The following is a 124,078-nucleotide window of genomic DNA, read 5'->3' on the forward strand; positions in this document are numbered from 1 at the left end:
CAGCAAATATCTTTTGAAAATACAAGGGCAGAGGTATTTCTGGCAGAAGTAATGATATGAGACATTTACTACAATGTCGTTTCTACTTATGCTCCTGTAGTTTACTAAAGGCAATTATTGTTCCATTGGAAAAGTAATTAATGAACATGACCCTCAGTACCATAGATTGGGAGCCATGAGGCTGGCCCTGGGCTGACTGTGGTTGGACTCACTCAGGAACCGGCTTGGCTGGTCTCTTTTAAATAACTGCTGCCAGCTACTGCCAGGAGTTGCAGGATGGGAGGAAGGGAAGCTGACTGGCCCAGCTGATCCATAAACAGCCCTTTAATAGCACTGCAGTTGCTTGTGAGGCGTGCCTGGGATTCTAGGTTTGTGTCTTTCTTTTGTGAGGGGTTTCCATCTCACCCTCAACTCTGTTCTTTGCATCGTTCGGGCTACACATCCCAGTGTGTTCCCATCTCCTGCCCTCTAGTCTGCTGAAGGTTTTGCATCCTGTTCTCAGCATGGACACATATCTTCTCTTTTGTCCATCACATGGTCATTTCAATAGGATGTTGGTAGAATAGGAAGAAGATGCACATGTGTTTAACTAATCATTTTTAGTTAGAAAGCCAGAGGTTGAATTGAAAAACAACTCATATTGAAACTGCATTTGCAATAATTATAACAGTGAGAAAATTATGGCAGTGGGGAAGATCTAATATAGCCAACTTTCCTCTTATATTTTACCTTCATGTTGCCTTAATTATTACCAGGCTTAGGATGGGCTAGCTTTGGGAGACATGTAGTTTACAGTTTAAATGATAATATTCCTTCTCCAAAACTCAGTCACCTTTATAAAGCTAATGAGAGAGCACCAGGCTAGGAGAAGAGCCTGAATTCTGCAAAGGTGTAGACATAAAAGACTGCCAGCCATTATTCCAGAGGTCACGATATATGCGACTTTTCCAATTACTCCTGCAGATAACATCACTACTGTAGAACCCAAGATTGGCCTTTTGAGATAGCCTTTCAGATATTTTGCGTGTTTGGCACCAATTATGGTGCCTTCTGAACCCACCAACTGCTCATGTGGCCCCATGCAGAAGCAGAAGCCATTCAGCACAGAGCAGGATCTTTTCCCACGTTAAGATTGCACCCCCCAAACAATCAGCAGAAAGCATCCATTGCCTAGCCACCCTCATCAGTTCCCCCAAATTACCTTTGAAAGAACCCTAACCTACAAGCTTTTGATGAGTTTGATTTAATAACTCCACCTCCTGTGTGGTGTGGCTGGCTTCGCATCAATTAAATTCTTCCTTTACTGCAATGCCCTGGTCTCTGTGAATTGATTTTTTTTGTGCAGCAGGCGGGAAGATCCCATCAGGAGGTTACAGTATGGTTGTTGAACTTTTCAATTTATGGAGTTTTAAAATATAATTACCAATATGTCTTCATAAAATACTTTTACACTATGACACTATACAATATTTTTATTAGATCTTATTTGTTATTTATGATTTTTCATCCTAATTTTTAAAACTATGATTTTTATTAGACTTTTATTTACGATTTTTATTATGAAAATTTTCAAACATACATGGAAGTAGAGACAAAAGTAATAAAACCCAATGTATTCCTTACACTCTACTTCAATAATTATAAATATATGGAGTAATCTTAAAATTTCATACATATATCTCCCACAAAAACACACTCAAGCATAATTTTAGCACAAACCCCAGACATCATATTATATCATTTTTAAATATATAGCTATGTATCTTTAAGGGAAAGGACTTTTAAAATACATAATAGTAGTACCATTAACACAACTAAATAAATTAACAGTAATTCCTTAATATCATCTAATGTTTGGTGTTCAGATTTTCATGATTGTCTCACAGATCTCTTTTTCAGTGAGAATACAAACAAGTCCATGAACACTGCATTTGGTTGACAGAGGTTTTTGACAGAGCAGGAGCATCGCCATTATGGACAAGTACCACCATTCTAAAGTTCCCCTTGATCCACCTAAAAACCACCTAAATCCAAAGGGCATCAGCCTAATGGCTAAGGTCAGCATGACCATAAACCACAAATGACATGTCCATCCAGAAACATTTCAACCATAGGATAAACCCCTCCCTGACCAGAGACATGCCAGCCCCCAGATAACCTCCCCTCCAGCTGGAGAGATGTCAGCCCCAAGAAAACCTCCCCTCTGACCATAGACATTCCAACGCCGCCATGAGCTTCTCCCCCATACAGAAACATTCCAAGCCCGTGATACGCTCTCTCACCAATAAATACTCTTACTCTGGAAGAGAGAGTGTTCCTGACCGAAATCAGCCAGAAGACCCTCTCAGGTTTATTCTCCAAAATAAACCTATCTTTGACTGTTAAGCCACTTTTCATGTTTCTTTCCTCTTTCTTTAACTTAAACAGTTTTAATTGATCACAATATCTTCTTCCCACCTGACTCCATGTATTTGCAGAAAAAACTAGGTCAATCGCCTGTAGAATTTCCCACATTTTGTGTTTGGCTTAGTGCAGCCTTATGGTATAATTTAACACATGTAAACTGATAGTTAGAACAAGAGGTTGATTTAAGTTCTTTTAGTTTTATATTCTTTTGGCAAGAATACTTCAAAGGTGGTGCAGTGTGCTTCCTACTGAATCATATTCAGAGGCATGTAATGTTGGATTTTCTTTCTCTTATCAGACTTCTTAATTTTAGTTGTTCCAGTACATAAAAATTAGTATGTTATCATGGTCTGTGATTACTAATCATTTAAGAGTTTATGGGGATGTAAGTTACTTGCTCCTGCTTTGCTGTCTGCCATGAGTAAAAGCCTCCTGAAGACTCCCCAGAAGTAGATGCTGCCATGCTTCCTGTACAGCCTGTGGAACGTCATTGAAATGATAAGACTATCATTCAAATGGAAGCATTATAGTTCTTTGGAAACATTATTATTTCAGAACGAAGGAGAATGATACAGATACACTGGCTGAGGTGTTTTGAGGTGCATTGAAATGTTCCAAGCTGTTACTTACCTTAACATGTTCTTGAGGTACCATGGCATGGATTAAAAGGAAATTTGGTAAGTGGTCTCCATTTAAACGACTTACTAGGGAAGCTATGTGAAATTATTTAAAAGGGTAAGGGGATCAAATAGTACTTACCCTTCATGCAAAAGTTGTACAGAAGTCATATGGAAATGAAAAAAGGTTTTTTTGCCCTCCCCCTTGTGTATATCTTATGGGCAGTGGATGGAAGAAAATAAAATAACAAATGAAATGCGATGGTTGTTCTGAACAAGGGTCTCAACCATGTGCATTTATTGGGATAGGAAATAGTGACCAAGAAATGCAGCAGCTAAACTTGGAAGGAAAGAACTATTGCACAGCCAAAACATTGTACATATCTGATTTAGACAAGCAAAAGCACTTCATGTTGTCTGTAAAGGTGTTCTATGGCAACGGTGATGACATTGGTGTGTTCCTCAGCAAGTCGTCCAAACCTTCCAAAAAGAAGCAGTCATTGAAAAATGCTGACTTATGCATTGCCTCAGGAACAAAGGTGGCTCTGTTTAATCGACTACTATCCCAGACAGTTAGTACCAGATACTTGCACGTAGAAAGAGGTAATTTTCATGCTAGTTCACAGCAATGGGGAGCATTTTACATTATTCTTGGATGATGATGGATCAGAAGGAGAAGAATTCACAGTCTGAGATGGCTACATTCATTATGGACAAACAGTCAAACTTGTGTGCTCAGTTACTGGCATGGCACTCCCAAGATTGATAATTAGGAAAGTTGATAAGCAGACCACATTATTGGATGCAGATGATCCTGTGTCACAACTCCATAAATGTGCATTTGACCTTGAGGATACAGAAAGAAAGTACTTATGCCTTTCTCAAGAAAGAATAATTCAATTTCAGGCCACTCCATGCCCAACAGAACCAAATAAAAAGATGATAAATGATGGTGCTTCCTGGGCAATCATTAGCACACATAAGGGGAAGTATACATTTTACGAGAGAATGGGCCCTGTCCTTGCCCTGGTCATGCCTACGCCTGTCGTAGAGAGCCTTAAGTCGAATGGCGGTGGGGACGAAGCAATGCTTGAACTTACAGGACAGAATTTCACTCCAAATTTGCAAGTGTGGTTTGGGGATGTAGAAGCTGAAGCTATGTACAGGTGTGGAGAGAGTATGCTCCGTGTTGTCCCAGACGTTTCTGCATTCTGAGAAGGTTGGAGATAGGTCCAGCAACCAGTCCAGGTTTCAGTAACTTTGGTCCGAAATGATGGAATCATATATTCCACCAGCCTTACCTTTACCTACACACCAGAAGCAGGGCCGCGGCCACATTGCAGTGTAGCAGGCGCAATCCTTCAAGCCAGTTCAAGCCACGTGCCCCCTAATGAATTAAACACAAACAGCGATGGAATTTACACAAACGCCAGCACAAGTTCAACCAGTGTCACATCATCTACACCAACAGTGGTATCCTAACTACCGTCTTTTTGCTAAGACTTAAACGGACTTGAGTGCAGCAAAAAGTTGACAAAAAAGGAGAAAAAAATGAACAGTCTTTTGTGGTTTATTGGGAAAACTTTTCATACCAGGTGATACTATTCTAAAACCCCACTATCTATCTGCAAGTGCTGATTTGAAATGCAGAAGACACAGTAAAACAAAAAAAAACATCAAAATGTACAAACTACTGGAAATTAATTTTTTCAGCTGTTTTGTTGGTTGGTTGGTTGGTTGGTTGGTTGGTTGGTTTTTGTTTGGTTTTGTTTAAGTGGGCAAGAAGTAAATAATGTGGCTGGAATACAAGTTGAACAAACTAGAAGACATAAATCTAACATAGTTTTTATGGACCAAGTAACTTGTATATTGTATAAGCTTTAGTAAAAGGTACATTTTCACATATTCACCATATCCTTCTTTACATCATGGTATTATAGTACATCTTGTCACCAAAGAGGTTGTTCTCTTCCCCACTCACCTTTGAGCTTTTGCTTTAAAATACATTCAGGTTCCAAGCCTGGCCATGCTTGTTTAATCTAATTATCATGTTCTTCCAAGTTTTTATTCGGTCTGAGGCTAGATCTTTTTTCTTTTTTTCCAGCTGAAGTCTTACGACTTTTCGTGAGTCAAAATTGTTTGGATTTCAGCAAGTCAAATCTTGTGATGGCCTACATTTTTTTTTAAGATTATGTGAAGTCTGTGCAAAAGCTTTAAAAAGCTGCCTCTGCCTTGCCTGCAACACATGCAATGTATGTTAACTTAGTCTCTCTTCTCAGACACTGTTGGTAGTTATTTCTGCATTTTCCTTTTTTTAAAAAAAAGTATTTATAGTGGTTATCCAAGAGGTTCTAACATTCACATGCAATTTGGTGTGGCCATTTTGCCATAAATGAGTTAATAGCGCAGAACATGTTGATATTTGAAGTGTTCTCTCTCCTTTTCCCATAACGTAAATACATTATGTGTGTTCCAGGATTTGTTCAGGTTTTTCCCCGCTCCTGATCTTGTACATAACTTGTATTATGTATAAGTTAAACATTTAATTTTGAACTTGGAATGTTCCCAGTGATTTCATCCAGCAGAGTATTTTCTGCCTTGTTGGCAAGTGACAAAAATATCATGAGAAGCAACTGCTACCAGTTGGGAGATGGTGCCCTTATGGTAGAATGAGGACGATCTCAGCAAAAGCATGTTTTATTAACTTTACTTTTTGAGGGTGTTGGAGGGGGCAGCCTAGGCCAGAACATCATTGTAATCTTAAAACATAAGATGCTTTTATTAAATGATCAACTAAAATAGCTGGAAGACAGTACTTTGGAAACAGATAGTTGTAAGATTATGAAATGCAAATGTAACTTGTGTTTTTATTTTTCTTTTCCCTGCCTTTTTTGTTTGTTTTCTCTTCTCCAGTACTGAGCATCTCCACATGTCTCCTAACTCAGAAAATGTTTCTTTTCCTTTCAGCTGAGATTTGGTTGCATTCAGGGTTGTACGTTGGCCTTGCATGCGAAACTCGGCAGTTGTACCTTGCTTTCATTCCTGAACTTCGGTTATGCTTTTGTTCGGATTCTTCGAAATTGCAGCAGACTCTTTGGGCTACATTTAGTACAAGAACCACATGCATAATATTATACGGCACAGTCTAGTAATACAATCATCCTTCTTAGAGTAAAAACTACCTCTAGATTGTGGTAAGCTTTTACTGTCCCATAAAACAGGAGCCACGGTACTTTATGAATGCAAAACTGTAACTTCCTACAGTGTTTCCATACAGAACATTGTCTTTCTGGTTTCCTGAGCTATTTTGAAAAAGTTTTCATTAATAGACTTTTCAGAAATTATTATTAGTAGCATTTTTTTCCAGCTTTGCTGTTTTCATCACTCATTCTTTGCTCAGACTCCAGCATTCAGTACCGTGTTGGTCCAGATGTAGGTTTATATGCTCATTTTTAGTTTACTTCTTGTACCTTGCAGCACACTCTATGCACTCAGCCCTTAAGGGGTTTACTTTACAAACTGTGTGCCTGTAAGATGTATTAGCAATAAGATAGAAAATTGAGCAAGTTTATACCATAATTTTGTAGAAAAAAAGAATCTGCTCAATTCCATATTTCATCCATGAAAAACTTGCAATACGAGCAGTTTCAAGGAATAAGAAGAAAAAAAAAAGAGTCTATAGGTCGGCCAGGTCTGATGGCTCACGCTTGTAATCCCAGCACTTTGGGAGGCTGAGGCCAGCGGATCACTTGAGGTCAGTTCGAGACCAGCCTGGCTGACATGGTGGAACCCCTGTCTCTACTAAAAACAAAAACAAAAACAAAAATTAGCCAGGTGTGGTGGTGTGTGCCTGTAGTCCTAGCTATTCGAGAGCCTGAGGCATGAGAATTGCTTGAACCTGGGAAGTGGAGGTTGCAGTAAGCCGAGCTTGTGCCACTGCACTCCAGCCTGGGTGACAGAGTGACACTCGGTCTCAAAAAAAAAAAAATTTATGGGTCATTTGTGGTTTATTTATTTCTGCAAAATGTCCATTCCCATCTTTAGCCCACTTTTAATTGGGTGATTTTTTTTAGTAAGAAAAACTTCATATATTAAACATTGATTTTTAAATTATTTACTATATCCAATCAACAGCTTTCTTTAAGAACTCTCTAATGCAAAATAGAAGAGTGGTAGAAACTGAGTACAAAAAGGAAAAAATTCTAATTAATTAAGTGTATCTTTGATTAACAGAAAAATAATATAAGCTACAATAATATTGTTATTTCAGAATTCCCCAGTTACAAAGTAACAGTAAGAAGATGGTGATCTACAAAACTTTACTTGTGACATAATTCTAGTGTAGTTTATTTAAGAAATATAAAAGAAAATGATTGGATTACAAATAAGATTAATATAATGATACATCAGTATTATGAGTATCTTTCTTACATAAATAATATTTTCTGAAGACATGGATAATAAAAAAGGTAGCACAATAAAATTATACAGGGACAACTTATTAAAATAAATAAACATGCTCAGTTCATTGTAATGAAATAAAATTTGTTTTCTGAAAACAAATGGAAAGAAAATAATTACCATGTTAGCCCAGAGAAAGGAATACACTTGAATTATAGATGAACAAGGGCATATACTGTATATGACTATCATGTAACCATGAAGAATAGGTCAAGATAAGGGAAAAGCAGCAGAAACATCAGTTCTCAGGCAGTGGTGCCTGAGATTATTACAGTGTGCCCAATTAGTTTATGTCACTTTTAAAAAGTCATTTAAATAAATGTATTTGTGGAAGAAAAAATATCTGAACATCAGGTATGGTCTGATCCACAATGATCCAATGATCTGTCATAACTCATTCTATGAGTATTCTTATACAGTTTGCAAGAGAAATTACATGTGGAGCTACAGAGGAACATTTATCAAAATTCATAAAGCTATTTAACCTCAATGTTACATAGTACATAGTGACCATCATACAATAGTAAAAATACAATATCTGATACTATTTTTACAAGCTATGACGTAAACAATTTAGGCTCTTTTTAAAAAAATAAAAGAAATTTGATTACAACTTTATTTCAAGCATTTTCAGTTAGACATAGGTTTATATATTTTCACTCAAAATGGCAAAGGACCTTCTGTAGGTAAAATGTATTCTGTGTTTAAATGCTTGCATTCTGAAGTATGATTTGCCATGTATGAGTTCGGGTAGGACAATGAAGCTGCTGTAGCAAAATCCTGGCTGATGAGGAAGACTCGGACACTTTTCATCTTTCATGCAGCCATTCAATATTTTGTGTATTTACATGAAGGAGAAAAGAGGGGAGGATACAAAGAGAGCCAGTATTCTTTTTGGATGAAGCAGCCTAATTCCAGAGAATGAGCTTTCCATTTTGAACTCAAAGACTGTGGTCCCCAAATTGAATTCTTACCAGTCCAAGGAGCTGCCTTTGGCCTGTGAGGCAACACTTGATGAAGTGAGCTAAAGGAAAGTGTTAACTGAACTACAGAGATGGCTGCGTGCAAAACAAGTTTCCAAACATGCTCAGGCCCACGCAGAGGTGAGGTGCAGCCAGAACTATTAGTTAAAAACAAATGCCCTCACGGATGCAGACATAGAGCTTGTAGGAAGAGTCACCGTTCTGGGGGCCTGGTTGTAGTTTCCAATACCTGCCTTCACCACCCTCTGTGACTCTTCTATTTTTCTGCTTTGTTTAATTTGAGTCCAAGGATTTCATTAGCAACTTTCTGAAAATACAGGAAGACAGTCTCCTGTCTTGGCTGAGATCAAGTGGCTACTAAAACCATTTTCCTGGCAAAACCCTAAGTGTTTTTCAGGTTGTACTGTTTCCATGTGCTCCAAATAAATTTTATTGCTCACCAAGGCAACCAGTAGCAAAGCTTCTGACTCTTCGCTCCCTTTCTTCAGTACAATGTACCCATCTTTTTTTTTTTTTTTTTAGATGGAGTCTCGCTGTCGCCCAGGCTGGAGTGCAGTGGCGCGATCTCGGCCCACTGCAAGCTCCGCCTCCCGGGGTTCACGCCATTCTCCTGCCTCAGCCTCCCGAGTAGCTGGGACTACAGGCCCCCGCCACCACGCCCGGCTAATTTTTTTTTTGTATTTTTAGTAGAGACGGGGTTTCACCGTGTTCGCCAGAATGGTCTCGATCTCCTGACCTCGTGATCCGCCCGCCTCGGCCTACCAAAGTGCTGGGATGACAGACATGAGCCACCGCGCCTGGCCGTACCAATCTTTTAAATTCTCCAAGCTTTGCTAATTTGTAACAAGAGGATTCTCTGTGATCCATAGATAAATGCATCCACCTTCTTGCTGCCTATTGTACACACCCCCTACAACCCATACTTGAAGAGTAACATTCAAGTTTCCTGGCAATGTTATCCCGCTCAAAAAATATGTATATATATTCATCACTATAGTTTAGTTTTATTGGTTCCCAAAAGTTTCTTGAGCAAAACTCATAGGTCTTCCAGGAGGTGCTGCTTCAAGCATGACAAATTTCAGCTGCCATTCTTGATTTCTTTCTTGGGGTCTGATGGAGTTCAGTGTGGTGCTCAGGCTAGCTCCCCAGGCAGAGGGAGAAGGAAAGGAGAGCGCCTCCGTAGGTGGGGAGAGAAGGAAGGGAGCAGGACCCTGCCCTGGGATCTGGGTGCCCTGGAGAGATCAGGGGAAACTAGTTGATGATACTTTTGTTAAATGAACCAGTACCTTCACATGCTTTTAAGTAAAAATGAAATTTAACTGGAAGGACCCAAATCAAACATGGTATCTCTTGAGTTATCTCTCACTATGGATGACAAAGGCTGTTGTCAATGTTGATTTCATTCAATTAACTTGATGGACATTAAACAACCTGTATAAGCCCAGAAAATGAGGGTTCTTGGAGATCTGTTATTACAGAAATGCAGAGGTGTCCTAACTCGTGTCATGTGAAGGTGGCCATGATGCAGATACAGACATGGCTATGAATGTGCAGGCTATAGTTTGCCCTGACCTGGTTCCATGACCGTGCCTTGAGGGTGGAAGAAACCAGAGTGCCCTCAGATAAGATGGCTGGAGGGCATGACAAAAACCATGAAAGTAAGACCAGACCGTGCATGCAAGATGAATGCTGGCATCTGGCTGAATAGAGGAATTTGAACAAACAAAATCCTTTTTCTGCAAGCTCTTCACATAATTCTACTCCACCTGGAGCTTCATGACTGAAATGAGTGGTTATCTATATTCAGGTCTAGTCAGACGTGCTGATTAATTATAGTTGATCAGCATACATATATCATGCTTTCTTACATATTTAATCTATCCCATGTATACATAAGACTTTGAAGGACAAATTATTTATTAGCATTAAAGTGTAAAATTTGCTTGATAACTATAAAATGTCTTAAATACACTGGTATGAGTTTTGAAATTATACCAAAATGACCAATGTGAAGGGTAGTGTTACTACGCTGCGTATGTCCTGCCACTGCATCCTTTAGGAGATTTCTATAGCATCACAATGAAGTCCACCTGTGTGTGAGAGAGAGGCTTGCGCTTGCCTTCCTTACCAGCAATGCAAAAGTGCTCAGGGGACCCAGCTTGGTCTGAGTACGAAAACAAACCTAAGAGGCTTCAAAGCCAGCTCTCCTGTAGTATGTGCTCACATCCCTGAAAGAAAAGCAAGAAAATCCCAAACTCCAGATTTTCTAATATAAGCTCTAGTGAAATACTTACCTTTCTTGAGTCAAAGCAGAAGAAACTGCTAACTAGAAATGTCAGCCTGCTGCCTCAGAGAATTTCTATGGCTGTTCTGGGGTGAAGAGGGTGGAGTCTTTGGCTTTCTTACCACAGGTGATCAGGTAAGAAGGAACCACAGCATCCTCTATGAAGAAATGCTGTCCGAGGTGATACCTGGAATCCAAAGCTTTTCTAAAGGAGACCTGGGAGGGGACTCCACACCCATCAACCAATAGCAGCCCAGCCCAAAGGCTGCAAATTTGCTTCTTTCTGACACCCAGTGGAGAAACAATCACCAGCTCTTTTCCAGTGAGTTCAGCACTGTCTGCAATTGGATTTGCTTTAGTTGCAAGGATTGTAAGCTAGTTGATGTGTGTGCGTGTGTGTGTGTGTGTGTGTGTGTGTGTGTGTGTGTGTGTGTGTAGGTGAAGCTTGAGGCACCTGGTGTTAGTTTTTCTATCCAGTTGTATTAAAATTGGCATGAAATTTCTTATCTAGAATTTCAAGCCTCCAGCTGTGAGCCTTATTCAGCTATCACTGATTTCATCACCAAAAAAGATAAAACCAGGAAATAGAATGTGTGTGAGAGAGTCCAAATGATTGTTTCTTTTACCCTTAACTAATTCCCTTTCCTTAGCCCCTCTCCTGCACCTACTGGTTTTCTGAGGTTTATTCCCGCAGTCTTTAGTAAACTAATTTTAAATGTGCGAATGGGGTGACCAGGTTAGAGACTCCCAGGGAAGAACCATGCTATGTATCCCACTAATAAATTCTCCTTACGGAGCTAAAGTCTTTCACTGGAGCTGTTTCCAGTGTAACTTGATGTAGCATTTGGGATAGTCTCATCGTGGAGCACCACCACTATCCCAACTGGCCGATACCTGTTTCTTCTAAGAGGAGAATCAGGTAAGTTTTCCCAAAGTGCCTTTGGGAAATCGTGCCGTTCAGAGAGCTGCGTTGTGCTCATGCATCTGGAAGGTCTTGCTGTTCATGCACTGACTCTTCTAACTCCATGTCCTCCATTACTGGGTGTTTGCCAGCAGGATGGAATGATGGCTCACTGAAAACTGAAGATGACATGGAAGATGAAAAGGGAGATGAGAAAGTCCTGCCCATTAATGATAGGAAGATGGGCACAATGAGGTGACCTCACAGGTCTCCATGCCTCAGCTCAGCTCTGATGAAGAGGCTCATGTCATACAGTCTTTTCAGATGATCACAGAGAAAAACGTGGTGACAGAGAGGCAGATGTTTTACTGTTTCCACTTCTGGAACTTGTTGCAGGGTATGAAGAGGGTCAGCACCAGAGAAGATATAGAATATCATGTCTGCAATGGATGAAGCCATCAAAGGATGGCTTCACTTCACCACCAGGCAGCACTGACCAACTTACGGCAATAAATCCCGCAGACCAGAATTACACTCATCAAATGCCTCACTCACCATATGTCAGCCCAGAAGACTCTTGCAGTGGTGAGCCAGTCTCTTTATCCACCAAGCCTGACCCAGCAGGCAGGAGAGGCCCAGTACCAAGATGATCATCCACAATAACCTGCACACTGCATCGAGGACGGAGGCCAGCCCTAACAGCCCGCGGCCCTCAGGAGGGAGAGGCAGTAAAGGGCTCCTTCTCTCTTTGTCCTGATGAATGGGCATTGCACTAGAAAGATGAATATTAGGAGCAGATTATCAGAGCCTCGGTCCAGCCACCATCTCCTCTATGATGACCCAGATGGGCAAACCTTCTGAAGGCAAAAGTCCAACCAACATCCTGGGTGGCTGGCATTTTCTGAATTTCTATAGCTCATCACAAAGTGCAGCAGGAATGGGTGTATTTGGTGCACTTTGATTTTGCAGTTGCCTCTGATGGCCAAGAGACTTAGGGCCAAAGATTTCTCCTGACCCAAGGTCCAGGTCATATTTCTGCAGCACAGCTGTGACCCTCATCCCAACTACAGCCACTGGCACAATCTCCAGTAACATTTGAAAATGATTATACTAAAATCAGGTTATAAAAGCTTGTTGTTTTTAATTTGAGTTACATTTTTAAAATACAAAATGTCTTGTTTTTTATATTTGTGTTCATGTGGTACATTTTCCAGGATAAGATGGGCTGTGCGGTAATGGCAAATAAACCCTCCAAGTCTCAGTGGCTGGCCTCCTCTAAGTTTATTTCTTGCTCACAGGGTCTGCCGTGAGACCAGAGAGTCTCCAGAGCAACTCCCCTTCCACCCCTGCCCAGGAAATAGAACATGTGCGTAACTGAGAGACAAATCATGTAGAAAAACAAGGTGATTTTCCTAGAGAAGGACTGAAGTGCTTTGCTAGTATTAGTCACTATGATAAAAAGTAGAGAAGAACTATTCTGTTTCTTTAATCATCTAAGAGACAGACCATTCACTTGGAGTGAAATATTTAAACTATTTCTTCATCTCTTGAATTAAAAGACCTTAATAATATGAATTCATAACTCGAATATAGATAATAAACCCAGCACAGTTTGGCACAACAATTTTTATTTCCTCTTGAAATACCAAGGCTATTTTCTCATGTAAATTATATACGTATCTATATACATATTTTCAAGGACTGAAATTAATTTTAACATTTTTAAAACACCAAATAGTATCATATTTCCTGTAAAGTGGCTGGTTACCTCAAAGGCAGCATTTTAACATCCTTAGCTGCTTTAAAAGATTATCAGCAGTCTGTAGTAAATATTACATGAGACATTTAAAGAATGGTGCTTCATTTCATCATTTAAAAATCTTAGTCAAGAAGAGACAAGAACAATTTCTTAGAATCAAAACTCCTTCATTGGGAAATCATTCATCTTGGAAAAAGCAGAAATATTTTGGCTAATAAAAAACATTTTATTACTAAATTAACATTGAAGAAGTTGTAAAAATCTCATTTTGCTTTAATTTGTTAAAGTCAAAACCTTATATGCACCTTTGATTTTTATAAAATTTTAACTATTTGAAAATAAAATATTAAGCATCAAAAGTAAATAGAAAAAATTAAAAATAAAATGAAAACCAATGAAATGGAACACAGACCAATAATAAAATCTGTGCTGCCAAAAGCTGATGCTTTGAAAAGATTATTAAAAACTGCAAAACATCTAGCAAAAGGAAAACATCACCAATATCAAGAATATAAAATGGGACATTATTATAGACCCTAGAGATACTACAAGGATTATAATAATAGGTATGCTGAACAACTTTAAGGCAAGAAATTTGACAATTTAAATGAAAAGCATGCATTTCAATTTCTTGTGGTATAGTTACTTGCAACTCTGGAGAGCCCACATAATTCATATAGTAGCCATCTTCTAGCTTTGTGGGTTCTCTGTAAAAAAGAAACTGGAAGAGTCACAGTAAACAAACGACATATACTTTCCACCCTTACATGAGTAGAGAATAATCTGCTAGAGCAAATGGGCTGGATGTGGTGGCTCACACCTGTATTCCCAGCACTTTGGGAGTCCGAGGCGGGTGGATCACCTGAAGTCAGGAGTTCGAGATCAGCCTGTTCAATATGGTGAACCCCCATCTCTACGAAAAATACAAAAATTAGCCAGGCGTGGTGGCAGGCACCTGTAATCCCAGCTACTCGGGAGGCTGAGGCAGGAGAATTGCTTGAACCCAGGAGGCAGAAATTGCAGTGAGCCGAGATGGACCCGTTGCAATCCAGCCTGGAAAACAAGAGGGAAACTCTGTTTCAAAAGAAAGAAAACAAGAAAAGAAAAAAGAAAACAAAAAGAATCTCCAAATGCTCAAATAAACTCTATATAATTTAAATGTGTTTTAATTTTTCTCTTACTGTTAGGAAATTGATATTTTAAGAGAAAACAACTAGTCAGTGATTGTTTCTAGGAGAACTCCATTTTGTGGAAGCTCCTCTGAGACTTACGTAAACCCTTTAGCGGAGCTCCTGGGAGAGTCTGAGCTTCTCCTGATTCAGGTCCCCTTTGTGTGTTCACTAAGAGTCTTCTCTTTGCTGAGTTTTATAACAAGGTTGTTGAAAATGGAAGAGTATTTTCAGCCGTGAGCTTACTTTGCAACATTCAGCTTTCTTTAGAGTTTCAGAAAGTTCGTAATTGTCTTATAATGAACAAGAACTTTCCTATAAGAAGAACTACAAAGCATGCCATTCAGAAAATAGGTAATAGACATTAATCCCAGGAATACCAAATATTTTAGGAAGTCTCTAGGTTCAGAAAAACCCAGGAGCCCCGTGGACGGAATGCCAACCTCCCCTCCCTCCCCCCTGCCGCCCCGACCCCCAACCCCTCTCACCTCCTCAGTGAGCTCCCTGCTTTCAGGCTCAACCTTCTAAAGTTCTCTTTCCTGGCTGGATGAGTCTCCCATGAAGCCCGTTCCATCTCTCCACTGCTCAGAGCTCTCCAGAACTCACACTGTGAGATCTCCAGAACTCACATTGTGATTTAAATCCAGGATTTACTTACTAGTCTTTACTTACTAGTCAAAGCCCCACATGCTTGCCCTGAAATCCCTCTAGTTATTTAGTGTTAGAAACTCACCACTAGGACCATTATTTTGCTGTTAGATCTATTTTTGGCGGAAATGCCTAATGTCAGGATTTTTTTTTTTTTTTTTGAAACAGAGTCTCGCTCAGTCACCAGGCTGGAGTGCAGTGGCGCGATCTCGGCTCACTGCAACCTTCACCTCCCGGGTTCAAGTGATTCTCCTGCCTCAGCCTCCCGAGTAGCTAGGACTACAGGCACGTGCCACTATGCCCAACTAATTATTGTATTTTTAGTAGAGACGGTGTTTCACCATGTTGGCCAGGATGGTCTCGATCGCTTGACCTCGTGATCCGCCCGCTTCAGCCTCCCAAAGTGCTGGGATTATAGGCGTGAGCCACTGTGCCAGACCAATGTCAGGATTTTTTGGCTTATCTTTACTGACCTGGTCTAATCCCCACAGATGAATATTTATTGATTTATTTCTCTTTTTGGAGGAAGGAAGCCCTGTTGTCAGCATCCTAAAAGCTGGAAATGAGAAAAGCTGGGAATCTCAATTTTCAGTGTGTGCTTTGTTTTCAATATTGTACCCTTTCCTCAATTGGTCTCAGTGGTCTCCAGTCCAGAGACTCTCTGTTTTATCCTCTATGGAAAATGAACATTTTGTCCTTTATACAGAAATGGACATGTGGGGTCGTGTTCAACCACTCCTAAAACACTAAAACAGACATTCAATAAATCCTCCTGTTTCCAGCCCCACTTAATCCTCCAAGTTACATAACTGCAGATTGTAGCACTCACATAGGAAACCCTGTGAGCAGCCTCCTTTGAAACTGGTCATCCCTCCAGCCTTATTCCCCCACACTCTCAACGGTATTGTAACTAAGGACCTCAGTTTTAAAAATATACTTCAGTCATCCACTCTATCTTCCTTCCTGCCACTCTCACACCTTGATTAAAACCATTTTTTCCTTCCACCCATCCATGTCTCTTGACTCCGGCTTTTAGGTGGCAAGCTGCTGGACTTAGGACCAGATACAGTATCATATGTCATGAGCCTTTGGGGAGCTCTTCAGTTTACAACTTGGTGGCTCAAAGATTTCCTTTCTACTGCTTTAGACAGCTTTTTGGGGGGATGTGTTTTCCGAAATCAGCTGCTCTTTCCATATAGAACCATACATTGAGATCACATGAGTCGCTGTGATATCTAATGTAACAGAACATTTGATTCTTTGTCTATATTGTTTATAGAAAAACATCTCTTCTCATTGATATGTTTCTTTCCCCTTCCATCTCTGTTACTGTACTAACCATTACCAGATCTTTAACAATAAATTTAGGATTTTTAAATATATTGGTGGCAGGAATTACTGTCTGCCTCTAGAGGTAACATTTGAGTGAACTGTCTTATTGTCATTGGCGACTTCCTTCAGATCATGCCACTGCATTACAGACTGGTCGACAAGAGTAAGACTGTCTCAAGAAAAAAATAAAAAAGATTAAATAAAAAAACCTTTCTAAGGTAATAATTGGAGACACTGGCAAAGACATGTGACAGTGTTTTCACTTTCTTTTATTATGTCAAAGTATAGAAATACCTAAATATTGAACCATGGAGAGATGATTGAATTGTACAATATTCCTATGTATGGCTGATTCAAGTTAGAACTTTACTCACATATTGAACTTCAAAATTTTCACTCCCCCGACCAATGCTTTTTAGCCTTCTATTTTACTTTGCTTCTTAACACTCATCACTGTCTAATATACTATATTTTTCTTGTTTATGGTCTGCCTTTCCCAGAACAGAATCTTCATGAAGGCAGAGATTTTTGTTTTTATTTTGTTCATTCATCTAGCTCCAGTAATTAGAAAACTATACTGCACATGGTAACAACTCGCTAAATATATGCTGAATGAGTCATCAATGCTTTTCTCTTAACTTAATGACATGGGAAAATGTCCATAAAGTATACAATAAAATATGCAGACTCAGAACATAAAAAATATACACACACTCACACACACACGACAAAATCTTGACTTCAGGGTGTTCTGCTGAACTTCAGTTGTTCTTGACTTCCACATGTGGAGGTGGAGCATCTTTCTTGCTTATAAGTAATGTGATTTTCTTTATGAAACGCCAGGTTATATGTTTCCTTTGTACAGTTTTGTATTCGTTTCTCTTCTGATTTGTATAAATTCTTCATATTCCATAAACACTACTCCTTTTTCATAGGTGTTGCAAATCATCTTCTTTCTGCTAATGGCTTCTATTCCCTTTTTATAGTCTTTTGATAAACTAAAATGTTAATATTATTGTTGTAAAATGAACCAATGTTTTACTTCATAGTTTTGTGTTTTGGGTATGAAATCCTTGTCCACTGGAAGGTATAAACTATTTCTTCATATTTTCTGAATTTTAAAGTTTTTTATTTTTTATTTTAACTCATTAGAACTTACATTTGTTTTTTCGTGTCCAGTGACAGGTAGGGGTCAAATTTTATATTTTTTCTCATCTGTAACTAATGTCCCAGTACCATTAATATTTAGAGTTGCCCATTCTTTCCCAATGGACCTGAAGCAGAAGATCTCATGCACTGGGTTCCCTTATAATTTGGCTATTTCTACATTTTGAGCTGTTTGTCTTTCTTATATAACTCTGTAGTCATGTAAGTAGTCTTATGTAAGGAGTCTCCCTTCTGATGGAGTTACCTACCCCACTGATTTTTTTTTTAGGCTTTCTCTTTACTAATAAATATATTTACAAATACAAACCACCTTCTAAAGAATGCTTTAGTTGCACCAAACATATACAAGCTTTGATATGTAGTGTTTTTATTGCCATTCTGTTCTAAACATAACTTCATTTTCTTATTTCAAATGTATTTTTAAATTTCGCAAAGTATAGTATATTGTGATCTTCTGGTTAACAAAATCTACGTTGTCAAATTGTGTTCTAAGAATATGATCATATTATTATTATTACTTTTTTTTTTTGAGACGGAGTCTCACTCTATTGCCAGGCTGGAGTGCAATGGCGCCATCTCAGCTCACTGCAACCTCTGCCTCCTGGGTTCAAGCAATTCTCCTGCCTCAGCCTCCCGAGTAGCTGGGATTACAGGCACGTGTCACCACACCCAGCTAATTTTTGTATTTTTAGTAGAGACAGGGTTTCACCATGTTGGCCAGGATGGTCTCGATTTCCTGACCTCGTGATCTGACCACCTAGGCCTCCCAAAGTTCTGGGATTACAGGCATGAGCCACTGCACCTGGCCCAATGATTATTATTTATTAATACTTGCTGTGGCCTAGTACACTGCAATTTTTATAAGTGTTTCATATCAACTTGAAAGGAAAGCATTTTTTGTCATTTTTGAGTATTATGGTCTGTTAATACCCTTTTCATAAAATTTTCATAAATAGTGTTTTCAAATATCCTTATTTTTAGATTTTGTTTTTGGTTTATTGCTCAACCAGTATCTGAGGGAAGTATTATTTAACTGTGGCAAAATACAACATAAAATGACAATTTTAACCATTTTTAAATACAGTTCAGTAGTGTTAAGTGTATTCACATCCAGAACCCAACCAGTCTCCACAACTTTTTCATCTTGTGACACAGAAACTACGTCCATTAAATAACTTGTCCTCTCCCCACAGTGAGAGAGGTATTTTAAACTGCCTCTCTGGAATATCTGTTCACTTATCATGATTTTGTCAACTTTTACATCATATGTATTGAGGCTTTTTATATGCATAAAGGTGAATTTTATTATTACTTCTTACTTTATAATAATGTATTATTTTAAGCATTTTAAGTACTTACAAAGCTGATTATGTATATTTAGTCTCTAAATACCTGCAAGAAATAAGTATAGTGCTTTATTTCTAAGGAGAAATTTGTTTTCACCTACAGAAGAGCAAAGTTCCCTATCCTTTCTCTCTTTAAAAAAATCAGTCTACTGTTTGAATGTGCCCTATTTTCTATGTGCTGGCTGGGTGCAGGCATCTCTATTCCCATTCATTATATCACAAACGTCAAAGGCTTTATCTCTGATATCTGCAATGCTATCAACACCCCAAACACTAAATACAGAGAATGGAAAGGAGAATTGTTATGTATTATCTAGTGTCTCTAGGTGTTTCTAATTACAAAAGTTGGGTGGTGTTATCTTAGCCAGCCACCTTGATGAATTGAGATGTCTCCATGACATAATATTAATCTGAAAAAATAGTTTGTCGATAGCATTTGCTCAGTGATTCCAGAAATGTGTACTGTGAGCCCACCATGCACATGCTTATGGAAGTCCATAAATCATTCTGTCCACTTGAAGAATCATGGTTCATTCATTTGGGAAGAGGGCTATATTTCTAAAGCAGGTTACCACAACCCGCAGGCAGGACGCAGAAACTCTGAACCTCTGAACTGAGCAGAAAATAAGTGTTTCCAGGGAGGGAGGAATAAGAAAGGCTAACATGTATGTAACATGTGTCCCATGTTCACTTTGGGGTGGAGACACAGCATTTAAATGTATTTCAGTTAGGCCTTGTACATCAAAAGGTGAAGTGGAGGATACGAAGGCGCTTAGTACACAGCCTTTGTAGACGGGCCAGAGCCATGCTGTGGTGGGTGGTCTCTTATTGGGAAGGAATGCTGGTCAGTTTCTGTGTTAAAGCTGCAAGAGGGAGGACAAGTGTCAGGCAGTTGGTTGAGATCACTGGGCAAGACTTTTGAAAGGGCTGGTTTCTGCCTTCACCCTTAAGGGAAGAAAGCCTAATGGTCGTTAGCCATTCTCTAGAGAAACCTTAAAAACCTCTGGTCCCTTTGACCAAGAGGAAGTCTGTTCAGTCAAGTGGGGGGCTTAGGATTCTCTTTATTTCTCAATATGTAAGTCCTGCACTCATGGCCTAGCATGATCTAGCAAGGATTCAGTGTGATTCCGCTAATGACTATTTAGTCCTAAGTCCATGTGTATGGACATGTAAATACATTGAACACTGCTCAGCAAAATATTGGTTCTGTTTATCTTTGATATCTTGGTGGTAGTTTCTTGGTGGTAGGTAGTTTCTTCTTCATGTCTTTCCAAATTATTTTTATTTGGGGGGTTGTATATAAAGAGAATATTATAAGCAAACCAAAAAATGCAAATAGTATATATATAAAATAAAAATAATTCAAAATATTTAATTGCTCATGATGTCATAAAATGGTAGACTTTCTCAGCGAGTGAATATATTTCCTTAACATGAAGTTATTAACATATGGTCAGCATTTTCATTTCAACTTAATGTAGTTTATAGTTCTCACTACCTAAATTGACATTTACTTTAAAATATAGAAAAAGACTTCTCAGATGATAATGATGGTAAGGTTAATTATACATAATGGCCCCATTCTTTTTTTCTGTGAACCAATATGTGAAATCAATGACTATCTTCTCTATGAAAGTTTTAGGTGGCTTAGACAATGTTCATGCTTTATTAGAGTCTCATCTCGAACGGGCAAGAGCCTGCATTGCTTAGGTTAGTACTGGACGTAGTGAAGTGATCCATGCCACATAGATGCATAAATCATTTTGAACAGCTGGGCAGTTTCAGGAGGCCAATTAATCAGGTGGAAACCAGGTGTAGAGGCCAATGAAAAGCTTCCCCTTTGCCCTCTGAAGTTTTGCTGAAAAATCAACTCAGAAAAGTTCAATTAACAGGAGAAATGGCATGCAAATTTATTAGTGTGCACAAAGAGAATCACATAGTGATTGTCAATACCTTAGTGGGGTTCAGAAGCCTATATACCATGTTGCAGAAGGGGAATCTCAGAGAAAGCCTGGCTGTTTATTTCACCTATATAGATTTTCTCCACAGATGCAAATCTACTCCACGAAAATCAGCTTTTCTGCACTATTCCTGTCTGCTGGCCCTCTGAATAGCCACCTCAAGATACATCAAAGAACTATGTTTCGGGGTGAAATATTTTTGGTTTCCTTTAACAAAGGAAAGGTTTGTATACCTTTACTCATTTTGTACATCAGGCACCCAGCCACTTGCTATTGCTTACCTGCACCCCATCCTCATTCCAGAGAGTTATTTCCTGCTTGTATATATTTCCTTGAACTGCCATAACAAGTACCATAGACTAGGTGGCCTAAACGACAGAAATTTATTTTCTCACAGTTCAGCAGGCTGGGAAGTCCAAAGTTATGTTGTTTTGGCCAGCTGGTTTCTGGTGAGGGATCTCTTCCTGGCTCGTAGATGGTCACCTTCTAGCTGTGTTCTCACATGGCCTTCTTTAACTGTATGTATAAGGAGAGAGAAAGAGAGAGAGAGGGAGAGAGAACTTCAACCATCTGACCCCTGCTTTGAGCCTCATACTTTGCATATGACTCCCAAATCCATATGCACATTAATAAATGTGTATGCCTTTAAAAAAATCTGCCTATAATCAGTTTGTTTTATATAGGCTTCATAAAAAGCCACCAATCCTATCAGATTAGGGACCCAACCTAATCTGATAGGATGTAACTTTAATTACCTAATGTCACTTTAATTACTTCCAAATGTAGTCTAAATGAATTCAGGTCATAGCAATTCAGTCCATAGCTTGGCTCAACCTGGTCCGCAGTCACAGGTGAAGCCGAGCTATGGACTGAATTGCAGCCCGTCCGAATTCATATGTTAAATCCCTAACCTACAATTTGACTGTATCTCCAATGTAGCCAAATTGGAGGTTAGGGATTTAACCTATGAATTGGGACGGGCTGCAATTCAGTCCATAGCTCGGCTTCACCTGTGACTGCAGGCCCGCTCTGCCCCAGGTAAACAGATAGACTTCTCTGTAATTCAGTAGGATAAAACACCTTCTCCAATAAAGTCTTAACTACAGCTTTGGGGAAGGGCTTCTCTTTCCAAGTTCGTTCTTCCTTGAGTATCTTCCCTCAGCTCTAGATTAACTTGTAGAGTTCACTTATATCCTATAGTTAATCTTTTATCATGGTATAATTCTTTATATTAAATTTCTGTTGAAATCACTCTATGGTTATCTTCTCATTTGACCTATACTGCTACAAGAACAGATAAGCTGAGAAGCATAAGCTTGAAATATAACTGCCCCTGGTGTTAATCATTACATTTTTGTGGAACGTATCTGTTATAGGACTAGGTATTCACTTTAATTATACTTGTACTTTAGTTTTATCTAATTATACTTGTATTATGATTCTGCCATGTAAAATGTATGCCTGTGAAGAAAATCAAAATATTTCACCCCCAAATATCCTTCTTTGACATCTTTTCAGATGGCTGTTCAGAAGGTCTGCAAATAAAAGTGGCCCTGAAAAGCTGTCTTTCCTCAGGAGGGAGGTTTGCATCCATAGAGAATCTGCCTTGATACAGCCAGGTTTCTCTGGAGCCCTTCCTCATCTGAGTCTAGTCTGACACCTTTAAACTTCTCGAAGAAACATTTACCATCTATTTTCTGTGATGGCTGCTACCTGTGAGGTTTCAGCTACATAACAAGACCAGCTTTGCTGCCAGGCTCCTCTTCTCTCCCTCCCATAACGTGTCCCACCACCATAACTTGATTCACCACCATAACCTGGTTTTGGCCGTGCTCTGAGCTGCCATTCTTTCTGTAGCCTCGAGATGGCATACAAATTTCAACCATCTGACCCTCGCTTTGAGTTTATTAATACTTTGTATGTGATACCCAAGCCCATATGCATGTTAATAAATTTGTATGCCTTTTCTTCTGTTAATCTCCCTATTTTCAGTTTGTTTTATAGGCTTACATTATCAAAACTTCAGGGGGAAAATGTAAACTTCCCTGCAATGCCAGTGCAGCACAAAGCTTAGAGCATATGGTAACCCTGACAGGAGGGCCGCTGCATCGGGGGGACCTCACAAGTCTGGAAGGTAGGCACAAGCAGGCAGAGGGAATCAGGGTGGCAGTGTGGGCAAGAGACCTGGACCACACAGCATCTCTCTCAAGAGGGCTGCATGAAGGTGGTCACTAGGACAGGCTAGGACTGAGGGGTGGTGTATTTTGAACATGTCACTGGGGCAGAATGACACCAGATGTTCTCATACCCACACTGCTGGCCCACCATGCAGCAGCTGGAAAGAGCAGAACAGCCTTCTTTCTGCTTACTGATATCCTTACTGGTAAGCAGAAATGCTTAAAGATGCCTGTCCATTAGTACAGAACATGTATTGAAGACTGCATTTGGAGATCAGAGGCAATAAATTGAAAACTAGCATGATTCTCTTAGTCACTTTTTACATAATAGATTCTAATAATTTAAGACTTTTTTTGTATGTGATTTATTGTAGCCCATGTGTTACAAAGGATCTGAGAATTAGACACTTTAATTGTAATATGTTACTAACTTTAATATGGAATGTTGTTACCCCATTTATGGGAGTGAAATATGCTTAAAGAAACATTACAATGTGTCTAAAGTAACTTCTTAAACTTGCAAAAATCAGAGTGGATATGCCACATAATTGCACTCTAGTGTGAAAATCCAGAGATACAAGAGCAGGTCAGACACCACCTGGGATAAGCTTTCACGTATCCTCCTTTTATGATCAGAAATTATTTTGCAAATTTTGCATTTCTACGAAATTATCTTAGGTTATTATCTAAATTCACCATTTAAGATTCACCATTAAAAAAAAAATTTCTGGGCTGGGCGCAATGGCTCACAGCTGTAATCCCAGCACTTTGGGAGGCTGAGATAGGCAGATCACGAGGTCAAGAGATCGAGACCATCCTGGCTAACACGGTGAAACCCCGTCTCTACTAAAAATACAAAAAAATTTAGCCGGGCGTGGTGGCGGGCGCCTGTAGTCCCAGCTACATGGGAGGCTGAGGCAGGAGAATGGCGTGAACCTGGGAGGCGGAGCTTGCAGTGAGCCCAGATGGCGCCACTGCACTCCAGCCTGGGTGACAGAACGAGACTCCGTTTTAAAATATAATATAATATAATATAATATAATATAATATAATATAATATAATATAATATAATATAAAAATTAAAAATTCTGATACCTGGTAAGAACAATGTCATACGAAGGAATTTCAAAATTTTGAATTCTTTTCTTGGCTCTACCTTCTAAGGGAGGAGGATGTACTATTTGTTCTTTAAATTCTCACAGTATTTCCACATTAGAATCCCCAAATACAAGAGCTCTAATGAGAAACTGACTGCTCAGAAATTTGGACAGACGTTATATCCTTATGCCTTCATTTCTTTCATTGCTTAATAAACTCTAATGGATAATAGTGAACACATTTCTATATAGTGTCCGATCAAACGATTCTGTGAAAATTTAGTCAAGGAATCAAGAGAAAGTAGTCATTTCTCCAAACGAGCATTTCAACAGACATTTCATCAAAAACAAAATTTAAAATGGCAATCTGTGTGAAACACTTTGGCAGAATAATAATAAATAATTTGGATGCAAGCTGAATACATGAATTATTTTACTGGGGTGGAGGATATGGGCATTGCATGCTTATTACATTTTTGGTTTGTATTGCCCTACATGTTCTTTAATGTCCTAGTGTTTTGACAAAGACAGGCATAAAACGAGCACTAATATTTTAGTTTCTTTTTTTTTTTTTGAGACGGAGTTTCGTTCTCTCACCCAGGCTGGAGTGCAGTGGCGCAATCTCGGCTCACTGCAAACTCTGCCTCCCACGTTCATGCCATTCTCCTGCCTCAGCCTCCCGAGTAGCTGGGACTACAGGCGCCTGCCACCACGCCCAGCTAATTTTTTGTATTTTTAGTAGAGACAGGGTTTCACCGTGTTAGCCAGGATGGTCTCGATCTGCTGACCTCATGATCCGCCCGCCTCGGCCTCCCAAAGTGCTGGGATTACAGGCGTGAGCCACCGCGCCCCGGCCTAGTTTCTGTTTTCTTAAGGAAATAGACCAGTCCTTTGCAAACACGTTTTGTTTCCTAGTAAACTCATCTATTGCTACAACTGTGCAATTTAAGGGACAAATCATTCTTCCTTAATCTCCGTTGATGGCAATTCCATCTGGCGCCCAAGCTAATGACTTTGGGATCACCACTCTTCTTCTCTCACACTCTACATCCAGTCTGGAAAGAAATCTTATTGGTTCTATCACACTTACAAAACCTATCAAAAACCCTACCACTGATTAAGAACTCCATCGTCACCACCCTGATTAAAGCCATATTTTTCTCTTTCCTGGACCAATTTAACGGCCTCTGGAGGAGGACTGGCCCCTAGATGGCCTCAGCGGACTCAGCTTTCTTCTCCCCTTCCCCATTTCCTGGCTTGCAGTTTTAGAATAACTGTAGAATGTGCTAAGAATGCAGTATCTTGATATATAGAGGAACTTTCCAGAAAAGCCTGGGCTTTGTCCTCATTCCTTGTAGAACGGGATGTCCTACAATGCTTTTGCTCAGGGACCCACCCACGGGATGCCCTGGAGCTAAAACCCAGAGCAGTGTGCTTTCAGAGTCCTTCAGCTGTAGTGCAAAGTGGGGCATGTGTAGATGAGTATATATTCTCTTTATACCAGAAGTAAGTATAGTTTCATTCAGTGAAAGTCACTGTCCCTAATCTATACAATACTCAAAGTTTAAAAAAAATACTCTATGTTAAAAACTGTGAGCATTGAAAGCTGACTTATCTATTCAGAGATCACATATAGTAAAGGGTATTACAGTATAAAATACCAAGAAAGCAGATCAGCTGATGAAAATTACTGATTTTGAACGTCTTTTTAATCATTATATGACATCCTGGTAAGTTTTCCTGAGGAATTAAATGCTTTTGGGATCTTAAAGTACATTTTCTACAAACAAGTCATAGTGTTTTCTTAAAATAAGCTATCAATTGAAGCAAGAATGTGGAGTAGATGGCATTGGTAGACACAATCAACTAAAACATTGTTTTTATTTTCACTGCAGAGTACGGTGAGCTTATATTCACAATTAGTAAAAGGAAGCAGAGTTGATTTTCTACAACTTCTTCTGTTTCTTCTCTCAAAACCTTCAGAGAGAGGAAAAGGCAAAAGAATGCAGTATTCTCCCATTTAAGTCAACATTACAAATGCAATTAAAGGGAATATAATATTGCTAAATAAGACCTCATCATGATGTGTATTCTATGACAGTTTATTTTGACTCCTTTAACTGAGTGTTGTGTTTCTTTAGTTTATTTGTTAGCCACTCAGTTACAAAGATCAGGATGTTTTTAGCTTTTTAGACACAATATTTGTCGAAGCTCTTCTTCTCATACTATACTTTTCTAAAATGAATTTGAAAGTATTGAGATGTCTTATCTACTTTCCATAAAATTCTCATTTATTTGAGCCTATGTAAACACCTGACTAAACACATGGCTATTCACTGTCAGGACTTGCTCCTCAGCATCTGCCATGGAAAAGATTCGATTGCACACATACGAACCCAATGCCAGGACCCCAAGGGACAGGGCAATAGAAATGGGAGTGGAATGATCAAGTCAATGAATGATACACTCCATTAATCTTAATGTTAGGACATTAATATTGCTTGGCAACTGCCTAAAATCAACAATAAGCGATCAACCAATTTGTTGCCTAAAAGTTATTGATTTAACCATCAATAACTTAACAGCATAACCATAACAATAACTCTAATTTTACTAACTTTAAATAACTAAAGTTCTTTAACAATAACAATAACAGCATATATGTATGTACATGTATATGTATGTTATGCATTTAAAAGACGGATATTTTTTTGTGTACATCTGAATGGAGAATATTAGATAATGTAGAAAGACATGAGACAAAGTTGATAATACAACCCCTTAGAGCTTTAATAAATGAGCTCTCTCAGTCAAGCCACAGTAACGACCTTTTCTCTGTGATATGAGCCAGGACTCTGCAGGTGTACAGAGGAGATAAACTGCAATTATAAAGTACAATTAACAGATAGTAGCAGTCTCATTTATTAAACACACCTACGCATGTTTCCAAGCCAGATGATCACTAAGTATTCACAACAAGTAATCACTCACTGGACAAAACAGCATTACTTCACCTTCTGAAAAAGTAGTTTCTACTACTTTGAAAAGCTTGTTGGTGATGAGACGAAAACTGAAATAGGTTACAATTCTAATACACACACAGTACAGGTAACACAAAGAGTCTTTCATTATTTAACATTCTTAAGCATCACCCAAAATGCCAAAAAGAAACACGGTAAGTTTCAAGGTTTTGCATAAAGTACTACACTGAGCTTTTAAAGTGAAGGGCTTAGTCACCCAAATACCGTCTTAGGCCTTACAGTATCTCTCCTGAGTTCCCAGTATGTAATTTATTATACCAAACAGATCATTCTCCAGAGTTCTTTTGATATTTCTAGATCTCTCTCAACTTATAACCTAATCAGCTCCCTCAATCCCACATAGGCCTCAAGCTAATCTCAATCACTCTTCTTCCATTCATTTTTCATTCACTTATTTACAAATATGTATTTTGCATGAATTGTCTGCCAGCACTGTTTTAGGGGCAGAAAGAATATGATAGTACCTAAGAAAGGCCCTCATTCTTATGTCTCTTTAAAGGAAGATAAAAACTTTTAACAAGGTAAATATTTAAAAATACTTTAAAGGAGACCAGGCATGGTGACTCATGCCTGTAATCCTAACACTTTGGGAGGCAGAAGTGGGTGGATTGCTTGAGGTCAGGAGTTTGAGACCAGCCTGGGCAAAATGGTGAAACCCTGTCTGGACTAGAAATACCCGCCCCTAAAAAAAATTAGCCGGGTGTGGTGGCACGTGCCTGTAATCCCAGCTACTTGGGAGGCTGAGGCAGGAGACTCACTTGAACCTGGGAGGCAGAGGTTGCAGTGAGTGGAGATCATGCCACTGCACTCCAGCCTAGTCGACAGAGCAACACTCCATCTCAAAAACAAAAAACAAAGAAACTTTAAAAGACACAAAATGCTATAATAGCAGAGAGTGATAATTGCTACAAAGAAAATAAAATATGATTATGGAAAACAAATGAACTGGTTGATCCAACTCCTGTCTGTGTCCACTGCTACCATTTTGGAGTGAGCTCTTGTTAGGTCGCCACTCACCCAGGCTCCAGTGATACCCTAATTGGTTTCCTTCTGTTAATGGCCTTGTTTTTTCTGCAGCGCAGTCAGTCAGTTTGGGTTCTCTAGAAGCAGAGCCTGCAATAGCAATTATTGAGCAATTTTTCTTGAGAGAATAACCTTATGAGAGGGGAATAGTAAGTAGGGTGAGACAAGGGTGAGATCTACTTAAGCCAGGATGATCTCAACACAAGACTGGCTCAGCCTGACACCCAGAGTTTTGGAGCATGGATTGCATTACAGAGTTGGCCTGACGTTGAGGCTAGAGGAATAGCCCTTTATACCATGTGTCAGTCAGTCACTGGCTACAGGTTGTCCAGGCGAGGCAGCTCCCTTAAGTCTGGAGAAGTGCTCAGGAGAGAACAGGGCACTTGTGAGCCCTTAGCTACCAACAATAGTATGCGAGGGTGCAATGCAGAGGCCTAGTAAAGTGGGACTGAATGGAGCAGCACCCTTTAATTGAAAAGAAGAAGAAAATGGATATTGATTAGAAACACAGCAGCATCTGCCACAGTTGGAAAAAGCACGACTATGTGGTGTTTCTGTAAGAACATGAGAGAATGTCAGTGAAGCACATCATAACAGTGATTGGAGCATGAGTTCTCAGTCAATGGCAGTTATTTTGATTGTGACAGAGATTGAGATGTTTATAACTTGAATAGCTGGCACTAGAATTCCTATTACAGAAGAATTCCTAATGTTGAAGTACTAGTTTGATGAGCTGCTTGGGATAAAATTGAAACTTCAAAGTTATGCCCATTGGCAAGAGTTAAAGCAGCAAAGGGGGCACCAAAACTATCCTGTGTGAGAAAAGGAGACCAATTTAGTTTTTGCTCCTGAGAAGAGAAAAGACAGAAGAGAAGGGAGGGGAAGGAGGGAGATGCAGGAAGGAGAGCCAGGGTCATGCTAGAAAAGCTCAGAGGGAATTAGCTGGCCAAGCAGTGGGGAACTAACTTTTAAAGAATATAAGGCTTGGCCTGGGTGCAGTGGCTCACACCTGTAATCCCGGCACTTTGGGAGGCCGAGGCGGGTGGATCACCTGAGGTCGGGAGTTCGAGACCAGCCTGACCAACGTGGAGAAACCCCATCTCTACTAAAAATACAAAATTAGCCAGATGTAATGGCACATGCTTGTAATCCCGGCTACTCAGGAGGCTGAGGCAGGAGAATAGCTTCAACCCGGGAGGTGGAGGTTGTGGTGAGCCAAGATTGCACCACTGCACTCCAGCCTGGGCAACAAGAGTGAAACTCCATCTCAAAAAAAGCAAAAAAAAAGAAAGAATATAAGGCTTATGTTTACAGTAATTTTTGTTACACCTCCATATCTTCTGTAAGGTTATTGAAAATAAACTAATGGGTTATATGTATGTGTGTCTTTTTTTGGTGAAAATTGAGGGAGAAAATAAATCTTATTTATGAGTTAGGATGTTTGAATCATAGAGGAAGAATAATCTATAAAGCGAAGAAGTTGGAATTCTCAGCCAGAGGTGACTGTACTATCTGGAATATCCTGAGAAACAGAACCAATAGCAGAGACAGAAGGAGAGCGAGAAAGACTTACTATAGGTAATTAGCTTATGTAATTCTGGAGGCTGAGAAGTCAAGTTCGCAGTTGGCAAGCTGGAGACCCAGAAGAGCCAATGGGAGAGTTCTAGTCTGAGTCTGAAGGCCTGAGCACCACGAGAGTCAATGGTGGAAGTTCCAGTCTGAAAACTGGCAGGCTCAAAATCCAAGAAGACCCAATATTTCAGTTTAGTCTGAAGACAAGAAAAAAGTCATGAGCCAGTTCAAACAGCCAGGCAGGAGTTTTCTCTTTCTTACTGGAAGGTCAGAGTAATTTTAGTTCTATTCAGGCCTTCAACTGATTGAGTAAGGGCTACTCACATTAGGGAGAGAAGCTCGCTTTACTCAGTCTACTGATTCAAATGTTAATTTCATCCAAAAGCACCATCGCAGACATAGCTGGGCTAATGTTTCATTGAATATCTGGGCACCTCATGACATAGTCAAATTTCCACATGAAATTATTCATCACAAGTCCGCCTCTTGTCAACTTGGCATCCATACACATCTCCTTCAACTATACTTAATCTCCAAATAAAGAAAATAGCAAGGCCATGCTTCTGTCTAATATATCATCATCCCATGTACAACTGAAGACACACCTACCCCTTCCCCAGAAAAGGAGGTATAATCCTCGAATGTTTACTTTTCTCCTTGATATCCTGTAACTTAAATGTTATAATATAAAATCAACAACACTTAAATGCAATGATATAGTCAATACATCCTACGTTAAATTATAAGGGAATAAGACAGCAGAAAAACAATAATATTTGCTTAATGCACCCACACACATTTGTGTGTATTCATAGCAAAAAAGGAGGAAATGCTGATAACAATTTCAATCTTGATTTCTGTAACTGGTCATGTGGTCATAGCTGGTATTTATAGCTACCTTCTTCCACTAAGCACCTCACTTCTTCCACTAAGCACCTCAGCTGGTCGTGATTATTTCCTTGTTGGGATGACCCAAGGCTTCATTCCTGAAGGGTCTGGGCCATTAGTTGTCCTGCCTGGATTAGGTGGTTGTCATTTTCCATTGACCATAATTACAGAATATTATAATTCCAAGGACACCCTAAGGGTATATATATTGCAGACACACCCTTCCTTATCTCCATTTGGAAGTACGAGTCCAAGTTCCCCTTGCCAGTTAAGATCGATAACCAGAACTTGCCCAGTAACTCTCTTCCTTGCCTGTTGATTTACAGGCATGAGGAATCCAAAGCCACTGGGTAACAGTTTTAATTTCCAGTTCTATAAAGGCACTGTTGTGTCTCTTGGTGGAAGCAATCCTTCCTTTGAAACAGACTTCTAGGCCAGCAGATCATAAAGTTGTAGGATCAAGAGGCAAACATTTTGCTAGTAGGTCACTAGGAATAACGGTGAGTGAGACCACTCCCACTTTCTTCCCTTGATTCCTGGACCTGTGAATTCTGCCTTTTGGAGAAACAGCATCATATTTTGGATGCTGATTTAAAGCATACAGACTCCTGAGGAATCTTTCCCCAGCTCAGTACTGCCACCTGGCTGACACTGTAACTGAGTCTGCAAAAGGCCATTCCATCATTCTACCAAACCAGCTACTTCAGGATGGTAGGAAACATAGTAAAGTCGGTGAATTCCACGAACATGGACCCATTGCTGCACTTCTTTTGCTGTTAACTGAATTCCCTGATCAGAAGCACTGCTGTATGGAAAACAGTGACTGTGGTTAAAGCATTCCGTAAGCCCATGGATGGTAGCTTGGGTAGAAACTTTGCATGTAGGGAAGGCAATTCTATATCCAGAGTGTCTATTCCAGTAAGAATAAAACACTGCCCTTTCCATGATGAAAGTGGCCCAATGTAATCAATCTGTCACCAGGTAGCTGGCTTATTACCCCAGGTGCATATCAAGGATTCAGAGTTGGTCTGCATTGCAGGCATACTGGACCCTCACAGTGGCCATGGCCAGGTTGGCCTTGGTGAGTGGGAGTCCATGTAGGCTAAGTCTCCATCCTGCCACTATGGATACTTTGTTCCTAAGTCTACTGGGAGATGACAGAAGTGGCTGGCAAAAGAGGCTGATAGGTATCCACAGAATGAGTCATCCTATCCACTTGATTTTAAAAATTCTTCTCTGCTGAGGTCATCCTTTGGTGAGCATCCACATGGGACACAAATATCACCATGGTTTTGTCGCTCATTCAGAGAGGTCCATCCACACATACCTCTTTCCCAGGTTTCCTTGTCAGCAATCTTCTAATTATGTTTACACATTATGCCATTTGTTCTTTCCAAGCAAAGTGAACAACCTGGTGCACTATTTGAAGTTGAGTCCACTGGGATAACTTCTCTTCACCGCTGTCCAGGGATGTCCCAGAGAGGGGTTACAGTGCTGCAGCTATCCACTTTCAGATGGTTCCTGAATATTATGCAAAACCCTCTGTATTCCAGGCCCAAGTCTTCTCTTCTTTAGTCAACTGATAATGGGGAGCTCCCCATGGGATCATAGGTGCAGGCTGCTAGAGAAAAGGCAGTGTAGCAGATGTGGGGACCATGGCCTTTTGGGTCACTTTTTCATGTAACTTACTTGTGCCTCAGAGCCTGCTCAGACCTAACCATGTGTATACCACTTCCATTAAATGCTGGAGTGCTCCTCTGCATGCCTAGCTTCATAGCTTGGTGAATCAGATAACACCCAGCTCATCACATGCAGCTCAGATCACATGGCAACTTGGTGGCCCATGGTTACGAGTTCTGTATCTACTAAGGTCTAGTAGCAGGCCAAGAGTTGTTTCTCAAAAGGAGAGGAATTATTCGCAGAAGATGGCAGGACTCTGCTCCAATATTCTAAAGCCCTGTGCTGTTACTCACTTATAGGGCTTGTCAAAATCTCCAAACAGCATCCTATCTGCCACTGGCACTTCAAGCACCATTGGATCTGCTAGATCATACGGCCCAAGCAGCAGAGAAGCTTGCACAGCAGCCTGGACTGCTACAGAGCCTTCTCTTATTCTGGGTCCCACCCAAAAGCAGCAGTTTTCTAGGTCACTTAGTAGGTGGGTCAGAGTAACACACGCAAATGAGGAGTATGATGCCTCCAAAATCCAAAGAGGTCCACAGGGTGTTGAGTCTCTTTTTTTCGTTGTAGGAGAGACCAGAAGCAACATCACCTTAAAAGGAATATCTTGATGTGCCCAACATCACTGGACCTCTCGAAATTGTACTGAGGTAGAAGGCCCCAGCATTTTAGTTGGATTTATTAACCACTCTCTGACATGTATGTCTTACCAGTAATGCCATCAGTGTAACGGACCAGTAATATCTTGTGGAAGTAAAAGGTAATCAAGATCCCTGCCAACTAAATTTTAACATCAGCCTAGAAATTTGACATATCTGTGAGGCAGGATAGTGAAGATGGATTGCTGGCCTTGTCTGCTGAAAGAAAACTGCTTCTAATGAGACTTATGAACAGATACAGAGGAAAAAAAGCATTTGTCATGTCAATGGCTGCATATCAGAGGATGTGTTAATTTATTCAACGAAACCACATCTGATATAGCAGCTGCAATTGGAGTTACTATCTAGTTAAGCTTACTGTAATCTGTCATTCTCCAAAATTCATTTGTTTTCTGCACAGTTCAAATAGGTGAATTGAATGGGGGATGTGGTGGGGGAATCACCACCCTTACATATTTCAAATCCTTAATGGTAGCATTAATGTTTGCAACCTCTCCAGGAATGCAGTACTAACTTTGGTTTACTACTTTCCAAGGCAGAGACAGTTCTAGCGGCTTCCATTTAGCCTATCTCACCATAATAACCCTTGTCCCTTACACTAGTTAGGGAACCAATGTAGGGTTCTTCCAGCTTCTGAGTATATCTATTCTAATCATGCATTCTGGAACCAAGAAAGAACCACAGGATGGATTTCGGGACTCACTGGGACCACTGTGAGACAGACATGGGATAAAACTCCCTGAATCACCTGATCTCCATAAGTCCTTACTTTGACTGGTGACCCACAGAGGGGGTTTAGGTATCCTGGAATTAGTGTCAGTTCAGGGCCAGTGTCCAGTAGTTTCTAATAGGTCTGATTATTTCCTTTTCCCCATTGCATAGTTACCCTGCTAAATGGTACCTTACTTTTGGGGAAGTTGTGAGGAAGTTTAACAGTGTAATTTTTTTTGGCAGTGTATGGTGCTCCTTCCTCAAGAGTACTTGGCCTCCCCTCCAGGGGGTTCTGGGGCTATAAACTGGCTCTAATCTGGGAATTGATTGAGGGGTTGTGACTCTGGTCTAGGTTAAACTTATATTCACTTGACCTAGGAATTTTCTGCTTACCCAGTGATACAGTTTGGATATATATCCCCAGCCAAATCTCGGGTTGAACTGTAATCCCCAGTATTGGAGGTGGGGCCTGGCGGAAGATGACTGGATCATGGGGGTGGAGTTCTCATGAATGGTTTGGCACCATTCCCTTGGTGCTGTTCTCATGACAGTGGGTGCCTTCTCATGAGATCTGGCTGTTTAAAAGTGTGGCACCTAACTCCCTCTCTTTTGCTCCAGCTTTCACCATGTGACATGGAAGCTCCTGCTTTGCCTTCTGCCATGATCCTGAGGCCTCCCCAGAAGCAGATGTCAGTGCTAATGCTTCCTTGTAGAACCATGAGCTAATTAAACTTCTTTCCTTATAAATTACCCAGTCTCAACTATTTCTTTTTTTTCTTCCAAGAGCTTTATTATTTATTTTATTTACATTTATCTTTAAAGCATGAGAAATTTATTTTTATATGTGATGACAATAGTGATCCAGTTCACAGAAGTATATGAATATCTACTATTCACTCAGCACTACATCTCTAAGCTGAAATGAAATCACAATCTTTGCATCTCCAAACACTACCACATGTAGATCACCAATGAAATGACACAAAGACATCAAAACCTAAGTCATGATCCCCACCATCTAGAGACTTCCAGTTCCACTATTTAAAAAAAAAAATTCACAGTGAAAAATAGTAAGCGGCAAGACTATGCGAATAATAAAAAAAAAAGACAGACACACACAAATAGAAGACCATGAGAAGATGACCATCTAAAGGCAAGGAAAAAGGCCTCAGAGGAAAACAACCTTGCTGACACCTTGATCTTGAACTTCTAGCCTCCAGAACTGTGAGAAAGTAAGTTTCTGCTGTTTAAATCACTCAGTCTATAGTACTTTGTTATGGCAGCCCTGGAAAACGAACATAGAACCTAATCCCATAGTCAACTATTTCTTTATAGCAATGCAAGAACAGCCTTATGTATACAGAGAAATTAAGAATTTAGTAGTCTTTCAGAGTATTTCACCTCTAGGAACATCATGCTCAGCTAACCAACACCTAAATATATTTAGTAATATATTCCTTAAATAATAAAGATTAAAACTTGTTTGCAAGGCTCCACATTTAGACAGCAATGGGAGAATCTTACTGAAACCTGGCCAGCCATGACTAAGGACCATTTTTCCTTCTCAAACTAGGGCCAGAATGCAAAGGGTTATGGATGAAAGAGCTCTTGGCTGCTATCAGAACCAAAAAAGAGCAACTTCTGATGAAGGGCACAGTGAGAAAGAAAATCACACAGAAATGCAAACCCTCCTGCAAGTTTCCTCATGCTGCTGGGCAGAGTCTGGAGACCTGAACAGGGTGGTGGCTGCAGGAAGCCACCTGCTCTCATCTCTGAGGATGTGGCCAGGCAGGACCTGGGACAGAAGGGGCAGCCCAGGGATGCCACAGTGCCTCCACGGAAGGCCGGGACCGAGCCACAAGCCTGCCTCATGGTCCAGCTGCCACGGCCCTGAGGGGTCCTAAGTGGACCCAGAGCCCACTCACACCCATTCCTCAGCTGGTGACAGAGCCAGGGCCCCACCTTCCCAGTGGAGGCAAGTGTGAAGAGTGGAGCAGGTGTGACTGATACCTGCACCGAGGCAACGCACACACACCCCTCTCAACCCACAGCCCACTGTTCATTCTACAAGGGATAGTCCAATCAGAAAGAGAGGCCCAGCCTGTTCAATCCAGCCCTACGTTATACAGATGGGGAAACTGAGGGCCAGGAGGCTGAGTCCCAAGAGGAATTGTTCAGGCCACAGGAAGGCGGCACTCACACCCAGTCAGCCAGCCCTGAGCCAAGTCTGGCCTCCCCCATAACCAAGAGCCCCAGGCTTGGACACCCACCCTGCAGCAACCAGTACCTTTGAACGCCTCTGCAGGTGCTTCCCCATGTACCAGCAGGCAGTTCTGAAGTTGGGAAACTGAGTCAGGCTGCCTAGTTTCAACCTCTTTTCAACTTCATATGCTCTGGAAGCCACCAAAGAGCCATTCTCAGTGCACTGACCATCAAGCAGGTGACGATGGGGGTGGGTCCAGGCCCCAGACACACCAGCTCAGGCTTCCCCTCTGGGCCCTGCATAGCTGAGGTGGACCAGGGGACAACCGCCCTGGGAGGCTGCAGGGCTCGGGGCCCACGAGAGCTCTGTCAGTGCCTGAGAAGAGAAGGAAGCAGGATTTTAAGCAGCCCCAACCCCACCAAGGGCGACTATGACTGTCCAGCAGCCAGGTCCCTAGAGGGGCCGGCCTGCACGACCCCAGAGCCCATCTCCTCCTTCCCTCCGCATCACGAAGAGGCCCACCAAGACTGACGTTCATGTCCAGGTCACCCACAGGCAGGCTGAGCCAGTGCTCGGCCCAAGGTGTCCAGCACCGATCCCGCTAGAGGGAGGACGCTGTCCCACAGAACCTGAGGGCAGACAGCAAGGCAGGCACTGCATCTGCATGCTCAGGATCTGCATGCTCCTCTGCATCTCCTCTGCATCTGCATGCTCAGGCTGCGGAGGAAATGTCCCACGAGGGCCAGGCAGTCCACAGGAGTGAGCGTGGCACAGATCCAGTCTCAGAGAGAGGCAGGAGTGGCTGGCACCCGACCTCGCTCCCATGAACGGGCTTCTCATGGCTCCAGATCAGAGAGTGGCAGAGACCAGCACAGGCCTTCCCCGGCCCAGCCCAGGCTCCAGCTCCTGCCTGCCTGTGCCTTGGTGCCCTGTTCACCTCTGCAGCTTCACCAGCAGCCTGGGCCTCTCTGGCCCTGGCCCCACCCCAGGCTCCACAGAAGGGGGTTGGCGGAAAGGCTGCGTCTGAGGCGGCACAGACTAGTCAGTCCAGCCCTGCACCACACAGACAGGGAAACCGAGGCCCAGAGCTGAGGAGACTCGCTCGGGCCACATGAGCGCAGTACTGAGAGAGAGGAAGCCACAGCCTGGGTCCAGCCACCCGGCCTCCCAACCATACTCAGGGGTAGGAGACAAGGCCGGGGCAGCTGCATCGCCCCCAGAGCTGGGACTGGACCCCGGGTTATCCTCGGAGACAGAGCCTGGGCCAGATCCTGGGAAATCCACAGCTCTTTCTTAAATAGCTGTGACAGTGAGGAAGCCGACGGAGGGAGGAAGGACCCAGAGATTACAGAAGATTCTCAAGCTTATAAATCATTAAAATGTGAAGGCCTCTGTTTGATACTTATTTAAAATGAAAAAAAAAAAACCCCTATAAAACAATGTGAAAATCTAAACACCAATAGGCTATTTGACGATACTAGCGAATTGCTGTTAATTGTTCGTTTTTTGAGGTGTGAGAACAGTATTGTAGCTGTGTTACTTTAGAAGGAAAGGAAGCCCTTCAGAAATAGTGGAATATTTAATGAAACAGCAGGATGTCTGAGATTTGTTCTAACATCATCTAGGGGCACACAGCGGCTCACGACGGGCTTTCTCCTTCAGCACAGACTCAAAATGTCCCCTAATATTGCCTTAATTGGCAACAAGTACCCTCCTCCCTCACTGGCTCTGATGCCGTGGCTGCTGTCCCCACACAAGGCTCTCTGAGCTGGGTCTCCAGCCATGGGCTCAGTCACAGTGAGCCCAGCCAGGCTGTGAAAGGGGCTGACCGGCTGTGCAGCTCCAAGGTGGCCTCGGTGGTGAGGAGTGCCCACGCTGACCAGACAGCTCCATTGCTGGCCCCTCTGCAGGGACTGGGCCGGGGTGGCGTTAAGCTCCGGACAAGGGAGCAGGCATGCCACGGATGCAGACAGATCCCGTGGTGGGGACACGGCCCGAGGGACAGGGGAGTAACCTTGACGAGGGCCCGCAAGCCCTAGGACACGGTCCCCAAAGCTGCCTGCACTCACCTGAGGGGATGAAGAGGGTCTGGCCCTGCTTGACGATGCAGTTGTAGCATTTGTGAACCTGGTCAGCAAAGAACATCTCGCTGTGGTTAGCGGCAGACCATCAGCACTCATACAGAAGATATCGACCGAGGCCAGCCTGATGAGATAGAAGGTCTTCTCCCCCTGCCAAAAGAGCCTGTTGGCGGAGCCACCCATACCAGGACATAGGGTGGGAGTGCAAGTGATAGGCCCTAATGTGAAAAGTACCCCACCCAGGTCCATGACTCCTGCCTGCACCACTGAGGGCACAGGTGCTTTGCAATTCAGAAGTGTGCGTGTTAGGAAGGTTCTGGGTATCTGGGCCCCCAGCATAGTCAAGAGCTAAAGCCCATAATCCCACATTACATAGTTTTGAGGCACTACGAATGGTGTGGGTGCCCAGGTTGCAAATAAAGCTGTAACTGGCTGTCAGAAGCATTCCAGGTAGCTCCACTCTTGAGAGCCACTTGGATCCCAGGCTGGGTCAAATGATGCCACCGTGTCCCAGGCAGTCTTATGCCAGGCCCCAGGAGGGGTTCTGCACTGGGAGCAGCGAGACCCGTCCTACTGCAGCAAAGCCAAGGCAGGTTCCGAGGATGCCCCAGTGACTTGCTCAAGGCCTCCCAGAGGTAGGATCAGCACACGCACCCGCCCCCAGCTCCAGCTCCAGCGGGTCTGGAGAAGCTCAATTAGCAGCTAGGGAAGCCCAAGCTTAGGGTTTCCTTTGTTTCTGTTGCTATTTACATCTTATTTTTCTTCTGGCTTCCCTCTCTTGGCCTTGATGATGAGGCTCCTAGCCTTCCCTGTCCACTCAGATGCCCCCATCCTGCCCACTGGCTCCTGTGCAAGGCCCTGGCTACGGCTGGCCCCTCTTCCAGGATGTCTTCACAACACCCACCTTTCTCCTCTAAGTGCACAGTCACCCAGCACCCTCACCCAAATGTTATTGAGCCTGAATCCCATTAGAAAAACGAGACACTCGTGCGGTTCTCTGATCCCACATGCACCCCTGCCCCTCCACCCAGCGATGTCTCCATGGTCTTCTGTTCCAGGGATGGATGGTCTGGGGCCCACTGGGGAGTGGCATCTTGGCCACAGTCAGGGCTCCCAGGGACTGCAGACCATCTTGCAGATGAGTCATGGCCACGGCAAAGCCGAAGTCCCCCAAGGGGTGTGGCTCACCTTGAGCACGTGGTACCAGGTGGAGGTGCCCCCACAGTCGACGTGGAAGTCGGTGTAGCTGTCCTTCACACAGATCAGGCAGGACTTGCTCACTCTGGGCTTGGCCAGCAATGCATCATCTGGCCAGTTTTCTACCAGGAACAGCTTCTTCATGGTGTCAGGTGGCTCCACAAAGCTGGACATTCTGGGGGTGGGACAGGAAGGTGGTGAGGGAACCTGGGACTCCCTTTTTGATGTCCCCTGGAGCGGGAAACATGCTCTGTGAGGCACGTCCCACACTGTCTCACCACCTGCGGGCCAGAAGTCACAGCTCCCATTTCACAGAGGAGCACAGAGGGCAAAACGAGCCCAGGCGCTGGCTGTGGCCCTGGCGGGAGACTGGGTCTGATGCTGGCCACCACCCCCAGAAGACAATGAGAAGGCCCCAAAATCATCCACCCGAGAGGGAAACTCCTTTCCCAGGAACTGGAAAGTCTTTCCAGATTGGCCACCTGCATGTGACTGTAACGTTCAGGGCTGGAGCATAGATACCATTTCTCACACTCAGCCCAGGTGCCTCTGGTGTCACCTGGGTAACAGCCACTGCTCTTCAGAGCTGACAACAGGGCACCCGCGACCCCTGAGGTCACTGTCAAATCCAGCCAACTCATATCCACGGAAGGTAAGGAAATGCAAAGGCAGCCTTCGATTCACAACAGCCACCCATACAGGATCTCGTGAGTGTAGGTGTCTACATGGGTGTGTGCAAGTGTCGGTAACTGTGCCAGGGATGAGGGTGTTGGGAGTGTGAGTGTGTCAGTGAGTCAGTGTCTCAGTGCATCAAGGATGTGTGTCATAAGCATGTCATGAGTCTGAGTGTGTCAATCCTATGTATCAAGAGTGTGTCCACAGCTGTATCCGTGAATGTCCATGAGTGTATCACATGTCCATGTCATGTGAGCGAGTGTGTCGGTGTGTTGTCACAAGTGTGTTGGGGAGTGTTTCCATGAGTGTCAGTGTACCGTGTTGAGTGCTGTGTGTCATGAGTGTGTTCACGTGTACGCTACTGTCGTGTCTATGAATGTGGCATGAGTGTATCCATGGGTGAGTGTTGTGTTGTGAATGTGTCATGTCCTGGTGAGTGTGTCCATGAGTGTGAGTGCACCATGTGTCTGAGTAGGTACGAGTGTGTCATGACTGTGTGTGACTTGAGTGAGCATGTCATGTGTGTCCATGAGCGAATGTGTCATGAATGTGTCATGTGTTGTAGTGTAGATGAGTGTGTCATGAGCGTGTCTACAAGTTGGTGTCATGAGTGGAGTGTGTTCATGAGTAAGCGTGGATGTTGTGTCCTAAGTGGGTGTGTGATAGATGTGTCTGCATCATGAGTGTGTGCATTCTGGGAAAAACCACATACCATTACCAATGGTTCTCTCCGAGGAGTGGGATGGGGGTGGCCAAGGTCAGAGGCGGCTTTGCCTTCTTGCTCCTTATTTTTGTTTGAATTGTTCACAATGTGTCACCTTCATACATTAAAAGAAAAACAGCTGTGGGCCAATCTTTAAAAAAAGCAAGAAAACAGGAAAAAAATTTGAGAGAAACAGGAAAAATCAGTGTGTGCCATGTGCAGTATTCCAGACTCTGAGACCTTCGTCCTGTGCTTCTCAGGTGACGGCCAAGGACAGCACAGAGCCCCTGCCCCAACCCCATCCCCCACACCCCCATGGTGTCGGCGCTCGCTGGGTGTCGAAAGAACTCAAGGTTGGTGATGTTGAGGACCCGCTTGCGGTTGGTGATGCAGTCATAGTCCACAAACTCCTGCAGCTTCATCTGGCAGTCCTTCTGCTTGGTGACATCTGTCCCATCCACACTGCGCTCCAGCCATGGGGCGGTGGCAGGAGGAGCCTGAGCAACCCGGGAAGGTGGCACAGCCTCCCAAGGCCGGGACGTGTACAGTGGGCACACACCCTTGGCTGCCCTCACACACGGCAGGAGCTGCCAGGGGCTGCATGCTGAGGCTCTGGGTGCCCACATCCAGCTTCACCCACCTGCTTTTCTCTTGGCTCAATGAAGTGCCCCGACCACTCTTCCTCTGACCTGGTGATGCTGTGAGGTGGCCAGGTGACAGGCCTCAGCAAGGGTGGCCAGATTAGCAAATGAAAACACAGGACGCTTGGCCTGCCTGAATTTCAGATGAACAACAGATACATTTTAGTGTATGTTCCAAGTAGTTCATGAGACCTACCTACATTTTAAAAATTAAGCTATCAAAACCCCTGCATTTGTAGGGCACCAATTCATTACTCCGATAATTGGCAAACTGATAAATAAAGGGAAAATCCTTTTCTGTAGTTGACAAAGAAAAGTTCAGGATAACCACATGAGCTAAGGAGGAAAATTTATTTATAAAGACTCATGACTGATACAGGAAGAAGGAAGGACAGAACTGCCAGTCGCCCTTTGCAATAGTTCTCCATGGCTGCGCTGACCACAAAGCGCAAAGTCATGGGATTAGTGTGAACACATGAGGTGGGTGCCAGGGCCACTGCCACTGTCTGCATCACTGCAAGTGTGTGGCCAGGTATGACAGGCCTCCCCAAGGGTGGAAGCACACCCACCCAGAGGGAGTCCTGCCACAAACCTGAAGGCAAGTCAAGTAAGCCTCTAACCACGAGTTTAGAGCAGGTCCCGGGACAGAGGGACCTGCTCTATGACACCACTGGGGATGCTGGCAACCAAATCCTGGATGTGGGACATTCTGCAGGGCCAACATGGCCTTCTCCCCAACAAACTGACGGGATGGAAGGAAATGGCACTGTCAGAAAAAAAGATACTTCAGAGACATAAAAACCAAATGCAATGTGGAGATCTCATTTGGATTCCACAGCCAAATGTAGAAAGCCATTTTTGAGGCAGTTAAGAAGAACTAAACTGGGTCTTACACGCCACCAAGGAATTATTGTTAATATTATCAAGTGCGATGATGGAACTGTGATTACATACTTTTTAAATTATCTGCTAGAGCTATATAATGGAATGTTTATGGGTGAAATGATGTATTTAAAAAGATTTTTTGTTGTTGTTTTTTGAGATGCACTCTTGTTCTGTCACCCAGGCTGGTGTGCAGTGCTGCGATCTTGGCTCACTGCAACCTCCACCTCCCAGGTTCAAGTGACTCTCCTCCCTCAGCCTCCCGAGGAGTCGGGACTACAGGTGCCACCACTACACCCGGCTAATTTCTGTATTTTGAGAAGAGACAGTGTTTTGCCATGTTGGCCAGGCTGGTCTCGAACTCCTGGCCTCAAGATATCCACCCACCTCAGCCTTCTAAAGTGCTGGAATTAAAGGCATGAGCTACCACGCCTGGCCAGAATTTCTTTTAAAATACTACAAGAGAACAAACGTAGGGAGGCAGAAAATCGACTGAAAGCTGGTGGTTTTTATTTCCAGTGTTGGGTGTATAAGGGCTTACCGTTCCTTTAATTTTGTGTGTGTTTAAAAAGTTCCATCACAAAAAAAAAGTTAAGAGGAAAAAGACATAGAAGCAATACAAACTATGAACCATCTCCCTGCTTCTTCAGGAACAGCTGCGGAGGGAACAGGGCCAGGGGACAAACCAGGCCCTGTCCGCATAATTAGATGACCTCAGGGCCTTGGTGGCAGAGCTGGCCCCACCTCTCAGAGATGTGGGAGGGAGAAAATTAGCTCCCACATCAGAAGAGCTTAGAAAAATGCCTCACACTGAGCAGGCCCTCACCTGTATTGGCTGTTATCCTGCGTGTACCACGCCTGGGACTGGGAAGGTGACAAAAAGCACTGGTCCAGCGAGTGTGAACATTACGGCTGCGGTACACAAGGCTGCCAGACCAGCATCGTGCAGTAAGCCCACTGGATGGCCATGGCCCTCTCTCTACTCAGGCAAACCTGCAGCAAAGCCAAGCACAGGCAAGACAAGGGGCTGGATCCTGGCTCAGGGCAGGGTCAGCCACAGCTATTGCCACAGCTCAAACCACGCCCAGCCTGCCCTCCTGCTCAGTGAGAATCCCACAGAATCAGCCCCTTTGCATGGACCCCCAACACGTCCACCCCAGGTACTGGAATGAGCCCTTTCCAGCCCCTCTTCCTGAAATGCCTGACAGCTCCCACAGTGCTCGCTCTTCCTCCTCACCACAAGTCTGGGAGCCCAGTCTCAGTGGCCCCAGGGTGGCTGTATGGCTCGAGAGAAGAGACGTGGTCCCAGGCCCCTGCTGAAATTGAACTTGTTGGCCTCCTGATGCGTGCCCATATGTGCCCAGAGGCTTGTACAGATGACCTCATTTCATCTCCAGCACACACCTCACGAGCGGTGCCCAGAGGAAGAGAGTGAGGCTCAGAGTGATGGGGGTAGTCATCTGGGAGCCCCAGCACGAAGAAGCCAGTGTGCCTGCTTGCCCAGCTCCTGTCCTGGGCATTTCCCTGTTCAGTGTTTTCCCTCCCCGTGTTGGCCATCCATGCATCCCCCATGAGCACCTTGAAGCCCTGCAACCATGCATGGCCTCCATGCTTGGGCGTGTGGCCACTGGCCTATCATGGTCACTGCTAGATGTGCTGGCGTCTCCCTGCCACTGGCTCTCAAATAGCATCGCCACTGGTGCTTTCTGCACCCACAAGTGCCCATCTGAGCCCAGTAGATCTGGAGCTGTAAGGGGACATAAAATGGGCACTGCTGATGGCGATGGCACTGGCTAGAACCCAGATGGAATCCAGACGAGGAGGAGACTTCTGGTGCTATGGGGGCAGGTCAGTACAGATGAGGAAGGCCAGGCATCCGGCCAAGTGCCTGGCCAGGCAGCCAGGATGGGGACATATGCCCCAACACCAGGGACTCCTGGGCGTGGTGGTGTCATGTAGCACCCACAGGAATGCAATTCATAGCTGCCAGAATCAAAGGGTCTCCCAGACCAGCCCCCACTTTGCAGCCAGAGTATCTGGGAAGGCAACGGACCTGCCAGGTCACATGTCATCTCAGTGGGACACAGGGTCTGATCTAAAAGCACGGGGAACAGAGTACAATGACCCTTGAGCCTCCCCTGCTCATGGCACACATGGGACACAGCCACAGCCGGGGAAACAGCACGCACAATGGTGGGCGCCCCAGCACTCCCAGTTCAAACCCCAGAGCACTGTGAAGGGGATGGCGCTTACCCACGTATTTCTCGACCTTGCTCACATAGAACGTGGGGGCCGGGACAGCCAAGCCCAACCAGTCTTTCTTAGGGATGAGGATGGGCACAGTGAAGCTGTGCTCCTCCATGTGGCCCAGCGTGAGCTGACTGTCCAGCACATGGGCCACTATGTCTTTAGCACTGCAGGGAAACACAGGTCAGAGACCACGTCAGGACTGAGGCCTCCTGCACCAGAACAAGTGTGGACAGGGCCTCAGTGCTGGAGAGGCGAGCCCGGGTCTGGCCACCCACCTCCAGAGTCACAGGAGGAGGCCTGGCTGCGGTGCCGCATCTGGGACCATAGGGCAGCCAGGGCAGATGCAGTGCTGAATCCAGAACCCCACGTGTCAGATGGAGACGCTGGGCCTGTCCACCCCACCTACTTCCTCACACTGCCCAGGTCACACCTTCTCCCGGGGCACCAGGTATGGACATCTTGCACTTTTTACATGTGCATGTGAGCACATGTGCACACATCTCTAGTGGACTATGTGCCCATGCAACAATGCATGCACACATATGCATGCACACACATATGTACATACACGTGCACACACCCCTACTGGACTTCAAGTACCTGGGGGAGGTAAGCAATTTCCTCTCCACACTGCTACGTCCCTAGCTCCCAGCCTTGTATTCGACCAGGCAGAGAAGAGCAGCTGGGATAAGGGAGGCCACTGGGGCACGCAGATGCCTCCTTGGGGGCTGCTTCGCTGAGTCTGACACAGGCTGACCCTTGAGCATAAAGGGACTGAATTCAAGAGCAGAGCCAGGCAGGGCCCGTATGGTGCCCATCCTTCACAGACAAAGGCAGGGTCGGGGAGTGCAGAGGACAGGGGCCTCAGAAGACCATGTCTTCCTCCTGAGTCTCAGTGGTTGTGGGGACAAAGGGAGCTGACAACCACCCAGTGACAATGCTTGTCTCTGAGCAGGATCTGCTACCAACGCAAAGGAGCAGGGCTGGATGGAGCTGGGACATTTTATTTGCAAAGAATCTTCGCATTGTGTTCAATCTTCCTGCCCGCAATTCAAGTGGACGTTATGGAAATTTGGCAAAATCCGACAGAGTCAAGGTCAGAAACCAGGACTTCTGAGGGAAGCATGGGGCACCACAGATGAACAATAAAAGGAGTTCAAATCTGTCTTTCCCAATCCTCTTCTAGCTTTGTGACCTTGAGCAAATTATGTGACATCTCTGTACGTCATCTTTACTAGAAACGCTCGCACGGCCTTGTGGGGTGGCTGTGGGATGTAAGTTGGCACATGCACACTGTCAGCGCCAGACTCCTCTGGGCCTTTTCTCAGGGCAAAGCCACCTGGTGTGGCAGGTGCTTGTTCATGGGCGGAACATGCTCACAAGCTGGCTTGGTGCTCCTAACAGACCCTGGGCTCATCCCTGTGTGCCCCCTGCACCCAGTACTGGGCCCAGCACACAGTGGGCACACGGGGAGTGTCCGCGGGCAGATAAAGTCTCCCATCCTTGTCAAACTGGCTGCTTGGCTTCAGAGCATCTTGGAAGGAGAAGTGGACGCATCTGCCTTCGTAACTATCAACAGGGAAGGCCCAGTTCAGCCCATGCTCCTGCCCTCTTGCTGCCAGCCTGAGCCAGGCAATGCCAGGGCCACAGATAACTCCAAGCTGCCCTCCTGTTGCAGTTTGCAAGCACTCACTGAATAGCTTGGCTCCGTGCAAGGCCGGGGACGCTGGAGCAGGTGTCACCTAAGTGACAGATGCTTGAGAGTCCCTGCTTCTTAGGAGGTGAGATGGGCAGGGAGCCAAGGCAGGCCCTGGAAGTGTGTGTTGAGATGTTCGGCCCAGAGGGTAAAGGAGTTGGAAAAAAGACACCCCCAATGACAGCCCAGACCCTCCTGACCCCCGCAACAATCCTAAGCCTTGGTGACTGTGAATACCATCACCCTCCTGCTGGGCCTGCTGCTACCCGCGGGAGTGGATATCCAGGGAGCGAGGGGCTTCAGAGTTCACAAAGTGCCTTCCCTGCCTCGGAGGGCCTCGTGGAAATGGAGGCAGTTACGTGCACTCCATGGGTGAGCCAAGCAGGACCCAGGGAGAAAACTTCCAGAGCTGAGCTTTCTGCACCAAGCAGAGCTCCCTGCCTGCCCTCAGGTCATCACCGGTGAGGAGCACCAAGTGTGGGCAGGGCTCCAAGGAGGGGCTGCAATGAAGGCCCAGGACGGTGGCAACTCAGGCAGGGGTGTGAAGCAGCCCTGAGGTCATGCAAAAGAAGTGACACTGCAGCTGGGAGAGGCCTCAGGGCTGGCTGAAGAGACCAAGGAAAAGGAGGCAGCCCACAGAGACAGGGTGCCATGGAGGGGAGCCCGCAGGGGCCCAGCACGGCCGGCAGGGTGGGGTCGTCCTCCCCGTCACCTGTCTGCATGGTCACTATGTCATCAATTGCACTCCTGTCCGAGGACGCTCACTGAGGCCAGAGTCCGCCGGCTACACCTGTGTTCCTCCTCTCTCGTGGGGCGGGGTCCTCACTTCACGGATGAAGCAACTGAGGCCAGAGACGTGGGGGCCGTGCCAAGGTCGCCAGCAAAGGTACACAGGAGCAAAGAGGCCAACTGCCCTTCCTGCTGCACTGTCACAGGGCACCCTGTCCCAGAGCCACATGGGGAGCATGATGACAGCGTCCCTGTGACGGCATACCCATGGAGATGGCCGCTGAGCACAGTCACCCCAACTCCACAGAGCGGGATGGGATGAGAAAAGTCAGTTCAATAAGATGAGTGACTGTGTATATGCCAGAAGCTGCAGCTCAGGGCTCCTTCTAACTGCTATGCGGCTTCCTCATCAGATGGGGACGCCTTCCCGAGTTCCTGGCCACGTACCCTGGGCCACCCTGTACCAAATCAGTGTCAGTCAGGTAAACCTGTGGGCCTATGGCCCCTGCCACAGGCCATAGCCAAAATCAGCTCAAGGGACATGTTGGAACAGCACAGGGAGGGACCCTGCAATCCTCACCACCGTGGCTTTCAAAAAGAGGGGTGAAGCTTGAGAACCAGGCCTCAGGCACAGCTAACTCTGGGAACCCTGAGCAGCCCCCATCCCCACCCGCAGGCCAGGGTGGCAGGGGCAGGACAGGTGGAGGCAGGCTCAAGGCCTCCAGAGGTTCCCAGTGCTGGCTCAGAGCTTCTCCAGGGACACGGAGAGGACCTCTTGTCCCCAGGGTGCCTTGGCGTGCAAGGCGTGGCTGCAGTCAATGCAAACACCAAATGGGGCATCGCAGACAGGCTCTCGGCACAGTGCACATTCACTTCAAATCTCAACATGCACACTGGTGGAAGGTGCTAGAATCGTGTACCTTTGTCCCCGATGGAGCACACAGCCCTCAATAACGACTAAAAATCTGCCTCACAGAATTTATATAACACACTCAGCACGTAGACACGTGCATGCAGATACACGTGCATGCACACACATACACACGCACACAGCTGAGAACTGAATATCTGTCCCGCCAAAATTTATCTGTTGAAATCATGACCCCTAAAGGTGACGGTTTTAGGAGGTGGGGCGTTTGGGAGGTAATGAGGTCCTGAAGGTGAAGTCCTCATGAATGGAATTAGTGTCCTTATAAAAGAGACCCCAAAGAGCTGCCTCCTTCCTTCCACCATTGTGAGGACACGGTAAGAGGGCATTGTCTATGAACCAGAAGCAGGCCCTCACCACACACTGAATCAGCCAGCACCTTGATCTTGGACTTCCAGCCTCCAGAACTGTGAGAAATAAATTTTCTATTACTGAAGCCCTCCAGTCTGTAGTATTTTGTTATGGCAGCCTGAACAGAGTACGACATACACACAAACACATGGCACGCACACATACACATGCACAAATGTGTAAGCACACACATACATGTACACGCACATGTGTACAGCCAGGCAGGGGCTGGGGGTCCCACCGCCTGCAACCTCAGCACTTTCTGCTGGTCTAGAACGTCTCTTCCTAGGCGGTTGGCTATAGAAGACAGAAAGGGGAGCCCGCACTGGGGTTTTAGCTGCAATCGAGGGCAGGCTGGGACACCGCGCCCCTGCCTAAACTCCCCACAGGCCCAGGGGCAGGGACTGGGTGAGGCAGGCACACAGGACTCCCATGGCAGGTGGGCTGTTTCTGCGGATGCCTGGAGACATTAGACAACTCGAAACCGAGTGCTCACCAAGGTGCAAAACCTGCCCAACCCCAGCACTACACCACTGCTCTACCCCATCCCCAGCTCATGCAAGAGACGCCAAGCAAGGAGCCCTTGAAACCTATGCTGACTACGAGAAGAGGCCCCTGGCCCAGGAGTTTCCGACACCTTCTTCCCTACCAGTCTGAAAGCCTCTTCCCAAGTGACGCGCACATGTACCTGCTGCGTGAACCACACAAGAGCAGCGCCACCCCAGGATCCTCCCAAGACCCCACTCGGGGGCCCTGAGCGGGACCTGCCCCCCAGGAAAGCACCTCCTGAGGTGTCCTGGCTCCAACCCTGCTCTGCCCTGACACCCACCCCCAAGCCAATACGGGCAGCCCCAGGTCCCCACTGGAAGCTCAGCCCTGCTTATGTCATTCCTGTCATAAAGACAGCACAGCCCTGAGCTTTTTGGGTAGGCTCAATAAGGTGGCAGAAGCACGAGGATGCCCCACCCTGCCGGGTTGATCCTTCCTACCCTTTGTCTGTTTTCAAGCAATAACCAGATGATGGATTAATGAGCTTGCCACAGGCAGATGCTTTCTGAGCATAAATGCAGCCAACTACTGGGGACCAGGGGTAAGAAGGCAATTTAGGAATCCCTGAATCTCCCCACAGGCAAGCCATCAGCCCGTAAGTTCAGGAAGAGCTACTAGCTTCTCCTCATCACCCTCTTGCATATTTCATGGTGTCTGCCCGCGTGTTGAGGCTGTGCTGGGGATCAGGTTGAGATCTGTTCTCGACACATGAAGCCCCCACCGTTGTCCAGCAATGGACGGGCACGAAGCCTTCAGGCCTTGGGAGAGGCCAAGAAAGAGCAGCCAGGTCTCCAGAGTAGTGGGACCCCCACCTGCCCCAGACCCCAGCATCACCAGCTGCCAGGCTAGGCCTCCAAGGCTCCCTCGACCCAGCCTCAGCCCACGGAACAGAGGTGCTGGGGCCCCTTCTACCCATTGCCTGCATCCTCCCTCCACCCCCACTGGTTCCACAAGACCCATCCCACAGGGATCCAGGAGTCTGGTGCTTCAGCTTGCAACTGGGCACTGGGAGGGGGCTCCCTTTGAAGGGGAATGACTCAGACTGGCTGTGATCTGGAGCCAGATGCATTCCCTGCCCCACTTTGTCCAGGGCTCAGGTCAGCAGGAATGTGATCAGCTGACCCAGCCACAGCCCACGTCCAGCCTGCAGCTTCTGTGAGCACCCAAGACCCTTCAACGAAGTGGAACCCAGAGGCCACATTAACACACACACACACCCACAACCATGTCATCTGTCCTGTCTACAGGCCACACCCCTCCCAAGTCCTTGAAGACCACCACACAGCTCCCCCTCTACAACCAGGGCTGAGGTTTGGAGCTCAAGGCTCACGTAACCTCCAGCTCACCTGGATGAACCTGCATACTGTGAGGCAAGCCTACACCCCAGGACCCACCACACCTGAGAGGGCCGAGAAGAATACGGAGCCTCAGCCCTTAGGATATGCAAACAGCAGGTTGTGTGGGAAAGGCACAGGCCCTCCAAGCTTCTCTGCAGAGGAGGTGGTGGGTGAGATGAGGCGGGGCTGAAAGGGAGGAAAGGACAGAGCCCACCCACAATGCACGTGCCCAGAAAACACAGACAAGCTGGGCCCCCAGTGTGGCAGTGGCTGGCTGGGCCGGGCTAGCCTGGGGACCCCTGGAAAAGCCCCACATCACCATTTATCCAGGTCCCCAAGTCTGTGTCCCCCTAACTCAGGCTGGCTTGGCCTCTCCCCTGGCCTCAGAAGGAAGGCCCTTTGGGTCTTGGCGCAGCTGCCTCTGCCAGCGGGAGCTGATCAGGAGGGGCTACAGTGGGCCTAGTGAGGCTACAGGGGAAAGTAAGCTAGGCTGGAAGGGCCCCCAGGCCTAGACACTACTCAGGGCGTTTTGCCCCCAGCAACCCAGGGCCCAGACCCAGCAGAGACCTCACCCTCTATGCAGCCCAGGCAAGGTGGATGCTGCTCTCTTCAGCAAGAGGTGGCCGCTTGGGCTGCGGTACTTACAGGTGGACTTCACATGGGTTTTCTCATAGTTTGGGCAGTGGTATATGCCGATGTCGGGGGCCTCCTCCTCTTCCACTCCCAACACAGCTGAAACGAGATGAAACAGACCATTACCTAGGCACTCAGCACCCCCTCAAACACTCTCCATCTGCCAAACTCTAGGAAGAATCCCTGCTCAACATCTGGGAACCTAGGCCAGATGGAGCACACAGCTGTGTAGGGAATGTGGTCCACCGGGAAAGCAGGGTGGAGGAAAACAGCAAGAGAGATGTCATCCTGGAAAGGCATCTGCAGCCTGGACCCAGATGCAGCATCTGGATATGCCCCACTATGAGAATCCAATGAATGGGCCATCCGGCAGGCCTGCCAGGGTGAGGGTCACCAATGCCCTGTCACCCAGAGGACAGGAAAGGAAGAGAGAGTCTCAGAGCCAGGCTGTCCCCATCACTTCACCAGGGGTAGCCTGAGGGGGCAGAAAACACCAGAGGCAGCTTGAAGCCCCCTCCTGCAGGCCACACCATAGCCACCAATCCAGCTTATCCTCATGGGGGCCATGAAGAGGCCCAGACACAGGCCTAGCAGCCTGGTCTTGGGACATGCCCAAGACTCCAGACACCATGACCACTCTTTCCTCATTTCCTCCCTGGAGTTCCTCCAGATCCCTTGTAAACCTGTTTGGAGATTTAGAACGAGAGAGCTCCCCCTGTGCAGATGGCAGGGCTACAGGCCTTAAGTCATCTGAGGAATGAAGACAAAGAGTATCAAAGAACACAACCTAAGACATCAATAAACTTCTCCAGAAGCAAACCCAGCAAAATGGAAATGCTTTGTTTTATTTCGATACCTTCTACTTTTGTTTTAGTTAAAAGTGACATGAGGCCAGGCCCATGGCTCATGTCTGTATTCCCACCACTTTGATAGGACAAGGTGGGCGGATCACTGGAGGTCAGGAGTTCCAGAGCAGCATGGCCAACATGGTGAAACCCTGTCTCTAATAAAAATACAAAAAACAAATTGGCCAGAGCATAGTGGTGCACACCTGTAATCCCAGCTACCTGGGAGACTGAGGTGGGAGAATTGTTTGAACCTGGGAAGTAGAGCTTGCAGTGAGCCAAGACTGCACCACTGCACACCAGCCTGGGCAACAGAGTGAGACTCCATCTCAAAAAAAAAAAAAAGAGTGACACGAGAGTGGCCAAATAAAACTGACCAGTAAATTAAAAAATGGACATTTCCCCCAGGAAGCCCCAAAATGTTGCTACGGGAGGGGGTCAGGGCAGCAAGCTACCTGGAATGGAAGATACAGATGTGCATGAAGCAGACTGTTTTCACTCAGGGCAAACGAAAAAAAATGAACATAAAGACACTGCTGACCTTAAGGAAATAAAAAAGGATTATAACAGAATACTATGAAAAAATTATAGGTCAATAAATTATGTAACCTGGATGAAATGGAGAAATGCTAAGAAGCACAAAAACTGCCACAACTGACTCAAAAACAAACAGAACATTTGAACAGACCTATAACGAGATTAAATCCGTAATCAAAAAACCTCCCCCAAAAAGAAAACCCCAGAGCCACCACTAGTGAATTCTATCAAACATTTAAAGAAGAACATCAATCCTTCTCAAACTTTTCCAGAAAATAGAAGAGGGGGGAACATTTCCTAACTCATTCTATGAGGTTAGCATTACCCCGAGTCCAAAGCCAGACAGAGACACTATAAGAAAAAAAAAACCACAGACCAGTATCTCTAATCAATATTGATGTCAAAATCCTCAACAAAATACCAGCAAATGAAGTCCTGGAGCACAATAATGGGATAACGCACCATGACCAAGTGGGATTTATCACAGCAATGCAAGGACGGTTCAGCACATGAAAATAAATCAGTGCTTCAACCCCTGAAGCATCACATCTGACTGCAAGAAGAAAAGAATGCAACCCTGGGGCTCGGTCCTGGAGGCTGGGACAGCAGAAGTTGTGCTTCTCTTTCCTTCATCCAGGAGGACAGATCTCATCAAGTGGGTAAAATACAAGAAGAAGCAGGGCTCACCTGGCTCTTTCTCCTCAGCCGGCACAGCCCTCTGCCTCATTCCTATGTTCCCATCTCTCCCGATCCTTCCCCAATTCGCCATCCTTCCCAAGACACATTACACCATATTAACACAATGGTGAAAAATCCTACGTGATCATCTCACAATTGATACAGAAGAGCACTTAACAACATCCTTTCATGATAAAAACATGCCACAAACTAGCAATAGAGGGGAACTTCTTCAACATGATGAAAGCCATGGATGAAAAATTCACAGCAAACATTGTATACAATGGTGAAAGGCTGAAAGCTTTTCCCATAAGATGAGGAACAAAATAGGATGCCTATTCTTGCTACTTCTATTTAACACAGTACTGGAAGCTCTAGCCAGAGCAATTAGGCAAATACAATACAATAAAATAAAATAAAATAAAAAAATAAAAAATTCTGAAGTAAAGGAGTCTGAACTGCAAAAGAAGATATAAATTTATCTTTATTTGCATACAACATAATCCTATATATATAAATACTCTAAGGAATTCATACATAGAAAAACTTTCTACAGCTAATAAATTCAGAAGGGCTGGGCACAGCAGCTCACACGTGTAATCCCAGCACTTTGGGAGACCGAGGAGGGTGGAACACAAGGTCAGGAGATCAAGACCATCCTGGCTAACATGGTGAAACCCCATCTCTACTAAAACTACAAAACATTACCTGGGTGTGGTGGTGGGCACCTGCAATCCCAGCTACTTGGGAGGCTGAGCCAGGAGAATGGCGTGAAACCGGGAGGTGAAGCTTGCAGTGAGCAGAGATCATGCCACTGCACTCCAGTTTGGGCAACAGAGACTCCACCTCAAAAAAAAAAAAAAAATTCAGAAGTTGTAGGTGCAAAAACAACACACTAAACCAGTTGGATTTCTATACACTAGCAATGAATAACCTGAAAATAAAACCAAGAAAGCAAGTATCATTACAATAGCATCAAAAATAACAAAATATTAATATGTAAGAATAAATTTAACCTAGCAAGATTTGTACACTGCTGAAAGAGCTCTTAAAGGCTGCAAATAAACAGAAATACATTCCTTGTTGATGAATTGGAAGACTTAATAGTGTTAAGACAGCAATACTACCTAAAAGAATCTACAGATTCAATGCAATCCACATCAAAATCCTAACAACTTTGTTTACAGAAATGGAAAAGCTAAGAAAACTTACAGTTCCTGATTCAGAACTTACTACAAGGCTATGATAAAACAATGTGGCACTGGCATAAGGACAGATATATAGATCAATGGAATAGAACTAAGGCATCAGAAATAAACCCACACATCAACATCCAATTGATTTTTGACCTGGGTTCCTAGACCATGCAATGGAGAAATAATAATATCTTCATCAAATGATGCTAAGGAAGTGGACATCCACACGCAAAGGAATAATGCTGGATGCCTACCTTACACCACAAACAAAAATTAACTAGAAATGAATTGACAGCCCAAATATGAGCTAAAATTATGAAACTCATAGAAGAAAACATTGCAATAAATCTTCATGACCCTGGAATTGACAATAGATTCCTAGATATGTATGTCACCAAAAGCATGTCCAATAAAAGAAAAAACTGCTAATTTGGATTCCATCAAAATTAAAAACTTTTTTGCATTAAAGGACACTATCAACAGAGTAAGAAAGCAAGTGAGTAACAGAACAGGACAAAATATTTGCAAACCATAAATATCACAAAGGTATGGCATCCACAACATATAAAGAACTATTACAGTTCAACAATAAAAAAACAAACAATCCAATTAATAAACAGGTAAAGGACTCAAACAGATATTTCTTCAAAGGAATATGCCAATGGCCAAGAAGCACATGAAAAGATGCTCAATATTCTCAGTCATTAAGGAAACTAAAATCAAAACTACAGTAAGATAACACTTCACACCCACCAGGATAGCTAAAATTTTTCTTTTTTGTTTTTTTGAGATGGGAGACTTGTTCCGTCTCCCAGGCTGGAGTGCAGTGGTGCAATCTTGGCTCACCGCAACCTCCGCCTCTGGGGTTCAAGCAGTTCTCCTGTCTCAGCCTCCCGAGTAACTAGGACTATAGGCGCCTGCCACCACACCTGGCTAATTTTTGCATTTTTAGTAGAGATATAGGGTTTCACCTTGTTGGTCAGGCTGGTCTTGAACTCCTTACCTCAGGTGATCCACCCTCCTCGGCCTCCCAAAGTTCTGGGATTACAGGTGTTAGCCACCGCATCTGGCCAATTTTTTTTTAAGTAAATGTTGGAAAGGATGTGCAGAAATCATAACCCTCTTATATCAACGGCAGAAATGTAAAATGGTGCAGGCACCGTGGAGAAAAATGTGATGTTTCCTCAGAAAATTAAACATAGAATTACAATGTGACCCAGCAATTCCACTGACACATACATACCCAAAAGAATTAAGAATAGGTACTCACGCTGGGTATTGTGGCTCATGCCTTTAATCCCAGCACTTTGGGAGGCCAAGGTGGGCAAGATCACTTGAAATCAGGAGCTTGAGACCAGCCTGACCAACATGGCAAAACCCCGTCTCTACCAAAAATACAAAAATTAGCTGGGTGTGGTGGCACATACCTGTGGTCCTAGCTACTCAGGAGGCTGAGGCACGAGATTCACTTCAACCTAGAAAGCAGAGGTTGCAGTGAGCTGAGATTGCACCAGTGCACTCAAGCTGGCCAACAGAGCAAGACTGTTTCAAAAAAAAAAAAAAAAAGAAAAGAAAAAGAAAAAAGAAAGAATAGGTACTCAAACAAATCCTTGTACACAAATGTTTCTAACAGTATTATTCACAATAACCAAAAAGTGGAAATAGCCCAAATGTCCACTGTCAGGTGAATGAATAAACAAAACGTGGTCTGTATATACAATGGAATATTATTCAGCCTTCAAAAGGAATGAGGTCCTGATACATCCTACAATGTGGATGAATCTTGAAGTCATTATGCTAAATGAGAGAACCATGACACATAAGGACTCATGCTGTATGATTCCACTCATGTGAAATGATAATATGTTTATAACAGGTCTATCCACAGAGACAGAAAGCTGACTAGTGGTGCCAGAGAGTGGGAGAAAAGAGCAATGAGGAGTTACAGTTTAGTGGGTACAGAGTTTCCTTTGGAAATTGAAATATTTTGAAGCTAGATAGAGGCGATGGTTGCATAGCATTGTGAATTTACTAAGCACCACTGAATTGTTTACTTTAAAATGATTAATATTATGCTATGTAAATTTTAACTCAATAAGAGAGGGAAAAAAAGAACTTGCCTTTGTGAGAGTGACATCATCACCATGGCCTTCACCACCATCACCATCACCAACATTGCCACACCATCATCAACTCCTCAACCACTATCATCACCACCACCATTATCATCACCAACACAATGCCACACCATCATCACCTCGACCCCCATCATCACTACCGCCACCATCACCATCACCAACATCACACCATCATCATCATCACCTCCACCATCATCATCACCATCATCACCATCACCAGGTGAGGTGAGACAGGAGAACTGCTTGCACCCAGGAAGCGGAGGCTACACCATCACCAACATTGCTACACCATCATTATCATCATCATCTCAACCACTATCATCATTACCACCACCACCACCATCATCACTGTCACCAACACCAACAATCACACCATCATCATCTCAACCACTATCACCACCACCACCATCATCACCACCAGCACCATCACCAACATTGCTACACCATCATCTCAACCACTATCACCACCATCATCACCATCACCACCAACACCAACAATCACACCATCATCTCAACCACTATCACCACCACCACCAGCACCATCACCAACACTGTTACACCATCATCTCAACCACTATCACCACCACCACCACCACCACCACCATCACCATCACCAACACCACCACACCATCATCATCTCAACCACTATCATCACCAACATCACACCATTATCATCTCAACTACTATCACCTTCACCACCACCATCATCATCATCACCATTACCAACATTGCTACACCATCATTATCATCTCAACCACTATCATAACTGCCACCACCATCATCACCATCACCACCACCACCATCACCAACACTGACACACCATCACCATCTCAACCACTATCATCACCATCACCACACCATCACTGTCATCATCTCAACCAGTCATCACCACGCCAGCATCATCTCAACCACTATCATCACCATCACCACACCATCACGGTCATCATAATCTCAACCAGTCATCACCACCACCATCACCAACACCACGCCAGCATTATCATCTCAACCACTATCATCACCACCAGCACCATTATCATCACCAACATCGCCACACCATCGTCATCACCATCACCATCATTATCACCTGAACCACCACCATCATCCTCCTCACTACCATCATCACCACCATCACCACCATTACAAACTCCATCATCACTAACTCTGGCTGAGCACTCACTGTGAGACAGGCAGCATGCCAAGAACTCTAATAGCATTGTTTTCCAACAACCCTGAAATAATGGGAATTCTTATTATTAGCCTTATTTATCAGAATATGGAAATTGAGGTATGAGAAGTGCCTGCCCATACACAGAATAGTCTCCTTATTCATTCACTGGGGATAGCACTGCCCTTGCCCTTAGGGCATTTACACATGCAAATGAATCCAGGCAAAGAGATGGGTGGGCCTGGCCCAGAGAAAACACTTGTTAGACAGGGTGAGCTGTTCCTACTGGTGCCCAATGTACCAGACTAACCCTGCCAGGCCACCAGCATCTTGGGCCCCAGACGAGTGTTCTCTTCCACAGCCACCACAGTCCTGAGTTCTGAGAACAGAGCAAGAAGCCCAGGAAAAGATCTTGGCAAATTGTTTTTGAAAATATAAAATTCACTGTATCTTAGAATACAAGCTAAAATAAAGTCCACGCAGTTCAAAGAGTCAAGTGTAAAAGAAAGGCCATTGGCTGGGCACAGTGGCTCATGCCTGTAATCCCAGCACTTTGGGAGGCTGAGGCGGGTGGATCATGAGGTCAGGAGATCGAGACCATCCTGGCTAACACGCTGAAACCCCGTCTCTACTAAAAGTACAAAAAATCAGCCAGGCGTGGTGACACATGCCTGTAATCCCAGCTACTCAGGAGGCTGAGGCAGGAGAACTGCTTGAACCCAGGAGGTGGAAGTTGCAGTGAGCTGAGATCGCACCACTGCACTCCAGCCTAGGCGACAGAGTGAGACTCCGCCAAAAAATAAAAAATAAAAAAAAAAAAGCCACCGAAAGCACAACGTGAGGGAATACTTGTCTGCTCTGCTCTCAGGGTGCAAAGTGACCTTCTTTATAAAGAAACAAACAAAAATGGGAAAGGAAACTCAGCAAGAACATTGATGGATGAAAACCATGCTCCAAAACACCAAAACAAACTTTAAAATGCATGCTATGAAAAATATTTACATCGAATATGGCAAAGTGTTAATATTCTTCCTTCATGCAGTTTATACTAAAGGTGTCTTCCTAATAGAACTAAAGGCCCAAAGCCAGGAACTGTACCAGGGCACAGCATTATGGCACGTGAAGAAGAGCTCAACATAGAGGAGGGCAGGACAGGGCTGCAAAATGTCACATGCACTGACCACAGTGTCATGTATACCTCAGGTTCTCATCAGTGACACCAACTTTCAGTCACATGCAAAGACTTGTGGGACCGGATGAGCTGGGAGCTGAGGACAGTCCCTTCAGTACCATCATTATTCATTTGAAAGACACATGTTATAATACATCGCCCTGGAAGGGAGCCAGTTGAGCTCTTGCAGCCCAGAAATTAGACCCAGAATCCACACCGTATGTCAGACCCCACATCCATGTTGAGACCCCAAATCCACATCCACAGCCACATCCACGCTCCATGTCCATGCCCACATCCATAGTCACACCCATGCCCCATGTCCACACCCTCACCTGGCCCCCAGGCTGTGCTCTCACTGCAGCATCTGGAGCAGATGAAGCCACAGGATGACCTATACCACCCTGACCTGGTTCTGCACCATCCCAGCAGGGCCTTGCATGCACATGGACCATCACACACCCCTACCTGCCAGGCCTTTATGGGTTGGTGCTGACCCTCAGGCAGAAGATCAGAGGTCAGACCACCAAACTCAGAGTAGGACAGACAGACTCGGTGTTCAGTTAGCAGGACCAGCGGTCCCTGAAACATGCCTGTTCTTGGGGCAAGACTTGGGGTGAGGGGCTGGAGACGCCAGGATTCTCACAGGGCCTTTGGGCAGGAGCCCTGCTGAAGGACTCGCTCTCCAGGCTGGAGGTCCGAAGTCCAAATGGGTCTCAATGGGCTAAAATCAAGGTGTGGGCAAGGGAAGCTCTCTCTGGAAGCTCTAGGGAGAATCTGTTTCCACCTCCTCCAGTTCCTAGAGACCACCTACACTCTCTGGCTCCTGGCCCCTTCCATGTTCAAAGCCAGTGATGGCCAGCCGAGCTCTCACAGACGTCGCCCTGACTCAACCCTCCTCCTGCCCTCCTCCCCTCCTAAGGATCACTGTGAGGACACTGCAGCTGCTGAGTCATGCAGGGCAGCCTCCCCATCCACAGCCGAGTGAACAGCCCCAACTCCATCCACAGCTTCCCTTCCTCCTCTCTTGCCATGCAACTTAAAGTTGCAGGATTAGGACATGGGTGCCTTCAGGGGCTGTTATTCTGCCAACCGAGCTAAGGAACACACCTCAGGGTGACCTCAGGCTCAGCATATGGACAGGCTGGCTGGGCCCTGTCTGGACCCCAAGCCCAAACCGCATGAGGCCCCAGCTGTGCCTGTGAGTGTAAGGAAGTCCTAGTCTCCTCAAACTCCATCCCTCTGGCATCCCAGGCCTCACCCCTCCCTGTGATGTAGCAGGAACAAGGTGCCAACATCCATGGTGAGCCAGAGACTCAGCACAGGAAGGTCAGGTGGGGATCTGGTCCTCACACCTGGCCCCGCCCTCCATGCAGCACCCACTTGTGTGGCTCCAGGCTCTGGGCCAGTGTCTGTTGCAGGATGCTCTGCCCTGGCACAGCCAGTCCACTTACACAAGCAGGTGCCCCTTGCGGGCTTCCTCCTTCCACACCACCCACCCCTGGGCCACCTGCTGGGAGGATGAACTGGGTGGCACAGGTGACAGGCCTCACCTTGACCAGGACAGCTGCCTCAGTCATCATTTGCTGCTTTATGCAGGAGACCCCAAGAGACTGAGAGAAAAGAGAAGTGGTCACAGTGGAAGGATCCTTCTGCTGCCCAAAAGAAGCTCAGAGAACCATAGGCCGCAGCACCCCCTCACCACCTGGGTGCCTGGGCCAGAGGCAGGGGCTGCATCCAGGGCCTGCACACTGGGGGGTGACCACCGGGCTGCCCCTCCTCCCCCGCCAAGGCTGAAGGAAGTGGACCCTCCACAGGGATCCAGGCCAGATCCCCTGCTGGCACTGATCCTACATCTGCATCGCTGCTCCAACCCCCACTGCCTGTGCCACCAGCTGTGACAGTGGCCACTTGGCAGGTGAAACTAAGTCTTAGGGCTTTCATCTTGGTTCTGTCACTAGCTGTGGTTATATACTGAGGAGACAGCACCTAACTCCCGGGGCCGCTGCTGGGATCCAGGGCCCCAACTGTGCACGCTCCAGCACACTGAGCTCCATCGGGGCCATCCTGTCCTCACAGGAGAGGTTGTTTGCTGACACTGGGCATGTATTTTACTGTACCAGAATTAAGACTCTCTTAATGCCCCCTAAGAAACTACTTGGAAAATTGGCAAAATGAAAAAATAAGCGAATAATAGCTACAGAAAAATGGAAAACATTTTCCTTGCACTAAAGCTAGGAGCATAAGACACTGAGAATCTGAAGGAGACTAGCTAACACCAAACCAGTTATGGCATCCCAAGGCCATGTTAGTGGATGAGTTCTTATTTCAGAGACAAAAAAACAGGCACACGCTTCCCATTAACACAAAACCAACCTCACCTCCTTACTAATGCAGAGTGGCCAATTCCCAGATGTCCACATGCTTGAGGGCTGTGGGTGGCTTTCCTTGCATCTCAGCTGGCAGATGGCCTATTGTGGGACTTTATGATCATGTGATTTAATACTTAATAAACTCATATATATACCTTCTATTTGTTCTGTCTCTCTAGAAAACCCTAACTAATACAGACACCAAAGAAAATGGCCAAGAAAAAGAAAACTGAAAGCGGTCGGGGGTGGGGAGTGTAGAATTCAGACACTTCCAGAGGCCCCACAATTGTCTCTGAGGATCTCTAAGAAGCCTGTCTGCTGTCTAGGAAGTCAGCCCGCTCCCCGCCAAACCTGCACTGCCTCCCAGGTGCTGGTCTGGCTGCCTAAGATCCTCAGGCAAGGGCAGCCCCAGAGGGGAAGTGGCTCTCCTGAGCTCTTCCCACAGGGATCCCTGCTCTGCAGACAGGACACAGTGACTTTCTCATGGGTGACATGGAATTCTGAGCCCAAGCATGCCAGTGACAGCCCTGCTCATGGAGCTGTAGCCCTGCTGCGGGCCACAGGGCACTGCCCCCCATGGGACCTTGAGTGGGCTAGGTGCTGCCTTCAGAGGGTCTGGAGGGTCCAGCACAGAAACCCAGCCAGGGATGACTGACACCTGGCCCTGGCTCAGAAACCCTCCGACCATGCCACCCTCCAGACCAGGGCAAGTCTAGAAATGATCTCCTGATCACAACTGGATTGCATTCCTGGTTTCTTCTATTGTTGTTAAGAACATCTGTTTAATGTAAACCATAATTTTTGAACCTGATTTTGACATTTAAAAAAAAAAGTGGCTGGGTGCGGTGGCTCACACACGTAATCCTAGCACTTTGAGAGGCCGAGGTGGGCTGATCACCTGAAGTCAGGAGTTCGAGACCAGCCCGGCCAACATGGCGAAACCCCATCTCTATTAAAAATACAAAATCAGCCAGGTGTGGTGGCACATGCCTGTAATCCCAGCTACTTGGGAGGCCGAGACAGGAGAATTGCTTCAACCCAGGAGGCAGAGATTGCAGTGAGTTGAGATTGAGCCATTGCATTCCAGCCTGGGTGACAAGAGTGAAACTCCATCTCAAAAAAAAAAAAAATTATAGGAGAAACAACAAAAAAAGGAAGTGGCCTCTTTCATTACCAGAGGTGAGGCAGACAGGCAGAGCCTTCGCCTTACTTTGCAGCCCTCTGCAGCATCTGGCACAGGGTTCAAGGCACACTGTCGGAGCTCACATCGGTGTCAGGCACACATTCAAGCTAGAAATGTCCCTCTGGCAAGGCTTATCTTTTAATAATACAAATTCACAACGCAGGTGGGGCTGCAGGGCAGGCACTCTTTCCCTTCTAGTCAGGAGACTAACTTGGGAAGGTGTTGCTAAACCCCAGCAGTATGTATCAAAAGCTTTAAAAAGATTTGCACCCTTCAGGCCAGTAATTCCACATCGACAAATCTATTTTAAGGCAAAAAGCACAAATGCACCCAAATATTCATGTTAATGTGGTTCCTCCCATGGTTATTTAAAATAGCAAAAATTAGGAACACCACACATCTCTAGCCAGTAAGGGTCAGGTAACCAGGGCATGATGTGCTCATGTGATGGAGTATTACACAACCATTAAACAATGGGTTGTACAAGTTTTAGAGTTTAGAACTTTACAGTCTAGGCAGACACTAAAAACTACAGCCCTTTTTTCCCTGGTGCTAGGCAGCGGCTACGTTCTTCTTTCCCTTTTACTTTTCTGCGCTTTCTTAAATCACAGAAAATGAGCATGTGTTCCTTTTATAACAAGCAATGAAAGTCCTGCTTTATTTTTAAAACCAGAATGGCCCCCAACAGCTCCCTTCCCAGCTCACCTCTTCCTGGCTTTCCTGTGTCCTGGTCCCCTGCAGAGAAGGCCTCCTGAGCCATCAACCCTGGAAGGAGGCTGAGGATCCCTCTCTCCGGACCAGTGGGCAGATGGATTCCTGGTGTTTGGAGTCCCCCAGGTGTCTCACAAGGAACCTGTGGAGAGAGGGGAAGAGGTCAAGTGTTAAGGGGCTAACAGGATGGCAAAAAAGGCCTCCCAGCACAGCACATGGGGCATCACCTGAAGCCTCTGATACCCAGTGCACGCAGAAACCCTGGGCTGTGATTGCCACCAACAACTGTGTGACTACAAGACGTACACAACTTCAGTGAGTCTCGGACTCCTTCTCTGCAGAGAGTGGATCATCATATCCAGTAGAAGATCAACGACTAAAATACTGGAGGGTTTGTATGTACCATGCCTACTACTGTGCCTGGCACATAGCTGGTGCCTGTAAGGATAGTTCACTGCTTGTCATAGTTATCATCACCATCGTCATCACCATCACTGCCACCATCGTCATCACCATCACTGCCCCCATCGTCATCACCATCACTGCCCCCATCGTCATCACCATCATCACTATCATCACCATTACCATCAATCACTATCACCATCATAATCGCCATCATCACCATTACTATCATCGCCATCATCACCATCGCCATTTCTATCACCATCATCACCATAACCATTTCTATCACCATCATCACCATCATCATCATCACTATCACCATCACCACTACAATCATCGCTATCATCATTACCATCACCATTATCACTGTCATCATCACCATCATCATCACTATCACCATCACCACCATCATCATTACCATCACCATCACTATCATTACCATCATCATTCTCACCATCATCACTTTTTTCTGCTGGGCTGATGGACCATGACCCTAGCTTTCATTTCTGGCGGGGAGTAGCTAAGAAAGCACAAAACTCCACAGAAAACAGAGAATCTGTGTGGAAAGAATGCTGACATCTCTTCTCTCTTCCCAAGTGTGCCATGTCCACTCCTCCAGGACCATGAGCTGAACGGACCCCAGCTCAGCCCCTTCCTGTCTTTCAAGAGAGGTTGGAGGGGCTGGGCAGCCTCTGTCCGGCTGGGCTGTGCCCCCACGTCACCCAAAGTTTCTTCCTCCCTAGCCATGATGCCTTCATTTGCACCTTCTCTGTGCTTCTCTTCAGCAGGAGGGGCAGCCAGAGGGAACAGAAGCTAGCTGGGAACAAAAGCCACAGGGGAAACAGAAGTCACTGGGATATAGAAGCCAAGGGAGAAATGAAGCCAAGCCAGTAGGAAGGAGGGGAGCCTCACCACCCTCCATGTCTGCCCCGGGGACACTGCTCCAGGAATCTGGAAAATGCCCTGCTGGGAGAGGAAGTGAGGTCCACCCAGTGCTGCTTAAAGAGCCTCTGCTGCTTTAACTTCTCGATTTGTCACAATCCACAAAACAAGTGGGTAATGAGCCTGTAAGCCAATGTCACTCACTCTAGAGGGATGTGGCCATGCTCTGAGGTAGAGGGCAAGCCCTGACACCATGTGCCTCTCCCCTCAGCGGCCTCGGGGCAGGTAACTCAGTGCCTTCCTTCATCCAGAAAGGGGACAATGCACCACCTACTCCACAGGAACTCGTGAGGATGAAGCAGCAAGAAAGGGATGTGTAGAGGCAAAAGCACCAGGTCCACCCGGCAGTCAGGAGGAGAGGGACCAGCCCAGGAGCTGACAACCCATAGAGACTTCTGGTCTGAAAATGTGGGCCAGGTGTGGTGGCTCATGCCTGTAATCTTAGTGCTTTGGGATGCTGAGGTGGTATCCTTGGTATTTGAGCCTAGGAGTTTGAAGCCAGCCTGGGCAACACAGTAAGACTCTGTCTCTATAAAAAGTACAAAAATTAGCCAGGAATGGTAGCACGTGCCTGTAATCCCAGCTACTCAGGAGGCTGAGGCAGGAGGTTCGAGGAGTTCCTTGCTTAAGCCTAGGAGTTCGAGGCTGCAGTAACTATGATTGCTCTACTACACTCCAGTCTGGGAGATAGGGTGAGACCCTGTCTCAAGGAAAAAAAAAAAAAAAAAAGAAAATCAGAACCTCAATCCCCACCGGCACCTACTGAGTCAGAATCTGTTCCTAAAGACAAGCCAGGCCTGGGTGCCACTGCAGCACAGCCTGTTTAGGGCCCTTGGCCAACCCTAAGTGCCCTGTCACTAATTACCCGGGGTTCTCCATGACCCATCAGGGCTATAACTTCTGTTACAGGGGCCACAGAATCCCATCTAGAGGAGCAGCCCAAATGCATGGCTCAAGTCCCAGAGGTGCCTTCCTGCAGGCGTCTTTGCATGCGGCCACGGAGTCTGTGCTGAGGTGCTAGCTTTGACTCGCTTCTCTGGGAATTCACTTCTTCTACATTTCTAGATTATATTTGCTCAAAGAAAACGCCAAGCCTGAGCGATGGGAATCACGTATGGATCAGAGCCACCTCAACTGTGGAGGTAAGTCACTTATCCTTCACGAGCCCTGGTTACTCAGCTCTCAGGCAAAGTGCTTTGCCAGGCACATCTCAATAGCCCCCCAGACAGCTAAAGTTCTATAACCAGGAAGCCAAAGGGCCTGGCACCAGCTGTGCCTGCTTATAGAGGAAGTGGGGAAGCCCTGGAGCTCCTATCAGCACCATCATTCCACGTGAAGGGTGCAATTAAAGTCCCCCATCTGTGAGCAAACAAGAGCATGTCAGGGCTGGCTATGGCATGGGCCTCAGAGGAGACCTGGCCCTCCTCACAAGCCCACAGAGACACTGGTGGGTGGGGGACACCCCTCCCAGTGCCCTGCAAGAGTGTGCTGCAGCCAACGTTGTAGGTACAAACATCAAAACAATTCAGGACAATACCATAACTGCCCATTATTCTCAAAAACATCAAGACCCAAAATAAATGTTTGCTTGCAAATGAGTCATACCTACCTAAGGGAAACCTCCATCTACTTCTGAAATGCATGTGAAGGATGTAGTAAACAATATGAAAATTCATTTTCCAAATCACAAGATGAAAATGTATCTGTCTGAATAGTGATTTAACTTTAAGTGAACAGTTTATATAAAAGGCCACACAAACTGCTTTTTACCATATGAGAAGCTGTGCAATGTCACTTGTAGTAAGAAACAGAACCTACAACTGCAATAAGATTTCTCACCTATCCGGCTGGCGAAGGTCAAAAGTCTGGGGCATGCCTCACATGTTCCTGCTGATATAGACCAATAAGCATGTTCTCATATTCTTGGCAAAAACACACATTAGTAAAAACTTCTTGGGTAGGAGCTGTTGGTATTTTAGACACAGACACCTGTTACACGTCCTCTCCCCACAGATACGTAGGTGATGTGTATTCACTACAGCAGCCAATAGATTCAAGTCAAGCTAAGTGTCCATTCTTGGGAGACTGAGAGGAATATTCTGGCGTGCCAACAAGGACAAATCCTGTATTTGCTGATCTGGAACAATTTCCAGGATGTATATTGTTCAGCAAAGAGCACAAGTTGCAGAAGAGTATAGAGACACATCTTTTTGTGTGTGTCGAAGACTGAAGGAAATCCATAAACATGTCCCGTCTGTAATCAGAATGTTCTGGAAAGACACACAGGTCCCCGATTCCAGTGGCCATCTCTGGAGAAGCCACACTTTAGTGGCTGTGCTCGGCAGGGACAGAAGGCAGGCTTCTCACTGGAGACAAATTTTTGACTACTGAATATTTTCCTATGTATATATATTGCTACCCATCAAGAACTGTAAAGAATATTTTTAATCCAGGTGAGGCACAGCCGCTCATGCCTGTAATCCCAGCACTTTGGGAAGCTGAGGCTGGAAGACAGCTTGAGTCCAGGAGTTCAGGATCAGCCTGGGCAACAATGCAAGACTCCATCTCTTCAAAAAATAAAAACAAAAAACAGCCAGGCATGGTAGCATACGCCTGCAGTCCTAGCTACTCTGGAGGCTGAGGTGGGAGGATTACTTGAGCCCAGGTGTTCAAAGCTACATTAAGCTATGACCACACCACTGCACTCCATCCTGGGTGACAGAGCAAGACCCTATATTAAAAAATAAAAGGAGTATTTTTAATCCCACAAACTGCTTTGATTCAAATCAGAGTTATTGTAGTTTAAAATTTTATACCTGACTTTAAAAAGAATACTTTTTTTTTTTGAGACAGAATTTTGCTCTTGTTGGCCCAGGCTGGAGTGCAATGGCACAATCTCGGCTCATTGCAACCTCCACCTACCGGATTCAAGCGATTCTCCTCCCTCAGCCTCCTGAGTAGCTGGGATTACAGGCACGCACCACCATGCCCAGCTAATTTTCTATTTTTAGTAGAGATGGGGTTTCACCATGTCAGTCAGGCTGGTCTCGAACTCCTGACCTCAGGTGATCCACCCACCTCAGCTTCCCAAACTGCTGTGATTACAGGTGTGAGCCACCACGCCCAGCCAAGAATACTCTTCTGACTCTGAAAAATAAATCTGGATAGAAGGCAAGTCAAAAAAAGGGATGATATGTACAGAACTTCCAGAGAAAACTGCTAGAAGCAGGCAAGAACTTGAGGCTGTCACAGTATCCAAAAGAAGACTGAACAGAAACCCATCCTGCCCAATCTTCTGATCTGTGAAACAAGGACAGGAAAGACAGGAATGGAGACCGAGCTTGCCACAGCACTTTCAGTCCTTCAACAATCACTGCCTGGCGCTACTGCAGGAGACCCAATACACAGGGAGAAGTCTCCTCTAAGACCATCCCAGGGAAATGTAGTCCCAGGGACTAAAACAAAAGAGGCCCCAGAAATCACATTTATCCAAATAGGAAGCAGGGAGGCAAGTGTGTACAGATATTCCAGGTGACCTCCTCTGGATGGTAGTGTATAAGAGAACAGTCTTCTTGTTTTCCAACTTCTATACTAAAAGAACATTATAAAGTATAATAAAAGCAAAAAAAAAAAAAAAAAAACACAGTCTGAAAAGACAAAGCAAACATGAGAATCAGACCCAGAGATGGCAGGGATGGTGCAATGATCAGAACAGGATTTTATTATTAATATGCTAAAGTCTCTAATACAGAAAATAGCCTGCAAAAATACATAGCCAACGTAAGCTGAGAGATTGAGACACTAAGAAAGAATCAAAAGGAATTGCTAGAAATCAAAAACACTGTAATAGAACTGAAGAATGCCTTTGATGGGCTCGTCAATAGACTGGGCACGGCCAAGGAAAGAATCAGAGAGCCTGAAGATATGCCAATAGAAACTTCCCAAACTGAAACCTAAAGACAAAAAGGAACAGTGACAAAACAATATTCAAGAACTATGGGTTAATTACAAAAGGTGTAATAACATGTAATAGGAATACCAGAAGGAGAAGAAAAACAGGAAGGAACGGAGACTATAACTGAAATAATAACAGCTGAGGATTTTCAAAAATTAATGACAATAAGCAAACCACAGATCCAGGAAGTTCAAAAAATACCAAGCAGCATATAAGCCCAAAAAAAAAAAAAAATCTCCACCTAGACATACCACATCCAAACCACACACAAAAAATCAAACACAAAAGAATATATTTTAAAAAGTCAGGGAGGTCACAGGCACGGTGGCTCATGCCTGTAATCCCAGCACATTGGGAGGCCAACGCAGGCAGATCACGAGGTCAGGAGTTCAAGACCAGCCTGGCCAACATGGTGAAACCCTGTCTCTACAAAAAATACAAGAATTAGCTGGCCGTTGTGGCACTTGCCTGCAGTCCCAGCTACCTGGGAGGGTAAGGCAGAATTGCCTGAACCCAGGAGGCAGACATTGCAGTGAGCTAAGATCGCGCCACTGCACTCTACATTGGGTGACAGAGAAGACTCTCTCAAAAGAAAAAAAAAGAAAAAAGTCAGGGAATGGGCTAAAAACACCTTATCCACAGAGAAGGACAGAACTGCACTGAACTCCTCAGACGTCATGCAAGCAAGAAGAGTGTGCAGTAAAACATTTAAAGTGTTGAAAGAAAAAAAACCCAACCCACCAATCTACAATTCTGTATCCAGCAAAATTATCCTTCAGAAGTGAAGGAGAAATAAAGTCTTTATCAGACAAAAAACAATTCAGAAAATCTGTCACCAGTAAATCTGCCTTGCAAGAAATATTAAAAGAACTTCAGAGAAAAGGAAAATGATATAGGTCAGAAACTAGAATCTGCAGAAAGAAAAAAAGAGTATTAGGGAAGTAACAAGTGAGTATAAAATAAAAACTTTTTTCTTATTCTTGATCTAGCAGACAAGTTTGTTCACAACAATAATAGCAACAATGTACTTCATGACTAGAGTTTATGAGTAAGTGAATAACAATAATATTCTAAGGCATGGGAGGGAACAATTAGAAATACTGTTTCTTGCTCTACCCATAGAGTGCTATATTATTTGAAAGAGGACTTGGATTAGTCATAAACCTATACTGCATATTTAAAAACAACCATTTAAAAAAGGTTTTTAAGAAAGCATTATTGATATGCTGAAAGGAGAAAAAATGAGATCATATAAAATGCTCAACTAAAACCAGAGAAGGCATAAAAAAGAGAAGACAAAAAGCAAAAAACAAAACAAATAACGGGCAATTAACAGAACAGTTAACAAATATGATATATATTAATCCACCTACACAAATAACCACTTTAGATATCAATGGTCCTAAATATAACAACTAAAAAGCAGACACTGTTAGAGTGGATTAAAAGAAAAAAAAAAAAAACAAGGTCCAACGCAAGGTTCAACTATGGTGTCTAACAGAAACCCACTTAAAATATAAAGACACAGACAGACTAAAAGTAACAGGATAAAACAACTCTATGCCCACAAATTCAGTAACTTACATGAAACAGACCAATTCCTCAAAAGATATGCTCTGTCAAAACTCACACATGAAGAAACAGAAATCTGAATAGGTCTGTATCTATTAAAGAAACTGAGTAAATAATCACCTTCCAAAACAGCAGTGGGCTCAGATAGAACCCACTGATGAATTCCACCAACATTAAAGGGATAAAGTATATCAACTTTCTGTCTCTTTCAGATGATAGAAGCATAGGCCAGCATTACCCTAATACCAAAACCAAACACATCACAAGAAAAAAAAAACACACATTAGTATTTCTCACACAAAAAGCCCCCCCAAAACCAGCAAATCAAAGCCAACAATGTATACAAATAAGAATTATTATTATTATCATCATTATTATGAGACAGTGTCTCAATCTACTGCCCAGGCTAGAGTATAGTGCCGCAATCATAGCCCACTGCAACCTCAAACTCCTGGGCTCAAGCAATCCTCTCACCTCAGCCTCCTTAGTAGCTAGGATTACAGGGTTACTTGAAGCTTTCCCACTGAAATCAGGAAAAAGGCAAGGATGTCCCTCTCACCACTGCTTTCCAACACTGTCCTGGAAGTCCTAGCTAATACAATAAGGTAACACAAGACAAGTGAAGAACTCCTGAACTAATAATCCACCTTCCTTCCTTCCCTTCTTCCTTTCCTTTCTTTCCTTCTTTCTTCTCTCTCTCTGTCTCTCTCTCTCATCTCTTTCTCTCTCTACATTACATGCTGCTATGGTCTGATTAATAAGCAATTATATAGCAAAGATGCAGGAATACAAGGTTGATATACAAAAGTCAACTGCTTTCTTATCTACCAGAAATGAATACTTGGAATTTGAAATTAAAAACATGGTATCATTTACATTGCAAATGAAATAATTAGATCTAAATGTAACAAAATATGTAGATCTTTATGAGGGAAACCAGAAAACCCTAATGAAAGAAGTCAAATAACTAAATAAATGGAGAGATATTCCATGTTCATGGATAGGCAGACTCAGTATTTCCAGGATGCCAGTTCTTCTCAATTTCATCTATAAATTTAACACAATCCTAATCAAAATCCCAGGCCAGGCAGAGTGGCTCACACTTCTAATGCCAGCACTTTGAGAGGCCAAGGTGGGCAGATCACTTGAGTTCAGGAGTTCTAGATCAGCCTGGACAACATGGTGAAACCCTCTCCCTACCAAAAAGAAAAAAAAAATTGCCAGGCATGTTGGTGCATGCCTGTAGTCCCAGCTACTTGGGAGGCTGAAGTGGGAGGATCACTTGAGCCCAGGAGGTAAAGGTTGCAGTAAGCCAGGTCACACCACTGCACTCCAGCCTGGACGACAGAGAGAAACCCTGTCTCAAAAAAACAAAAAACAACACCAACAACAAAAATAACCTAGCAAGTTATTTTTTGGATACTGACAAATTGATTCTGAATTTTACATGGAGAAGGAAAGGACTCATAATAGCCAACACAACAGTGAAAGAGAAAAAGTCAGAGGACTGACACTACATGACTTTGAGGCCTCCTATAAAGGTACAGTAATCAAGACAGTATGGTGCTGGTGAAACAACAGACTTTAACATTAGGTATATCTCCTAATGCTATCCCTCCCCCCTCCCCCCATGTATACATATGTAACTAACCTGCACATTGTGCACATGTACCCTAAAACTTAAAGTATAATTTAAAAAAAAAATAGACTTTAATGGGACAGATTAATGGGACAGAATACAGAGCCAGAAACAGGTCCACACAAACACAGTCAACCAACCTTAGAAAAAGGAACAAAAGCAATACAATGGAGACAAGATAGTCTTATCAACAAATGGTGCTCTAACAGTTAGACATCCAAATGCCAAAAAAAAAAGAGAAAATGAATCAACACAGATCTTGCTCATTTCACAAAAAATAACTTTTAAATCATAGACCTAAATGTAAAATGCAAAATCATGAATCTCCTAGAAGATTACAGGAGAAAATCTAGATGGCCTTGGGTTTGGTAATGAACTTTTACATGCAACACCAAACACACAATCCATGAAAGAAAAAATTGGTAAGCTGGACTTCATTAAAATTGAAAATTTCTGCTGTGCAAAACACACTGTTAAGAGGATAAAAAAGACAAACCACAGACTGGGAGACAATTTTCAAAATATGTTCTGTTAAAGGACTGTTATCCAAAGTATGCAAAGAACTCAACAAGAAAACAACCCAATCACAAATAGGGCCAAATAAACAAACATCTCACTAAAGAAGATACACGAATAGCAAATAAGTACACGAAAAGATGTTCCACATTATAGCTCATCAGGGAAATGCAAATTAAAAACAATGAGCTCCCATTACGCACCTATTACGTAAGGCCAAAATCCAGCACACAGACACCAACAAATGCTGGCAACCATGTAGAAGAACAGGAACTCTCATTTATTCCTGGTGGGGATACAAAATGGTACAGCTACTATGGAAAACAGTTTGATGATTTCTTATAAAACTAAACAGGCTGGGCATGGTGGCGCCCAGCCTGTAATGCCAGCACTTTGTGAAGCTGAGGCAGGTGGATTGCTTGAGCTCAGGGGTTCAAGCCCAAGACCAGCCTGGGCAACATGGTAAAACCCCACCTCTACAAACAATAAAAAAATTAGCTGAGCATGGTGGCATGAGCTTGTAGTCCCAGCTACTTACTTAGGAGGCTGAGGTGGGAAGATGGCTTGAGCCCAGGAGGTGGAGGCTGCAGTGAGCTGAGATCATGCCACTGCACTACTGCCTGGGTGACAGAGCCAGACCCTGTCTCAAAAACAAACAAACAAACAAAAACCCAGAAACTTAAACATACTCTTACCAAATCATCCAACAATCACCACACTCCTTGGTATGCACCCAAAGGAGCTGAAAACATGTCTACACGGAAAAACCTGCACAAGGATGTTTATGGCAGCTTTATTCATAATTGCCAAACTTGGAAGCCACCAAGATGCCCTTCAGTAGGTGAATGGATAAATAAACTGTGGTACATCCAGACGATGAAATACTACTCACTGCTAAAAAGAACTATTAGGTCATGAAAAGACATGAAGAATCTTAAAATGTATATGACTAAGTGAAAGAAGCCCATCTGAAAAGTCTACATACTGTGTGATTTCAACTCCATGACATTCTGCAAAAGGCAAAGCTATGGAGACAGCAAAAAGATCAGTGGTTGTAAGAGGTTGGGAGTAGGGGGAGGGATGAACTGGCAGAGCACAGAGGACTTCAGATGAAACTATTCCGTATTACATTGCAATGGTGGATCCGCTGCAATGATGGATATGACATTCTAATGGTTCGACATTACAGTAAAAACCCGTAAAAGCCCAGTTGCCCCGGCTCATGCCTGTAATCCCAGCATTTTTGGATACCGAGGTGGGAGGATTGCTTGAGTCCAGCAGTTAGAGGTGACAGTGAGCTATAATCACACCACTGCACTCCAGGCAGGGCAACAGAGTGAGACCGTTTCAAAAAATGTATAAAGTAAAATAAACATACAATACAAGGAGTAAATCCTAGTGTAAACTACATACTTTGTTAATGACTGTATCGAAAGTGGCTCATCAATCACAATACACACACTGCATTCATGCAAGATGTTATGAATGGGGAAATGTGGGGAGGAGTTATGTGGGAACTCGATCTTTTCACTTAGTTTTACTGTAAATCTAAAATTGTTCTAAAAATTAAGTCTATTAAAAATAAATCACACATAAGAAGTTCTGTGTGTATATCTACAAGCTTCCTAAAGATCTGGGGGAAATGCGGGGTCGTCAGTGGACATGGGTGGAAATGCTAAGACATAAAGTGGGGAACTACCCAGATGGAAAATCTCATAAACGAAATGCTAAAGAAAGGCTCAGAATTCAATGATTCTCTCTCAGGTACTACTTAAAATAAGAATGAGCATGCAGATGGAGGAGGACTATAATATAAGAAATTCTGTTTATTGGGTAAGGAGATCATGATCCACGCTGCTATGGAATCTCAGAATCCTCTATAAATGTAAAGAAGTCTCGCTAAATTTAACGGCAAGGCCTCCTGCCCCTGCCAGAGCCCATTCCTCCTCCAAGACTCCTTGGCACCCAGAAGTGGAGAGCCAACTCACCCACTTGGTCCCTGGCACCTGCACTGTGCCACCCCTGCCCAGACATCAGCCCCACAGGCCCCTTCCCTACCACATGCCAACCTCTCTTTCCCACCTCAGAGGAGCGTCCCCTTCTTGGAATCCCCTCTGTGCCTCCCTGCACTTCCCCATCTGTTTCCAGGGTTAAAAACTGGGACTCTGCCCAACTCAGCAGAGATGTTCACTGTGACAGTCCAGGAGAGGCCAGTGAACACAGACTGCCCACTCCTGACTCCAGCCATAGGCTGCTGGGGCCAGAACAAGGCTTCAGGTTGGGGGATCCAGAGGTGGCCAAGCAGAGCCAGCCCCTGGGGCTCAGACTGAAGATGAGCATTTAAGGTGAATGCACTGTATCAGGGCACACAGCACCCTATGGGCATGCCATGGGAGACAGGAATGCCTCTGGGGGGAGGCCATGCTGGGTCTGGTCCTGACAGATGAATGAGGCTTCCCCAGGCAGGTTAGCTGTGCAGGTGAGGGGTGCTACCAGGCAAAGAAAGGTGAATGTGCACCTTGAGGTGGCTCTGGCAGTGATGTAGGGTAGCGCCCAACAAGTCCTGACAGCAGGTTGAGGTCACATCCCCCCCTTGAATCTGCAGATGATGAGGGTATCCCAGGCCCCATGAGGTCTGCACTGTGGGTGAAATGTTCCACAACTGGACTTAAGCAGGGAGAGGCTAGCGGCAGAGATCAGCAACTGTGGGTACCGAGGCGAGGGCTGGCCCAGAGGGGAATGGTGACCCCAGCAGTGTGGCCTGTGGGAGTCCAGAGCCAGCAGTACTTTGGGAAACCCATGAGCTTCTCAAAAATAACCACAACAACACAGACCGTGTCCACTGCTTGTCAACGCCCTGCACTCTGTCGCTGGAAATGCCAGCCTTCCCTGCCGTAGACACTCACAGCTGAGTCGGAGTCGGGGGGCGGTGTGCAGCCACTGGCCTCTCTTGGGCCATCAGAGTGCCTCTGACCCTGGGACCTTTTCTCAGACTGGGATCACAGAAAGCAAGGTTGGCCTTTGTTCCTCCTGTCCACATGGCCTACTGAGGCAGAACCCAGCCCTCAGCACCAACATGGAATGCACGAGATTCATGGCATGAACGTGATCATCCAGCCCAGCCACCTCTGAAGCCCTGGGGCCCTGAGAGGAAAGGGCAGACCTGGACATCCACTCCATTTCTCAGCCCCCACCTCTGCACCCCCCCTCCCCGCCCCCACCCCAGTCCAAGCAACTCAGCGGTTTCCTTGCTTCACAGCACTCACTTCTGCCCTGGTGCACCCTGAGACCCCTGGGTAGGGCTCCCAGCCTCAGGCTCTGGGAGAGCTAGAAGGTTCCATTCTTCATGCTGGCCTCACCAGACTGTCCAGAGTCTAGAACACACCTAAGTGACCCTTTGAGGGGCAACATCACAATGAATGAACCATAAAACTTGACTACAATCCTTTGACCAAATAACCTCACTCCTGGCAATCTGCCCCCAAGAGTGTGTCCAAAGAATCTAAAAAGATGCTTCTGGCATTTCTCATACACCCAGGGTCCCAGGTGGCACAGACATCCACCCAGCTAGGACCCAAGCATAACCATGAGCTTGCTGAGAGAGAAAAAAAGAAAACATTCAAAACAGGAAACTGAAGATTCACACACACTGGAAAAAAATGATCAAAGTTGATAAAAAACCTCCAGAAGGCTGGGCAGGGCGGCTCAGCTCTGTAATTCCAGCACTTTGAGAAGCCAAGGCAGGTAGATTGCCTGAGCTCAGGAGTTCAAGACCAGCCTGGTCAACACAGTAAAACCCTGTCTCTACTAAAATACAAAAAATGAGCCGGGCGTGGTGGCGTGCACCTGCAATCCCAGCTACTCAGGAGAGGCTGAGACAGAAGAATTGCTTGAACCTGGGAGGTGGAGGTTGCAATGAGCCGAGATCACACCATTGCACTCCAGTCTGGGTGACAAGAGCAGGACTCTTGTCTCAAAAAACAAAACAAAATAAACAAACATACAACGACAACAAAAAAAACAAGAAAAAAGAATCTCTAAGAATGAAAAGTGACTTTAAAATTTAAAACTCAATGAACAATTTAAACAGCAAATTGAACACTTTTGCTTGATAGTTCCACCATCTTCAGAGAACTGGTGAACTGGAAAAGAGATCTGAAGAAATTGACCCAGGCTGGGACACAGAGAAGCAGGTAGATGGCGAGAAAGCCCAGTTAGGAGCCGCCGGGATGGAAGGAGGAGGACAGGTGAAAAAGAGCTCCAGAGGAGGAGGACATATGGCCGTGTGATGGTGTGGAACTGACAAAAGGCTGGCCACCCCCACCCCCCCCAAACACACCCCTATCCTTGGGTGTGAGCTCCCCATGAGAAAACTTGCACGCTCACCGGGCTCCCTTCCATTTCCACAAGCCACAAAGCCTCCTCCCATTGCTTGTCACCCTCATCAGCGACCCTGGCTGCTCTGCCCTAGAGCTCCAGGAAACTAATGAGCCACTGATTCCTTCAGGGACAGGGGTGCCTGAGCACAAGCCCTCAGCACCAACGTGGAATCCACGAGATTCAGAGGGGCTCTGCACACACCTTCCCAAGACCTTGCTGAGGCCCTCCCTGCACACTGAGCTGCCCCCTGGCCATCCCTGAGACCATGGAGACACCCTCGCAGCAATGGGCCAGCTTGGGGGTGCCAATCATCCTGCCCAGCACACACTGAGCCCACCCAAAATGCCAATCCAAAACGTTGGCCTAAGTCCATCACTGGCTAATTCCTCCTCTATTTATCAAATAAAGACATTGAAGGGAAAAAAAGGCTAGGCCCTCTTAGGTGTGTTTTCCACCTGTCACAGCCTATTTGCAAACTTAGCACTACTGCAGTGTCTGATATTTTCCCTCTCAAGCCCGAACCAACCTTAACTATTTTACAAAGTTATGCTACTTATAATGTCCCTTTCTGCCACAACTGCCACTGGGGGCCCTCAAGATGCTTCCACCCTGGGCTGGGGTCCCTGGCTGCGTATGTGTAGACAGCCAAAGCTGGGTGGGTCTCGGCCAGTCTGCATGGTTCCAGTAGAAACACACTTGAACACAAACAGCCAAGGAAAGTAAGGATAATTTGGCTTTTTTTCTCCTAGGACATGTAAGTACTCATGGGACAAAGTCATTTGTGCTAATTAATAAAAACTGCAGAAAGAAACCCTTACACCACAATAGCACATCAGAAGGCTATTCAGCTATTGCAGGAGAATTTCTCATTCTCTGAAGTCACTCTTGACATTTATAAATCCAGAAATACAAAATTAAAACTTAACTGTTCCTCGAATGTGGTGGACAAACACCTGCATTCGGTGGCTTAGCTCATCTATGGCCGCCCCACACTGAACACACCAGATCTGGTCCAGTCTCGGAAGCTAAGCAGGGTCAGGCCTAGTCAGACTTTCAATGGGAGGCTGGCCTCCCTGTAAAGCAGCAGAGCAGCAGTCCCCTTCGGGGCAGGGTCTGGGTGCAGCTGCTTGGGTCAAGCTCCCCTCCTCCAGTGCCAGTTGCTTCCTGCCACAGCATGGAGCTTGTCTCGCCATTTACCCAGCCCTCACACACACCAGGGCCACCATCCCACAACCTGCGAGATAGCCCTGTCAATTTGCATTTTACAGGTGATCAGGAAGAGTGAGAGAGGTGAGGGACTCACTCTGGTCACACCTGAGGTGGCTGAGCAGGTCTAAATTGCAAAGCTATTCCAAGGTGCAAGAGCTTGCAAAGCTGTCCCACACTGCAACACCGCCCCATGTTGAACCTTGCCCCCTCAGAGCAGTGTGGCTAAGGTAATGTGGGTCCCCACAGGTAAGGACAGGCATCGGACTGCACACGTGCCCCAGGCACCACGACACCACACACCACACACACATGCACATGTGCTACACACACTACACAAACCGCACACACATTCACACACATAATTCACATGCCACACACATACCACACAGACCACACAGATACAAACACATTACAGACACAAACACATCACACACACACACACCACACACCACCCACAAGCACAGCAGGCACCTCCTCTCACCTGGCCATGCAGGCTGCATGGAGCTGGGGGCCAGGGTAATCGGGCCTATTCCTGGGCAGCATGAGGCCCATGGTCGTCCTATCTCTCTTGGCCTCAACATCTTCCTGGATAAAGACAAGGGGGTTGGTTGGTCTGCACCTGGGTGGCCAGACTCAGCAAACAAAACCACAGGACACCCAGTCAGATGAGTTTCAGATCAACGGAACTGGGAGCATGGCTGGGTGTCCTGTATACACCTGACTCCACCGGATCCCCCTTGCTGCAAGCAGCTCACGTGTAAAAAGAGGTGCTGTACCACATCAGCCCTCGTGGTGGCACGCTATGATATAGCTGAAGTCCAGGAAAGTTGAAATTCACAGGCAACCACCAACTATCTCCGCTGAGAGGCCGGTCCCCCATGAGCTGCTTCACCAGCATTTGTTCCTGCCTTTGAAACACTGGCATTCAGGCAGTGAGTGTGGCATGCTCTTTTGCTCGTTTTCTAAAATCACTGTTTCCAACCTCCATGCACCCCATTCTCCTCGCACCACCTCTGCCATCATCATTTGGAATTTGTCAGGAACCCCCTGCCTAGATTCCAATGAGGCCCCACTTCTTGGGCTTGCTGGAGCAACAGGAGCTGGCCTGTGGGAAATGAGAGAGGGAAGGGCAGCCCACAGCGTGGTGGCAGGGCACCCTCCCAGTGGGCATAGCCACTCCAGCCAGGCCAGTGCCACCTAATCCCTGCCTAACACTGCCCCTTCAAGATGAAGACAATGATAGTAAAATCAAACACGGCAGAAACCCAAGGTCCAGCAGGACTTTCTTGGAACCCACCCCGGACAGCCCCTGCATGTGCATGCGATGGGCCACCTGGTACTTCCCCACCTCCCTGCAGAGGGTCCCTGGGATACCACGAAAGCCACACCCATGGAGATGAACACAGGGCTAGCTCGCTGAGACCTGTGCTGGACACAACAAACAGGCTCCCGAGCAACAGTGCAATAAATGACATCATGTCTGAGAGGCACGCACAATACAAAACAACACTGCTTCCAAGGGCGCACACGGACATACCAGCCACGTCAAAAGGTGGGGCTTGGTGGGAAGTCCGTAACGGTGCGGGCAGCAGGGACAGGCCAACAGGAAGGGAGGGGCTTACAGAATGAGGTGATGAGCTTCTTAGGAAAATGCACTCCTGTATGAGCTGGAGATGATTAAAATAAAATTGTGAAGAAACAAGGGCCTCCATGTGAGCTCTGCCCTGCCTGCCCTGTGCCAGCAGCCTGGGATGGGGACTGAGGAAAAATGGTCAAAGTACGGCCTCATCCCAGCCCAGGGCCCCGTGGACGCCCCTCCTCAGTGGGGCCTGCCAGAGTGAACCCCTGCGCTGACACTCGTGAACAACCTCTTGGGAGGGTGGAGAGGTGACAATATCTGCACCATGCCTGCTCTTAGCAGGTGACGGGTCAAGCGTAGTTCAGAGGCCAGGACTATCATGGGCACAACCCGCTTCTGATGGCGGTTGGCAGCTTTGTTTTCTCAGAACTGCCACTTACGGAAGGTTACATCCAGCCCCCCTGGGCCCCGTGGACTGACTGCCGGACAAACATCCAATGTCCCTCTGGACTGCCATCCTCTGGTGGGATGGGAGCCAAGGTCCTGGTGATGAGCGCAGCGGCAGGGTTCCCGCAGCACGGCCCCCTTCACTGGCTTGGAGTGAATCACGATTAAATGCTAAGCCTGATGCTCACTTGTCAAAATAACACATCCACAGTGTGCTGCATGCCTGGCGTGAATCGGGTTTTCCTGTCTCCCCTTAGAGGCATCTGGACTTCTCAAGCCCCACCCCTGGGGTGTCACCAGGCAGATGGCAGGCCTCCCCCCCTAAGGGGCCTGAGGAGCTGTAGGGGCAGGCCTGCCAGCCACCATCCAAGCTGGAGACCATCCAGCAAGAACAAAACGAAGTCGGCCAGCCTGTTCATTTTGTTCTGATGGCCAGCTGAGCTGGCAGAGGTGCCCCCAATGTCCCATGTTGACCTGAGGACCCCTGCCCATCAGGGTGCCCCCCAGGGTGTCCAGAAGAGGAGAGGTGTCAGACCAAGACACTCTCCTGGGGAGGAGGAGGGATTTGGAAATTTAAGGGAGATCCGAGAGAAGAGTTCTTTAAAAATCCTCCAATCTTGGCTATGAGATACTTCCCAACGCTGTTCTCAAAAGGGAGGCCAGAAGAACCCACAAATGTAAGGAGCACGTGAAAAGGCGCTCAGCAGCAAGGTGACTGCAGTGCTACGCAGGCCTAAGGGTAGGTTCCAGCCTTACGGGGATGCCCCTCCCTCACCACGTCCCATGGCCAGGCACTTTTTTAAAGGTTTTTTAAAACTTGATAGAGGCCAGGCGCAGTGGCTCAAGCCTGTAATCCCAGGACTTTGGGAGGAGGCCCAGGCGGGCAGATCACGAGGTCAAGAGATCGAGACCATCCTGGTCAACATGGTGAAACTCCATCTCTACTAAAAATACAAAAATTAGCTGGGTGTGGTGGCGCATGCCTGTAGTCCCAGCTACTTGGGCGACCGAGGCAGGAGAATCGCTTTAACCCGGGAGGCAGAGATTGCAGTGAGCCGAGATCGCGCCATTGCACTCCAGCCTTGCAACACAGCGAGACTGCATATCGAGAAAGGAAAAAAAAAAAAAAAAGACAAACGCTGAGACACTAAGGTGTAATTTTCCTGACTCTGCCCAGAGACACATGCTCAGCTGTATGCATCAGCACCTTCCTGGGAAGTAAGCTCCCTGGGCACATGAATCCCACCACCAGATGCTTGGGTGCAAATCTACAGAGGATCCTAAGACAAACCTTACATGGCAAGAGCTTCCCACAGTGCCCTCCTCAAGCTCCTCCTTCAGAATCTCACTTCAGGGGCTGGATATACTTGACTTCTCAGATTTCCCAAACAGCTCCAACTTGCCTACCCATTGTCATTGATTTGAACGATCTGGTTAGTGGACTCCTCTGATCCTCCAATTCCCTGTTCCAGATACACAACTCACTTAGTCCCCTCAAAATTGTATACAGTCTACTTTCTACAATAAATTCCTTAGCATTACATAGTCTGAATGCCGGTCTGAAACGTAAATCTTTCTAAATACAAAAATATATGCTGAGGCCAAGCCAGGCAATTGAGACCAGCGTGGCTAACATGGTGAAACTCTGTCTTTACTAAAATACAAAAATTAGCCATCTGTGATGGCGCAGGCCTATAGTTCCAGCTACTTGGGAGGCTGAGTCATGAGAATTGTTTCAACCCAGGGGGCAGACGTTGCAGTGAGCTAAGTCCCACTGCACTCCAGCCTGGGCAACAGAGCAAGACTGTCTCAAAAGAAATATATATATATATATATATATGTATATATATATGTGTGTGTGTGTACGTGTGTGTGTGTGTATGTGTACATATGTTTATATATGCTGAAAGAGCAAATAACGTGGACAACAAAATGACACTTAAATAAAAGACATGTCTAAAATTAAATGTAACATAAAACAAAAAAGATTCCAAATTTATTAAACAATGGAATAATCTCCAGAATATATCTTAAGTTAAAAAAAAAACAAGATGGATAAAATATACACAGTATACTCTATTCATCTAAAAAGAGGGAAGAGATAGAAATATATGTTTCTCATATTAAGAAACAAAACACTAGAAGAATGAAATGTTAAAAAAAATTAGTAGTTGCCTTTAGGAAATGAAAAGAAATGAAGCAGAAGTGACAAGGACAGAATCCATATTCTGTATGAAATATATATTGTTTTTGTAGATTTCATTTTAGAACTATGTAACTTACATAAACATAAAATTAAAATTTTAAGAAGTCTAGAAATAAAATATAAACAAATGAACTGAAATCTGTAATTCTTTAATGGTATAATCATAAAGAGAGGAACTATTCTAAGTGATTTCAAGTGATACTAACTGTATAATTCCTAGTAGAATATACTCTAGTGACAAACAGAAAATAAATCTTGATCCTGTATGTACTGTAGAATCAAGGAAACAAATACTTCTGTGGTATTTTAATTCTATCACTCCTACTGTCTCTAAAAACCCAACACTTTCAGCATGGGAGAGCAAAGTAATGGTAAAGAACCTGTAGTCTTGAATTTGAAAAAGAAGTATCTATATGAAATGAAGTCAAGATATTTTATTTTGTATTAAAAAAACATATTTCTACTTCTGTCCACTGAAAACACCTAGAAACAATGACCAATACTATAGTAATGACTAATGACCAATCCCATAGTAATCCCCACCCATTTGTAATCTTCAACCACCATTTCCCAGTAAAAAGAATCCGGACTCCTTTGGGAAATGACTGCTTCTATGTCTGAAGCAAAAAAAAAAAAAAAGGACATAATGACCCTGGAACATGTTGTCATACCAGACAGCAACACTGACTAATAATAAGGGTCATGTCAAAAATGGTTAGGAAAGAATTTTAAAGAGGCCCCCACTGACCAAAAGTGTAATAACTTGGACGTGGTTAAGGATGGCAATGTAATGAAACATATTAAATATATTTAAATCCACACTACTGTTTCCATGTAGGATAGAACAGTTTACTGCAAAACAATAGCTCCTACCACAAACTTAATTTCTAACAAAAGATGAAATATAAAACTCATCTGTAGAATTCAGAGAGCTACTGAAGGAATAATGATTAGTAAGACTAAGATTTCAAAAATAGTGAGCTATAGTGAGCTAACGCGATCTTCTGCAGCTGCTTTTCCTCTGGTGCATTTGCAGATTCTGGTCAGAAAAAGAGATTTTGAGAAATAAGGCTTTTTTCCCCAGGCAATGTACCTCTACTGGAAGAAGAAACCATCAGAGATTCTGGTGTTCACTGAGGGCTAGACTGGCAAAACTGAAGAACTGAGGGAATCGCAAATGCCTCAGTGAGTGGAACAGGGTAAAAAGGCTAAACCAAAAACTTCTGAAAAGCAAAGCAGAATGTGAAAGTCTTGCAGTTTCAAGACAGTAAGAGTTCAGAATCCGCTAATGGAGACCTTAACCTTAGTAAATACAGTTCTCAGTGATAAGCCCTGGAAGGCTGTGTCTTCTACAAACAGGAGCAAATTACAGCAACTGGCAACCTTATGGGCTATTAGTAGGGGGTGTAACTTAGTAGTTACCTTGAAAACTGGCATTATCTGCTAAAACTGAACACAAACACACTCAGCAATTTTACTATACACCCAACAGAAATGTATAAATGTTCACCAAAAGACATGTACAACAATGTTTTATGGCAGCATGTTTTATAATTTCCAAAAACTGGAACAATCCAAATGTCAACAGCAGAAGTGTTTTTTTTTTTTTCATTATTATACTTTTAAGTTTTAGGGTACATGTGCACAACCAAGCCAAATGTCCAACAATGATAGACTGGATTAAGAAGTGGTTTTTAAAAACTGGTATACACCTACCATGAAAAAATATACAGCAAGAAAATGACTTACAACCGTGAGCTTAATTTTGCAAATGCAACACTGACAGAAGTCAGAGCAAGACATTCTGTATGATGTTACATAAATTTCAAAACCAGGCTAAATTCATCCCATGATTTTGTAAGTCTGGATAGATCCCTGGAAGTCAGTGACTGAAAGGAAACACAAGGAGGACTTCGAGATTCACAGTATTGTTTTATTTCTTGATCTGGATACTGGTTATACTGGTGTGTTTACTTGGTAACTGAGCTGTATATTTACAATTTGTGCACTTTTCTATACACATAATTTAACGAAGTTTGCTAAATATATGCTTAAATCCATGAATGCATGATGATAATAAAAGCCAACAACAAATTGGCCATTTGGCGGATACAGAGAAATCATGGTAGACACTGAGGTGCTACCCAGTTCCTCCTTCAAAAAAGGACTTGCTGTAAGTGCTGAAAGTGCTGTCAATCAGCCCCTTCAGGGATTGCCTCACCTACAGGGAACAACCCTGTTCAAGGTCATACCCTTCCCACGGTAACCCACATCCAATGACTAACTGATGTGGCAATATAAACGCCTGGACACCTCAACTGCAATTCTGGGCAACCCAGAAGAGCCGTTCTTGCCCCAGGCTCCCATTCTCACTCCAGGCTCCCCATGGAAGTTGGCCAAAGCTGGTGCTGGGCCTGCACCGTATTTGCCTAGTGCTCCTCACTCCCATATGTTGATTTGAAAGAAAAAAAGAAAACAACAACAAAAAAAGCTGATTAACTTCCAATTGAAAATTAAGTTTGAAAGCTAGAGAACCTCTCTGAAAACACAGAGAGACTCTCCTCTCCTGCAGCAGGAGAGTAGAGAAACCTAAGGACCAGAACCAGCACTTAATTGTCACTCATTCATTTATACTTATGTATCTCAGAGCTATATAGATTGGATGGAAGGACGGACGAACAGATTAGATATCTAAATCTGTATGTGTTGGGCTTCAAAGGTTGAACTCCCAAAGGCAGCAGGTCTGCCATGCCCAGATCAGGGGCCTGGCTGGGAAAGAACAAGACTCTGACACATGGAATGGCAACATCCGGGTTGGTGCTCCCAAAAGTCTTGTCTCCCCAGATTCCTGAACCTTCTGCCAACAAACTAGTGAGCCTGGAAGAGAACCGCAAGCCTCAGGTAAGATTGAGGCCCTAACCAAAACCTTGATTTCAGCCTGATGAGAACCTGGGCAGAGAACCCAGCTAAGCAATGCCCTGACTCCTGACCCACAGAAACTGTAAGATAGTCATTCTGTGTGTTTTAGGCTACTGTTTGTGGTAGTTTGTTACACAGCAGTAGAAAACTAAAACTACCACCAAACCTGCATCTGTAATGTAAACTTCCCTCCTAAGCTTCAGATGTGTTATTCCAAATGTCCATATGGTTTCTCCACGTGGATAACTTGTAGACACTTCAAACTCAACATTTCCAAAGCTTAATCCATAATCTTCCTCCCATGTTTCCTATCATAGTAGGTAGTACCACAATCTACCCAGTTTCCCATGTGGGACATCTGAGAATCTTCACCATACTTCCTTTGTTCCCTTTGCTTCATCTCCCTTTAGTTAGGGGAATTTTAAAAATATATTTTGGCCTCCACCTTTACTCATTTCTCAACTTGCTCAGAAGCCAGGCAGGGAAGGAAGAAAAGTGGTACTCAGGTCCCCCAGACTCCTACTAACAGCACCGAATTCTATGAAAAAGAAAAAAAAAATCAAGATTAAGGAGTTCCAAGTAATCAAGAATTTATCAGACAAGATGGTCAGGGGAAGGTCTCTGAAGATGTGACATTTGAGCAGAGACCTAAATGAACTAAAAGAATGGGAAGACCAGCGTGGTTCACACCTCTAATTCCAGCACTTTGGGAGGCCGAGGCAGGTGGATCACTTGACGTCAGGGGTTTGAGACCAGCCTGGCCAACATGGGGAAACCTCGTGAAACCAAAAAATACAACTTAGTCAGGCATGGTGGTACATGCCTGTAGTCCCAGCTACTCAGGAGGATGAGGTGGGAGAATTGCTTGAACCCGGGAGGCAGAGGTTGCAGTGAGCCAAGATCTTGCCACTGCACTCCAGCCTGGGCAACAGAGTGAGACACTGTCTCTAAGTAAATAAATAAATAGATAAGAATGGGAAGACCCACGCAAAGATCTAAAGAAGAGCATTCAAGGCAATAGTTGCAAGTAAAATGGATCTGATGTTGGGATGTTGGGTGAGGCATGTTCAAAGCCTAGCAAGAAGGCCAATGTGGTTCACCCAAAGGGAACAAAAGAGGAAAATCTAGGAGATGCGGTCAAGAGATTAGAGAAGCAGGAGTCAGATCATGAAAAGCCTTATGGGCCATTTTAAGAACTTTGAATTTATTTTGAATTTGATGATATCGCAGATTATATTTCCCAACTGTCAAAAGTATCTCTCAGCCCACATGCCTTCCTGCAATAAGATTTTGCCACTCCCAGCCGGGCGCGGTGGCTCACGCCTGTAATCCCAGCACTTTGGGAGGCCAAGGCAGGCGGATCACGAGGTCAGGAAATCAAGACCATCCTGGCTAACACGGTGAAACCCTGTCTCTACTTACCAAAAAAAAAAAAAAAAAAAAAAATTAGCCGGGCGTGGTGGTGGGCACCTGTAGTCCCAGCTACTCAGGAGGCTGAGGCAGGAGAATGGCGTGAACCTGGGAGGCAGAGCTTGCAGTGAGCCGAGATCGTGCCACTGCACTCCAGCCTGCGCGACAGAGCAAGACTGTCTCAAAAAAAAAAAAAAAAGATTTTGCCACTACCTCATTAGAAAGAGAAATTTCTTTTTCCACCTCCTTTCATCTAGCAGGTCCAGTGACTACTCTGACCAATAAAATACGGCTAAAGGCACACTGTGTAGTTCCAGGCCACAGCCCTTAATTGGTCTGACAGTTTTTATTTCCCTCTTCCTGCTGCCAGGTAAAAAAATGGGACTACTCTGAGAGCAGCATGCTGTGAGAAGCCGAGGCCGCATGCAGAGATTCTGAAGAATGAGATGCCCTTGTGCAGAGGATGCCGAGAAGCACTGAGGAGCCAGACATGTGACTGAAGAAGCCATAATGGAAGGGATTCTCCAGCCTCAGCAACACCATATGGAACAGAAGAACTGCCCACCTGAACCTGTCATGAATTACTGACCCCCCAAAATTGTTAGCACAATAAAACAGTTTTTAGGCTACAAGGCTTTGGAATACCTTATTATACAGCAACAGATAACCAAAAGACAGGGGAAGAAGGCACTGAAGGAATGTAAGCAAAGGAATGACATAATCTGATTTATGTTTTAAAAAGAACCCTCCTGTTGCTGTATGTTAGAAAACAGTCTTAGTCAACAGAGAATGGTAGCTTAAATTAAGTTAGTAAGAATAGAGGAGAAAGTCATGAAGTATTATAATAGATTTAGAAGGGGGATGCTTATTTAAAATGGTAAGCTGATTCTGAAGCTAATTTGGAAGAATAAACTTGTGAGAATACCAAAGAAATTTTTGAAAAACAAGAACGAGACATGACCAAGCATTGAAATATACTGTTAAGCTCTTGTAACACAACCTGTGCATTATAAGCATAAATTAATTGCAGTCACAGAAAAGATCTTCATATTTACACAGAAATTTAACATAATAAAGGTGGTATTTCAAATCAATGGATTAGTCAATACAATGATGCCACATCAAAAAGAAAAGACTAATTCATACCAAATTTTAAAATATATGGGTGTTGCCAGATGTGGTGGCTCATCCCTATAAAACCAGCACTTTGGGAAGGCTGAGGCAGGCAGATCACTTGAGCCCAGGAGTTTCAGACCAACCTGGGGAACAAAGTGAGACTGTGTTTCTACAAAAAAAAATTTTAAAAATTAGCTGGAGGTGGTGGCATGCACCTGTAATCCCAGCTACTTGGTAGGCTGAGGTGGGGGAATCTCCTGAGCGCGGGAGGTTGAGGATGCAAGTGAGCCATAATTGCGCCGCAACACTCCAGCCTGGGTGATAGAATGAGACCCGTCTCAAAGAGCATGTGTGTGTGTGTGTGTGCATGCGCGCAAGAGACAGAGAGATTAAGAAAAAAACAAAGCCATAAAGCTATTAGGAAAAATACTAAAGAATATTACTGGAGTGAGAAAGATTTTCCTAAGCAAGACAAACACACAGCACCGATAACAACACTGATATTTGCCTACAAGAAAATGAATGAATTCTGTAACAAAAAGACACTGCTAATAAAGAAACAAACAGGAGGTAAAAGAATGGACATACAATCAGCTACCAAAAAGTTTACATAACAGATAAGGTTGTCTTGCCTACTACTGACAATATTTATTGGAAAAACTGTTCAAGAAATAAGGGACAATTCAAAGATAAGTGATCAGTAAATATATAAAAATATGACCATCTCGTTAACAATTTTTAAAGTGTAAAATAAAATTAGACCACATTTGTAACTACATTTTTCACAAAAAAGTAATATTGGAACACATGTAAGAAAATAATTATGCCTAGAATGAGGAGGAAAAAACCTTGAGCAAAATTATAACTATGAGGTCATTGTATTTGAGAGGTAAGAATAAGATGATTTTTAAAACTTTTTACTTTTATGAGTTTCTCTTTCCAATTAGATACATTACTTTTACACGATTGGGAAAACACCCTTTTTAAAACATTTCATGCTATATTATAGATCTTGGGATATAATGGAAAAAATGTAAAGCTAAGCTGCATGAAGAAATATAATCACCTTTTAATGATGATCTCTATTAACAAACTATCAGCAACTTAAGATATAAGATTTCAGCAAACAAGAGGATTTAGCAAAAGAAGGCACAACATTAAGCAAAGCACTCAGTGAACAACGGTTAATTTGTCTCTCCTTTCACTCAGAAAATACTTCAAAAGATCACAGGCTAAAAATTTTGCTTGTGTACATTCTACTCATTTTCTAAAAGGCCCCTTAGACCATAATGGGGGTGGGGTTTACACTAAAATTCACATAAGTTTTTATCTAAATGAGAGAAGAAACAAAATAACCATGCTAGGGGAAAGCGCCCAGTACATCAGCTCTAGACACCAGGTAACAAATATAAACCAGGAAGACACCCATACAACACAGAAGCAAGTCCTTCTCCCGACAATCAGGGAAGTGAACTTGGAAGCACATCATCCCCTGCCCCAGTAAAGCTTTCAGATGATGATACAGTCCCAGCCAACCCAACCGCTTGACTGCAACCCCAGGAGACCCTGCACCAGAGGCACCCAGCTGAGCCCCTCCTATCTTCCTGACCCATACAAATTGTAGGATAATAAATGTCTGTTGTTTTAAACTGCAAAGTTTTGAAGTAATGTGTTTTGCAGCAATAGATAACTAATACACTGTGAGTCTAAGTGCTGGAAAGTTAGAAAGCACCAATTTCCCCCAAGAAAAGAAAAGTAAGACTTCATCCCAACAGATCCCTGCTGGCTACAGAAAGGATAATATTTAAATTCTAACTAAAGGGCCATCAATAATATTCCTAAACAAACAGCACCAATACCAACACTGTAGTAAGAAAAAAAGGAAGAATACTTCTTTTATTAATATCTAAAATAACGTATCCTTCCTAGATGTCTCTCAGCTAAGAGACTAGAATTTCTGGTAAATATTTCAGATACTTAAAAAAAAGATTGAACACCTTCTATGTGTCTGGCACTATGCTGGGTGCTACAGATACAACCACAAAGTTAAGCCTGATCTCTGCCCCAACAATACCTTAAGAAAAAATTTCACTGTGTATATGAGATTTACAAAATGGTATCATGGGATGTATATAGATAGTAAAATGGTTACTATAGTGAAGCAACATATCTACCACAGTTACTGTGTGTGTGTGTGTGTGTGTGTGTGTGTGATGAGCAGCTAAATAACTTAATAAAAATCCCTAATGCAATTTTATGAACTATAGTCTTCCTGTTATACATAAGCTCTCCAGACTTTTTCATTCTACATTATCTGTCACTTTGTTATCTATATAATCCCATTTCCTTCCTCCTCCTGCCCAAGGTAACCAGTGTTTTATTCTCCATCTCTGTATATTTAACTTTTTAAAAATGTTCCACATATAAGTGAGATCATATAATATTTGTGTGTGTGTGTGTGTGTGTGTGATCTATTTCACTTAGCATAATGTCCTCCAGGTCCATCCATATTGTGGCAAATGACAGAATATCCTTCTTTTTAAAGGCTGAATACTATTCTGTTGTATAAACACACACATTTCCTTTATTGATTTGCCATCAACGGACATTTAGGTTGTTTCCATATCTTGGCTACCTTCTGAATAACACTGCAAAGAACATGGGAGTGCAGACACCTTTATGAGGCAATTTCATCTCCTTCAAGTATCCGCCCTGAAGAGGGACTGCCCTAGCTATACTTTTGAAACACAAAAATTTCTATAAAATAAGGGATTTTTAAGTGATAAATGATTCTAAGGATATATTGTTTTATTATAGAGTTGACACAAAATTTGTTTCTTTATAAATTACTTGCTAGGGATCTTCTATTTGATCACCCAAGATAACAGTATTGCTATAAGCAATTACTAATTAGCACTTACTGAGCACAAGTACCAGGCACTAAACACATTATACACCTCATTGAATCCCACAGTTCTCATTATCCCAATTAGTCTCTCAGTCTAAGTCTCTGCCACTCTCCTTTTATTCTCCCACCACTTTCCTTATTCATACTTCCATAGACACCATCCTGAACCCCACAGCAGTAAGCCTCTCCTATATGGTTCTTATAACAACTGTAATTACATGACCAGATAATATATTGTTTAATATCCACTGTTGTACTAGAATGTAAATTCCATGGGAGCAGGGAAGGTATCTTTCTTCTAATTGTTTTATCCCCTATGGTTGGGAGTTTTAAAAGGCAATCAGTAAGTGCTTGCTAAGGCAAGAAAAATGAACTGGTATGTTACAGCGCCTCTTGCTGCCTTCAACAACCACCTTTTCATTGCCTAGGGCAGTATCCTTCTAACTGTTGTCCAAGAACAAGTGGTCTCTGTGAGTCTACCAACCAGTCTACAGATAGTTTGGTCATCTCAGAGGAGGGGACCCATCAACGATTACCTTCACCTGTGTTTTACAAACTTGAATTGTCAAATACTATTTCTACAATAATCCTACTTCCTTAACGAGTGAAAATCTCTATACCATAAACCAGCAGGCTCTTTCCTTTATCTGGCTTCCAAGTCTGACAATCAGACATGTATCTTTCCAGGCAACCAACCACGCAATATTTTCCTGAACAAACTACATGTTCAAGAAAAAGAAATACATGTATGTGCAAACGAAAGACATACATTTAGAAAGCCTCCAACAATGAAGTTAGCTCTCCACCAACTTACCCTAGCCCATGGACATGAACTTCCAATTGTCTCACATTTAGGAGTAGATTTACATTTTTTTTCCAGCTGGAGGTATAATTGACAAAATTTATATAATTTAATGTGTACATGATGATTTAATATATGTATACATTCTGAAATGATTACTACAATCGACACATCCGTCTTCACAGTTACTGTGTGTGCGTGCGTGTAAAATATTTAAGATCTACAAGTTGGCCAGGAGCGATGACTCATGATGTAATCCCAGCAGTTTGAGAGGCTGAGACAGGCGGATCACTTGAGGACAGGAGTTTGAGACCAGCCTGGCCAACATGGTGAAATCTCATCTCTACTAAAAATACAAAATTTAGCCAGGCATGGTGGCACATGCCTGTAATCTCAGCTACTTGGGAGGCTGAGGCACAGGAATCTCATGAACCCAGGAGGTGGAGTTTGCAGTGAGCTGAGATGTGTCACTGCATCCTAGCTTGGGCAAGAGATTGAGACTCTCAAAAAAACAAACAAACAAAACGTATTAGATATTTAAAGTTAAAACAGCTCAGAATCACCAGGTATAAGGAAACCTTATTAATATGAAAGAAAAACAACACAATTAATTTTGAGAAAAAAGATAAGGAATGAGAAGAAAACTTCAAAAAACAGTAAATTATTAATATCTAAAAAATACTTAAAAATTTAAAGAAGGCTATTTTTAAAATAAAGACAGCAGGCCGGGTGTGGTGGCTCACACCTGTAATCTCAGCACTTTGGGAGGCCCAGGTGGGTGGATCACCTGAAGTCAGGAGTTTGAGACCAGCCTGGCCAGCATAGTGAAATTTCGTCTCTACTAAAAATACAAAAATTAGCCAGGCATGGTGGCGGGTGCCTATAACCACAACTACTCAGGAAGCTGAGGCAGGAGAATCGCTTGAATCCAGGAGGTGGAGATTTCAGAGAGCCAAGATTGTGCCACTGCACTCCAGCCTGAGTGACAGAGTGAGACCCCATCTTAAAAATATAAAATAAAATAAAATAAAAATGAATTAAAATTGAGAGCGTAAGAACAGAAAAGAACATTCAGAATGTTAACTATACAGTACAGTATGTTGGAAATCCCCAAGATCATCCACAGGTTCAGTGTTCTCTAGAAGGACTCACAGAACTCAACATACAGTTATATTCATAGCTATGATTTATTACAGCAAAATAATACAAAGCGAAATGTAGCCCTGAAGAAAAAAAATGCATACTTGTATCTTTACAAGCACATACATATATACATATATGTATATGCATATTGTTTTTCTTCAGGGCTACACAAACCTGATCATGGCTTCCTTGTATTTTTTTACATTTTGTTGCTAGGGAGCTCAAAGAAAATTCAGAATCCAAATATAAAAATACCATCAGATTTATAACCTAAACCTGTGATGCCCTGCCTCCCTGATTCTAACCCCTATTTCACATTTAATTTTCCCATATGCTTAAAGTGTAAAATTGTGTGTGTGTGTATGTGTGTATTTATGTATACATGTATGTAGGTGTATATACATATATATATAAATGCCTGTGTGTATATAAATATATGCGTGTGTGTGGGCATGTGTGTGTGTAGTGTTAATTTAATTGGCTTCGAATTCTTAAAATTGGGTCCCCCATACATAAATAATGGTTCAACAATCAAGCACAAATAAAAGCTCTCCTGTTCCAGTTAAGTGCCAATTTTACCAACAGTAAGAGTGTAAATCAACAAGGTAAGTATTATGGAATATAGACGGTTAGATTATCCTTTCTGCGGTGACTCTAACTCCTATTGTCAATAATTTCTAAAATAAATTAACCATAAGTACTTATATAACAATAATTTATATTGTTTTAATTGAAAAAATTCCTGGCATGCCTGTCTTTGATAAAAACAAATTATTCTTCTTTTTTAATATCATTGAGCAGCTTTATTTAGAAAATGTTATAAGTAAAAAAATAAAACTTATAACTAGGTTTTTCACCTATGCCTCCTTTCTGACTTCTTGCTTCTAAGCACTTCCTTTTGCTGTCAAATGTGTTGTGCTTTATATAATAAATTGCAAGATCATTTTATATTAAGCATCACTTATTTTATACTGCAAATATGTTCCCCTCCCATTTTCCTTGTTAACACATCCGGATTTAGTAGGAAATAAATAGCAAAACAAGGCAAGGTTCTGCTTTCAGGACTCCTTTCTCTTAAAGACATATTTATACCTAAAACCAATCATTGAAATTTTTCTTACAGGAATATATATCTGTGTCCACAATTCAGAGATTCTGGGGTTAGACGGTAGCCATTGATAGCTCTGGCTTTTAATGGGCCTCGGGGGGCATTTCTTGTTATTATCAAAAAATTATGTTACAATTTTAACTACAAGTGTTTAAAACATTTATATAGGGTCCAAATTTACATCCAATAGTATGACAATTTTATCATGCTTAAACTTAACTTTCTTTGGTCACAGAAAAAGCATCACAGTTTTGCTAATTTTTTTTTAATTTAGAAGAGGGTAGAGAAAAAAATTAACAAATCAAAGACTATCAATTACCAAGTTAATAAATGTTGACATTTTTTCAAACATCATTTATATAGATATTAATTATTACATACAAAATGTAAATAACTGTTTTTCTCTACCTTCTCTGACAACCGCCACCATCAGACACTTTGTAGATGTCCTGCAAGATCTTTTGTATATTTAATATGTGAAGTTATACACATAAAAAATAGCTTTGAAACAAAGGCAGTTAACAGTCCTTTCCTTACTGTCTGTGGACTAGACTGCCAAAAGCCACAGGATTAGAAGTGCTAGTCATCTTACTACATTCACCATGCAGCGATTTTCATTAAGCCCTATCAATGTCTTACTTATTAAAAATTACTCAAGTGAAGATCATTCTGTTTTGGGCTGGGTTTATGGTTTTGAAGACCCAATGCCAAATTTCAACACCTTATAGTATTTGGCAGGAATATGTATAAAATTACTTGATTACTAAATGTAAAAGAAAATGTATGCTGTCAATTCTTACATTTCTAATATTACTTTACAAATAATTTTAAAGCTAGTTTATTAAAGATTTTACTTTAGTTACATAAACTTGAAAAAGCATTTGACTAGTCTTTCTTAGTATCAAACTTAAGCACTTTTATTTTTCTTTAAGCCAATTAATTAGAGGTCTTTTAAATATTTTTAGTAGTGGAACATTCTGTACACAACACACAAATACATATAAAAATCTATTAGGCATGCCGATGAAGTACTGAAACCGCCTTTGCAGCATTATAACTGAGGAAATTATGACAGTGAAAGACCTAACCGACCCTATCTTGCTTCTAACCCTTAAGCTGTCCTTCTTCATTCCTGGGCATAAGCTGAACTAACTTTGGGAAGGAATTTAGTTCACTGTTTGACTCTGAAAGCAAATTGATAACAGCCCTTTCCCAAAAAACAAAAAAACAAAAAAAAAAACCCTTCTTGCCTGGGGAGCAGTCTGCCTTTGCAGGACTAACATATTAAAAATTACAGTTTAGGGGTCACACAGTCTCTGGCTTCAAAATTCTGAACCTCCCCAAACTGCTCCTGCGGGTGACATCACTACTGTAAGGCCTAACATCAGTGCTCGATACATGTTGCAGACCCTGCCCAGGCCAATAATCTGGCCCAACCAGATGCGCCATCACTCCCATAAATGGAAGACAGCAAAAAAACCTAACTTCAACCCCCTATGATTCCATCTCCAACCTGACCAATCAGCACTCCTTACTTTCCAAGCCCCTACCCACCAAATATCTTTAAAAACTCTGATCCCTGGCCACATGCGGTGGCTCATGCCTGTAATTCCCAGCACTTTGTGAGGCTGAGGCAGGCAGATCACGAGGCCAGGAATTCAATACCATCCTGGCCAACATGATGAAACCTCATCTCTACTAAAAATACAAAAAATTAGCCAAACATGGTGGTGGGTGCCTGTAATCCCAGCTACTCAGGAGGCTGAGGCAGGAGAATGGCATGAACCCGGGAGGTAGATGTTGCCATGAGCAGAGATTTCACCACTGCACTCCAGCCTGGGTGACACAGTGAGGCTCCATCTCAAAAAACAAACAAACAAAAACAAAACAAACAAAAATCCTCGATCCCCGAACGCTCAGGGAGACTGATTTGAGTAATAAACTTTGGTTTGCCACACAGCCGGCTCTGCGTGAATTTCTTTCTCCACTGCAATTCCTCTATCTTGATAAATTGGTTCTGTCTAGACAGTGCGCAAGGTGAACCCATTGAGCTGTTACCGTACGTTTTACAGCTTTAAAGATCCCCCTTTATTTCCCTATCTTAGACTTTCAGATTCTTGATAACCTGATTCACAACCCGAGACAGCTGTCAGCTAAAGAGCCTTACATTTGAACATTAAAGGAAACAACTCAGTTGAAAATCAAATACCAAAACTTACATCACAAACTACAGGAAAAAAAAAGTCTGGTGGTGCTAGAGGGAGACACTAATATTTTTCTTTAAGCCAAATTACACATAATTAAACTACATTCTTCCTTAAAAAACCAAGTGTAGCCTCTGTTGCAATAACGATTTTAGTCAAAAAAAAAAAATCAAGTGAACACAGAACTCAGTCAACTGAGTAGAAAAAAAAAAGAAAGAAAAAAAGACAAGGTCTTAGGAGAGTAAAACAAAAAAAACAAAAACATGAAGGCCTTTCAAAATAGAAACATGCATACGTACACACACACACACAATCTTGGATGTTACCTTTAAAGCTGATTTTTACACAATTGTGCTCCTTTAAACAAAACTCTTTTAATCTTACTACCATATTTCAGCTAGAACAAAATTCTGCTAAATTAACAATGGTCACACAAATTATATGATTTCTGAGTACTCTAAGTGTAAGCGGAAATTAACACCAGCTGGTTGTTAAACGTCGACTTTATTCTTTAAAAGGAATTTGCAAGACAGAATCCAAACCCAGTTTCTTACCTTGTGATGGGTCTCAGGCTGTAGACTGCTCTCTACCATCCTAGAAGCAGAAAAAAAAAATGGATTTGCCTGCTGGAAGAAGTGAGCTCTAACTCCATAAAAAAAGACATCCCTAATCTCCAAAAATTTGGTCAAGATCTGAAGTTTATTTTGCTGTATGTCTCCCTTTTTTTGGAGTTTTACTTGCTTCCAACAAGAAGACAAGTTTTCGTACCTCCATGATGATGGAAGGCAGGTAACTACTCCTTTATGGAGTTTGAGCTCACTTCTTCCAACATGCAAACTGGGGCCTGGCCCCAACACCCCACCTGCACTGGGCTTCCTCTTCCTCCCACAGCCAGAGCCTTCTTCTCTCTCCATCTTCTCAAGGAGTTTCCCTCAGAAACAGCCCTAAAGCCTCCTATGCTTTCCAACCTCAAAAGCCCTCAGGGAGTGAGTACTACTGTAAAACTAATGGTAAGATAGCAAGACAGAAAAAAGAAAAGGAGTGAGAATCTAGCAGAAATACACAGAACACTCCAGAAAATGAAAGCTTCTGTACTCACCATGAAAGAAAAAGGCCTCAAAGAAGCCGGCCGCAGAAAAGCCACACCGAAGCTGTCCTCAGTAGTCAGCGCCATGGACAGGAGGTGTCTCTTCCCCAGGATGCATCCTCAAGTTATCCCGAAGCTGCTGCTGCACCTGGTGTCTCCTGGTAATCCTAAAATTCATATAGAACCAAAAAAGAGCCCACATAGCCAAACCAAGACTAAGCAGAAAGAACAAATCTGGAGGCATTACATTACCTGACTTCAATCTATACTACACCTAGTAGAGACGGGGTTTCACCGTGTTAGCCAGGATGGTCTTGATCTCCTGACCTCGTGATCACTCGCCTCGGCCTCCCAAAGTGCTGCGATTTACAGGCGTGAGCCACCGTGCCCGGCAACAGACTTTTAATAAACAAGAGCCAAGAGCACACCCTGACACTGTGGCTCACATCTGCCATCTCAGCACTTTGGAAGGCCAAGGTGGGCGAGTCACTTGACCCCAGGAGTTTGAGATCAGCCTGCACAACATGGCAAAACTCTCTAAGAAGTACAAAAAATTAGCTGAGCATGGTGGCGCATGCTTGTAGTCCCAGCCACCTGGGAGGCTGCGGTGGGAGGATCACTTGAGCTCAGGAGATTGAGGCTGTAGTGAGCCGTGATTGCACCACTGCCCTCTAGCCTGGGTGGCAGAGGCACCTCTGAATCTGTTGGATTCTAACCCTGTATATCTCAAATTTTATTAATATTACTCAATCTTAAAGGGGGCTATGATGTCTTTAGTCTTTAAAAATATTAAATCTATAAACAAAGGACTCTATAAGGTTCAACAGTATTCAAATTTCTATATGCCTTAAAACGTGGACACAATGTATTGAGAAACACACCTACGGAAATGCACCCAATCAACTCTGAACAAAAATTTAGGTATCTCTTCAATACAAGCTATGTAGTGGTATTTACACATATTCTTCCATATATCAACAGTATCTTACATGCTCATAATCTTAAAAATAACTAAAAAGTGTCCAAATTATAGGCCTTACACATTTCTGAAAAATGATACAATATAGTCTTATAGCAGTCAAGAAAATGCATAAACTAGAGGACTCATCACCAAAAACATAATAATAATAATAATAAAAAGAGTTCACATCAAAGGTAGTAATACTAAGAATAAAAGAGGGCTCAACACCGCAGGTTCTTTGAAGCAAAAGTTATTAAAGCCTTGTTTTGTTTGTGATTCTTTGCCTTAAAACATTATATACGGCCGGACGCCGTGGCTCACACCTGTAACCCCAGCACTTTGGGAGGCTGAGGCAGGTGGATCACATGAGATCAGGTGTTCTAGACCAGCCTGGCCAACACGGTGAAACTCCATCTCTACTGAAAATACAAAAATTAACTGGGCTTGGTGGCAGGCGCCTGTAATCCCAGCTACTCAGGAGGCCAAGGCAGGAGAACTGCTTGAACCCGGGAGGTGGGGGGTCGCAGTGAGCCAAGTTCGTGCCATCATACTCCAGTCTGGGCTACAAGAGCGAGACTTCGTTTTCAAAAAGAAAAAAATTACACACAGATTCTCCCCACTTCCTTTTTCTCTTGTAAAGAGGTGGTGATGAACCAGGTTTGCTCATGCAGATGACAACACTGTAGAAAATGGTGGCAGAGAGCTGGGCGCAGTGGCTCACACCTGTAATCCCAGCACTTTGGGAGGCTGAGGCGGGTGGATCACCTGAGGTCGGTAGTTCAAGGCCAGCCTGACCAACATGGAGAAACCCCCTCCCTACTAAAAGTACAAAATTAGCTGGGCATCATGGCACATGTCTGTAATCCCAGCTACTCAGGAGGCTGAGGCAGGAGAATCTCTTGAACCTGGGAGGTGGAGGTTGCAGTGAGCCGAGCTCGCCCGATTGCATTCCAGCCTGGGCAAGAAAATGATGGCAGAGAAATAAAATGAAGGCAATACAGTTCACTTAATAATCTCATAAATTAGAACATATTACCCCCGTGACTCTTGCATAGCTCCAGACAAATACGTGGAACAGATGAAATGGCTGTTTGCTACCAATATTCTATGTGATGCTTCATTTTTTGATTCCTTGAATAACTACTTAAAACACATTAACCCATTTATGCCAGAGGCTGCAATTTTTTGAATTTTTGCATGAGTGAAAAATCAGACCTTGTCAATGACCCTGAGTAGTAGGGTATAAGTAACTCTCTCATGCTTAGGATTCCAATAATGGAACACCAGGCATAAGTGGGTTAACACAATCATGAAAGCATAGCTATTCAAGTAACTACACGACCGATTTTTTTCCTTATCTCTAAAACATAGTAAGGGACCTGTTGTTTTAAAAATACAACACAGTGAAAGTAGTTTCTTTTTAACTCAGTTTTGGTTTGTTGTCTGGGCATAAAGAAAACAAAAAGAGGAGAAGAAACAAGAATAGAAACATGAAATAAAGGCGGCAGCAAAAAAAAAAATGAACGAGATGATGAAAAGAAGAAAACACAAACTGGAAGAAAGAGAAAAGAACAGGCATGGGAATTAGAAAGCCTATTATGATACCTTTTATCCCCCCCCAATTCATGAAATTTGAAAAAGTCCAAGACTATCACGACAAAAAAGAAGCAAAAAAGTTACACAAATAGTCAACCCCCTGATTTTGTTAAGAATGAGACAATGCTGCCACTCATGCCTGGCTCAGTCACCAGCAGGAGGAGGGCACCCTCCAGAGATTGCTGAAGAAGTGGGAGGACTCCTACTTTCCCTAGGTGTGCCTCCACCACTGTTACTGAGGCCCACAGTACAGCACCCACAGGTTCCTCCCCACCCCAGGTTGGCTGGGCCCTGCAGCACTCCTACTCTCCCTTCCCGGCCCCCAGACTTGCTGCTGCTACCACGACTAGCACCGATGCCAATACAACCACTGTCACCTTCGATACAGCAGTCCGCCCTACAAGGTTCCTACCACCTTGCCCCCGTGGGCATCCTCCTAGCACTCTGGTCGAGCTGCAGTCTCCAACACTGTCAACAATAGCATGAGGTAAACTGCAGAGCCACTACATATGCAGGCTCCAGTGTACCACAGGTGACTCCTCCTCCTCCTCCTCCTCCAGCCTGGCTTGGAGCAGCTAGGCAGGCAAAGCCAGAATAGCCTAGAATGGGATGCAGGGAGTGGTAGCCTTAGTGTCTCACCTTGTCACACTGGCCACTGGGTGGCAGGGACCAGTTTCAGTGAAGGCACTCACACCCACCCGCCAAAGTCCAGCCTCTCCTTCTGGCAAAAGCTGGCCAGAAACTGGGACTTGGGGTGAGTGTAAGTGCCTTCACTGAAACCACCCCCAGCCAAGTGCAGCTGGCCACAAATTGCTGGGCCCACCGGGGCTGACAGAGCAGGAGTAGGAGAAACTCAGACCCAGCCAGCCATCCCCACCCAAGTGCTGGTTCCCATTCCTGACACCTCCACCCTCAGTGCCCTGTCCCCACTGTCCCCCGTGATGCCCACTACTCCCTGCCCAGTAGTCCCAGGTGGTCTCTGCAACACAGAGCATGGGGGCATGGGCCGGGGAACCGCTGTTGGTGTGGGGGCCCTGCCATGTTCGAGAGTGCACGAACAGGAGGAGGTTATCCACTAGAGTCTGGAGTTGGGAAGAGGGGAATGGTCACCAGAAGGAGACCACTGCTGTCACTTGTCACTGCCACCCCTGCAGCCCACCAACGCTGCTAACAGTGTACCCCCGACAGCACCCCTAACCTGCCCCCTGCTGCTGGAGGTGTATCTCCTGGATAGCACACCCAACACACCCCATGCCAGTTTGCAGGCAGTGTAACCCCACTACTCCCCCAAACCACCCCCACCCAGGCAGTGTAGCACTGCATAGTGCCCACCGACCTGACCCAGCCATGGGTGTTGTTGCACTAGATAGTGCCCCAAACCCGTCCCTCACACGCGCCCCGCCAAGGTCAGCGCAGCTCCTGATAGCACGCCCCAAGGGCAGTGCAACACCCAACAACGCCCCTAAACCACCCCCCACTACCAGCATTGGAGCTCCGCATAACCACCCCACCCACCCCCTGCCGCAGCCAGTGCAGCAGAAAATAGTGCCCCTAACCCATCCACCGCCACCGACAGTACACGTTAGCGCACACAACTTGCCTCCCCCAAACACCCCCAACACCGCGGGCAATGTAGCGCCCTGGTAGGCAGCCAACCCGCCCCACCACCAGCAATGCAACCCTGGAGAGTGCCCCCCAACCAGCCCCCTACCACAGGCAGGGCAGCCTCGTGCAGTGAGCCACAATAGGACACCCAACCCCTGCCCCCAGAGACAGGCAGCGCAGCCCCGGATAACTCACCTATGCAATAATATTTCTACCACTCTGGCCAAGCTGTAGTGTCCGACATCACCTCCAACTGCAGTGAGGCGAGCTGCGGCGGCACAAGCTCCAGCCTCCAGCATGTGGTGGTGCCTCTCCCTTCTACTCGTCCTCCTGCCCGACAGGAGAAGCTCCCGCTGCCGGCCGCCCTCCTACCGTTCCGTCGCCACCACCAACCGCAGCAAGTCAGCGCCCCGTGATGCGGCTGCTAGCAGCCCCTTCTCGTAGTTCTCTAAGGCAGACACCGAGCACTGACACCGAAGAGCCTGAAATGAGTTGGCGCCGCCTCAGCATGCTTTATATGCCGAGGTTAAGGCCCACGCAGTTCCTGGACTACATGTTCTGATTGGATGAGAGAAAAACCTTTAGGTCTACTCTGATTGGACTTTATTTTCATGCTGTGATTGGTTGTCTTAAGGCTTGCTCTTATCCAATCAGAACATGATAATAAAGTCCAATCCGAGTAACCCTGGAGGTTCCTTCTCATCCAATCAGAACGTGCAGTCCAGGAATCCTCCTGTATATATAACCTCGGTATATGAATGCTGCTGAAGGGAAGTCAGGCGCTTGCAAGTTCGCGTGTCTTCATGTAGAGCCGCTTACTGCCCGGCTTAGAGAACCAGGAATGGGTTATCAGCGGCTGTGCACTGGATGGTGGGGCCACGACAGCGTGGCTCGCCTGGCTGCAGTTGTTGGTGGCGGCAACGGAGACGGCAGCGCGGCTGGAGTGATAGGAGAAGGAAAATAGTTTTGGGATAGATGGAGGGGGTTAAAGAGGGTGGTTAGGAGTAAAGTGGGTGGTTAGTGCCAAAGGGAAAAGAGGATAGCGAGCAGGAGAAGGCGTTGCAAAAAGACGGTAGGAAAAAGATGGTGGGAAAAAAAATTTGGGGTAGATGGAGGGGGAAAAACAGGGTGGGGAGCGGGAGGGAGGGAAGGTTTTGCAGAAAGACGGCAGTTAAAAAGTTTATGGGTAGATGGAGGGGGAAAAGAGGGTGGCAAGTGGGAGGAGGAAAGAGAGGGTGATAAAGGGGGGAAAGCGGGGGTGAGCAGTAGGGAGAGAAGGTTTTGTGAAAAAAAATGGGGAGAAAGGTTTTGGTTAGACGGGAGAAAAGAGGGTAACAAGTGGGGGAAGGAAAAAGAGGGTAGCTAGCAGGAGGAAGACAAGGTTTTGCAAAAAGATAGCGGCCAGAAAAGAAAGAAGGTGGAGAAAGAAAAGACGGTGGGTAAAAAGTGGGTAGATGGAGCGGGGAAAGAGGGTTGGGAAAAAAGGGAAGATAGTTTGGAGTAGATGGAGGGCAAAAAAGAGAGTGGCAAGCAGGACAGGTCAAAGAAGAGAAAGAGTGGGAACAGGGGATGACTCTGTGAAACGACGGTGGGGAAAATTTGGGGGGATAGATGGAGGGGGAAAAGAGCGAGGTGAGCAGGAGCCGGGGAGAAGGCTTTACGAAAATACGGTGGGGAAAATTTTGGGGGGTAGATGGAGGGGGAAAAGAGGGAGGTGAGCAGGAGTGGGGAGAAGGCTTTGCGAAAAGACGGTGGGGAAATGTTTTTGGGTAGATTGGAGAGGGGAAAGAGGGTGGCAAGGAGGAGCGGAGGGAAAGACGGTGAGGAGAACAGTTTTGGGTAGATGAAGGGGTAAAAGGGTGGTGAGCAGCAAGAGTGGGGAGAAGGCTTTGGGAAAAGACAGGGAGAAATGTTTTTGCTTAGATGAAGGAGCGAAAGAGGGTGATGAGAGTGGGACGGGGAAAAAGAAGGTGGCCAGAGAGAAGGGGAAAAGAAAGTGGGAAAAATCAGTGGGGAAAGTGTGTAGGTAGACAGTTGGGGAAAGGGTGGTGAGCGGGAGAGTAGAGAAGGGTTTGCGAAATGACGGCGGGGAAAAAATGGTGGGGAAAAAGTTTTGGGCTAGATGGAGAAAGAAAAAGGGTAGTGAGTAGGGAGGGGGCCAAAGGCGGTTGGGAAAAGAAGGTGGGGAAGTAAAGGTGGGAGACAAAGGTTTTGGGTAGATTTTTTAAAAATCAGATTATTTGTATTTTTGCATTTGAGTAGTTTGAGTTCTTTATATATTTTGTGTCTTAACCCCTTGGCTGATGCATAGTTTGCAAATGCTTTCTTCCATTCTCTGGGTTGCTTCCTCATTCTACTGATTGCTTCCTCTGCTTTGCAGAAGCTTTTAAGTTTAATGTAATTACATCTTTGGTTTTGTTGCTTGTGCTTTTGACAAGTTTAATGTAATTAAACTTTTGCTTTTGTTGCTTGTGCTTTTGATATCTATTTGAAAATCCCTTGTCCTAACCAATTTCATGAAGCGTTTATCCTGTTTTCTTCTCTAGTACTTTCATAGTTTCAGGTCCTACATTTAAATTTTTATTTTGAGTAGATTTTTGTATATGGTAAGATAACGGCCTAGATGGATTCTTGTACATGTGGCTGTTGGGTTTTCCTAGCACAGTTTATTGAAGAGATTTTCCTTCCTGAATGTGTGTTCTTGGTGCCTTTGTTAAAAATGAGTTGACTGTAAATGCGTGAATTTATTTCTGATTTCTCTATTCTGTTTCATTAGTCTATGTCTCTGTCATTCCTTCATTTCTCTGTCTCTCCCCCACCCATTTTTTTGATAGTCCCATGCTGTTTTGATAGTACCTGGCTTACTATAGGTTTGTAGTATATTTTGAAATCAGGTAGTGTGATGAATCCAGCTTTTCTTTTTATTCCAGATTATTTTGTCTATGTGAGGTATTTTTCATTTCCATGTGAATTTCAGGATTTTTTTTTCTAGTTCTATGAAGAATGTCTTTTGTAATTTAACACGGATTGCATTGATTCTGTAGATCACGTTGGGTGATATAGATATTTTAACAATATTCTTCGGGTGCGTGGACATGGAATATTTTTCCATTTACTTGTGTCTGCTTTAATATCTTTCATCTATGCATTATAGTTTTCATTGTGGGATCTTTTGTCTTTTTGGTGACGTTTATCCCTAGATATCATTTTTTTGGTAATGAAATAGATTTTGTGATTTTTTTCTTAGGTATTTCACTATTGGTGCATGGGTGTGCGCCAGTTTTATATACTGATATTGTATCTTGCAACTTGACTAAATTTATAATTTCTAGTCGGTTTTTTTGTGGAATCTTTAGGGTTCTCTACATATATATGTGTATATATATGTATATATATGTATGTATGTATATATATATACGTGTGTGTATGTATATATGTGTATATATGTATGTGCGTATGTATATATGTGTATATATGTATGTGCGTATGTGTATATCTGTATGTATATATATGATCATGTCCCCTGCAAACAAAGGCAGTTTGACTTCCGTTATTCTAATTTGGATGTCTTTTATTGCGTTCTCCTAATTGCCCTACCTAGGACTTCCAGTACTGTGATGAGTAAAAGTGGTGTAAAAGTAGCCACACTTGTTCCAGGTCTTAGAGGAAGAGCTTTTAACTTTTCCCCATTGATTATGATGTTAGCTGTGGGTTTGTCCCATATGGCCTTTATTGCGCTGAGATACATTGTTTTGTACTCATGTTGTTCAGTTTTTATCATGAAGAAATGTTGATTTTTATTTTTTTCAGCATCTACTGAAAAGATTATATGGTTTTTATTCTTGATTTGCTGAATGTGATGTCACACATGTATTTATTTGTGTTTATCGAATCCTCCTCACATTCCTGGGATGAATCTCACTTGATCATGGCAGATCATCTTTTTATTGTGTTGTCAAATGCAATTTTCAAGTATTTTATTGAGGATTTTTTTGCATCTGTATTCATCAAGGATATTTGCCTGTGGCTTTCTTTTTGTGTTGTGTCCTGGTCTGGTTCTTGAACCAGGGTCATGCTGTCCTCATAGAACAAGTTTCAAAGCCTTCCTTCCTCTTCATTCTTTGGGGAATATTTTGAGTAAAATTGGTATTAGCTCTTTTAAAAATTTTTGGTAGAATTCAGCAGTAAAACCATGATTCTTGTGTTTTTCTTTGACAGAAGACTTTTTATTCCTGCTTTAATTACATTACTCATTATTGGTCTGTTCAGGTTTTTTATTTCTTCGTCATTCTATCTTGTGAATTTGTTGCATGTCCAGAAATTTGTTCATTTCTCCTAGATTTTTCTATTTGTTTTTATATAGGTGTTTTCAATAATCTCTTACAATCCTTCATATATCTGTGTTATCAGTTGTAATGTCTCCTTTTTCATCTATGATTTTATTTTCTTTTTCTTTCCAGTTAAAACTTGTCAATTTTGATTTTTAAAAACAATCCCAGCTCTTTATGCCATTGGTTTTTGGTATTTTTTTGTTTCTATTTTTAAAATTTGTTTTCTAATCTTTATGATATTTTTTCTACTAATTTTAGCATTTTATTTTTCTTGTTTTTCTCATTGGTTGAGGTGTACTGTCAGGTTGACTGTTTGAGATCTTTCTACTTTTCTGTTGTAGGCATTTATAGCTATGCACTTTTCCTCTTACATCTGCCTTTGCTGCATCCCACGGGATTTGTTATGTTGTGTTTCTGTTCTTATTTGTTTCAATAAATTTTTAATTTCCTTTTTATTTTTTTCATTTATTTATTGGTTGTTCATGAGCATGTATTTTAATTTCCATATATTTGTATAGTTTTTAAAGTTCCTCCTGTTACTGATTTCTAGTACTATTCCACTGTGGTCAGAAAGGATGCTTGATATGATTTCAGTTTTTAAAAATGGGCTATGACTTGTTTTTTGGCCTAACACATAGTCTTTCCTGGAGAATAATCCATGTGCTACTCAGTGGAATGTGCATTGTGCAGTTGCAGAGTGGAACGCTGTTTAAATGTTAGGTCCATTCGGTATAGATTACAGTTTAACTGATGATGTCTTGTTGCCTGGATGATCTATCCATTGATGATAGTGGAGTGTTGATTATAGTGGAGTGTTGAGGTACTCTATTACTGTATTGCAGTCCATCTGTCCTTTAAGGTCTGTTAATATTTGCTTCTGTGTTCAGCTGCTTGAGTGCTGGTTGCATATGCACTTATAATTGTTATGCTGCTGTTTACTTCTTTCTCATGATGTAATTATCTTCATTTTTTCCTCTTTTGACTGACAGCCTATTTTATCTAAGTATAGCTATTCCTGCTTTTTTGTTTCCATCCCTTCACTTTCAGTCTATGTACGTCTTTATAGGTGAACTGAGTTTCTTGTAGGCAGTATATAATTGGGTCTTGTTTTTTAATCCATTCAGCCACTCAGTCTTAATTGGAGAATTTAATTCATTTATATTCAAGGTTATTGCTAACAGGTAAAAACATACTACTGCCATTTTTTGCTTGTTTTTGGGTTGTTTTGCTACTCTTTTTGCTTTTCTTTCTCGCTTCCTTCTTCTTTCTCTTCTCTCTGATCTTTCTTTTTTTCTTCCTTTCTTTTCTTTCCTCCTTCCCTTCCTTCCTGTATTTATTTGTAGTGAGGTAATTTTTTCAGGTAGTATGTTTTAATTCCTTGCTTTTAATTTTTAGGGTGTCTATTATTGATTTTTGTTTTCTGGTTACCATGAGGCTAAACAACATAATTATAATCAGTTATTTTAAACTGAAGAAAACTTAACTTTGATTGGTCTCAGCTACTCAGGAGGCTCAGGTGGGAGGATTGCTTGACCCTGGGAGGCCGAGGTTGCAGTGAGTTGAGATTGCACCACTGCACACTCCAGCCTGGGTGACTGACAGGGTGAGTCCTCACCACACTAAATAAATAAATAAATAAATAAATAAATAAATAAATAAATAAATAATGCAATTGCTTATATTGAATTCTGATTGTAAATTTTGAGATGGTGATTGATAAGGTATAAAGAATAAAGTGAAAATCATTCATAATCTCATTACCCAAAGACAACTACTCCTAATGTTTTGGTACATATGCTTCCTAATTCGTAACCACCTCTGTCACATACACACAAATGCACACATACAATAGATACATTTTACACACAGATATAATTTTATTGTAGCATTTTAAGAAAAACGGCTTTGTAATTTTTTATTTAAAAATATTGTGAATATCTTTTGTGAATTATATTCACACAAAATATTATACATCATAGGCCGGGCGCGGTGGCTCATGCCTGTAATCCCAGCACTTTGGGAGCCCGAGGTGGGCGGATCATGAGGTCAGGAGATTGAGACCATCCTGGCTAACACGGTAAAAAGCCATCTCCACTGAAAAAAAATACAAAAAAATTAGCCTGGCATGGTGGCACACACCTGTAGTCCCAGCTACTCAGGAGGCTGAGGCAGGAGAATCGCTTGAACCTGGGAGGTGGAGGTTGCAGTGAGCTGAGATCGTGCCACTGCACTCCAGACTGGGTGACAGAGCAAGACTCTGTCTCAAAAAAAAAAAAATCATACATCTTACTTTTAAGATTGTGGTTTCTACTCTTTGGGGTGGCAGGTACACTTCTTGCTAAAATGAATTGTCTCAGTATCTTTGATTTTCCTTCTCTCCCCTTGGCTATTGCTTTCAGAAGGGGGGCCTGGATCTCCCTCCTGTTTGCTTGGGGACAAACACATAGTATCATGGGGTTATGAAAACTTGTTGCCTGCCCCAGATAGCAGCACTGGCTCCAGTTCTGAAAATCAAGGTAATGTAAGAGTTTTTGCCCTCTGATTAATACTAAGATGTAAATAAATTGGTTTTAGATCACTGTAACAAATGATTTAGTTGTAACTCTGTGTGTTTTAGATCATTGTAGCAAATGTTGTAGATGGAACTCTGTGTTCCTTTTAATTAAGAGCTAGGATTTCTATACAGTATGTTCATTGTCTGCTTTATCAGTAAAAGTATAGTAGAGACGGGGTTTCACCATGTTTGCCAGGCTGGTCTTGAACTCCTGACCTCAGGTGATTCACTCTCCTTTGCCTCCCAAAGTGCTGGGATTACAGGTGTGAGCCACCGCACCTGGCCGTCACCTTACTTAGGTGGAGTCTTGTGTGAAACACACCATAGAACTCACGTTCACTTACAGCTGGGGGAGGCTCACCTCATTGTGTGACAAGATTGGAGCTGTCTGCCACACCTCCCTGTGTATCTCCGCATGTCCTCAGGTCTGCTGGGGGGCTCCCTTGTCCTGATCTCTTATGCAGAGGAAGGACATGGCATGTGTTGAGAGCCAGCCTGGTGGTGGTATGTAGTGACTGCCCAGCCAGTGGAAGCTGCTGCTGTTGCCTCTTCGGACCATCCCTTCCCTGTCCAGGGCCTTACTTCATGGAAACACCACAGGTGGAGTCCAGCAGGAAAGTGAGAACTGCTCTTTTCCTTCCTTTTTTTTTTTTTTGATACAGAGTCTCACTCTGTTGCCCAGGCTGGAGTGCGGTGGCGCTGTCTCGGCTCACTGCAACCCCTACCTCCTGGGTTCAAGTGATTCTTTTGCCTCAGCCTCCCAAGGAGCTGGGATTACAGGCGCCCACCACCATGTCTGGCCAATTTTTGTATTTTTAGTAGAGGCAGGGTTTCAGCATGTTGTCCAGGCTGGTCTCGAACTCCTGGCCTCAAAAGATCCGCCCACCTCAGCCTCCCAAAGTGCTGGGATTACAGGCATGAACCATCGTGCCCAGCCAAGAACTTCCCTTTTTTTAAAATATGACACAGAGTCTTGTTCTGTCACCCAGGCTGGAGTGCAGTGGCGTGATCTCGGCTCACTGCAACCTGCACCTCCCGGGCTCAAGCGATTCTCCTGCCTTAACCTCCAAATATCATAGTATCATGAGGTTATGAAGACATGTTGCCTGCGCCAGATAGCAATACTGGCTGTAGTTCTAAAAATAAAGGTAATGTAAGAGTTTTTGTCCTGTGATTAAATTAAGACATAAATAAAATGGTTTTAGATCATCGTAGCAAATGATTTAGATAAAACTGCATTTTAGATCATTGTAGCCAATGATTTAGATATAACTCTGTGTGTACCTTTTAGTTAAGAATTCAAGATTTCTGTACAGTACGTTCATTGTCTGCTTTATCTGTAAAGCATAAAAGCTGATACTGGGTGAGGTAAGAAAATGGATGCGGTTTTACCATCACAAGGAAAAGATATTATCTGTACAGTCTTGCCAAGGAGGCATGGACTACTTAAATTGGCTTCTGGATTTCAGTTTGGGTATGATAGCCTTAAGTTGCATTTTTTGGTTACTGCTTAATATTTATTTTAGTAACTGACTGTGTGTGTTTAGTAATTGATTGTGTTAATGAACCCTCCTGTCCTAAAAGCAAAAATGAAGAGGTTCAAGGGAGCATGAATTGTTAACATCTCCTTTAAACAAATAGGCTAGGTTAAAAATTTTTTACAGAGCTTTACAGTATTACATGTCAGTTTATTACAGTATTACATGTCAACAAAAATGGCAGAAGCTCTCTCAACTGACTTGCCAGATGGATTAGATCTCTCCATTCACTCAATAAAATGTCCAAGATTTCATACTATATTTTCAATTAAAGAGGAGTTTCAGACTTTATGTTGCTCCAATGTATGGACACCTACTCTCTTGTACTTTATATCCAAATTTGTAGATCTATTTGAAGAATTCAGAGAATCTATGGAAGATGGCTCAGCTTGCTGTGAAGCAAAGAAACCAGGGACCTTCTCCAGAACCTCTGAAGTTGATGTTAGGTCCAGCTAATGTTTGTCCTCTAAAAAGAGTAAGTATCTAAAGCCCAAACAACTGGCGTGGCTTTCTTTTGTTAAATCCAGTTAATAACCATTCAGATCTTAGAGGAGATTATAGATATTTAAATACATGTCAGTTAACCAGGATTCTATGTAAACCATATTCAGATCCCTTTAATTGAAACATCTTAATAGCTGCTTTTATATTTATGGTGTGTAAGTCTGTTTAGTCCATCAATAGATTGTTTTGTTATCTTTTTTTTAGAAGTGGAATTCTCTCTCAGTTATACTAGTGCTTGATATTCCAGTAGCTACACTAAAGAATGTGGAAAAAAAGAGATGAGTCTTTCTGATTGAATAGAAGTGGATCATTTCCACTAGAACAGCTTCAAAGCTTCCCCCAACTTTTACAGAACATCCATTGCTTAGAGGTGTGTGACTGGACCATGTGCTTCTTTGCATTTTCTATTTGAACTTCCTTCATGGCCTTTTTGTTTTTGTTTTTTTGAGACAGGGTCTTAACTCTGTCACCCAGGCCATGGCACATTCATGACTCACTGCTGCCGTGAACTCCTGGGCTTATGTGATCCTTCCACCTCAGCCTTCCAAGTACCTGGGACTATAGATGTGCACCAGCACACCTGGCTAATTTTTTAAAAAATTTATATCAGGCTGGGTACGGTGGCTCACACTGATAATCCCAACACTTTGGGAGGCCAAGGCAGGTGGATCACTTGAGATCAGAGGTTTGAGACCAGCCTGGTCAACATGATGAAATCACATCTCTACCCAAAAATACAAAAATTAGGCGGGCATGGTGGTGCATGCCTGTAGTCCCAGCTACTCAGGAGACTGAGGCACGAGAATTGCCTGAACTTTGGAGGCAGAGGTTGCAGTGAGCCAAGATCTAGCCAGTGCTCTCCAGCCTGGTTGACAGAGTGAGACTCTCTCTCAAAAATAAATATATATATGTATATGTGTATATATATGTGTGTGTGTGTGTGTGTGTGTATGCCTGTGTGTGTGTATACATGTTAAAAATATGTAACGTGTGTGTTACCAACCCAGGCTGGTCTCACACTTCTGGGCTCAAGTGATCCTCCTGCCTCACCCTCCCAAAGTGTTGGAACTATAGGCATGAGCCACTATGCCCAGCCTATTTTTGTTACGTATTTTCTTTATGATGGTTCCCTTATCCACTTTTCAGATACTTAACTGTTGATCAGTTGTTCTGCTGTTGGCAGCTGCCTTCTCAGATGGGCTCCGTGCTAAACAACTCTCTGCTGCTTCACTACATTAACTGTGTCAGAGATGAGCCAGTCTTGCTAAGGTCTTATTAGTGATTGAGTCAAACATTACAAGAAGGTAAGAATTGAGTGAGGCTGAGACAAGATAGTTTACAAATGGGTTTCTTTTGTAAGGGTGCCAAATTCTAGAGAAGAAGAGCCTTCATATGCTGTGATTATGTCTGTGGTAATCATATATTTAGAGCATGAATGTTTCTGCTGTAATTTCAAGGCAGTAGGAAGGGAGGGGGATTTTGTTGAGGAAATGCTACTGGATGGAAACACTGATGGATGGAAACACTGCTGGATGCCACCAAGACTCACCGGGTGCCTCTGCTTTGACGACTATCACAATCCAAGGATTCTTCATCTTTGTATGTCCAGAAACTTGGTATTAGGCCCCCAGAGTCATCCCGTTAATGGTAATGAAACTCAGAGGAGACTAATGTAAAAGCCAGATTGTCAGCTAATTATAAAATTAATTATTTCTGGTAAGCAAAATGCTCATCTCTGCCAACTAGAATATCCCCTCTCTGCTATCAGCATATATGGGAACCAAATTTGTCGTTAGAAGATTTCTCAATTATAGAATTAAAGGAAAGGGCAGTGAGAAGCCTTTCATCCAGGCCATAGTAAAGCCTGAGCATTTCATTCCTCCACTGGTGGGGGGCGGTGGGGAGATGATATTTCTTTTGACCAAACTGAGTGTTTCATTATTGGATAAGATACTCCTGATTCTTCTAGTGATTGAAGTTGCTTTTAGTTGGTTCCAGGCCAATTCTCCTCCTTCTACTCTGAATCTTTTAAACAGAATATGATAGGTTATTAGATTTCCACTTACTAAGTTTCTATCATTCTTACATTATACCCAGCCTACCCTAATTGAAGTTTAGGGTATTCTAAAACTTTCAATTCAGATGTTTATACTTTCTTGGATTACTATGTGATATGAAGCTTACCTTATTCATTATATGTGAATTCTCTCCGTTTATGTTTTCACTATAAGCTTTTCCCTATATTACCAAGTTGTAGAACATACCTGTTGTAGTCTACCTCATGAGTTAGCTAGGATGTATGAGACTAATGGCTTTTTTACTTTCTCACTTATTTGTCACTTAGTGATAATTATATTCTGTGCACTTTTTTATTCTGGTACAGCTGGATGCTTGTATTTACTGTTTCTGCTCTAGAATGTATTTGGTACAAGGTGAATAATTATGAACATGGAAAAGAATTTACCAACTTTCTGGATACTATCATCAGGGCAGAGTCCTTCTTACAAGTAAGATTTCACTTGCTGCTTCCACACTTCACCACTCTTTACTAACATTTATTTAGATACCCATTGAAAACCTTTTTCTTGGCCGGGTGTGGTAGTTCACACCTGTAATCTCAGCACTTTGGAGGCCAAGGCGGGTGGATGGCTTGAGCCCAGGAGTTGAAGACCAGCTTGGGCAACATAGCAAAACCCCATCTCTACAAGGAATACAAAAATTAGCCAGGCATGGTGGCATGCATATGTAGTCCCAGTTACTCAGGAGGATGAGGTAGGATCACTTGAGCTCAGGAGGTCGAGGGTACAGTGACCTGTAATTGTGCCACTGCACTGCAGCCTGGGTGACAGTGAGATCCTGTCTCAAAAACAAAGAAAAAACCATCTTTTTAGTACCTGACACCTTTTGTAAATAATATTTGTTGAATTTGAAACTCATTATAAATAGAGTTGGGGAGAGTTGAGTTGGACTTGAAATAGAGCACTGTTGGATTTGAAGAATATGTTACGTTATGCAAATAAAAGAGAAAAGCATGTAATTTAAGAGAACAAACTGAAGATGTAATTAAATGTATTCAGTTAATTGGATTAGCCAGTAATGTAAATTTCATAGGGTTACTACTTTTGTGCTTATAATCAACAAACATTATTTGAGCATCAGATATATTCCAGCCAATGGACTGATTGGTCTGGGTAACCCTGAGTTGTATTTTAAGCTGCAGCTTAGGTATCAGTACCATCAAGAAACCTTCACTTACTGCCCAGTGTGGGTTAGCTCCTTGTTCTATGTGCTCCCATGGCTCCCTGTGCTTACCTCTATCGTGACACTTGTAGCATCCATTTCTGCACACATGACGAGCTCCCAGCAGGCAGAAACCATATCTAACTATCTAACTCCTCTTCATGTATAGATGTTCAATTTGATTGATAAATGTTTGTGGAGTAATTCCTTTTTTTTTTTTTTTTTTTTTTTGAGACAAGGTCTCGCTCTGTTGCCCAGGCTGGAGTGCACTGGCACAATCGTGGCTTACTGCAGCCTTGACCACCTGGGCTCAATTGATCTCCCCCATCAATCTAGTAGCTAGGACTACAGGTGTGCACCACCACTCCTGGCTAGTCTTTTTTGTCTGTTTTTTTTTCTTTTTTTTTTTTTTTGTAAAACTTGGGGTTTACCATGTTGCCCAGGGTGGTCTCATACTCCTGGGCTTCAGCATTCCTTCTGCCTTGGCCTCCCAAAAGTGCCGAGATTACTGGCGTGAGCCACCACACCCAGCCCAAGTATTAGGGATTTTGTGTGAAACCATTTAATTGGAAGCTTGGGTGCAGACGATGGTAGTGAGGATAACAATTTAGGTTGACGTTTATGTTTCCTACTTGGGAAGATGGATGGCATTCACTGAGAAAAGAAATACAGGAGGAGCAGGCTTGGAAGGAAAAATGTTTCACTTAAGAGATGCCTATGGGACATCAAAGCGGTCATACCCAGTACGCAGTAAAATAATGAGTCTAAAGCTCAAGAATGAGATTTGGGCTGGAGATAAAGATTTAGGATCCCTCATGTTAAAAGCGGTGGTTTTAGCTATGATGTGGGTGGTTTTAGCTATGATGTGGATGAGATTGTCCAGAGGATTCATATCATGAAAGCAGGTCTTAGGACAGAGTCCTGGTGCATGTCACTTTATAAGGCTTGGGTGATAAAGGAAGAAAGGGAAGCCCCAGATCTTCACTCTGGTGGAAATACAAGCAACCTAGACATTTGAGCCTCTAAAGATGGAGCTGCTCAGAGTTGGGATTTGGCCTAACGCCCTAATGAAATTCTAGCCCTATTACATAACATTGTACACATTTTGACTGTTCAAATTACTGCATGTACCCCAAGATATTAAATTTTATTTTAAAAATTCTGTAACTTTTAACCTTCTTTCCAATTGATGAAGTTTTTTGGTATTTGAGAACTATATTGATAAAGCTGGTAATGCATGCAAATACTAATCGTCTTTTTTCTGAGGAAGTCTGGCATCTAAAGCTTTTATTATATTGATGACAAAAAATTAGTCTAAGAGTGAAGCCACTATAGCACAAAATAAACTAGTTGTTTAGAGTATAATTTTATGACTGAAGAGTTCCATACAAGGATTTACTGTTCACTTGTGTTACAGGAGGGGTTTCATTCCTGTGAAGCATTCCTGTATAAGAGCCTTCCTCTCTGGGACGGCCTCTGTTGTCGGTCACAGTTCCTTCAGCTTGTGAGATGGATTCCTTTTAGTAGCTACTCTGGTATGTATCATGAAAATTTGAAGTCATTTAATTCAATGTACTGTGATTGAAAGGATTTTGATATATATTTTTTAATTCCTAGAGGTGAAACCACTTCTTTCTGATCGTCCAGCACAGCCCTTCTTTACATCAGCCATTTATTTCAAGGTAACAAAAACTTTAGATTTAACCACTGTTGCTAGTGGTACACAATTCCAAACTGACATTTGAATCAAAGTATAAATGAATAGTATTTTTAAAGTCTATTGAAGTATTTTCACATTTTCAGTGTGTTTTGTTTGGGCCTGGTCAGTTATACCTATCAGCAAACAACTTATTTTCACCAAAGAATTTTGCATGGGAAAGGCCCCACAAATCCACAGTAATGTTGTTATATTTGTTTTGGAATGTTAATTTTTCAATATCTGTCCTTACTGATTTATCATTTTCCATACAGTTGCAAACATAGTGGACATAAATTAAGAAATCAAAATACATAATTAACATTGCATAATAATTTTCATGTTTCCACATAGTCATCATAATGTTATTACGGCACCATAGTCCTTAGTACCATAATTTATTTAGTAATTTATTATTATTTCTCTCTCTCTCTTTAGAGACAGGATCTTGCTCTGTTGCCCAGGCTGGAGTGCAGTGGCTTGATCATAGCTAACTGTAACCTTGAACTCCTGGGCTCAAGGGATTCTCCCACCTCAGCCTCCCAAGTAGCTGTGACTACAGGCGTGTGCCACCAAACCTGGCTAACTTTTAAATTTTTTGTAGAGACAAGATCTCAACTGTGTTGCCCAGGCTGGTCTGGAACTTCTGGCTTCAAATGATCCTCCCACCTCAGCCTCCCAAAGTGTTGGGATTACAGGCGTGAGCCACTATACCTGGCCTCTATTATTATTTCTAATTTCTTTTGTCAGAATAGATAGCAGTCTCGAGCATCTTCATAATACAGAATTTTTTAAAACTTCTCTTGGCATACATTTATAAGAGTGAGATTACTGGACGAAAAGGTACTGTTCCTTAGCTAATGGGATGTACATTGCAAGTTCTTGGAAAGAAGGAGGATGCAGTGGATGGAGTGCTTAAATAACAAGAGTCTGGCAGCCATGAGGAAAGCATTGGGGCTTGGGAGATGATACTAGAATGAGGGAGACTAGTGAGGAGGATAAAGTGGCCTCAAAGATGTGAAGATCCGGTCTAGGATAGTTATAGTGGGATTGGGAAGGAAATGAATAAGTAGGCTATTTTGAAGGAAAACAAAATTGATAGAATATGGTGACTGAAGATAAAGTGTGAAGGACACAAGATGACTTAAAGCTTTCCAACTTGAGATAGTAACTAAAGTAGGGATATTTTGCCTTGAGGAAAAAATACTAAGATTTTCTGGTTCCCTTCCAATATTTGAAGGATTGTCACATAAAAGGAGATCTCCTTATGGCTGCAAGAAAGAGAGGTAGATATAGGGCAGTATCTCATTACAGGTAGAGCAGACTCATGATGGAATAAAGGACTTTTAGCAGTAATATATTTCTTGACAGTGGAGTAGGTCAGGCAGAGGTTTGATGGCTGTCTATTCAGGGTATTTATGTAGAAAAGGTTCACATGTAGGGTAGAGCTGTGTTTCTCAACCTTGTTTTAAAAGAGAAAAAACCAGCTGGGCATGATGGCTCACATCTGTAATCCCAGCACTTTGGGAGGCCAAGGTGGGTGGATCATTTGAGATCAGGAATTTGAGACCAGCCTGGCCAATATGGTGAAACCACATCTCTACTAAAAATAGAAAAATTAGCCAGGCGGTAGTAGCACGCACCTGTAATCTCAGCTACTCTGGAGGCTGAGGCCAGAGACTTGCTTGAGCCTGAGAGGCAGAGGTTGCAGTGAGCTGAGATCATGCCGCTGCAACCCAGTTTGGGTGACGGAGCGAGATCGTGTCTAAAAAAGAAAAAAAAAAGTAAAATCCTATGTCCCCTTATGGTCGTGAATATAAAAACCTCATACCTTTCTTTTTTTGAGACAAAGTTTTGCTCGTCGCCCAGGCTGGAATGCAATGGCACAATCTCCGCTAACTGCAACCTCTGCCTCCTGGGTTCAGTGATTCTTCTGCCTCAGCCTCCCAAGTAGCTGGGATTACAGGTGCCTGCCACCACACCTGGCTAATTTTTGTATTTTTAGTAGAGACGGGGGTTTCACCATGTTGGCCAGGCTGGTCTCGAACTCCTGGCCTCAAGTGATCAGCCTGCCTAGGCCTCTCAAAGTGCTGGTATTACAAGCATAAGCCACCATGCCCAGCCCCTCATATGTTTCTTTAATAAGGCGATAAGGGTAAGGTAGGTGGGAATCAAAGATTTTTTTTTTTTAGATGGGATCTCATTCCATTGCTGAGGCTAGTGTGCAGTGGTATGGTCTGGGCTCACTGCAACCTCTGGTTTCTGAGCTCAAGGGATCCTCCCAGCTTAGCCTCCTGGGTAGCTGGGACAACAGGCATGTGCCACTATGCTTGGCTAATTTTGATATTTTTAGTAGAGACAGGGTTTCGCCATGTAGCCCAGGTTGGTCCCAAACTTCTGGATTCAAGGGATCTGCCCACCTCATCCTTGTGAAGTGCTGGGATTACAGGCATGAGCCACTGTGCCTGGGGAAGATTTTTTTCTTTCTTCTTTTCTTTTCTTTTTTTTTTTTGAGATAGAGTCTCACTCCATCACCCGGGTTGGAGTGTAGTGGTGCTGTCTCAACTCACTGCAACCTCCACCTCCCGGGTTCCAGTGATTCTCCTGCCTCAGCAGGAGGAGCCTGGGATTACAGGTGCGCACCACCATACCCGGCTAATTTTTGTTAATGTTTTTTCGTCTATAAGACCTTTCACCTTTCTTTTTGATTATTTTTAAGCAAAACTCAGCTCCCATTTCAACTGCAAAAAATGGTACCATTATGACAACTAAAAAATTAATGGTACTTTTTCTAAAAAAAAAAAAAGCAGAGTCTCACCCTTGCCCAGGCTGGAATGCAGTGGAGTGATGATAGTTCACTGCAACCTTTGCCTCACGGGTTCAAACAATTCTCCTGTCTCAGGCTTCTGAGTAGCTGGCACTACAGGCACATGCCTCCATGCCCAGCTAATTTTTGTGTTTTTATGAGAGACAGGGTTTCACCATGTTGGCCAGGCTGGTCTTGAACTTGTGACCTCCAATGATCCACCCACCTTGGCCTCTCAAAGTGCTGGGATTACAGGCGTGAGCCACCGTGCCAGCCAGTAGTTCTTAATATCTTCAAATATCTAACCAATGTTCAAATTCCCCTTAGCTTCAGTTATAAATAGCTGGTGGTTAGCTTAATTAAAAGATGAGGCCAGACTCATTTTTCTATATTTTCTTATCCCTATAGCGATCTCCTGCGTTGGTAGGAGAATAGAGAACAGAAGCTTCTTAAGGCCCGAAAAATTGTTTTTAATTCTTCATATTCATTATTACACTGTTTCCATATACAGCTGATCACTTTTAGAAGGAAATGGAGCGTTAGTGGGTAGTAAACATCTTGTAAAGCTGTGCTTCCCAAAATAGGGTCCTTGGATCATCAGCATAACCTGGAAACTTGTTAGAGATGCAAATCTCAGGTCTTGCTCTAGACCTACTGAATTAAATTCTGGAGTTGGGGCTCAGTAATCTGTTTTAACACTACCATAATTCTGGTGCAAGCTGAAGTTCGAGAACCACCGTTATAAAGAAACTCAAGTGTTTAATCTCTTCTGCCTAAATTACATCAAGAATTGTGGGTTTGAAATTATCCCCCACCCCTGCTTTTTTGGAGATAGGGTCTTTCTCTGTCTCCCAGGAGTACAGCAATGCAGTCTTAGCTCACTGCAGCCTCAACCACCTAGGCTCAAGTGATCCTCCCACCTCAGCCCCTGAGTAGCTGTGACCACAAGCGTGCACCACCACACCTGGCTAATTTTTTTATTTTTGTAGAGACAGGGTCTCACTGTGTTGTCCAGATTGGTCTTGAACTCCTCGGTTCAAGCTATCCTGCCTTGGCCTCCCAAAGTATTGGGATCACAGGCATGAGCCACCACATTCAGCCCGAAATTCCTCTCTTTGACTTGTGGTTCTCCCTAACCTGCATTCCCCTCTGTGGGCTGCTGAGCCTGGACCCGTATTTATTCATTCTCTATTCCCCAGATGAGCAAGAGATTTAACAAAATAGTATGTTTGCATCTGCAGTCTTCGGCCAACTTGCAATGTAAGTCTCTGGTACCCCTGAAATAGCTGCCTTACAATTTCTGTATTCTCTTTCCAAAAATCTCAGGATTCCTCTTATATTAGTGTCATAAGTTAAAGGAGACAATTTAGAAAGGAATTCTGCTTTCTAAAATTCTTAAATAAATGGACATATATGTGGATAATTTTGCTCGTCATATCAATACTTGGCATTATATAGTATAGCTCCAGTTTTCACTAATTCTTTTTATTTAGTAAATATAGGTGTAATGCCGTATTTCTATCATGTGACCATATGCCATGTAGTTATATACCATAAGAAGAGAAGGGTTGAAAACTTCTCAACAGTGGTTCTCGAAGGGGGGGCATTTCTGGTGTCACAGTGACTAGGAAGAGGTCGCAACCATCGTTTAGTATGTGGGAGATGGGGTTGCTCAATGTGCTCCAGTGGGTGGGTAATAAGAGGCAGTCCTGAACACTGAATTGTTTCATCCAAATGCCAAAGAGGCTGCTCTGAGCAATCGTCATTGTTTCAAATTGTTTCAGACGAAGTTGTGAAATGCTGCCAAAAAGTTAAGATACAGTTACACCTGTAATCCCAGCACTTTGGGAGGCCGAGGCCAGCAGATCACTTGAGGTCTGGAGTTTGAGACCAGCCCGGCCAACATGGTGAAACCTTGTCTCTAGTAAAAATACAAAAATTAGCTGGGTGTGGTGGCGCATGCCTGTAATCCCAGCTACTCAGGAGCCTGAGGCATGAGAATTGCTTGAACCCAGGAGAAGGAGGTTGCAATGAGTCGAGATTGTGCCACTGTACTCTAGCCTGGGTGACAGAGTGAGACTCCATCTCAAAAAAAAAAAAAAAAAAAAGATACAGTTTTGCAAATAGCTGGATATGTGTAGATGCTCGCCTATATGAATGGTTTCCTGACTGTTCCTTGATTGCCCTGGCACTGAACTATCCTGGTGGTGGGCAGTAGTAGAGTCATCATCATCTCTGAAACTCTTAGGATTATACATGTTCTTTTCCTTGTGCATAACCATTGTTGAGTACCTAGATAGGAGGGTAAAGCTATGAATTCAAATTTGTAAGTCTTTTCCTAATCCATTTATCATTGGATTGAAGGACGGGTGAGTAGATGGATGGATTGAACTAATACTGATATGTACTCTAAGAGACTCCATCCATTGATCCGGGGAGAATATCAAATAGCTGGATAGCCAGATCTGTTTTTTACTAGAAGAATGAAGCCCAAAATTTTGCTAATTCCCTTTTAGGATTGAAGTGCAAAATTATATATATAGATATATATTCATAAATTTATATAATACATGAATATATCTGTTTTATACTTATGTTTACATAATATATTATATATAATATATATTTACATATTATATAAATATATTTACTTTTATAATACATATATATATATATTTTTTTGAGACGGAGTCTCATTCTGTCACCCAGGCCAGGCTGGAGTGCAGTGGGACAGTCTCGGCTCACTGCAATCTCTGCCTCCCGAGTTCAAGGGATTCTCCTGCCTCAGTCTCTCAAGTAGCTGGGATTACAGGCGTGCACCACCATGCCTGGCTAATTTTTTTATTTTTAGTAGAGATGGGTTTTCACCATGTTGTCCAGGCTGGTCTTAAACTCCTGAACTCAGGTGATCTGCCTGCCTCAGCCTCCCAAAGTGCTGGGATTACAGGCGTGCGCCGCTGTGCCTGGCCAAATTCAAGGGAAAATACATTTAACAGCATTTTAGCTCAGGAATTCAGGCAAAACTGAGTTTTGATTTGTGTACTGTAGATTTCCTTTTTTGTTGCGGTGTTACTGACAGTATAGGAAATGATTCCTAAAGTCATTTTAACATTTATTCCTTTAAACCACTTTTGATTTGGTTGGGATAAATTAGTTCTCTTTTTTTTTTTCTATTTTACTGTACCATTTTGTCCATTTTCACATTTTATTTTTAATTTTTTTTGAGACTGGGTATTGCTTATATTGCCCAGGCTGGAGTGCAGTGGTATGATCTTGGCTCACTGCAACCTCCACCTCCTGAAGCGATTCTCCTGCCTCAGCCTCCCGAGTAGCTGGGATTACAGGTACCCACCACCACACCTGGCTAATTTTTGTATTTTTAGTAGAGACGGGGTTTCACCATGTAGGCCAGGCTGGTCTCAAACTCCTGACTTCAAGTGATCTGCCCACCTCGGCCTCCCAAAGTGCTGGAATTAACCAGTGTGAGCCACTGCACCTGGCCTTAATTTTTTCTTTTTTTTTGAAACAGTCTTGCTCTGTCGCTCAGTCTAGAATGAGGTGGTGCAATCTCACTCACTGCAACCTTTGCCTCCTGGGCTCAAGCGATCCTCCTACCTCAACCTCTTGAGTAGCTGGAACTACAGGCATGCGCCACCACGCCAGCTAATTTTTGTATTTTTGGTGAAGATGAGCTTTTTCCATGTTGCCCAGGCTGGTCTCAAACTCCTGGATTCAAGAGATCTGCCTGCCTTGGCCTCCCTAAGTGCTGGAATTACCGGTGTGAGGCACTGTGCCGGCTCCTGAAATTTTCATGTCACTTTTATGTGAACTTTTCCCCCCTTAACTGTTAATGGAATGCCTATTTTTCTAGTGGTTTGTATATCTCTCACTTGAGAATTTTCATATCTGCTTGGAGCTTAATACTTTATTTATCTGGTATTTACTAGTAGAGTCTGGGTGGTTAGAATGTTCTATGAATTCATTTTAATGGTTCCCTGGAAGGATAAATGTAGTTTTATGATTAATCACTGTGATTTTTTAAAAAGTGAATTATACATTGGAGCACTGATAGTTTTATAACCTTCACCAACTTTTTCCTTTATATTCAGCTTTAGCTTGGAAATTGTGAACACTTTTGCTACTCTGTATCTGAATGTTATGGTTTCTTATTGCAGAGAGACAACGTTGGGTGGATCCATGAACTCTGTGTCTAAACTGCTCCACTGTGTAGGGTGGCTATCCACTACTGCAGTGTGCTTGGAGAGCAACAGTACTTTCTTGATGCACTGTATGTTGGATTTCTATGAGAAGCTCGTACACATTACATTTGGATTTTTGTGAAAGCTGTCCACCTTATTGGCTTATTATTTAAATTTTCTGTGCAAACATTAAGGTGGGCTATGACCTTATTAGCATCATTAAAATAACCTCACATTTTCGAGTTTGTGATTATTTTCTCAATACAGAGTAACTAAGTTTTGTAGACCAAATGAAAAAACAAATCCTTTTTTTCAGGTCCAGGTACCACTGTATTGACTTGTGTTGATACTGGCGCTAGGCAGAAGTCTGTTGTTAGCATTATTTTTTGTTCTTCCCATTCCCAACCTCTGGCAGCCACCAAAAATACCTTGTTGTTTCTTCAGGTCTCCATTTCTACCGTTCAACTGCCTTACTTCTCTTGGTACCTAGTACCCTTTTATTGTTTTATAGTATATGACCTGGACAGAACTACAGGTTGGTGCAAAATAATTGTGTTTTTTGCTATTGTGTTCAGTGGCAAAAACTGCAATTACTTTTGCACGAAGTTAATATTATCCACGAAGTGTCCATTATAGTCTCACTTTTCCCAACTTCCTCTCTCTACTAATACCTAGTTGTCTTGTGTTATGCATTTGTTTAGAGGCAAATAGGTTAAAAAATACTGATAATCATAAGCCAGGGGGTCGAATTTTTTTTTATTGATGTGACTGTTTGCTTGTATGTGCAAAGAATATTAGACTTTTCCAGTTGGAAAACTGATGGTCACTTCAAGCTAAATATGCCCCCAACCAAACTCCTGAGGTTATCCGATTTGCTCCTTCCAAAATCTTTCCCATTTCAGGTAATGGCATCTATGTCTTTCCAGTGCTGTCTAGAGGCTTTTGGCGTCACTTTGGACTCTGCCTTCTCCCCCTACCCCTGCCTGCTGAATTCCATATTTAGTCAGCAAATGCTGTCTGCTCTATCTTCCAAATGTATCCCATGTCCCATTACTTCTGTAAAGGTGCTGAATGATTGGGTCCCCACTGCACCTACACCCTCTGTGCCTACACCCTCTGCACCTACACCCTTTGTACCTGCACCCTCTGCACTACTTACATCCACTGCACCTACACCCTCTGCACCTGCACCCTCTGCACTACTTACATCCACTGCACCTACACCCTCTGCACCTACACCCTCTGCACTACTTACATCCACTGCACCTACACGCCCTGCACCTATACTTTCTGCATCTACATCCGCTGCACCTACACCATCTGCACCTACTACCTGCTGCACCTACACTATCTGCGCCTACTACCTGCTGCACCTACACCCTCTGCACCTACATCCTCCGCATCTACACCCTCTGAACCTACATCCGCTGCACCTACATCATCTGCACCTACTACCTGCTGCACCTACACCCTCTGCACCTACCACACCTTCTTGTTCATGCCACTTAGCCACAGCTGGCTTCCTCCATGTTACACACACCAAGCATGTTCCCCCTTAGTCCCTTATGCTGGAGTATATTGGACTGTAGATAACTACATGGCTGTCTCTCTCACTTTTTAAATATCTCTGCTCAAATATCACCTTATCAGGCCAGGTGCAATGGCTCACACTGTAATCCCAGCACTTTGGGAGGCCAAGGTGGGAGGATAGCTTGAGGCCAAGGGTTTGAGGTCTGCCTGGGAAACATAGTGAGACCCTACTGCTACAAAATTTGTTTTAAAAAAATTAGCCACGCATAGTGGTGCACATCTGTAGTCCCAGATATTTGGAGGGGTAAGATGGGAGGATTGCTTGAGCCCAGGAGTTTAAGGCTGCAGTGAACAGCAATCACACCACTGTACTCCAGCCTGGGCAACAGAGTGAGACAGACCCTGTCTCAAAAACGAAAAAAAGCGTCAGGTACAGTGGCTCATGCCTGTAATACCAGTACTTGAGGAGGCCAAAGCAGGAGGATCACTTGAAGCCAGGAGTTCAAGACCAGCCTAGGTGACAAAGGGAAACCCTATCTCTACGAAAAAAAAAATTAAAATTAGCCAGATGCTAAGGTAGAAGGGTTACTTCAGTCCAGGAGTCCAAGACTAGTAAGCTAGGATTGCACCACTGCATTCCGGCCTGGGCAACAGAGCAAGACCCTGTCTCTTAAGAAAAGAAAAATCACCTTACAAGAAAGACTTTTCTGACCATTCTATATAAAATATTTTTTATAAAATAAAATCCTGTTCCTCCTTATCCTCTTTGCTCTGCTTTAGTTTTCTTCTTACTACCCATTTATTTGCTTACTTATTGACTGTATCCCCTGCTTAGAATGTCAGCTGCAGCAGGGCAGGGATTTTTGTCTCTTTCTCTTTCTTTTTCTTTTTTTTTTTTAATTTGAGATGAGATTTTGCCGTGTTGTCCAGGCTAACCTCGAAATCCTGGGCTCAAGTAGTCCTCCTGCATTGGCTTCCCAAAGTTCTGGGATTATAGATGTGAGCCACCATGCCCTGCCAATGCTAGAACAGTACCCAGCGCATAGTAGGTGCTTAGTGAATGTTTGCTAAATGAATGAATGAATGAAACATCACAAGAAACCAGAAGCATTGGTTCCCCTGGGGAAGGGAACTGGTTGGGGTAAGACTTACTTTCCACCATTAATCTTTAATAACGGGATTTTTAGAAAAATTAACTTTTAAAAAAGTAATTTTTTATAAAAAGGAGAGGAGAACTTGT

At 43.8% G+C, this 124,078-nt stretch overlaps 2 protein-coding genes, 1 long non-coding RNA gene and 2 pseudogenes across 4 annotated transcripts; 2 read left to right on the forward strand and 3 right to left on the reverse strand.

Annotated features, from left to right (window-relative positions):
* The first annotated feature begins 2,980 nt into the window (after window positions 1-2,980).
* LOC129526432 (recombining binding protein suppressor of hairless-like) lies at window positions 2,981-4,505 on the forward strand (annotated as a pseudogene).
* Window positions 4,506-8,607: 4,102 nt separating this feature from the next.
* On the reverse strand, window positions 8,608-12,420 carry LOC101130411 (ras-related protein Rab-28-like; annotated as a pseudogene).
* A 7,891-nt stretch (window positions 12,421-20,311) lies between these two features.
* Window positions 20,312-40,893, reverse strand: LOC129523500 (lysine-specific demethylase PHF2-like). The gene is made up of 5 exons (XM_055364151.2): window positions 40,752-40,893; window positions 39,356-39,539; window positions 38,156-38,317; window positions 36,171-36,461; window positions 20,312-21,550 (listed from the first exon to the last, which is right to left on the reverse strand). The coding sequence occupies exons 2-4, from the start codon at window positions 39,536-39,538 to the stop codon at window positions 36,363-36,365; spliced, it is 444 nt and encodes a 147-aa protein (XP_055220126.2). The 5' UTR covers window position 39,539; window positions 40,752-40,893; the 3' UTR covers window positions 20,312-21,550; window positions 36,171-36,362.
* On the reverse strand, window positions 40,766-100,932 carry LOC115932675 (uncharacterized). Of its 2 annotated transcripts, XM_055360607.2 has the most exons (8): window positions 100,636-100,932; window positions 96,291-96,445; window positions 95,746-95,785; window positions 62,729-62,876; window positions 53,507-53,644; window positions 50,751-50,837; window positions 41,383-41,516; window positions 40,766-40,857 (listed from the first exon to the last, which is right to left on the reverse strand). In XM_055360607.2, the coding sequence occupies exons 3-8, from the start codon at window positions 95,782-95,784 to the stop codon at window positions 40,825-40,827; spliced, it is 579 nt and encodes a 192-aa protein (XP_055216582.2). In that variant the 5' UTR covers window position 95,785; window positions 96,291-96,445; window positions 100,636-100,932; the 3' UTR covers window positions 40,766-40,824. The 2 variants fall into 2 exon arrangements, with proteins under 2 accessions (XP_055216582.2, XP_063553215.1); XM_063697145.1 differs by lacking the exon at window positions 53,507-53,644.
* Window positions 100,933-103,837: 2,905 nt separating this feature from the next.
* LOC129526433 (uncharacterized) lies at window positions 103,838-121,547 on the forward strand. The gene is made up of 9 exons (XR_008671111.2): window positions 103,838-106,374; window positions 108,315-108,473; window positions 109,210-109,338; window positions 109,572-109,737; window positions 110,514-110,671; window positions 111,751-111,874; window positions 114,025-114,142; window positions 114,225-114,289; window positions 121,285-121,547. It is a non-coding gene; the product is annotated as an uncharacterized lncRNA (long non-coding RNA).
* The last annotated feature ends 2,531 nt before the right edge of the window (window positions 121,548-124,078 follow it).

Source organism: Gorilla gorilla, chromosome 14, assembly GCF_029281585.2.
Source record: "Gorilla gorilla gorilla isolate KB3781 chromosome 14, NHGRI_mGorGor1-v2.1_pri, whole genome shotgun sequence".
Classification (NCBI taxonomy): domain Eukaryota; kingdom Metazoa; phylum Chordata; class Mammalia; order Primates; family Hominidae; genus Gorilla; species Gorilla gorilla.

Coding starts and splice junctions, on each gene's coding strand:
- LOC129523500 (XM_055364151.2), bottom strand. CDS start 39,538: ATGTCCAGCTTTGTGGAGCCACCTGACACCATGAAGAAGCTGTTCCTG. Junction 38,318..39,355: donor CCTGGTACCACGTGCTCAAG/GTGAGCCACACC, acceptor CTCTTTTGGCAG/GGGGAGAAGACCTTCTATCT. Junction 36,462..38,155: donor GACCCTCTTCATCCCCTCAG/GTGAGTGCAGGC, acceptor TTCTCTTCTCAG/GCACTGACAGAGCTCTCGTG.
- LOC115932675 (XM_055360607.2), bottom strand. CDS start 95,784: ATGGTAGAGAGCAGTCTACAGCCTGAGACCCATCACAAG. Junction 62,877..95,745: donor AGCCTGAGACCCATCACAAG/GTAAGAAACTGG, acceptor CTCTCTCCACAG/GTTCCTTGTGAGACACCTGG. Junction 53,645..62,728: donor CACAGGAAAGCCAGGAAGAG/GTGAGCTGGGAA, acceptor TTTTTTTTTGAG/GTGGAGTCTCTGTTGCCCAA.